Source organism: Erinaceus europaeus, chromosome 4 (genome assembly GCF_950295315.1).
Source record: "Erinaceus europaeus chromosome 4, mEriEur2.1, whole genome shotgun sequence".
Lineage (NCBI taxonomy): Eukaryota > Metazoa > Chordata > Mammalia > Eulipotyphla > Erinaceidae > Erinaceus > Erinaceus europaeus.
In genome coordinates, this window is record NC_080165.1 from 69,489,161 (window position 1) to 69,633,339 (window position 144,179).

Below are 144,179 nucleotides of genomic sequence, written 5' to 3' on the forward strand. Positions count from 1 at the left end.
CTCCCTGACTAGGGCTCTGGGTAACCTCTTTAGTTTCTTATAGAGAAAAATAGAGAGGAGAAAGGGGGAAAGAAAGGGAGAGCAATAGAGAGACACCTGCAAAACAGTTCACTTGCTTGTTAAACTTCCTCCCTCTTAAGTGGGGCCGGGGACTTGAACCTGGGTCCTTGGGGTCCATGCACATGGTTATGTATAGCATGTATGTATGTATTTTATTGTTAGAGACAGAGAGAAATTGAGAGGGAAAGGAGAGAGAGAGAGAAAGAAAGAGAGAGAGAGAGAGAGAAAGAGAGAAACCTGCTGCACTGCTTCAATGCTCATGAAGCTTCCCTCTCCAGGTGGGGCACAGGGGCTTGAACCTGGGTCCTTCCACACACAATAATGTGTATGCTAAACCAGGTACATCACCTGTGTAGGGCTTTTAAAAAGCATTAGTATTTGTGTGCGTATGTGTGAGTATGCACATGTATACATATATATGTGTAAGACATATGTACATATGACAGAGAGTTATGATCCAAGGCCTTATAATGTTCCGTCCTTAATTAGACTTGCAGAAATGCACCATTTTTTTTTTTTTTTGCTTTAAAAGAAGTGTAATGAAGACGGATTATAGTTCAGGGTCTGATTGGAAAGAGCCAGGAACTAAGATTAATTAGCAACAGCATGTGGTTTATTTTCAAGGTTGTTTTTGCTTGGTTTCCAGAAATCCTGGCATAATATCTTCAAACTCAAACTGAACTTTTTCATGTACTGGGATGGAGGATTTTGTGCTTTTGTTTGACAGTCAAAGGTTCTAGCCCTCTTGTAACACTCTCTGGGAAGCCAGCTCCTGTCACCTGCCATGTCAGGATGTTTGTGCATGGCCACACCAAGTGGAACAGGCCCTTCCCATACCTACCCAGTATAGCTTCAGTACTGACTGCTTCCCAGCTGACAGTTATCAGGAGGTCTGTGGGCGTTGGATCTGAGAGTGATTTTTAATCATATAAGCTGTTTAAAGGTTCCTAGAATTTCTAAGCATATTTTTTTCTTAAGTGAACGCTTAAAATTTCCAAGGATTTTTTAGAGCAGAAAATACTTTTTTTTTTTTTTTTAAGTTACCACCAGGGTTATGACTGGGGCTTGGTGCCTGCATAACAAATGTGCTGCTCCCAGTGGCCTTTTTGTTTTCTGTCTATCCACCTCTTCCTCTCCTTTTCTTTCTTTTTGGATACAGAGAGAAATTGAGATGAAAAGGAGAGAAAGAGGAGGAGGAGGAAGAGAGATATCTGCAGCACTGCGGCATCACTCAGGATGGAAGCTTTCCTGTTTCCAGGTGAAGGCTGGGGGCTTAACTGTGGATCCTTGAGCTTGGTAATGTATGTGCTCTACCTGGTGCACTAGTGCCCATCTCCAACAATACAAACTTTTAAAATGACCCATCACGACAATTCTCTTGCCTTTTGCTTTGCTTTAGTACACTGTAGATACTTCCATGGTTAAGTAACCTGAGGGCTTTTAAACTATCAATAGGTTTCAGCTTAATCACTGACTCCTGACCAAGAGATAAAGCAGGGTCTTCTTCTTCTAGCATTTGCCCTTCTTCCGTAGCCAGTCAACAGCATCAGGTTGAGCCTGATGTCAAGTTTCGAGAACTCCTTTGAATCTGGAGAGGTGGCAGTCGTTGACTATGTGGGTCATAGTCTGTCTGTAGCCGCAGGGGCAGTTCGGGTCGTCTCTGGCTCCCCAGCGATGGAACATAGCAGCGCACCGGCCATGGCCTGTTCGATAGCGATTGAGGAGGGCCCAATCATAACGTGCTAGGTCAAAGCCGGGTTGTCGCTTGCAGGGGTCTGTGATGAGGTGTTTGTTCTTTACCTCAGCTGACTGCCAGCTCTATTTCCAAGAGACTGGAACAGAGAAGTTCAGTGTAGGCGTAGGGGACCAGATTGGGTGACGAGACGTCAAGCGTTGAACAGGGTGGGCGAAGATATCCGCGTATATTGGCAGGTCTGGTCTAACGTAGACGTGGGAAATGAACTTAGATGATGCTGCATCCCGACGAATATCTGGCGGGGCGATGTTGCTAAGAACTGGCAGCCATGGAACCGGGGTGGAACGGATGGTTCCAGAAATTATCCTCATGGAGGAATATAATTTGGAGTCAACCAAGTGGACATGGGGGCTATGGAACCATACTGGGGCACAGTATTCTGCAGTGGAATAGCATAATGCCAGAGAGGATGATCGTAGTGTGGAAGCGCTCGCGCCCCATGAGGAGCTGGCCGGTCTTGCAATGATGTTATTCCACGCGCCCACCTTTGCTGCAGTTTTTATGAGATGTTCGTGAAATGACAGAGTGCGATCGAGAGTAACGCCAAGATAGACTGGCTGGGCTTCATGCAGGATTCTCATATCGCTGCACATTAAGCTCACTCGAGGCTGAGGCATGCTGTAGATGGAAAACAGATGATACCGTTTTTGCAGTGCTAGGAATTAGTCGCCATTTTTTACAGTAATCAGATATCAGAGACATGTCTTTCGTGAGTGTTTCCTCGAGGATGTCAAACTTGGATGCCTGAGTTGCACAGCAGATGTCATCGGCGTAGATGAACTTCCTTGAAGAAGTTTCTGGAAGGTCATTGATGTAAATATTAAATAGCGTAGGAGCCAGAACAGAGCCCTGGGGGAGGCCACTTGAGACAAGTCTCCATCTGCTAGACTTGTCACCCAGATGTACCCGGAATCTTCTGTTTTGGAGAAGAAACGATATAGTGTTGGCCACCCATGGAGGCAGGCATCTTGAGATCTTGACCAGGAGACCACTGTGCCAGACCGTGTCATAGGCTTCTGTGAGATCAACAAAGACAGCACCCGTCTTTAAATTCTTCTGGAATCCATTTTCAATGTAAGTTGAGAGGGCCAGGGCTTGTTCGCAGGTAGATCTTCCTGGGCGGAAACCAGCTTGGGTGGGTGATAGGAATTTCTCTGTAAGATGAGAAATACGTGACAGAAGCAGCCTCTCAAGGAGTTTGTAACACACGGAGAGGAGAGAAATTGGTCTATAGCTGGCGGCCAGTGTTGGGTCTTTCTTTGATTTCAAAACCGCTATAATCTTCGCACGACGCCAAACTTTGGGCATAGACTCAGATTCCAAGATGTGGGACAGGAATGAAGCGAGCCACTTCTTTGCCGCGGGGCCCAGGTTAAGAATGAGTTCTGGGGTGATGTTATCATAGCCAGCAGCTGTTCCCAGTTTAACCCTCTTCAAAGCGTCTTCCAGTTCAGACAGTGTAAAGGGAGAGATTTTTGGAGATGGACAAGATAACTGGAAGTGGGATGTCCACTCATGGGAAATTTCTCTTTTCCAGACTGGGTTGATCTTAGCACGTCCAACTTGAGTTAGGTGACTGGCCACTGAGTTTGGAGATATGGGAGGATGGGAGACAGGAGGGGGTTGGCTATCGGCACCCAGTCTGTGAAGAAGCTTCCAGGCCTTCCTACTTGAGTGGGTGAAGTTCAGGGTGTGGCAGAGGTAATCCAGTGGTTATGCAAAGAGACTTTCACAGCCCCTCAGCTATGCCACCGAGGTATACGTCTTCTCCTGAGTTTCCGGGTTAGATCTCTGTCCCCTGGTGTCCCTCCCTGTCGCTGCTCCAGATTCTGAGGGTAGTAGCAATGGAGACTCAGTGTTGCACTTGGTGAGTCTCTGGGGAGTCCTCTCCTCCCTTTAGCTGTCCTCTTGTTGGTGGAGCAGACTGGAGGTGGTGTCTCAACTGATAAACTGCTGGGCTGTTAGCAGTCACTTAATCTCTCCTCACACTCCTCTCTCCTCTCTGTCACCAGCCACACGTGTTTGTACTCATGAGTGATTTAGTGGGTTCCTGTGATCATTCTAGTCCTGTCTTGTTTCGGTCCCAGGTGGTCTCCTTTGGTATTCCTAGTTGATCCGGGAGAGGAGAGGAGAGGAGAGGAGAGGAGAGGAGAGGAGAGGAGAGGAGAGGAGAGAAAGTGATCTGCTGCTGCTCGTAGCTCCGCCCCATGGTTAAGTAACCTATCTGCCTTTTCCACCTTTTACTTTTCTCTTGTTACATCTTTACCTGTCTTGAGAGGCCACCTCCTCTCCTTTCTATTGAAGAGCTCCCTGTCACTATTGTAAATACAATACTCTCAGAAGAAACACGAACTTTCTCCCCATGGCCTATATATTCCTATCTGCTCTGACCTACAGCTTTCTCTCTCCCTTCTAACACTCTGGGCACATTGGATTTCTTTGGTTTCCTTGAGTAGGTTAGATATGCTTTCCATTGTGCTTGGGACATGTTACCCACATGGATGCTGGCTAATTCCTTCTTACCTTTTAGGTATGAATTTAAATGTGGCCTCATGATACTCCTTCCTTGACTCTTTCTAAAATGTATTTTAAAAATATCTTTTAATTTAATTTTTATTATCTTTGTTTATTGGATAGCGGCAGCCAGATATTGAGAGGGAAGGGGGGGATAGAAAGGGAGAGAGTCAGAGAGACACTTAGAGCACTGCAGATGTGACCAGGGACTTGAACCCAGATCCTTGTGCATTATAGCGTGTGCATTCAATCATGTGCACCACCACCTGGCACCCCCTTATTTGACTCTTCAAAGGGGACCCCATCTTTCAGTCTCCACCACATCAGACCCTGTTTGGTTCTTCCATAGCATTCAACACTATTTGCCATTTCTTGGCCTGTTTGTGTATGCTCTTTTTGGTCTGTCTCCTCTAGTAGACCAAAGGCAGGATATTGCCACCATAATCACTACCAGGTTTGGGTCAGTGCTGGAGGATCAACGAGTGACATCTTGCCAACATGGCAGCTCTCCTGGGCTCAACCATCTTGAAGGAGTAATTCATATTTTGGGATGGGTCTCTGAACTCCTGACCAGTTTTGGTAAATCTTTTTGATTTGAATTATCTCCTTCTCCTGTTGGGCTCTTCATAAATACATATTCACTGATTAATTAAATGAGCTCAGCTTTCAAGTAAGACTCTTCATCTTCCACACAACAAAACCATCATGGAATGAAGTAAAAAGGTAATATCTAGGTCAGGTGGTGGTACACATGATTAAATACACATTACAGTGCTTAAGGACTGGGGTTCAAACCCCTGGTCCCCACCTAATGTGGTGGGGGTAGGGGAGAGAATAGCATGAAACAGTGCTGCAGGTATTTCTCTCTCTCTCCCCCTTCCCTCTCAATTTCTGTCTCTTTCCAAAATAAATAACCAAAAATATTTTTCAAAAAGTAATAGCTGTTAGACATGTGTGTCAAATAGGATACTTTTGACAGTAAGTAGCAGAAACTTTACTTGTTGATAATTTAAATAATATGCCCTTGGTATAATTATTCACACCATTAGTCAAACTCAAATACTATGCCTACTACCTGTCAGTTTCTGTTTTCTTCCTTCCTTTCTTTCTTTTTGCCTTTGGCAAGAAGTATTTTTATTCCAGATTTATTTAGGTTTGATAGTAGAGATGGTTTTTAAATTTATTTTTTAATTTTTATTTGTTGATTGATCTAATAGTGATCAACAAGATCATAGGATGAGAGGGGTACAATTCCACACAGTCCCAACCACCAGAGTTCCATATCCCATCCCCTCCCTTGAAAGCTTCCCTATTCTTTATCCCTCTGGGAGCATGGACCCAGGATCATTATAGGGTGCAGAAGGTGGAAGACCTGGCTTCTGTAATTGCTTCTCTGATGGATATGGACATTGGCAGATCATCTGATCCATACTCCCAGCCTGTTTTTATCTTTCCCTCATAGAACAGGGGTCTGGAGAGGTGGGGTTCTAGGGTACATTGGTGAGGTCGTCTGTCCAGTGAAGTCAGGTTGACGTCATGGTAGCATCTGCAACTTGGTGGCTGAAAGGTAGAGATGGTTTTAAGTTCAACAGTTTTAAATTCCCCTGGCAGTCTCTGTTATATATACTTAGACACATTAAATGCTTCTATGAGGAAAGTGTTATATGACCTCCATGTTACAAGAGAGGCAACTGAATCTCAGAAGAATTAGGAAACTAGCCAAAGGTCCAAGTGAGTGACAGAGCCAGGATTTAAGTGACTCCCAGGTGGAATAGCTCAAAGTCTATGTTCTCCTGCTGCTTTATCATGACAGGTCCTGAAATGGGGTCTGGGTTAGACAGGTGCTTAGTGATCTCAGGGTACAGAGTCGGTGTTTCTGTGGTTTTCTCATGGCTGCCACAGTTCATCTTTTGTCCACAGGACAATTTCTAGAGCAGGAAGTGGAGATGAAGGCACAGCACTTTTCCTTATGCTGCCCCTAGAGAGGAATATATATATATATGTATATATATATATATATATATAATATATATATGTCTGTGACTTTTCTTTCTCTTTTTCTTGTTTATTTTTTTTTTAATTGGGGGATTAATGTTTTACAGTTGACAGTAAATACAAAAGTTTGTACATGCATAACATTTCCCACTTTTCCACATAACAATACAACCCTCACTGGGTCCAGGGAAGAAAATATTTTCCAGAAGCTCTAAGGGAATTTCTCCTATAGCTCATGGACCAGAACGGAGTCTCATGGCATCCCCACACCAATCCTGACAGAAGGAAATGGGGTGGTGATGAAAAACTGTGCTCTTCACTCTATGTGGACCTCAAAGTTTTGTGGAAATAGTCTAAATTGGGGGTTCAAGAGAGTTTTTCTCACCTGTTTTCACACATCATGATGCTATAAAAAAACTGAAAAATTTATGAGACTTGAATCCTAAGGATTAAGATTTTTCATAAGTTGTTCTGAGATGGAACTCAGATATCTGGATGTTAACTTGAAAACTACCCTGCGATGGTGAGTACGGTTTATCCAGAACTGATAATTAGCCATCTCTGATAATTTCATCTTCTGTTTATCCCTCCGCCCCCACCTTTCCTCACCAATGCACTGCTTAACTCTGGTTTTTGGTGGTGCTGGGGACTGATGCTGGGACCTTGGAGGCTCAGGCATGAATGGCTTTTTACATAACCACTATGCTATTTTGTTGGTCCTTTTATCACTTTCTTTTCTTCTTACTGAAGAGCCTGCAGAGAGGGCCACAGAAAACTAGGAGAGCTGAAAGGATTCACTGGAAGTCAGTCCCAGGGCTGGCCAGACTGTGAACCAAGAAGACTAGAACCAGGTAAACTTACCAAGAACATTAGACTTGGACCCTGTGGGACACCACCCTTTCCTTCAACATCACCCTGCCTCTGCTGATCATGGATATCTCAGACAAACAAATAGCGTTTTCTGTTGCCTCTCTCTTAAAAACAAAGGCAGTGCATTATCCTGGAGGTGATTTTAAAAAGAACAGCATCATTCTATTTTGAAACAGACACAGCCCTAGACCTCATTTTACCCAAGCCTTTATTATGATGGTGAGCAAACTGAAACTCAGACAGGGACAATGGCATGGCCAATGACATGTGGGTTGACTCAGACTCATTCACCATCTCCGGGAAAGTCCTTACTAGATGCCATGGAGAATGAGTGCACACTAGGTTTCCTGGTGTAAAGCCTTTATACAAAACAAATCAATATGCTTATTATCATTTTTGTTCATTTTCTTTGCAAGATGCAATGTGGTAGCAGAGTCCACTGTCAATATTTTTATGAACTCTGTGGAAAATATGATGTTAAAGGCCTTTGGTAACCACTTCATTAAACTTGGCTTTTTCTAGGTCACCACAAAAGGTAAATAAACCCTAATGAGTAATCTGTCCAGGCTGAGATCCTATAAGTCTTACAAAGAGTCAGTGCCTCAGAACACACTCAGGCCCTTGCCCTAAGCCCTGGGGGGAGTCTGAGAAAGGTGATCCTGGCCTTGTGCTGTCCACCAAGACCTTCAGACAAAGACTTATTAGCCCACAAATGAGATACTAACTAAATAAAGCCAGAATTTCCATAGACTGAAAAGAATTGCATAGCATCAGTAATACTGTAAAGTGAGCACTCTGCCAGTTGGCCTCTCATCAAAGCAGAATTCCCTGGTTACCAGGACACAGAGACTAATGGGGGTTGCTAAGCCTAACAATGACCCCAGGCCTTATTCTTTCATTTCTCCCACAAATTCTACACTGGGAGACATTGGGAATTTAACTATGATTAACACAAAGTCACAGTCCTAAAGGAACTCATTGTCTTTTGAGGAGAAATTAGAGTACTAGGAAATAAACTATAATTCTAGGGGCAATGGAAATTTGTGGGAGAAGTAAGTTTTTTATTTTGGGGGGAGCAGGACCAGGAATATTTTCTCTGAGAGACTGTAGAGTTGAAGGAAAGAGTTCTCTCCTTCTTCCTTCTCCCTTTCCTCTTCCTCCTCTTCTTCCACCTTCTCCCTCTTCTTCTCCTTCTCTTTCTCTCCTCCTCCTCTCTTATTCTTTCTGTACTCTTATTATTTTTTTAAATAAGAAGACATTGGGTGGGTTTATAAAATAATAGGGAGAGAATATGGCAGACCGCCTCACTCAGCTGCAGGATGCCATTAACTCGCTTGCAGATCAGTTTTGTAACGTCATTGGAGTGTTGCAGCAGTGCGGGCCTCCTACCTCTTTCAGCAACATCAGGACGTCAATTAACAAAGACCAGCCAGCCAACCTGACAGAAGAATATGCCCAGCTTTTTGCACCACTGATTGCATGAACAGCAAAAGACATCGATGTTTTGATAGATTCCTTACCCAGTGAAAAATCTGCAGCTGCTTTACAGATGGGTACAGAGGCTTTGAACCCAGATCATCAAACATGGTAACCTGTGCGCTGCACTGGTGTCCCCCTGCCCAACTATGAAGGCTGATTCCAGGATGTGGTATGGAATAGAAGTGTCCAGAAGCAACCAGCTTGTATAAGCTGGAAAAAGAAAACCATGAGGCTGCTACGTGCCCAGAGGATGTCGTTTATCTTGGGAATGTGCTTCTGGTAAAGATACAGAGTGCACTTGCTGACACTGCACAGTCGCAGCTGAAGACACGGAGCAGTGCCCATCACCAGGCCCTTCCAGACTCGTAGTGCCCAGAGTCCAGTGTGTGGCTGAGGAAAGAACTGTTTCAGTGCCCATTAGGAATTCTGCTTCAGTTTTAGATGTAAGCCTTACCTTATCTATCAACAGTGACGGAAGTGGGAAGCACTATAACACAGGCTAACTTTTTAGCTTTTAACAAGTCTTTCATTGTCACTCTTGGTAAGTCTGTAAAGTTGAACCAGATTTAAACCATCATTATACCTTCTTTTATTTTTTATTTTATTTTATTACTTTTCTGAATGAAGAGACTGATGCGGATATTACATTAATGGTCAGAATAACAGATGTACTTTGGAGTTCTTTTGGTGATATCAAGTTTTGTCTCTAAAAAATTAAGAATAGGGAGAAAGTTACAGAACAGGAAGAGAAAGGACTCAGGTCAGTCTATGGACTGGTGGGTCTAAGAAGGTGGAAAAAGATGAACCAGATAGGAGGATGAGCCTTAAGATGAAGGAGGATCCTGTTTATGAAACAGGTAAGAGACAAGGATGGACACAGATGTAAATGTGTTGATAGATAAGGAACCAGAAGTAGAGAAACGCGAAGATGTAGCTGCTTTGGGTGATCTAGAAGAGGTGAACATTTGACGAGAGCACAGAGCTAGGGAGAAGATAAAAAGTCTAGTAGAATGGCATTTTTTTTTCCAAAACCACTAGTGGGTACGGCAGCTGACTATGCCATAGAAGAAGTGCACTAGGTGGCAATGGGGGACCCAGTCGTCATCAAGTACCATGAGAGAAGAATAACATAAAAATAAATGGTTGGATGGATGTCCCTAGAAGGAGCTAACAGAATAAGTACAGGAACAAAGAACGCTGGTTCAATCTAGATTATTATTATTTTTTCCAGACAGATATGGAGAGAGAAAATGGGACACAGGGAACAAAAAAAAAATTATTTTGTGTGAGTGACAAGAGGCTAGGCGATGAGTCATGGGATATTAAGAAGACAGTAGAGATTGAAGAGATTCATAGACTGGAAGAATTGAAGTAGCCGAAGTCAGGAGGTCTTAGTGAGGCTAAAAATAGATCCTACTGGGAGTCGGGCGGTAGCTCAGCAGGTTAAGCGCAGGTGGCGCAAAACACAAGGACCGGTGAAAGGATCCTAGTTCAAACCCCCGACTCCTCACCTTCAGGGGAGTTGCTTCAAAGGTGGCGAAGTAGGTCTGCAGGTGTCTACCTTTCTCTCTCCCTCTCTATCTTCCCCTCCTCTCTCCATTTCTCTCTGTCCTATCCAACAATGATGGCATCAATAACAACAATAATAAACTACAAGAATAAAACAACAAGGCAACAAATGAGAATAAATAAATAAAATAAATGGATCCTACTATAAGGAAGTAGGGGTGGGGACATAGATTTTTGGTGGTGGGAATGGTGTTAATATACACTCCTATTTACAACAATAAAACAAGGGCAACAAAAAGGGAATAAATCAATAGCTATAAAATATATACACTCCTATTAACTTATAATTTTATAAATCTTTATCACACACACACACACACACACACACACACACAAAATATCCTATTGAGATTAGTGGAGGAAAAAGTACTGGAAGATATATGTGATTGTTGCTGTAGAGAGGATTACTGTGGTCTGGGAGGTGGCACAGTAGATAAAACATTGGACTCTCAAGCATGAGGTCTCAAGTTCAGTCCCTGGCTGCATAAGTACCAGAGTGATGCCTGGTTCTTTCTCTCCTCTTATCTTTCTCATTATTAAACAAATAAAATATTAAAAAATAGAATGGATTATAAAAATTTGTTTCCAAGTGCCAATGAGTTAAGTTATTTCGACTAATTTCTTCCTAATAATTCGTCCTAATAATAATTTCAACCACTAATGTTGGATAAAATGTAAAGATATTTTTTAAATTTGTGATCAGTAGGTGGCCAGGCTGTCTGATTACAGTGTACAGTTCCACACCACACCCACCACCAAAGGTCTGATAGTATCAGAAACCATTTGCTTGCTTCTGATTTTTTTTTCCCCAAGTTCATGTGTATTAGTTCTCTAGATTCCACATAAGTGAAACCATCTGGTAGTTGTCTTTTGTCTCTTTACTAAGCACAATTACCTCCAGTTCTATCTATTTTGTCCCACAGGACTGATAGCATCTTTTTTATTACAGAGTAGTATTCCACAAAATATATATCCCATGATTTCTCTAGCCAGTCATCTGCTGATGTACATTTAGGCTGCTTCTACTCTTTGACTATTTAAACATATCTTTTTAAATCTAACAAGAGCTGACAAGATTATTAAGGAATTTTCAGCTCTACACTTAAAGGTAAAAAGAGCCAAAGAAATAAGTGAGCACAAAATTGACTTTTGACCTGGGAGAATTTGACAACTCCTCAAATCTAGACTTTGCTTTATCTACCAAAACCAAAGTCCAGCACTTAGTGTAGAATCTAATAGGAATCCCTCTCCTTTATAAACTGAGTTTCCTAGGAAGTCTTAAAACACAGTGAATTAGGTGGTGCAGCAGGTTAAGTGCACATGGTGCAAAGCACAAGGACTGGTGCAAGGATCCCAGTTCAAGCCCCTGGCTCCCCACCTGCAGGGGTTTGCTTCACAGGCAGTGAAGCAGGTCTGCAGGTGTCTTTCTCTGTCTTCCCCTCTTCTCTACATTTCTCCCTGTTCTATCCAACAACATCTACATCAGTAATAATCACAACAATGATAAAACAACAAGGGCAACAAAAGTGGGGGGGTAGAAGCCTCCAGGAGTAGTGGATTCATGGTGCAGGCACTGAGCCCCAGCAATAACCCTGGAGGCAAAAAAAAAAAAAACCAAAAAAACAAAACACAAAATAGTGACTTGAAGTGAACCAAGTCTTATATAGTTGTCTAGCTCAGATTTGTATCACCTGGTAATCTAAGGAACTTGATACTTGATATTGAATTGATGGTATTTTCCTGACTAAGGTTATTAAGCATATATTATCTACTATAGATTTTTAAGTACAACAATCAGGATACAGTAAAAAATAATCCACAAATGTAACATATCCAGAATTTTAGCTATTGTTATTAAGTAAAGATTATAAAAAAACTTACTATAAAACTATACTTATGTGCTTAAAGAAGTAAAATCAGCTTAAAATACCTTTGTGGAAATGAGAAAAAAGCAAATAAAAAGTTGAATTATTAGAATTGGGAAATAGAATAATCAAATCAGAGAAGGTCTGTTTTCTGTTGTTGATATTGTCAAGAGTGCGGCCATTGGGAGTTTGGTTAAGGTTGAGTTCAGAGGAGTTGACATGCTGAAGGCACTGAGATTCCAGAGCATTGAATGGGTTGTTCATGTAACCTGTGAAGTCATCCAACACCTTGACAAGTCTTGGGATGGCAATGTGTGTGCCAAATATATCGCTGTATGAGGGGAAGGTTAGTAGAGGATAGAGATGAGGAAAGTTAGAATGGTCTACCATGTGATATTGAAACACAGTAGAGCAAAATTTCTAATAGGTATGGAGAAGTGATTTTGAAGTGATACTGGGGAGTGAGGGGTTGGACTTCACCTCTGTGTCAAAAACTGTGTAGTGTGTGTATATTTAGCAACCCAATAAGCCCTTCTGGTTTTAGTAGATAAAAACAAAATTCATATTTTTTTCATTTTTCACAGACTATTTCTTGCAGACTATTTCTCACAGTCTGCAATTTAACCCCACTTGTAAGCTAACAAGTTAGCCTGACATAGCTTCAGAATGTTGGAAGGAGACTTAAACTATTGAACCAGAGACAAAAGACATTCTATTATTCATAGCAATGCCAGAGGCCAGAGTACTGACATTTGTGTTAATTCTTTGAGTCCCTGTGTCAATTTCTTTGCTTCACCTAGAAAGTAAAGCAAAGAAAGCCAAGATACATGCACATGTAGTGAGTTATCTTTCAGGAAAGGAACCTTGACCATAGAGATATAAACCTTTTATAATAGGCAGTAAATCAGTCTGTTCTCTACTCTGAAAGGAGACATTATCTTTATTAGAATGCTCGGTATGTCTGGCTGCCTTTTGTTATTTAGGGGGTTTATCTCTACCTTTCAAAACTGGATATTATGCAAACACCTTGTAAAGAAAGTCTAAAATGAAAGTAGTCAATGCTGGAGAGATTTGCTGATGTGTAAAGAACTCATGGAAAAGTATGTCAGTATTTTTAACCCTTAGTCAGAGGCCAGCAGGATTTTTTTTTTTAAATATATATCCAGGAGTTGAAGGATATAGTCTGTGAGAAATGAAAAATTTATGAAGTTTGTCTTTACCTACTAAAACCAGAAGTGCTTGTTGGGTTGCTACACACACGCATACACACCCACACCCACACCCACACCCACACCCACACACACCCACACACACCCACACACACAATATATATATATACTGAATTATGCCTGGCACAACACAGTAGAATTCATTATATTGCTAATTGCAATGTATGCCATAATACAGTTTAGGCAAACATTGTATTGTACTGGTTTGCAGAAAAGACAGAGTGAGAGAGGGGCTGACACTTGACCAGGCAGGAGTGAGGATACCTGAACTGCAGTCCCTCTGTCCACCAACAGGTTCTAGTAACACTAGTTTCTCCCCCTGGCCAACATTTTCCTATCTGTAGAACAAACAGATTTTTTAGGATCTCTCTCTCTCTTTTTTTTTTTAGTTCTAACAGTCTTTGATTTCTTAGAATGCTTAGAATACTGGTAACCTCAACATAATTTCTAAGAAATTCTCTTATCAGCCAGAGAATCCAACTTGTCAGTCAGACTGAAGGAAGAATTTGACAAAAAAGATGGGTAAAAAAAGTAGTGCTAGAATGGGAAAGCTATCATGGGAGGGGGTGGGTTATGGAGATTGAATGGTGGGAATTGTGTGGAGTTGTACCCCTCCTACCTTATGTTTTTGTTCATTAATCCTTTCTTAAATAAAAAAATTAAAAAAAAATAATCCTAAAAAAAAAGTAGTGCTAGAAGCAGTGATAACAATGATTATGAAGCAGATGATGGAAACTATAGTTCCTAGTCTTTCCTCTGGCTTCAGATGTCAGAAGGATTCCTGGGTATCATTGCTTAGACAGTACGTTTGTTTGAACTTTTTGTAGGACCTGGCTGACCAAGACTAACTTCCTAACGCAGGAGTCGACATTTAGAACCTCAAAGAAACAGCATGCATTAGAGAGTGAATGTGGGTTGTGCAGCCAACACAACTGGGCGTAAATCCAGACTCCTCTACTTACTGGCAAAGGAATTGCAGGGAGCTACTATTCTGTGGCCTGTCCTTTACCCCTGTCTTGTGGGGAGCTGTACACTTACTTTCTGGAGACAGCTCAAACTCCTACTCTATCCTTGTGGCCCTGAAGGAAGTTGCGCATTCTCATGTGACCATATACATCCCTTGGCCACAGGTGATTGGATAAGAGGCAAGTGTCTGGCTCAAACTGAACCAATCAGAGTCTTTCCCTGGAGCTGGGGAATGAGATGAATCCTTTTCTTTCTGCCAAGGCTGTGGTATGGGGGTACACCTGCAGTGAGAGCAAAGATCTGAAATAGAGAGACTTGAAGGTATCAGAGCCTTTACTTTTATAATAATTGTCCTGACACTCTTTCCTTTCCGTGCTTTGCTTCTTAAATACCCTGTGGCACTCAGGGCCCTTACACATGCAAGGCCTGTGCTCTACCTGCTGAGTCACTTTCTTGTCTTAGACTTGTTTTTTTGTCTAAGGTCAACCAAGTTGGTTTTGCACATTTGCAGCCAAAAGAGGTTTGACTCATTTAAGAATCGTGAGCAAGTCACTGTTTCTTGATTTACAAAATATTAAAACAAAAAGGGGGGATTAAAATGTACGGTGTAGCTCTAGGGATAGCTGAGCAGATTAAGTGACATAACATTTGAGAACAGTTGGCACCACACCTTGCCAGTAGGGGAGCTCAAGAAATATGATTTCCTTTCCTTTTGGGCCTCGCAGGCATCCAGGGTACTGTTGTTTTTTAGGCTAACGTTTATTGAGTACTTAGTCCTAGCCAGGCATCATATGATTATCAGAATTCATAATTCTTTTTTTAAAATATTTATTCATTTTCCCTTTGTTTTTGCCCTTGTTGCTTTTTTATTGTAGTTATTATTGTTGTTGTTACTGATGTCTTCGTTGTAGGATAGGACAGAGAGAAATGGAGAGAGGAGGGGGAGATAGAGAGGGGAGAGAAAGATAGACACCTGCAGACATGCTTCACTGCTTGTGAAACGAATCCCCTACAGATGGGGAGCCGGGGGCTTGAACTGGGATCCTCTCGCCGGTCATTGTGCTTTGCGCCACCTGCGCTTAACCGCTGTGCTACCGCCCGACTCCCAGAATTCATAATTCTTATGGCTATTAGCATTCATGATCCCACTCAGCCTCTCCAGATACCGTAAGAGGCAGCTATTATTTATCTTCATTTTACAAATGTGGAGGCACAGAAGAAATGGTAAGGTGTTAAGAAAGTGTTCACTCCATTGATTCCCCAATAAAGAAATAAAAACAAAGAGTTCACTAGCTTTAAAGACCTTCAACCTCACCTAAATCCTGCCTGGTTTTTAGAGGTGGCAGATTTGAACAATTTAAACATAGGTGTAGTGAGCTAGGAGCTGGTGCAATTGAATACATTATGTGTTAAACTTTCATGCATGAGGTCCCGAGTTTAAGATCTGGCATAGCATGTGCCAGAGTCATGCTCTCAATCTCTTTCTTCCCTTCTCCTCTTTGCTCTCTCATTAATAAATACTTTTTAAAAACAGATAGATCTGAAAGTGTCTGTGAAAATTTAGCACCTTGCTTAGAGGTTTTCAATCCCTTAACAGTGATAGTTACAAGCAGGCTTGGTTGAGGTTGCAAAGAGTTGACTAAGGGAGCTGGCAATAGGTGAGTCATGTATTTGGAATTTCACACCTGGAGAAAACACTCCCCTAGTGTTCCCCTAAGAGCACAGCCATATTCTAGGAGCCCTGAGACCTGCCCTGAGGTGGGAAGCAGGGAGGAAGCACTATTGGTGCTTAGCTTGTGCCCCAAAGGACAGATAAAGAGTTTGGTCACAAGATGGGCAGGAAGCTGGAGCAAATTCCAGAGAAGATGAGGAATCAGACTGGGGCAGTAACCAGGATGGTGAAAATGATGGCATGAAATGACTGTTATTATTAATTTTTGACACCAGGATTATTGTTGGGATCCAGTGCCTGCACTGCTCCACCTTTGCTGGCAACCATTTTTTCCTTTCCATTTAAAAAAAAAATTTGAAGTTTTATTTATTTATTATTATTGGACAGAGACAGATAAATTGAGAGGAGAGGGGGACATCGTGAGGGAGAGAGACAAAGAGACACTTGCAGCCCTGCTTCACCACTCTTGAAGCTTTCCCCCTGCAGGTAGGGACCAGGGGCTTGAATCCATTCCTTGTGCACTGTAGTATGTGTGCTTAACCAGTACACCACTGCCAGGCCCCTCTTTTTGACAGATGGTAAGAGCTAGAGGGAAACAGAGAGACAAAGAGGTGGAAAGCTGTAGCATTGCTCCACTGCTCATGAAATTTGTACCCTGAAGGTGGAGACTAGGGACTTGAGTCTGGGTTCTTGTGCATGGTAACATGTGCACTCCACCAGTACATCATACCTAGAGGTATGTGGTTGGAGAAGCCAGAAGGAGATGTGACTTTCTCTCTCTCTGTCCCTCTCCCTCTTCCTCCCTCCTCCTCCCTCCCTCCCTTTCTTCCTTCCATCCTTCCTTTCTTCACATTTTATTGTGGGGGGGGGCTCCTTCTCTTCATGCTCAGGTGTAACTCTTACTTTTTTTTTTTTTTCTGATGAAGTCTGATATTTCACAAAGAATTGCTTCATTTTTCACAAACATTACCTCTTCAACAGCTTTGTACTCAGAGAGTGTAGTGGATTTTTCTTCTAGGCCTGATGTCCTCTTTTCAAACTGATTAATTCTACTTACTAAGCCTCTCATGTAAGCTTTAACTGTACCCAAAGTGTCCTTCACATCATATAGCTCTGTTTGGAGTTTTCTTTGTATGTTTTGTAGCTCTTTGATGACATGATCTTTGAAATCCTGCATCTGTGTCTGAATGTTATGGCTAGGGTCTTGAATTGCCTTCATAATAAGCTTTCTGAACTCTAACTTTCTGAAAAAAAAAAAAAGTGTATGTATATTCTCATGTTTTGGTTAAGTGTGGTTTCTTCTGTTCAGCCAATAGGTGGCACTGTGGCTATGTTGTTTATGTCATGGCATGGGGAAGGGACAGAGTTCTGTATGACCTTGGGTAGGTGGATTAAGTTCTTGCTACCTTATTTCAGACTGAACTCTGGCCTCTGGCAGACCACTGGTACTGTCTGAGCGGGCAGCACAGTTTTAATTTAAGACCTGTTTTTTGGGTTTATGGCTAGATTTGGATAAGTGGTTCCCTCCAGAGAGGAACTGTTCACCTTTGAACCCATTCACCTTTGAGTAACTGAGGTTCAGTCTCCAGTCCCTGAACAAACCAGTGATGCTCTTTTTTTTTTCTTTTCTGTTTTTTTTTTTTAATTGGGGAATTAATGTTTTACATTCAACAGTACGTACAATAGTTTGTACATGCATAACATTCCCCAGTTTCCCATATAACAATACAACCCTCACTAGGTCCTCTGAATCCTTCGTGGACCTGTATTCTCCCCACCCCCCCATCCCAGAGTCTTTTACTTTGGTGCGATACACCAATTGTTCTACTTGTGTTTTCTTTTCTGATCTTGTTTTTCAACTGCGGCCTGAGAGTGAGATCATCCCATATTCATCCTTCTGTTTCTGACTTATTTCACTCAACATGATTTTTTCAAGGTCCATCCAAGATCGGCTGAAAACGGTGAAGTCACCATTTTTTATAGCTGAGTAGTATTCCATTGTGTATATATAGCACAACTTGCTCAGCCACTCATCTGTTGTTGGACCCCTGGGTTGCTTCCAGGTTTTGGCTATTACAAATTGTGCTGCCAAGAACATATGTGTACACAGATCTTTTTAGATGGATATGTTGGGTTCCTTAGGATATATCCCCAGGAGAGGAATTGCAGGATCATAGGGTAGGTGCATTTCTAGCCTTCTGAGAGTTCTCCAGACTGTTCTCCACAGAGGTTGGACCAATTTACATTCCCATCAGCAGTGTAGGAGGGTTCCTTTGACCCCCACACCCTCTCCAGCATTTGCTGCTGTTACCTTTTCTGATGTATGACATTCTCATAGGAGTGAAGTGGTATCTCGTTGTTGTCTTGATTTGCATTTCTCTGACAATCAGAGATTTGGAGCATTTTTTCATGTGTTTCTCGGTCTTTTGGATCTCTTCTGTGGTGAATATTCTGTCCAAGTCCTCCCCCCATTTTTGGATGGGGTTATTTGTTGTCTTGTTGTTGAGTTTGGCAAGTTCTTTATATATGTTGGTTATTAAACTCTTGTCTGATGTATGACATGTAAAGATCTTCTCCCATCCTGTGAGGGGTCTCTTGGTTTGGGTAGTGGTTTCTTTTGCTGTGCAGAAGCTTTTTAATTTGATGTAGTCCCATAGGTTTATACTTGCCTTAGTCTTCTTTGTAATTGGATTCATCTCATTGAAGATGTCTTTAAAATTTATGTGGAAAAGAGTTCTGCCAATATTTTCTTCTAAGTATCTGATAGTTTGTGGTCTAACATCCAAGTCCTTGATCCACTTGGAATTTACTTTTGTGTTTGGTGAAATACAGTGGTTCAGTTTCATTCTTCTGCATGTTTCAACCCATTGTTTCCAACACCATTTGTTGAAGAGACTCTGCTTTTCCCATTTAATAGTCTGAGCCCCTTTATCAAATATTAGATGTCCATATGTGTGGGGGCTCACTTCTGGGCTCTCAATTCTATTCCACTGGTCAGTGTGTCTATTCATGTTCCAGTACCAAGCAGTTTTGATGACAATGGCCCTATAATACAATTTGAGATCTGGGAGTGTGATGCCTCTGGTTCTGTTCTTTTCTTTTTTCTCAAGATTGTTTTTGGCAATTCTAGGTCTTTTCTGGTTCCAGATAAGCATTTGTAGCATTTGTTCTATTCTCCTAAAAAATGTGCTTGGGATCTTGATGGGGATAGCATTAAATTTGTAGATGGCTCTGGGTAGTATATTCATTTTGATGATGTTAATTCTACCAACCCATTAACATGGACTATCTTTCCACTTCTTTGTGTCTTTTTCAATTTCCTTGAGTAGTGACTCATAATTTTCAGTATACAAGTCTTTCACTTCTTTGGTTAGGTTTACTCCTAGATATTTTATTGTTTTTATTGCTACAGTAAATGGAATTGATTTCTGGATTTCAATTTCTTCTAGCTTAGTGTTTGCATAGAGGAATGCCACTGACTTTTGTAAGTTAATTTTGTAGCCTGACAACCTTACTGTATTTCCTGATGATTTCCAAAAGCTTCTTGCTGGATTCCTTAGGTTTTTCTATGTATACTATCATGTCATCTGCAAATAGGGAGAGTTTGACTTCTCTTCCAATCTGTATCCCTTTAATTCCTTGCTCCTGCCTGATTGCTATGGCAAGAACTTCCAACACTATGTTGAATAGTAGTGGTGATAGTGGGCAGCCCTGTCTAGTACCTGATCTGAGTAGAAATGCTTCCAGTTTTTCACCATTGAGTATGATGTTGGCTATAGGTTTGCTATATATAGACTCCACTATCTTCAGGAATTTTCCATCTTTTCCCATTTTTTGTAGTGTTTTGATCATAAAGGGATGTTGTATTTTGTCAAAGGCTTTCTCTGCATCTATTGATATGACCATGTGGTTTTTGGTCTTGCTTTTGTTAATGTGATGGATCTCATCGATTGATTTACGTATATTAAACCAACCTTGCATGCCTGGGATAAACCCCACTTGGTCATGATGAACAATCTTTTTAATATACTGCTATATCTGGTTGGCTAGAATTTTGTTCAGTATTTTAGCATCTATGTTCATCAGGGATATTAGTCTGTAGTTTTCTTTTTTGGTTGTGTCCCTGTCTGCGTTTGGTATCAGAGTGATGTTAGCTTCATAGAAGCTGGCAGGGAGTATTCCAGTGTCTTCAATCTTCTGGAAGACTTTTAAAAGTAGAGGTATTAGTTCTTCTTTGAAGGTTTTGTAGAATTCATTTGTAAAACCATCTGGTCCAGGACTTTTATTTTTGGGGAGATTTTTGATAACTGTTTCAATTTCATTAGTTGTGATGGGGCTGTTCATGTTATCCACTTCCTCTTGACTTAGTTTTGGAAGTTGGTAGGTATCTAGGAAATCTTCCATTTCTTCCAGGTTCTCTAGCTTGGTGGCGTATAGTTGTTCATAGAAGCCTCGCATGATATGTTGAATTTCTGCGGTGTCTGTTGTGATATCTCCTCTTTCATTTACTATCCGATTTATTTGGGTCTTCTCCCTTTTTTGTTTTGTGAGTCTGGCTAAAGGTTTGTCGATTTTGTTCACTCTTTCAAAGAACCAACATTTACTTTAGTTGATCTTTTGTATGGTTTTCTTATTCTCAATGTTATTTATTTCTGCCCTAACTTTAGTGATTTCTGTCCTTCTGGTTGCTTTAGGGTTTCTTTGTTCTTCTACTTCTAGGTCTTTAAGATGTGCAATCAGGCTGTTTATTTGTGCTTTTTCTTGTTTCCTAATGTGTGCTTGTATAGCTATGAACTTCCCTCTCAGTACTGCCTTAGCTGTGTCCCAAATATTTTGATAGCTTGTGTCTTCATTTTCATTGAACTCTCAAAACATTTTGATTTCTTCCTTGATTTCCTCTTTGACCCAGAGGTTGTTAAGAAGTGTACTGTTGAGCTTCAACATTTTGGGACTGTTACTAATCTTTTGTTGATTGTTAAGTGTTAGTTTAATTCCATTGTGGTCTGAGAAGATGCTTGGGATGATTTCAATGCTCTTGAATTTGCTGATGCTGTCTTTGTGACCTAACATATGGTCTATCCTTGAGAATGACCCATGTGGATTTGAGTAAAATGTGTATTCCAGTTTCTTGGGATGAATGACTCTGGAAATGTCCAATAGTTCTAGTTTATCTATATCTTCATTTAGCTCCCTGATGTCTTTATTGATTTTCTGCCTTGATGATCTGTCAAGTTGAGAGAGTGGGGTGTTGAAGTCCCCTACTATGATTGTGTTACTGTTAATATATTGCTGTAGCTCTTTCAGTAGACATTTGATGTATTTAGATGCCTTCTCATTGGGTGCATAGATGTTAATAATTATTAAATCCTCTTGATAGACTGAACCTCTGAGCGTTTAGTAGTGACCATTCCTATCTTTTTAAATCTTATCTATTTTAAAGTCTATCGTGTCAGATATGAGAATAGCTGTTCCTGCCCTTTTTTTGTGGGCCATTGCTTGTACGATAATTTTCCATCCTTTCACTTTGAGTCTGTGTTTGTCTTGTTGAGTTAGGTGGGTTTCCTGTAGACAGCATATTGTTGGGTTGTACTTTCTGATCCATCTTCCTACTCTGTGCCTTTTATTAGGTGAATTCAGGCCATTGACATTTATTGATATCAAATATTGAAGATATTTTAGTGCCATTCTTGTAGAGTTTTAGAGTATTCTGATATATGTCCTGTTTATGATGGTCTGACTATTTATAGAAGACCTTTCAGAACTTCTTTCAGGGCAGGCTTGGTGATAGTTGATTCCTTCAACTATTGCTTGTCTCAGAAGGTTTTGATGCCTCCATCTAGTCTGAATGACAGTCTAGCAGGATATAGTATTCTTGGTTGAAAGCCTTTCTCATTGAGCACTTGACAGATATCTTGCCATTCTCTTCTGGCCTGTAGTGTTTGTGTGGAGAAGTCTGCTGCTAATCTTATGGGTTTTCCTCTGTAGGTGACTCTTTGTTTTTCTCTTGCAGCCAGCCTTCAGGATCCTTTCTTTATCCTTATTCCTTTCCATTCTAAATAGGATGTGTCTTGGTGTCTTTAAGTCTGGGTTAATTCTGTTTGGGACCCTCTGGGCTTCTTGAATCTTTATGTCTTTGATGTTGTCTTGACTAGAGAAGTTTTCAGCTATTATGGCCTGAAGAATGCTTTCCTCTCCCTCTCTTTCTTCCTCTGGTAAGCCAATAATGCATATATTGTTTCTTTTGAAGTCATCCCATAGGTCTCTGTTGTTGTTTTCAGCAACTCTTAATCTCTTTTTGAGATCTCTTACTTCTTTTTTAGTTGTCTCTAATTTGTCCTCGATCTTGCTAATTCTGTTTTCAGCCTCATTGATTCTATTATCTCTGCCCTCTACTGTTTTCTGGAGTTCATCTATTTTGTTTCCCTCTTCTGATACTGTTTTAGCTTGTTCAACTAGTTGTGTTCTTAGCTCAGCTATTTCAGCTTTCAGCTCTCTAATAACCTTGAGATAGTTAGTGTTTTCTTCCAGAGTCTCATTTGTTGTTCCTGTATTTCTGATTACAATTCTTTCAAACTCTTTACTCACTCCTGTGATTATTTCCTTAGCTAATGTTTGGATGTTGAAGTCGTTATTTTGTGCTTCACCCTTTGGGGGGCTTTTAGCTGTCCTGGTTAGTTTCTCCAATATTTCTTCTTGTTGGTTTACCCATTTTATATATTATGTTATCAGTTCCCTCTCTTAGTACTATTCAAATTACTGATCACTATTTCCTGGATTGCCTTGTGTCTAAGTAAGGTAATTAAAGGGTTCACAGTGGTGGAAGTTAACAGTTGTTTCAATAGTATTTTAATCCCTGAGTTGGAGCTCAGTGATTTAAAAGCCTCTTTTTTTTTTTCCTTCTCTGTAGGCTATGGGAGCCTGAGGGCTTCTAACTTAATCACTGACTCCTAACCAAGAGATAAGGCACAGTGTGGCAGAGATAGTCCAGTAGTTATGCAAAGAGACTTTCACAGCCCCACAGCTATGCCACCGAGGTATAGGTCTTCTCCTGAATTTCCTGGTTAGATCTCTGTACCATGGTGTCCCTCCCTGCGCTGCTCCAGATTCTGAGGGCAGTAGCAATGGAGACTTAGAGTTGCACTTGGTGAGTCTCCGGGGAGTCCTCTCCTCCCTTCAGCTGTCCCGTTGTTGGTGGGACAGACTGGAGGTGGTGTCTCAACTGATAGAGCGTCGGACTGTTACCAGCCACTTAGTCTCTCCCTAGGCTCCTCTCTGTCACCAGCCACGTGTTTGCACTCACAGGTGATTTGGTGGGTTCCTGTAGTCGTTCTAGTCCTGTCTTGTTTCAGTCCCAGGTGGTCTCCTTTGGTATTCCTAGTTGATCCGGGAGAGGAGAGAAACAGATCTGCTGCTGCTTGTACTGATGCTCTTCTTGATGTCTCCTCCTGGGCTCTGCACATTTTGACTTTTTCCCTCAGAGACTGTGAAGATCCCCGTGCTGGAGGTCAGCCCCACCTCCTCTGGGGTTCTGTGTCACCAGTGTCTCTTTCCACCTGGCTGGTTGCTCCAAGTGTGACGTCTTTGTTGCTTGCTCCCTTTTCCTTGCTTGGGATTGGCTTCTATTGCAAATAGAAGCAGTGTCTCATACTGTTTACTCATACCGACCAAAGTGAGTTGGGGGAGCAGTTGCTTGAGAACACCAGAAAGTGTTTATGGCAATAATTTCCATAGCAATGTCTCTAAACCTGTTTTCTCATGTTTAAGAAAGGTCCCCAAAGTCAGCCCTTCAATTTCTCCTCATTGGGCTAGAGAAGTTGCTTGCATGCTTTGCATATATGAGGCCTTAGGCTTGATAATTAACATGTATACTCTACCCACCCCTCTTCTCAATGTATGGGATTCTGGGTTTGATTACTAGCACCAACAATATTTTCCTTTTTAGAAAATATGTATTATTATTATTATTATTATTAGTAGTAGTAGTAGTAAGAAATAGTAAGAGGATAGAGGGAAAAACTCAGAGGAGATAAAAAAATTTTTTTTTAAAGATAGATCAAGATAAAGTGGATGGAACTGATGGTGACTATGCTTAGTCAAATAAGGAAGGAAGTGAAGCATCTACCCAATGGATTTGCTCATATGTGGAATATAAGATAATTGAAATGTGAGTTTACAACAGACAAACAAAAAAGTAACCAACCTGTCTCTAAGACCTTGGGAGAATCATGGTGCTTATCCTTGGGGTAGAGGTTGGGAGCATAGAATTTTCATGGTGGAAGTGATGTGGAACTATATCCCTATTAGATATTTTTTTAAATAATTTTTTAATATCTATGAATGTTTCTTTTTTATTATATTTATTTATTGGATAGAGACAGCCAGAAATCAAGAGGGAGGGATGATAGAGAGGGGGAGAGATAGATACCTGCAGCCCTGCTTCACCACTCATAAAGCTTTCCCCCTGCAGGTGGGGACCAGGGACTAGGACCTTGCATATTATAATACATGCACTCAACCAGGTGTGCCACCACCCAGCCCCCTATTATAATCTTATAAACCACTATTGAATTACTAATACAAATAAATATAAGAAATAATAAAATATTAGTTGATCCACTGGGAAAATAAATTAAAATTAGATAAAATGATTATAAAAAGAATTTTAAAAAACTGGATCTAGGCTCAGGCAGTGGCACACCTGGTTGAGAACACAGATTACCATGCACAAGAACCCGGGTTCGAGCCCTGAAGCTTCACAAGCGGTGAAGCAGAGCTGCAGGTGTCTCTCTTTCTTTCTCCCTCTTTATCTCCCGCTTCCAACTCTCTTTCTCTTTGCTTTATAAAAGAAAAAAAATGGCCACCAGGATCAGTGGATTCATTGCACAGGCACTGAGTCCCAGCAATAACCCTGGTAGCAATTAAAAAAAAAAAGGAATATTTATATTCACATAACTTGAACCTGGATAATGCAACTTTGAATATGGGAGTGCATATGTCCCTTGGAATTAGTGTTTTCATGTCTTTTAGATAAATGCCCAAGATGCCTTCATTTTTATTTGCTTAAGGGCTGTCCATACTGTTTTTCATAATGGCTGCACCGGTTTGCGTTTCCACCAGCAGTGTAACTGAGTTTCTCTTTCAATACACCCTTGCCAACACTTATCATTTTCTGTTTTGTAGTTTTAGGCAATTTTTACAGATGGAATCTCAAAGTCCAACCAATATTTTTAAATAAATGTCTAGGGGCTGGTGAGATAGCTTACTTACTTTGCCATAGGTCCAACCCAGGTTCTAGCCCCTTGTATACCACATGGATATATGTGTATGTATCAGACATGAACATATTTTTGCATGACCATTATGCAATCTCTCTGACACCTCTCAATCGGAATAGGTTGGTGCCCAGAAAATTCTTACCTGTGACTCAGTATCCCTTCGACAGGAACAGACTGGTTTCAGTGGGAAGGCAGACTGCAGAGAAAAAACAGCAGACTGGAGCACAGAGGTGGGGAGGGGGGAGAGAAGAGGCAGGGAACTGTGCAAGTTGGAAAGCAGCAGGAACCCTGCAAGTCATTAGACAATGAACCCAAGTGAAAAACCAGACCGTCTGTTCGGACTGCTGGTACAGGGTTACGGCTGCTGCAGGAGTGTGACTGAATAAAATATTATTAACTTCACATTTGGCCAATAATTTCTTCCCAGTTCTTTCTCATTCAGGGGCCCTCATGGTCCTGGGTCCTCAGACTTGATGATGGGTTGTGGTAGGAAGCTACCCTTTCTTTCCTTCGCTTTCTTTGTACACTTTGGGGTCTCAGACCAGGTCATAAGGCACTTCCTGGGGTGACTTTTGACCCAGACAATGTGGATGGGTGGGGTCCCAGTGAGCAAAGTAGACCTGATGGGCATGGGTAGACCAGGAACTTGTTCACTGAATTTCAACATGGTCAAACCTATCAAGCTTTTTTTTTTAATTTAATTTATTTATTCCCTTTTGTTGCCCTTGTTGTTTTATTGTTGTAGTTATTATTGTTGTTGTCGTTGTTGTTGGATAGGACAGAGAGAAACGGAGAGAGGAGGGGAAGACAGAGAGGGGGAGAGAAAGATAGACACCTGCAGACCTGCTTCACCGCCTGTGAAGCGACTCCCCTGCAGGTGGGGAGCCGGGGTTCAAGCTTTGATTTACTGGAACTTAGTTTCAATTTTCTTAAGTTAACTTTTACCACTTTTTATTTCTTTTAAAAATATTTTTATTCAATTATTTACTTTGGATAGAGATAAAGAGAAATTAAGGGGGAGCAGGAAATAGAGAGGGGGAGAGAGAAAGTGAGAGAGAGAGAGAGAGAGAGAGAGAGCTACATTACTGCTCCACTGCTTGTGAAGCTTCCCTCCTGCAGGTTGGGGTCCAGGAACTTGAACTGGGGTTCTTATGCAGTGTAACATGTGCATTCTACTAGGAACTTAGCTTCTCTCCTTTTTCTTTCTTTTTCCTTACTCTATTTTCTTTCTTTCTTTCATCTTTCTTCCCTCCTACCTCTCCTCCCTCCTTTCCTTCCCTCTCCTCCTCCTCTTTATCATCATTATTATCCTCATTCTTCTTTCTGGACATCTCCAATGCTTCACTGCTCCAAGCTGACCTTTTCAGATAGACTGAAAGAGATGGAGAGAGGGAAAGCATCACAGCACTGAAGCTTCCTCCTGTGCAGTGGGGGCTGGGTTCAAACCTGGGGTCACAGGCATAACAAAGCAGATGCATCATCCAGCTACAGCCTTTTCAGAACACGATTCTTCAAATATCTAAGATGAAAACAATTGTGGAAGTAGCCAATTATATTGAAGTAGTTGTAAAATCATGTCAGAGCAATTTGTGTTTCCTTACCAACATGTACTGCAGCAGGACCTAGCAGCAGGCTGACAGACACGTGAAGGGAATTTGAGGTAACTGTGAGGCTGTCATGTATATGCCAACAGGGAGAGGTCTCCAGGAGCCCTTGACAGTGAACTACATTTGTAACAGAAGCATGTATTCAAGATGAAGTAGAGGTGAGTAAGCAGGCAATGTGATTTTACACAGGCAGGAAGCCTAGATGAAGAGCCCTTGCTCTAGAATTCATTCATTCATTCATTCATTCATTCATTCATTCATTCATTCATGTATTAGATAGAGACAGAGAGAAACTGAGATGGAAGGGGAACCTGCAGCACTGCTTCACCACTTGTGAAATTCTTCTCATTCGGTGAGGACCAGGGGCTTGAACCCAGATCCTTGTGCACTATAACATGTATGCTCAACCTTGTGTGCCACCACCCAACCCCTCTGAGAATCTTATGTTTCTGTTGCCTCCTGGTGAATTAAACTGGTTTTGAGTCTCATTTGCTCATCTGCAGCTCAGAATCAAGTGAGTGAGACACTGTGTGAAGAGGCTGAAGCTTCTGGACACTCAGGTGAAGGAACCTAGGTACTGGCTCTGACGTGCAAGGCTTCCTTACCTCACGCCCCATCCCATTGCCCTTCACCTTCTCACTTCCACCTCAGCAGTATTTCTCAAGGTCCCCCCCTCCCCACACACAACTGCAGCATCTGAGAGCAGGTGCTAGGCCTCAGCCTTCAGCCTGTTGCCTTCCCACCTGGCGTCCTCACCTTCAGGCATGCCTTTTACTGCTCTTGGTGCAAAGCCTTACCCCCCTTGTTAACTCCTCCTCTGGCAGTTTCATTTCAGGTATTACCTCATTTGTGAAGCCCCCGCTGCCTCCCAGGCCTGAAAAGTAACCTCTGTTTCCGTGACCATATCTTGAATGTGCCCTTAATATGTTCACTTCTTGGTAAGTCTGCTTTGCAATATGCATGACTCACATTCAAGGCCCCCTCCCTACTGCATTGGAAGAAGCTTTGGTGCCATGGTATCTCTCTCTCTTTAAAATTTGATTTATTTATTTTAATTTTTTGTTTATTATCTCTATTTATTTATTGGCTAGAGACAGCCAGAAATGGAGAAGGGGGAGGGAGAGAGAGAGAGAGAGAGAGACGCCTGCAGCCCTACTTCACCACTCACAAAGTTTTCCCCCCCGCAGGTAGGTGGGTGTCATTTTCTATCTGAAAAAGTTAGCCTGGACAGGGAAAATCTTGGTGATGACCAAAAAAATTTCACCTTTTCCCTGTCCTCCACATTGTATGCCACTTACCTTTGAATCCTCAGGGCCAGAAAACAGATTCTGGCACCCCTGTGGTTCCCCAGCATCCTCCCTGCATTACAAGCATCAAATACAACGCCTGCCTTGTGGTTTCATTTAAACAGCCCCCACTCCCACACTGCTGGCCACACACATACAGTGTGCTTGTGGGGGGAGGGGGCTAATGATTTTCAGTATGCTTGTTGACACATAGGTACAAGCTCTTATTTCTCGGTGATAGGCACCTGAGAGACACTCTCTCTTCCAATCTAGGTCCTTTTTCACCATCACTGGGACCCCAGTGCCCCACCATCCCATCCCTTTCCCTCCTTCCCCAGAATCCTTTGCTTTGGTGCCATATACCACATGCAACCCAAATTCCTCTCTCCATCCCAGACTTTCTCCAAATCTTGCTTTCAATTTATTTTTTGTATCTTAATATTATTATTATTTTTTTATTTTATTGGGAAGGGCTAGTAGTTTACAGTCTAGTCTTTAACACATAGGCAAAACCTCCCATCTCTCCTTGATTGGTGTCTAGGAGACAAAACAGGATCCCAGCATCCTTTCATCCTGTCCTTTCCCCTCCTTCCCCAGTGTCTTTTTCTGTGGTGCAATATGTTGCACCCTGTCTGAGTTTCACCTACTATTTTCTCTTTCTGTTCTTTGTTCTTAAGGTCCTTCTTTTTAAGACTCCATTCAAATGCCACGTGAAGTCTTGAATACTCAAACCTCAACTGTACCAGTTGTGGTGAATACCAGTAGTATGGAAGTTGATGATTTGTTTTTGTTTCAGGACAGGTTCATTGTTTTGTCCAGAGATTATAATTTACACTGGCAAGAAGAACATGATACGCAAGACAGTAACAACAAAGTGAGGCCCAGAGAGGTTAAATAACCTGCCAAAGGTCACATCTCAACTACCCACGCCAGGGACACCCAGGTATCAAGCTCCTGAGGTCAGAGCCACCCCCTTTTTTACTCTTTTGCCCCCTTTAGTTCTGTACCCCTCCCCCCAAGAACTTGCTTCATATCTTGTTCTCAGCTCAGAAGTTCCTCTAACCATTTCCATCAACTTGCCGCTTGGCATGAAACCTCATCCAGGTCATTTTCCACTTCACACTGCAAAGAATAATAGCTAGGGGCTATTTTTGTAGGAAAAACTCCTCAAAGTGGGGGCAGCCCTCCCCTCCTGGGCCAACGGCAGAGTCTGCGGGGCAGCAGTGCCTGAAGGAGCTGGAAAGCATTAACTCCTCGGGTAGATTTCCACCCGTCCCTGGCTACTGCACACCGTGCTGAGTTTCGATATTTCCTGGCCATCTGAATCCACTTCTACCTCTTTAATCACAGGGCCCTGTGTGTCTTTGGCCCCCTCCTGCCTAGTCTCTCCAGGAACTTGGCCACAGTCTTCTTGAGGCTCTCTTTTCCCGCTTGGGAGGTTACATTCAAACTGCCTTCCACTGAGTCCACTCCTTTGGGAGGTGGGAGTGAAGTGGTGACCGTGAGCTCCTACTAGATGTCAGTCACACTGCTGGGTGCTTTGGGATCATGAAGTGTAATTGTGACAGGTTGGTTTCTGGGAAGTCAATGCTGCTAGTGACATTTGCAACACAAGACATTTATTGGGGAAGGCTGGGCAGTGGCGCACCTGACAACACAAGCTACCATGCACAAGGACCTGGGTTCAAACCCCTGCTCCCTACCTGCAGGGGTGGGGGAAGCTTCATGATGTGAAGTGAAGCAGGTCTGCAGGTGTCTCTTTTTTTACTCTCTCTCTCCCTCTCTACTCTCAATTTCTCTCTATCAGAATAAAGTAGAAAGGGGGAAAAAAGGTGAGAGGAATGGGCATCAGGAGAGGTGGATTCACATTGCTGGCACCAAGCCCCCATGATAACTCTAGTAACAATAATAATAATAAAAAAGACATTTATTGGAGATTGACTCTGGGAATCGGGGAGGGAGGAATCGAAATTTGCAGGTGAAGACCCTGAACTGGGACACAGCACACAGCAAGGCTAGCCCACCAGTGTCCAGCACTGGGTCAGAATAACCAGGCTTATGGGGCCCCTGCTTGGCTCTATAACCCAATGTGGCTGTTCTGGGAAGGATGTGGCAGCCTCAGTGGTCCACTGTAGATGGGCACATGTCTTGGAGCTTCTGTGGACACAAATGTCATAAAAAGAATGTTGTTGGGGGTTGGGTGGTAGGTAGCACAGCGGGTTAAGCACACGTGGTGCGAAGTGCAAGGACCTGCAAAAGGATCCCTGTTTAAGCCGCTGGCTCCCTACCTGTAGGGGAGTCGCTTCCCAATCGGTGAAGCAGGTCTGCAGGTGTCTATCTTTCTCTTCCTCTCTCTATCCTCCCCTCCTCTCTCCATTTCTTTCTGTCCTATCCAACAATGATGACATCATCAACAACAATAATAACTACAACAATAAAACAACAAGGGCAACAAAAGGGGGAAAAAAAAAGAATGTTATTTTCATGGCCACAGGGGCCCTGGGATGGCTAGTGAGTGGGGGCTATGAACATTTTAATAAAAAGTGAAGGCTTGTAAACTCTTTAACAAAGGAGGCCTAGGGGCTGGGCTATGGTGCACTTGGTTAAGCACACATATCATCATGCACAAAGATCTGGGTTCGAGCCTTTGCTCCCTAACTACAGGGAGAACGCTTCATGAGTGGTGAAGTAGGTCTACAGGTGTTTCTCTTCCTCTCTATCTCCCCTTCCCTCTCAGTTTCTCTCTGTCCTGTCAAATGAACAAAAAAAAAAAAAAAAAAAAAAGGAAAAAAATGATCACCAGGAGCCATGGATTCGTAGTGCTTACATTGAGCCCCATCAATAACCCTGGTGGAAAAAAATAAAAAGAAAGGAAAACAAACAAATAAACAAAAGAAGAAAGAAAATAAATAAAAAAGAGGCTGAATGGGCCATTGTTGGTTCAGATGGCAGAAGCTGAGAATGGGGAGGATGGTCTAGAGCAGACAGGAGGACTGAGGACCTCTCCCTAAAGTGACCAAGTGAAGCTGCTAATGAGGGTCTTGATGGTGGCAGCAGGGGTACTTACAGTGCTCAAGTGGGTCATGATGAAGGTGAAGACAGTGCAGCCGGTGGTAAGAGTAGTCATGGGAGTCCCAGAGGCAATGACAGCAACGGTGCTGGGGGGGGGGGGGTTGGCGGTGATGAGGTGTCCTGGCCAGCACTGTGCACCACTGGGGGTTTGAAGGGACCCTGTGGTCTCCGGCCTCCTTTCTTTATGGGCAATACAGGCTCTGAGAAGTTGGCTAGATAAGAACAGGACCTTGACAGAGGAGGTATTTCATTGACTTATGTGTAAAAGGTGATTTCTCATTTTTTCTCTTGTTCTTTCTTTTTTCCTAGATTTTATTTAGTTTTCTAATGAGAGAGGAGGAGGAAGAGGAGGAAGAGAGAGAGAGAGAGAGAGAGAGAGAGAGAGGATGCCAGAGCATCACTTTGGTACATGCACTGCTAGGGACTGAACTCAGGACCTCATGCCTGAGAGTCCAAAACTTTATCCACGCACCTCTTCCTGGATTGCAGCCCTTCCTTTTCTCCATAAATCAGTCCCATAAACTTCCCGCTTTGTAGTCCAGGTGGTCACACTCACACATCATTCCTGCCCAGTCTACAAAGCTTGAACACATAACTCACACTTACGATTAGTGTCAGCAGTAATGTCAGCGTGGCATGGGTGTGCAGACCTGGATTGACCTCCAAGGGGACATGGGTGACCAACCTCAGTATAGCTCAGGTTGAGATCGTCATGATTCAACATGAAATTTCTGGACACAGGTCCTTTTTAAAGTGATGCACTATCAGAATTTTCTTCTCCTTTATTGGAATGGGGCCTCACTGGGGATGGTAGACATACGGTTTCCCTGGGAGAGTAGCAATGGCTCTTAGGGGCAGGGTCACACTTTTTCCCCATGAGAAGACCACTATCAGGTCCCCAAGCTATAATTCAGCTGGTGCAGGCTCTGACATGTTGCTGCAGCTCACACAGTGTGCCTTTACACCCTCATTCTGTTGGTGCCATGTTTTTTCCAGGAAGAACACAAACTCAGCGTGGCCCTGTGTGGTGGCTGCACTAGCTCCTGAAGGCTGTCTTTGGGTCATTATTAGTTCCTTCCTTCCTTTTTTTTTTTTCTTATGTTTTTTTTTTTATTATCTTTATTTATTGGCTAGAGACAGCCAGAATTCAAGAGGGAAGGGGGTGATAGAAAAGGAGAGAGACAGAGAGACACTTGCAGTCCTGCGTCACCACTCACAAAACTTTCGCCCTGTAGGTAGGGACCAGGGGTTTGAACCCTTGCTCATTGTAACATGTGTGCACTCAACCAGGTGCATCACCACCTGGCCTGTAATTTTTTCTTTTCTTGCAAAGATTTTCCTTGATTTTATTCTTCCAACGTCTTCCTTCCTCCCTGTGGTACCATTGTCAGTTTTTATGTTTCATCTTTCCTTACAATTTTCCTATCATCTGTTATTTTTTTCAGCCATTTACATGATGAAATTACATACATTTTTCTAACATTTATTTTGTTGACTATGTTTTTGAGATTCATGTAGATATAACCAGATGTTATGTATTTTTACTGTTGTGTAATAGTTCATTGAATGAATATTAAAATTACATTTTTTATTAGTGAATTAATATTGATCTACAAAATTATAAGATAATAGAGGTGTAATTACATAATGTCCCTACCACCCACCTGAGTTCTGTGTCCCATTCCCTCCATTGGAAATTGCAGTAGTTAGGGCTGGGTGGGTAGATAGCATAATGTTTATGCAAACTGACGCTCATGCATGAGACTCCAGAATCCCAGGCTGAATCCCCCTGCACCACCATAAGCCAGAGTTGAGCAGTGCTCTTGTAATTAAAAAAGAAAGAAAGAAAAGAAAGAGAGAAGAGAAAGGAAAGAAACGGAAGTAGTTCTCCCATGGCCACAGGCTTTTGCTTTTTTTTTTTTTTTTTTTTTTTACCAGAGCACTGCTCAGCTAGGGCTTATGGTGGTACTGAGGATTGAACCTGGGACTTTGGAACCTCAGGTATGAAAGTTTCTGCATAGTAACCATTATGCTATCGGCCCCACCTAATTTTTAGCATCTTGTGCAGCACACTCTGGCCAGGGCTGCCAGTTTGCTATTCCTAGACTTGTTCTCTATGGGTCCTGGCTGCTCCTTGAGATAAACACTTGATCCAGGCTTACCAGTCTCTGTGGAGATAGTGTGTTTACTGCCATTCACAGCTTTCTTCCGAGATCAGATGAGATCAGGCTTGTTCAGGGTGGTATGGCCATAGACCATTCACAGCTTTCTTGATGTGGATGTGTGATTGTGGTAGCAGTTTAATTCAATCTGTTTTCCCATGTCTCCTCACGCTGTTATGCATTGGGACAAAGTGAAGGGGTGGGGGTGTAGTTGCTCTTTTTTGTTCTTTGTCTGAAAGGAATTATCTACTTTATTTTCCTTTTTGTTTTTGGAAAACAAAAGGTTTCTTCTCTAGGAATGCAATAACATTCTAGCAACTTCTGGGGAAAAAAAAATTCAAGGTGGGTAGCCATGTGTGAAAGTGGATTGGATGTCTCATTCATCTACTTTTCAGGTGCTTGTCTTTGACCTAAGTGGTTGTCCAGGGCCCTTTGAGGACTGAGTTAGCTGGGTGTGGAGGGATGAGGACATGGGGAAGAAGGCTCTTGTTTCAATGATCTAGAAATCACAGTCTTGAGGGCAAGCCCTGGGGTTTTGTTTTTCTTTGTTTGTTTGCCACATTGCTGGGACTCAATGCCTGCATGGCTCCATCATTCTCAGAGGCCATTTTTTCCCCCTTTTTTCTTTCTTTCTGACATAGAGTGAGGGACAGAGAAGGAGAAAGAATCAGAGAAATTTGAGATGACAACTGCAATGTTGCTCCATTACTCATGAAGTTTCTTTCCTGCTTATGGGGACTGAGAGCTTGAGCCCTGATCCTTCCTTGTAGATGGCAATGTGTGGACTCTACCAGGTGAGTCACCACCTGGCCCCCAAAGTGAAAGTTTGGCAAAAGATGTAGGAGTTGGGTTTATTTTTAATGCAATGCTGGAGAAGAAACCCAAGGTCTTGTTGCTAGCATGATGCTGCTGAGTCACCTCTCCAGCCCCATTTTTATTTTATGTTTTTAGAGAGATGAAGAGAGGGAAAAGGAGAAAAAGAAAAGGCAGATAGACAGATGCTAAAGTATCATTCTATCATCTTTGGGGTTCCACCTGTTTTTGGTTTTGGTACTCTTATTTGGTGTTGGGGCTTGAACCCAGGGCCTCAAATGTAAAAGGAATGAACTCTACAATCTGAGTCACTCTTTAACCTCTTGGAATAAGATATTTTTGGTTTGGAATCCAATTGTGTAGTAGCTGGAAAATACATGCTTTTGAGGCATCTTGAGTATAATTTCATAGTTAGAGTCCATGTGTGTTTGGAATCTCAGCACTAAACAAATGCCCACAGTAGTTTCAACAAAACCATAAGGGACCACTGACACCACCATGCTTAGTGATTCAATTCCAGTTTCTTTTTGTTTTGAAGCATTTCAAAATGGGTATCCTGGGAGGTAAATGTGCGACAAGGCGACTTTTAAAGTTCCAGTGGTAGGAGTATTGAGGCTGATTCCCAGCATCTATTACACACAAGATGATCAAACAGCCTAAGTTATTCATGATAATTCCATTTTGCTTACCAGGGATTGGTTCAGCCCCTGGCAGCAGCAGGCCAGTTTGGGTCAATGAGACTTGAGGGGAGGCTTGCTCAGGGACACTGGGATTTGTAAACAAGGAAGGATGTTGCTCCAGGTGCTGCTGGAAACCATTTTGTGACCATGAGGAAAGATTTGGGAAGAAGCCATTGCTGCTGGCATAACAGAGAAACGAAAAGAACCTGGGTTGCCTAACCTCTGGATTTCCTACTCTGTGAGACAGTAAATGTCATGCTTATTTAGTGAGTCTGGCTTGCACTTGTGTGTGTGTGTGTGTGTGGGGAAGGTCACAAAGAGGGGAAGGGTGCTTTGAGGAGGCTGGAGTTTACAGGGCCAGGGATAAGTTTTCTGAAACGGACACCATCGTTCCAGATGGTGAGACTCAGTGTGCTCCCCACCCTCCAAGGCTGCAATTTGGGGGCTTAAAAATATTCCACCCATATTTCATTTCCTTCCATGTGTAAACACGTGGCAACCTAGTCTGCGAGAGCAGGGAAATAAATCTCACTGCTGAGTAATATCCTTTTGAAGAGAAAGAGGACTGAAACAACTTGGGGAGCCTTAGAAGACTGTTTGCTTTTCTTATTTTGAAAAGCTCAAAGGCTTTTTTTGGGAGGAGGGGGAATCAGCATTGTTTTCTCAGGCTCCAAAACAGATTAACAAATGCACAGCTTGATTCATGGCTTGGAGAGATAAAGGAAAACACAGACATAGCTTCCTGATAACTGGCCCTACACACGTGGAGGGCCTGCTGGTGCCAAGTTTTTTTTGCTAGTCACTTGGTGTCGTTTTTTGTACTCTGCCTGCCTGCTCCAGTCCTTGGTCCCTCCAGTACTGTACTCTCTTTCTGTGGTGTTTCTCTCTTTCTCTCTCTTTTGAATTGAGAGGTAAGGGGGAGGCAGAAGGCAGAGAGAGAGGAGAAAGACAGACACCTGCAGACCTGCTTCACCAGTTGTGAAAACTTCCCCTGTGCAGGTGGGGACTGGGGGCTTGAACTCAGATACCTGAGCATGGCAATGTGTATGCTCTATAGGATGCAACTGCCCAGCCCCTATTCTTGTGGTTTCCCATTTGCATCTTTGAATCCACTTTTCATCTGCTCTGATGTCCCAGCTCTGACTGCACCCTGTCCTTGCATGCTGGGATTCAAGGCAAAACTTAGCATCTGGTTTCTCTTTTCTTCTTTTTCCCTTTTGTCTTTGTTTATCTTCCCAGGAGATGATGGCTCTTCCTCTTTTTCTTTTTAAATCAACCCTGCTTTTGTTTTTCTTTAGAGTTTATGGTTGTTTTCATCTGTTGGACTGTCTCTGTGCCTTCTTTTACCTTCCTTCCTTCTGCTGGGTGATCCTCGACCTGGTTCCAATAAGGCAGTTGGTCTTTGTCTTTGCTGCCTCTTTAAGCTTGACTGAGACCCTCCAAGCGGAGTGTGGTTTCTGTTGTTCACTGTGAAGTTAGTTTTTGTTTTTTTCTTTTCTCTCTTTATTTTTTTCCCCTTGCACTTCTATTTGTGTTTCTTCATGCAGAAATATTGTGTGCTTACAAACTTTTCAGGAACACTTACTCTGGAAATGAAAGGATTGCTTCTGAATTTCTCAGACTGTATGCTGGGATATATAACCTGTGAGACTCTTGGAATGATAGGAAGATTTCTGCATAGTAGTGTGGTAACTCCAGACTCCTGCAACTGTCCTGTCACTTTTTGCCTGGGACTGCTTCCTGGAGCAGAATAAGAGTACTCTGAGGAAGGGAGGCAGAGAGGGGCTGGGGGTAGGGGGGTATTTTGGGATCCTGATGCAGGATAGTGGGAAAAAGGTTGAACTGTTGAAATTTGTTCACCAAAACATTTTGTTTTTAATTTTTTGTTATTAATAGTTTGTTGCAAAGTTATAGGATTACAATGTATAGTTCCACACCATATCCACCACCAAAGATCTAAATCCTCACCCTCCCACCTCACAAAGAGAGTTACCATGGTTTTCATCAATATTACAGTTTGCTTGCTTCTGTTTTGTTTGGATTTCTTTGGCAAGGCCATGTAAACCTTATCTCTAGATTTCACATATGAGTGAAATCATCTGGTAGTTGTCTTTCATCTCTTTACTTACCACTAAGCATAATCACATCCAGTTGCCTCCATTTTGTCCTAATGGACACAATATCATCTTTTTTGATTGCAGGGAAGTATTCCACGGAATATATATCCCATAATTTCTTTAGCCAGTCATCTGTTGATGGGCATATAGGCTGCTTCCACTCTTTGGCTATTATGAGTAATATAGCTATGAACATAGGGATACATATGTCCCTTTGAATTAGTGCTTGAGTGTCTGTTGGATAAATGCCTAAGAGTGGTATTGCTGGGCCATAAGGTAATTCCACTTTTACTTGTTTAAGGACTGTTCATATAGTCTTCCAAAGGGACTGTACCTGTTTGCATTTCCACCAGCAGTGAAGCAGAGTTGCCTTTTCTCCACAACCTCTCCAATACCTGTCATTTCCTGGTTTGTTGATGGAAGCCATTCTCTCAAGTATGAGATGGTATCTCAGTGTGGTTTTAATTTGTGTTTCTGTAATGGTAAGTGAAATGGAGCATTTCTTCATGTGTCTGTAGGCCATGTGCATCTCTTCTTTAGAAAACTGTCTGTTTAGTTCTTTGGCCCACTTTTTTTTTTACTGGGTTATTTATTTATTTTAATTTTTATATTACAGAATTACATGTTGACAGGGGTTTGAATCCACACCATTCCCACTACCAGAGTTCTGAATCTTCATTCTCTCACTGCAATCCAATACATTTCCCCTAAAGTTGTAGACATGGGCCAACCATCTTCTCTACAACTATCTGTCCACATTTATACACAGTTGCCCCTTCTTTTTCTGATTCAATACTCTCTTCCCCTCTAAACTACTCATAACATTGTAGCTACCTCCATGTGTCCCTCTCCTTTTCCTTCTCTCTCTGGGTGCAGATGGAGCTGGAGTTCAGAGCCTTCTTATCTTCATCCTATCACCTCTTCCCCACTGGGAGTCTGGATCAAGGTTTTTTGTGGGGAGCAGATTGTAGGAGTTCTGGCTTCTATAGCTGCTTTTCTGCTAAGCATTGGCACAGACAAGTCAATCCACACCCCCAGCCTGTTTTCTATCATTCCCTAGTGGACTAGAGCTCTGGAGATGTGAGGGTCCAGGAAAATTGGTGAAGTTGTCTGCCCAGGGAATGATGGAGTCATGGTAGCATCTGTGACTTGGTGTTTAGAAGGTGGCATGACCTAAATTGAGATAAGATGGTTAATGAACAGGAAACAAAAAGTAGGATTAGAGCAGATGAGATTAGGGATTTTAGGATAGAAAAAGCTAGGAAAACCATTTTAGGCATGTTCCTGGAGTCATACAACTATGGTAGTTTTGCTTAAGTTTGGTAGCTAGCCTGAAGTTGGATGAGAATATTGTCTGAGAGAATGGTGTCAGAGTAGAGAAAAGAGCTAGAAAATTGAATTAGTGAGTAGCTCCCATTCATATGTATGTATGTATATATATATATATATATATATATCTGTGGCTAAAATTAGCTATTTACCTTCATCCACCTGCTCCAAGGCCCATACACACACACACACACACACACATTTATATTTAGTGCCAGAGCCTGTGTAACCTCTGAGTCCCTATTGGTCTGAGCTTATAGCTAGCTCATGGTCACATCTGAGGAACATTGAAGGCTGCACTCATTTCAAGACCAGTCCTTTTTGAGTGGCAGGGCAGGATACCCCCAGCCTCCCTTTGGAGACTGTGGCTATCCCTACCATCATTGCTTTATGGTAGTGCCAAGGTCCTGGGAGGGCCCGCAAGATACTGTTCCTTATGGAAGTGACCAGTGGTAATGGAGAGAGGGACCCTTTAGAGGTCTAGACTCATCATATGTGTATGGGAAACTGGGTTATTTTTTGCTTCTTTTGTAGATCTATCTATAAGAGTCTTTTTCCTGAGAGTCCAGTGCTTTATCCACTGTATCACCTCCTGAATAGCCAAGAGTCTTTTTCAAGTTGGCCTTGGTTCACCAACACTGGACTTTGCCATTCTATTTTGCTCTCACCCTTTCCTGTGTCTGGTTTTCCCTGTTATTGTGTTTCTGGTTCTTTCCAACTCTAATGCTGATCATGACATTAAAAGTTGGGATTCTGGTGCCTCTTATTTTCATATTCAGAAATTCTTGCAGGAGAGACTTAGTAGTGACACATTCCTTCAGTTTCTGAAAGTTCAAAAAGATCTTTATTTCTCCCTCTTATTTGAAGGATAATTTAGCAGAATACAGAATTATTGGCTGGGAATTCTTATCTTTTAATACTTTGAATATGCCATTTCACTCCTTCGTTGCCTCTAGGATTTGTGATGAAAAACTAACAAAAGCCTGATGGTTCTGCTTTTGTTTGTGACTTTCTTCATTTCCCTAGCAGCCTGCAATATTTTTTCCTTGTCCCTAGTTTTGGATAGATAGTTTTACAATAATGTGTCTTGGTGTGTGTCATTTTGGATTAAAAATTTTAGGTGTGCATTCACATTCTTGGATTTCTATATTCTGAATATTGCTCAGGTATAGAAAATTATTTATTAAAATCTCTTTGAATATGTTCTCTACTTCCTTTTCTCTCTCTTCTTTCTCAGGGATCCCAATAACGCTGATGTTCATCTTTCTGATGGAGTTTGCTATCTCATTGTGAAGTGCTTCATTTTCCCTAAATATTTCATCTCCAAGAGTTTTAAATCCACAGAGTGTGGTGGTTGTGTCTTCTACTGTTGCTTTTCTTCCTTCCACCTGGTTAAGCCTACTTCCCAGGCCCTTTTTTTAATTTTTAAAAATTAAAAAAAATTAATAATTATTTTCCCCTTTTGTTGCCTTTGTTAATTAATACGAGAGGGGGAAAATTAATTGTATGTCTCGAAGTTTTTCAAAACACAAACTGAATCTTTTCAATATATAGGCTGTGTAATTGATATGCAGACTCTCTCAAAAGCCTAGACCAAGTAGATTAGAAGCATCCAATAGCACAGCTATATACAAGATACTGGGTACTGTACAGCAAACCCTAACAAAAGGACTTTTCAAAGTTAACCCAATTACCAAATAATGTGATGATAACATTAACTATCGATTGTCTTTTTGAACCCTAAGACAGCAGGAACCTCACATCTCCACTATAGAGCCCCTACTTCCCCCAGTCCTGGAACCCTTGGATAGGGCCCACTTTCCCGTATGCGTCTCCCAATCCATATCAAATAATATTGCATCTGCCGATCACAACCTAACCAACACAAGGATTGCCACCTCAACATACTTCACTTCAGACTGTGTCCAGAGACTTCATGTGTGGAATGACAACCCTTCAACTTCATTACTCGGGTGAGACCTTTCCTTTCATAGTATACTCTAATTTCATCTCAGGTGGTTCACTTTGTAACAAAGTCCCAAAACCTAGATATACACCAGTTTCTGTGAGAGAGAGCATATGTTCACACGTATCCGTAAACTACTGCAAAATATATGCCTGAAGGCAGAAGTGCACTAGAGTTTGCAGTGAGTACCCCCCTAACATTTCCTCTCCACTGTTCCAAGCTTTGGGTCCATGATTGCTCAACAATTTGTTTGGCTTTGTATGTTAACTGTCTTTTCAGTCACCAGGTTCCAGATGTCATCAGGATGCCGGCCAGGCTGCCCTAGACTGAAGACCCCACCAATGTGTCCTGGAGCTCAGCTTCCCCAGAGACACACCCTACTAGGGAAAGAGAGAGACAGACTGGGAGTATGGACCGACCAGTCAACGCCCATGTTCAGCGGGGAAGCAATTACAGAAGCCAGACCTTCTACCGTCTGCAACCCACAATGACCCTGGGTCCATGCTCCCAGAGGGATAGAGAATAGGAAAGCTATCAGGGGAGGGGGTGGGAAATAGAGATTGGGTGGTGGGAATTGTATGGAATTGCACCCCTCCTACCTTATGGTTTTGTTAATTAATCCTTTCTTAAATAAAAAATAAAAAATAAAATATATATAAATAAATGATTAAATATAGTGATATAAAAATATTTTAAAAATTAATATTTATTTTCCCCTTTTGTTGCCCTTGTTGTTTTTAATGTTGTTGTAGTTATTATTGTCATTTAAAAAATTATTTATTCAAATTTAGTGCCTGCTGCCTCTGCTGCCTCTAAAAACCAGTGTTTTTAGTCCTGAGAATCACTTACACATCCCCTTTCTGTCTTCAAGCCACATATGTCTGTACTCACCTGTAGCTTAGGTAACTTTCTTTTTTTTTTGCAAGCTATCATTTCTTTAACTTGGACGGGAATTAGTGAGCCCCACTACCAATCTCCCAGTCTGGCACCAGCAGTCCCTGAGTAGAGCATTTTAGTCTTGGAATCACTCCCTCACCCTCTTTCTGTCCACGAGACACACGTTTGTGCTCACCTGTGGCTTCGGATCTCTTTTTGAAGAGATCTGGTTGCAGTTTGTTGAGTTTTCAGGTGATCTTTGTAGCTATAACTAGTTGATCAGAGAGAGTAAAATGTGACTGCTGCAACTTCATAGCCACAGCTTTGGAAGTTCCCACCAAAACATTCTGACTTACAGTGACATTTTGTATGCCCCCTCATTTGTATTAAAAATTCACACACAAATGAAAATGAAAAAAATTGCCAAAACCTAATTTCTGTCCCCTATTCCTGCTTGAAACTATAAAAATAGGTAGCTTTGATCCCTAGGAAAGCAAAATCCAACACTCAGGACTACTAATAGCAGGAAAACATGAAAAAAAAAAAACAAAAACTGAGAATGAAATGTTCCCTACCATAATGGATTTTTAAAAAAATATATTTTATTTGATTTATTTTTGGATAGAAACAGAAAAATTGAGAAGAGGCAGGAGCAAAGAGAGAGGGAGGGGGCGGTTGGTGGCACACTGGGTTGAGCACACATGCTACAACGCGCAAGGACCCAGGTTCGAGTGCCCAGTCCCCAGCTGCAGGGGGAAAACTTCACAAGTGGTGAAGCAGTGCTGCAGGTGTCCCTCTGTCTCTCTTCATGTCTATCCAGCCCTTCCCCCTTGATTTCTGGCTGTCTTTATCCAATAAATAAATAAAGATAATAAAGAAATTTAAAAGAGAGAGAGAGGGAGAGAGAGAGAGAGAGAGAGAAGAAACCTATAGCAGTGCTTGTGAAGTTTCTCACCCTACAGGTGAGGAATGGGGCTTAAATCCAGGCACTTGTTCATTGTAATTTGTGCACTCTACTGGATATGCCACCACTCGGCCCTCAAGAGTAGGTTCTAAATCACATTCTCCATGTATGTAGTACAATGACTAGATACATTTTGGAACAACTGTTATCTGTCTGACATGGGTAGCACAGGCTGTTGTCTTTAGAAAGGCCTCCTGCAAAGCAACAGTAGGATGTTTGTCAGTTTTTTACCTTGCCACCAAAACATTTTGACTGTAAATCATCTATCTGCATATGGAGCTCATGGGAGTAGGAAGTAGGGCTGTTACAAAGTAAGAAAACCCTTTGGGGAAGATAGCACAATGGTTATGCAAAGACTTCCATGCTCTGTGGCTCTGAAGTCCAGGTTCAGTTCCTAGCACATCCTTAAACCAGAGCTGTGCAGTGCTCTGGTAAAATATGTCCATAAGAAGTAAATACAGGGGGCTAGGTGGTGGTGGTTCGAGTCCCCAGCTCCCCACCTGCAGGGGGGTCGCTTCACAGGCGGTGAAGCAGGTCTGCAGGTGTCTATCTTTTTCTCTCCCTCTCTGTCTTCCCCTCCTCTCTCCATTTCTCTCTGTTCTAACCAACAACAGCTATAACAAGTACAACAAGGGCAACAAAATGGGGAAAAAATGGCCTCCAGGAGCAGTGGATTCATAGTGCAGGCACTGAGCTCCAGCAATAACCCTGGAGGTAAATAAATATAAATAAAAAGAAGTAAATATAGATACAACATAAGAAATCCTAAAATACAGAGTGTTGCTTATTGGACTGCCAACCTTCCCCCACCTGCTGGTCCAAGGCACTATCACCCCCAGTCCAATGAAGACCCCTCTTCCAGCCAGCACTTTGTACCTGGAGTAAAAGCTGCAGAGACACACAGAATATGGAACATTTGATCATCATTATCAGCTGCTGCAGCAGCCATGGTGGTGGTGGCAGCGTTTGCCATTAGGGTGGAGGTAATACTAGGCAAGTGACTATCCCACAATGAGATAAATTGCTCATGGTTTGCACTGAGGTCCTGGCTGCCCCCATCCATTTTCCGAACATTGTCTGAAAGCTACCTCCTTCTTGGTAAACTGTTCTTCTACTGAAGCCACACACCTGGAGTTGGTCTGTCTTTTTGTCATTTATTTATTTATTTATTTATTTATTTATTTATTTATTTTTCCTTTCTGTTTTATTATTGCCACCATGGTTATAGCACTACAAATCTACTGCTCCGGTTCCAGATGCCATCAGGATGCTGGTCAGGCTTCCCTGGACTGAAGACCCCATCAATGCGTCCTGGAGCTCCGCTTCCCCAGAGACTCACCCTACTAGGGAAAGAGAGAGGCAGACTGGGAGTATGGATCGACCAGTCAATGCCCATGTTCAGCGGGGAAGCAATTACAGAAGCCAGACCTCCCACCTTCTGCAACCCACAACGACCCTGGGTCCATGCTCCCAGAGAGATAGAGAATGGGAAAGCTATTGGGCAGGGGATGGGATATGGAGATTGGGTGGCGGGAATTGTGTGTTGTATCCCCCCCATCCTATGATTTTGTTAATGTCTCCTTTCTTAAATAAATAATCGACTGCTCCCAGTAACCATTTCCCCCACCCTTTCTTGTTTCTTTTTATTTGATAGGACAGAGAGAAATTGAGAGGGGAGAGCAAAATAGACATGGAGAGAAAAAGAGAAGATACTTGCAGCCTTACTTCACTGATCATGAAGCTTCCCCTCTGCAGGTGGGAACTGGGGGCTTGAACATGGATTCTTACATGTGCAACATGTGCACTCAACTGGATGCAACATTGCTCCTGGTTTCTTTATTTTTTGACTTCTAATTTAAAATATATTATTTATTTATTGAACAGAGACAGAGAGATTGAGGGGGAAGAGGGAGACAGACAGACACAGAGATACATACAGACACTCGCAGTACTGCTTCACTGCTTGTAATGCCATCCCATCTCCTTGCATGTGGGGACTGGGGGCTGAACCCAAGTCTTTGTTCATGGTAACATGTATGAACAATCTGGTGCATCACAGCCTGCCCTCCCCCCCCACCACCACCCACCGAGTTAGCTTCTGTCATTGGTTACCAAGAAGTTTCTTGCTATCAGGAAGGTGATGGCTCCATCCATCTCATTGGCTGGCTCTAAGAAATAAGGGGAAAGGCATTTGAAATCCTGGCATGGTAGGTGACACTTATTAGTGGCTGCAAAGATGGACAGTGTATCTATTTTTTCAGTGTGATAAAGCCCCTTTCTTCAATGACTGAATTACAAGTTATTGTTCCTGCTGTGCATGGGCAGTCATCTTCACATTCCCATGGAAGGGAGCCCTGTCCTTTGGGTGCCCTTCTTCTGCCATGGGTCCTCTAAGGTCAGTGCTCAGATCTATCCCACTCTTCCTCCCGTTAGCAATGCCAAAGGTGACAGGTTCCCAGACTTTTCCAGGCGTTTTATCGAATTTGCCCATGAGTCATCTACCCCAAAGTTGTTGCAGGCTATCTCTCAACTTCTTTCTTGACCTGCCAAGAGATGAATTACCAGATCCCCTTTGTGGCCCCCAAGAAATTGAAAGTTAAACAGATGGCCTTCATCAAAGCCATAGTTTCTTGCTTATTGTCAAAGCTATTGTGAGGGAAACTACGAGGAACTTAGGAAGATGAATTATGTGATTAACATTATTCCTTCGTTTGCCCATGTCAGAATCTCTCACTGGTAGCCTTATTTCCCCTGCCTCATTTATTTGCTTCCAGAGCCATATGCTGGTGATTACCAATCTTTGGGGAGCTGAACTACCTTGTCATTATTTCTTTGATTCCAAGACATGCCTCCCTTCAGGGGAAAAAAAAAGGCTGGGGGAGAGCATGGCATTTGTTTTCAAAATGAAAGCCAACGAAAATTAACTTCGCATTGAAATATCTGAGAATTCAGGTTTCTCTTGTAATGGTGACATCTTGACATTGAGAAATTCTGCCTTATAAAACTTCAGATTATGTGAAAGAAACAGATGCCCAGGGTCATCATTTGTTTCTTCTTAGTAAATTTGAAGTTTTATTAAAAATCATTTGTTTAATCTCTGACTTTTTCTGCCATTTTTAATTCATGATTTAATATTATGAAATCATAAAATAATGGGGTATAATTCCACACCATCCCCACCATCAGTTCTATGCCACCCCTCTAGCAGAAACTGCAATAGCTCTCTCCCCAGGTCACAGATATGGATTGATTATTGGCTTATTGTTTTTTCTTCAATCCACCCTGTACCTTATTGAAGAAAGACAGAGCAGACTGGTCTTTCTACATTCCGGCATTTGCCTGCTTTCATTTTTTTTCTTTGCTTTGTTAATTTGTCATCTGGTACCCAAAACTCCAGAAAAAAATAGAAAAATTCCAACCTAACCCCTTATGCCTTTTGTTACTTCTTTTCCATGCTAACAATAATATATATATATATTTTAAAAAACCACCTAAGTTTAAATCTAAATAACTCATGCTCCAGACAAACTTCTAAGCAAAAAACGTGTCCCTGATCATATTATCAGTAATAGCCGAACTGGAAATTCCAATGACTCTCAATAGGAAAATAGAGAAAAAAAAAGTGAGATGTGTTATTTATATAGTGGAGTATTATACTAGAGTGAAAACCCACAAAGAAATCGTAAAGAAATAACAGTGATGAGAAAAAAAGTTTCAAAGGACCAAATACCATACAATTTTGGGAGGGGATTAAAGTTGAAAAGCTGAGAGTCCAAGAAAAAAGGAAAGCACATATTTCTTGGGAGTGACATGGGATTTCTAGCATTCATACACATACTGTTTTCTGTTCCTTCAGGGCTGATGGAAAGATCTCCTTGCTGTGGATTAAGACTATGGGCTGTTAGTGAAAGGGGCGTGTTATGGGTAGTGAAACACTCAGTAGAACACACATATTACCATGCTCAAAGACCCTGGTTTAAGTCCCCAAAACTCACTTTCTGGGGGAAGCTTCACAAATGGTGAAGTAATAATGCAGGTGTCTCTCTTTTTCTCTTTCCCTCTCTATCTCTTCCTCTCTCCCCTCAATTTTTGTATTTCCTATCAAATAAAAGAAAGAAAAAAAAACAATTGTTGAGAGTGGTGGATTCATTTTATAGACATGAAGCTCCAGTGATAACCTGGTAATAAAGAGAGCAAAGGAGAGAGAGACGTGTGCTTGGCAGGAAGTATTTGTTTACTACCAAGATGATCTTGAGGAGGTCTTTCTTTTGCATTTTAAAAAAATTTATAAAATGGAAATAATGACAAAACTATAGGATAAGAGTCATACAATTCCCACCACCAGAACTCCGTATCCCATCCCCTCCCCTGATAGCTTTCCTATTCTTTTAACCTTCTGGTAGTAGGGACCCACAGTCATTATGGGCTACAGAAGGTGGAAGGTCTGGCTTTTGTAATTGCTTCCCCTGCTGAATATGGGCATTGGCAGGTTGATCCATACTTCTAGCCTGTCTGTCTCTTTCCCTTGTGGGGCAGGGCTCTGGGGAAGTGGAGCTACAGGACACATTGGTGGGGTCGTCTGTCTAGGGAAATTCAGTTGGCATCATGGTAGCATCTGGAACGTGGTGTCTGAGAAAGAATTAACATATAAAACCAAACAAATTGTTGACTAATCATGAACCAAAAGGCTAGAATATTGCAAATAAGATTGGGGTCTTGTTTTGGAAATAGCTAGTAGGTCTATTTTAGGTATATTCCAAATGGCCCATGACTTTATTAGTTTTTACCTGAGCCTGACATCTAATATGCAGGTGGACTCAAGTTATTGCCTGGGGAGATGATATCATGGCTGGAAAAAGGGCTAGAAAGATGGATCAGGGAATAGAGTAGCTCCCAAATATGGGGAAAGTATATAAATGTTGTCAGCTGTAAACCCCATAGATTTGATCTGATCTGGGACCCATATTCAGCATAGGAGCCTATGTAAGCTCTCCAGCCCTGTAGGTCCAAACTCGCATTCTGTGGTCATGAGTAGGAACATTCCAAGTTGCACCAATTTCAGGACCCATCTTCCTCAGGTGGTAGATAGAGTATGCTATCCAACCCCCCTTCAGAGGATGGAACATTCTCTACCATTGTTGATCCACATTGAGGGCAAGGTCCTATGGGGACCCCCAAAGGGGTCAATTGTGTTGTTCCTTGTAGAGATGACTGGTAACAATGGAGAGAGGGACCTATTCAAGGTCTAGGTTCATCCTGCCTGTGTGGGAATCCCAGGACTCCCCGACTAGGGCCTCAGCTGATGGGGTGGCCTGATAGTGACTAAGGAGTCATCATTAAAGTATGCCAGTCTCTTGCCCTTATTCAACTTTTGTAGTCCTTACTTTGTCTGACAAGGTTAGCTTTGGAGTGACTGAGGAAAGTATAATAGGAAGTAGGTGAAGAGGGTATCTAGGTCTAAATAGAAACTATTTCATTAGGTATTTTAAGATGTGTTTTTAGGTCTTTCTACTTGCTTGCTTCATTTATTGAATCACTGCAGACTATTGTGCACTTTTGCTTTCAGGTATATATTTTGCCCTCATTTATGGATACATGTGTACATCTGTCCTATCTCATGGGACCTGGTCTATATCTAGGTTTTCTTTTTTTTTTTTTTAATTTATTTATCTTGCCTTTTGTTGCCCTTGTCTTTTTATTGTTGTTGTAGTTATTGTTGTTATTGATGTCGTCATTGTTAGATAGGACAGAGAGAAATGGAGAGAGGAGGGGAAGACAGAGAGGGGGAGAGAAAGACAGACACCTGTAGACCTGCTTCACCGCCTGTGGAGCGACTCCCCTACAGGTGGGGAGCTGGGGGCTCGAACCAGGATCCTTCTGCCAGTCCTTGCTCTTTGTGCCACGTGCACTTAACCCGCTGCGCTACCACTCGACTCCCTATATCTGAGTTTTGAGGCTTTGTTAGGAAGTGCACCATCCGAAATGGAATTAAGGAGTCTTATGAGAAAGGAAAGGTCTCACTGGAGCAATGAGGCTGAAAGGTTGACATTTCACACATGAAGTTTCTGGACACATTCCAAAGTGAAGCATGCCGAGGTGGTACTCATTGCATTGAATAGGTTGGGATCAGCAGATGCAGTGTCAGTTGGTATGAATTGAGAGAAACATACAGGAAAGTGAGCCCCACCCTAGAGGTTCCAGGGCTGGGGGAAATTTGGGCTTTATAGAGGAAGCAGGAGGTTCCTGCTGGCGTAGGGTTTAAGAAGGCAATAAATAGTTATTTCTATAATCAAATTATTTGGCAATTGGGTTGACTTTGAAAATCCCATTGTTAGGATTTGCTGTATCATACATGACCTCGCCATAATTTGTCCTATATTTATATCATACACACACACACACACACACACACACACACACACACACATATATGTATCTTATAAAGTAATGCCACTGGTTGCTTTTGCTCTCCTGGTCTAAGCTTTTAGGAGCGTCAGCATTTCAATGACTCAGCCTATGGTCTGTGCATTAAAAAGTTTGAGACATTCAATCAACTTTTCTCCTCTCATATTAATTAAATAGTGATTTATATGACTATGAGTTATTATGAGTATACATAAACACCATTCCCACCACCAAAAGACTGTGTCCCGTTCCTCCCCACCCCCACCCCCCACCCCCGTGAAGATGAGCATCCACCCTTATTTTCCACCCAGAGAATTTTACTTCGGTGCTCTACTCCAAACTCAGATCCTGCTTTGAGTTTACCTTTCTGTTTTTCTTTCTTTCTTTTTAAATATTTATTTATTGTTTATTCCCTTGTGTCGCCCTTGTTTTATTGTTGTAGTTATTGATGTCATCGTTGTTGGATAGGACAGAGAGAAATGGAGAGAGGAGGGAAAGACAGAGAGGGGGAGAGAAAGACAGACATCTGCAGAATAGACACCACGTGTAAAGCGACCCCACTGCAGGTGGGGAGCTGGGGACTTGAACAGGGATCCTTACGCTGGCCTTTGCTCTTTGTGCCACCTGCACTTAACCCGCTGCCCTACTGTCCAACTCCCTCTGTTCTTCTTTCTTAACTTCTGTTTATGAGTGAGGTCATTTCACACTCTTTGTTTTTCTGACTTAGCTCACTTAACATAATTCCTTCTAGCTGCATCCAAGATGGGTCAGAGAAGGTGGGTTGTTCATTGTTCTTCATAGCTGCATAGAGGAGGTCTTAATATTTAGTTGGTGGCACAGCAAAATCAGTTTATCCTGGTCTGTGGTATTATCATAAGCAAGATAGTTGTCCTTGGAGAACACTTTTTATTGCAGAAAGACTTTAGCTGCCCTGGTAAAGGCTGATACTATGAGAGAAGGACCAAGTTGGGTCTGGAGATGACTCAGTGGTAGAGCACCTGCCATGCATGCTTAAGGTCCTGGATTCAATCCCTGGCACCACATGAGAAAGCAACAAAGACAAAGCAGGTGAAACTCCATGGATGGGTGAAGCATTGCTTTTGTATTCTCCATCTCTCAAAAAACAAACAAACAAAAACAACATAATAGCAACAACAAAACTTGGACCTCAGAGGTGGTTCAGTGGTAGAACACATATATGAGACCCTGAGTTTGATTCCCAGTACCTCATTAGAGGGAGAGGGAGAGGGAGAGGGAGAGGGAGAGGGAGGGGGAGGGGGAGGGGGAGGGGGAGGGGAGAGGGAGAGAGAGAGAGAGAGAAACACAGAGAGAGAGAAACAGAGAGAGAGAGGAACAGAGAGAATCAACCCAAAGGTGCTGCTGCAAATGTGCTGGGAAGGAACACACAGAGAAATATGAGAGTGAGTGCAACACTGTGGTTTTTACATGGGTGATGGGCTTCTTAATGTTTGTTTTATACTTAGGCTATATAATTATGTGAATTACGATAAGTGCCAAATGTGACAGGTGAAAAAAAAGAAGCTCAAAGCAATGCAAAATAGTTAAAAAAAAAAAAAACAGCAACCCTGAAAAGGTTAGAATCTATATGACAGTAAATTGGGGTGGGGGTAGCATTGTAAACTTCTCTCTACTTGATTATTTAAATTTTTTCATAATAAAATGTTGCTAAAAATAACCCCAAAGTAGTAAGGGTTTTATTAAGAAATTTTATAGTTGTTGTTACCAGGGTTCTCCCTGGGGCTCAGTTGCCTACGTGCCTCCACCACTCTCACTGGCCAATTTTTTCCCCTTTCCTCTAGATAGAGTGTGAGGGATGCGGGAAGGGGCAAGAAAGACACACAGAGAAGGAACCATACACAGCACCACTTCATTGCTCTTGAAGTTTCCCTCCCTGCAGTCACTCTCATGTGGTGACCCAGGACTTGAACCTGGGTCCTTGAACATAGTGACATGTGTGCTCTACCAGTTGAGTCACTTGCTCATTACAGTCTTTTAAAAAATCTTTTAAATAAATTATCTTTGTTTATTTATTGGGTAGAGACAGCCAGAATTGAGGGGAAGGGGGGAGGTAGAGAGGGAGAGACACAAAAATACACCTGTAGATCTGCTTCACCACTCATAAAGCCTTCTCCCTGCAGGTGGGTACCGGGGGACTTGAACCTAGGTCTTTGTGTTCTGTAACATGTGCACTCAACCAGGTGCATCACTACCTGGCCCCTATTACAATCTTAAAAAAAATTATCTATATAATTTAGCTGTCCAACAAAACAACTATTGTGATTTTTTTTAACTCTTAGTTCTATGAGCACAGCATTTTTATAGCTGTGGTAGTAGTATACATGATGCTAGGGACTGAACCTGGGAGATTCAGTGCTTTAGGCATAAATATCTTTTTATACAACCACTATGCTATCTCCCCAGTCCCCAACTACTGTTTTCTTGAGATAAATGGAAGATTTTTTTTTTTTTTTAGTTTAATGCATACTGGGCAAGTGATAATGTTTCCCAAATCATTGTTGTATACCTGCCAAGTTTTAGGTGCTTTTTATGGAAATGTTGCTGTTCCTTTGGGACTTTTCCCTTTAGTCCTATAGCTGCTTCTCAAATTATCTACATTAAAATCTTGGTGGATAGAAACTTATGTCTTTGGGGCCAGGCGGTGGCGCACCTGGTTAAGGGCACATGCTGCAGTGTGCAAGGACCCGCATTGAAGCCCCTGGCCCCCACCTGTAGGGGGAAAGCTTCGCGAGTAGTGAAGCAGGGCTGCAGGTGTCTCTCTGTCTCTCTCCATCTCTATCTCCCCTTCCCCTCAATTTCTCTGTCTCTATATAATAAAAATAAATAAAGTTTTTTTTTTTTTGAAGAAACTTATGTCTTGCTTTAAATGCTCACATTTTTTGAAACATATATCATTAATTTTTTCCTGGATATAAAACTTACTCCATGCTCATGGTAGATTATTTAGAAAACACATAGAAGTAAAACTCACCAATCATTCATTCTAAATGATTACTAAGATTACTAAAACTAAATGAATACTAAGATTTCAGTCTTTAAAGAAATATATGCTATTTATATGTTTCTCTGCCCAAAGGCAGTGCCAAAGTGATTCTGCTTGTTTAGTTTCATCCATTATACCCACATATTCTTAGCCCAGATGAATTTAACACCAGTGCTATATGGCCCATCACTTTTATTCACATGGTAGCTGTAACAAAAAGACTTCCCAGTCATCATTAAGAGATGATTTAATATGTCATCAAGTATATAAAAGGCTCCTCCAGTCTGAGTAGCAAACAGATGTTCACCATCTCCAGTGAGCCTTGAGCCAGAGGAAGGAAGGAAGCTTGGAGGCAAGGGCTCTGAGCCCTGAACTCCTATTTCTCTTTACAGGGGTCCTTGAACCTTTGTTCTGGGGAAGCCTTCTTAGGGACACAAACTGATTCACTGTATACTATCACCTACTGGCCTCTTTCTATGTTTGTCCAAGCTTGTGTCTCCAAGGGAGACAGGTTGTTATCAGCTGAGTCTCAAAGTGAAAACCTGCAGAAGATGGTTGTATGTCTACTCTGAGTCAAAATAAAGCTGAGTAAGTACCCCCTCTCTTGTTCTGTCTAAGATCGGCCAGCTGTCCTTGCAAAGGATGAGCAAGGAAGGGCTTTGAGTACCTGTCTATGCCAAGTTGTGCCAAGCAGCCATGTGAAGCAGAGAATAATAGTCCACTCTGTCTTGAAGTTGGGGAAAGTGAGGCTCAGCAACTTCCTGAATACTGCAGTTAAGTAGTAAAGCCCCGACTTGAATTCAGTGTGGCTTGGCTTCAGTTCATGTGCTCTCCCATTCTCTCCCGTTGCAGCCCAGAGCTTACAGAGCTTTCTGTCAGTCACTGGACATAGGATGCCTGTTGCTGCAGTGACATTTCACTTCATTGTTTATTTTTGTTTTGTTTTGTTTTGTTTTTATTTTTGACCAAGGAGCTACTCAGTTCTGGCTGTTGGTGGTGCTGACCCATGTGCTCTTACTGTGATATCTCCGCAGCCCTGGTAACGGTATTTTGCATCATCATTATTAGCCTATAAACTTTGCTCTCTCTTTCCGAAACAAGCTTACCTTTTTAGAAGTCATCATCCCCATCCTTGAGACATTCATCTCCAGCTTGGACAAGGTAGATAAACAATTGCATTATGCTATGCTCAGTTCAAGGCTCCATTTGATGGAGGGGCACATAGAGAGCCTGAGAAGACTACAATGTTATCTCAAGTGAATATCACAGCCATGAGTCACTTAATGAAGTTTCTGACACCATCACAGGATGGCGGACCCAATAGTAGGTATGTGGTAGGCTCCACCATCTAGGTTTAAGTAAATATAAAATCTATGATGTTCAGTCAAGACTAAGTTGCCCAGGGAAACTTATCTCAGAACAAAGCCCCATCACTAAGTGGTCTATGACTACAGGAAGTCCAAGTTGGGAAACTATGGGTAAGGACCAGGGTCCCAAGTTCCAGCTGTGCTATAAGACTCAAAGAAAGTCCCTGTCAAGCTCTGGACAGTAGTTTCTTCATAAATAAAATGACAGGGTTGCATTAGGTTATTTCAACATCCATCCCCCCCTTCCTCTCTGACTTTCTGGAACTTTCTATGCTGAAGTACTTAGCCAGCTCTCTTTCTTCCCTTATTTGCCTATAACCTCCTCTCTGATCCAGAACCTGTAGGCCTTTCCATTTTTGCCCAGATTCCACCATGAGGTTTAATTCTACTCCTTGGTAACACGTGCCAGGGATCATTCTCCCAGGCAGGACTTCCCTTTGTGGCACTAACTCGAGTCTCTATTGCTGCAGTTTCCATTAATTTCCTTTGACCTGTCCTTGGGGGAAGCTCATGATTACTGATAATTCTAGTTAATCCTTTAACTAGGAAAAGGAAACTAACCATCTAATAAGCAGAGTGAGGGAACAACTTGGCATGCCATCTGCAAAATATAAACCTAAAATATTCCAGAGTATTCTGAGAGGCCACAGCCATTAACACCCAGGAAAAAAAAAGAAGCTGTCTGCTTCAAAGTTCTGCCTCTTCATGGTGGGCACATTGCTGAACTGAGCCAGGAGTGGGCATAGGCCCCCGCCCCACTTGTGGCATATTCATTTTACTCACCAAGGCAGAACAACTCCAACATTGCAAAGCACTTTCTGACATCTTCCTGAGCAGCTGGCCTGCCCGACATTTCAGAAGATGTCATGGTTTATTAATTCCTTACAGAAGCAATAAGAACTGGGTATTGGCTTAATTTGGGGCCAATTTACTGTGGTAGTAGAAAAATTGGCTCTGTCTCCTTTTATTCAGCAAAAGGGCCTATAGTTCCTGCCTTCTCTCCTCACCCACTTCCAGTGGTATGACCTTGGGTCCACTTTTTCACATTTTTCTGCCTCAATTTTCTCAACAGAAAATTGGGATGATCAAAATACATATCTCTTAGGATTGTCACAAATCGAATATTAACTTACTGAGTTATTTTGTGGTCCTTTCCTAGCAAAGTCTTCACTATTTGAAAGAATGTGAAAATTTCACATAAAAAATGAAGAATTTAGGACTGGGAAAATAGTATAATGGTCATGCAAAAAGTCTTTTCTTTCATGCCTGAGGTACCAAAGGGCCCAGGTTCAGTCTCCTGTACCAACGTAAGCCAGAATTGAACAATGAACTGGTCAATTAAAAAAAAAAAAGCAGAATTCTAGCATCCCATAAATAAGTGGAAGTCACGACAACTTTGTGTCCCATGAGGAATAGCTGGTCTGTGTAGAGGCAATTCCTTTTAAAATGGATGCCCTGAACCTGCTCAGGTCTCTAGGCCCTCCCAGCTTGCAGAGAGCAGGACTTTCCTTCATGTTTTATGTGGCTTTGAGGCCTAGATTCTATGATCTGTGTTGCTCTGTCTCCAGAGCAACCAGGCTTAGAGTTACATAACTAAATTATCTTCATCCCCCAAGTCTGTTCGAAAGTGTCCTTCTACGTGTACCACAATGGCAGGTAGCTGTGTAAATTGGAAAAGAAAATTCAAACAAAACAGAGACTGGGAAAATAGCTCAAATGATGATGGAGTATCAGAATTTCATGTCTGGGGTTCCCTGTTTGATCTCAAACACAGCATGGAATAAGTGTTGCTCTGGCTTCTCTCTCTTTCTCATTCTTTCTCTTTCTGTCTTTCTCTGTCTCTCTTTCTCATTCTCTCTCTCTCTCTCTCTCTCTCTCTCTCTCTCTTTCTCTCTCCCTCTTGTAGGTAAGAAAATAAATCCTTCAAAATTTCAAACAAAACAGAGAGACTCTCTTCTGGGGGAAAAAAAATCGACCTTTGTGGATCAAAGATGAACTTGTGATTCTAAGAGAGAAAAAGATAGGAGACCAATAGTAAATGACATTACTCTCTCTTTCTTTTTGTTTTATTTATTTACTTTTTCTTTTTATTCCATCAGAGTTATCACTAAGGGTTTGGTTATGGCACTATGAATCCATCTCTCCCAGCGGCCAGTTTTTTTAAAATCTATTTTATTTGATAGGATAGAAGTTGATGTGGTCCAGGAGGTGGCTCAGTGGATAAAGCATTGGACTCTCAAGCATGAGGTCCTGAGTTCAGTCCTTGGCAGCACATGTACCAGAGTGATATCTGGTTCTTTCTTTCTCTCCTTCTATCTTTCTAATAAATAATTTTTTAAAGCCTTTTAAAAAATTAGAGTGGGAAACATACCTATAGACTTGCTTCACTGCTTACAAAGCTCCCCACTGCAGGAGCTTACCCACGTTTACCCACGTTTTTGTACAAGGTAACACGTGTGCTTAACCTGCTATGCCACCTTTTAGCCCCCCTCCCATTTTCTCATTGCAAGACCATCATAGAGTCTAACTCCACTGGTGCTCTGTGTACATCTGATTAAAACCAGGCTACAGTACTATGTAGGCATAAATATGAGAGCTACTACCTCACAAATGAGAAAGATAAGACTCAGAGAGTCTGAGTACTTTGTTCGATGTTTAGGAAATGGTGAAAGCAGGGCAATGACTGGATGAACATTCTTATGTGATTGGGGCTGGGGCAGGGGCAACACAGCCAGAATGCTCAAGCACTTAGCCTCCTTCGGTACCCTTTCGCTGAACCAGAATTGCAGGAAATTCCTGCCCACAGGACAGGAGGGGACATCGTGGGGAGGAAGCACTGGTTCCCCACTAGGAGTCACCTGCCCCAGAGCACACTTGCCAATGACTGCAGACATGCTCAGTTATCATAATTTGGGATGCATTGGATCAACCTTCTCGTGGTGCATCCCGTGAGTACCCATTTATTGGGGAAACTGACAATCCTTCCTAGCCGACTGAATCCACATGGATCCCAGTCACTTTCAAAGCCAGCAACAAGCAGACATCAGGCTCAACCTGACGCTGTTGACTGGCTATGGAAGAAGGGCAAACGCTAGAAGAAGAATCATAATTTGTGGGCAGATGGAGAAGAGGAGGTCTGGTGCCTAGTAGGTGGAGTTGTTGCTCCAAGCATCCTACAGTGCATAAAATGGTTCCGCAACAAGGAATCATCGGTGCAAAATGCCAACTGTGCTAAAATTGAGAAAACTCACCCTGAAACCTCTTCCAAGTTTCAGAGTCTGATTCTAAGATGGATTTCAGTGACTAGACGACCTGTCTTAAAATAACATCAATTGCAGTCAGGGAGACTATGTAGTGGATAAAGCATTAGACTTTCAAGGTTCCTAGAGTGATGTTCTGGTTCTTATTCTTTTGCTCCCTTTAGTAAATAAATAAATTTTTCTTTCCTTTTTTAAATATTTATTTGTTTATTCCCTTTTGTTGCCCTTGTTTTATTGTTATAGTTATTATTGTTGTTATTGATGTTGTTGTTGTTGGATAGGACAGAGAGAAATGGAGAGAGGAGGGGGAGAGAAAGATAGACACCTGCAGACCTGCTTTACCACTTGTAAAGTGACTCCCCTGCAGGTGGGGAGTTGGGGATCGAACTGGGGTTCTTCTTCTGGTCCTTGCACTTTGTGCCACCTGCGCTTAGCTTAGCCCGTTGTGCTACTGCCCGACTCCCATAAATAAATAAATTTTAAAAAAGAGAGAAAGAAACAGTGGAAGAGAGAGAGAGAGAGAGAATAGCATCTCTCATCATCATTCCGTGGCACAAGTTTCAAGGTTCCCATGAAAAGGTAGATACCATCTGGGGAAGGACTGTGGATAAAATGGAGAAAGTCACAGCTGAAAGGGAACTTAGAGCTCACCTAAGCAAGTTTCTTGGTTGTATTCATGGGAAAACAGGTTTAGAGGGGAACATTCCTGAGATCATATTGTTGCCTCAGCAAACAGGCCTGATACCTTTTTATTTCCGAGGAACTGGAACCTTGGTAGTCAGATGCAATCCAGACCATGTGTAGGTGTCAGGATCATGGGGACTTAAGGTTGAGGGCCCCCTCCACTGGCTTCTCCAGACTGAGGAGGAGGAGGAAGAGGGGATTTTCCCAGTGAGTGAGTGCTAACATAGCCTAGGGCAGGCATTCTCAGCCTCAGCCAGGGGGCAGCTTTCTCTGGAAGGTTTGCTAGAGTCCAGGTTGCCAGGTTCTACTCCCTAATCCCCCAGTCTAGTAGATCCTGGTTGGGACCTGAGACCCTGAATTTCTAGCAAGTTCCCAGGTGGTGTTGCTGCTCTGGGGACAATAATCAGAGAGCCCTTGTGCTAGAAGGGTGGGTAGATTTGACAGCTAGCTGTCATTGGAGAGGTCTAAACAATGCCTTGGAATGGACTACACATTAGGTGGGAGATTCTGGAAGATCCTAACTCTATATAACAGCCATCACAGTTTGGGTTAGATTGGGTCTGCATCCTTAAACTCGGTGTCATGGGAACAAAGCTCCTATGGTTCAGAAGACCCCTCCACCTCATTGGTGGGTTCACCATATATTTATCTGGGACACTGGCTCACACCTGAGCATGGAAGGAGGCAGTGCTAATAATGTGTGGGGACAATAGGCACATCACTGAGTCTGTCTGAGAAAACAGAACCATAGGAGGTCAACTGGGCAACAGGGCCTCTGGGGAAATGCTTGGACAGTAATGAGTTTAAATTTCATTGCAAAGCCTTTTGGTATGGCCAGGTTGTTCCTACCTGGTTCACAGGAGGGAGAAGCAGTGATGGTTTCCCTCAAAGCTTTCAGGAATGTCTTCAAACTCTTCAGAGGGAAAACCTCTGACCCATTTTATGAACCATGCCATGGTGTGATCCAGACCAGGCCAGTCTGTGCTTTGCAGGCCAGCTAGTGTCACTGCTCCATGGTGGTCTGGATAGCTTATGCCAGCCTCACCTGCAGGGCCTGGCTAGAATGACCTGAGGTCTATGCAGGATAGAGGTGGGGTCTTTCCTACTGAGTAAGGGAAGAATCTGAACTCTGAGAAGGGGAGGGATGCTTTTACAGTTACCAGTTGGCCAGTAGAGGGACCTGGACCAGGTTTTCCAGATTTCCTTTCTCATCAATACAAGACAGATTGAATTTGAGTATCTGTGTAAATTCAAAGAGCCACTCTGATAAATATCAGAGCCATACTACTAGTTCAGGGCAAACATTTCTCTTACTCAGATGCAGAAAACTGGGCTATATTACCTAGTTTAAACTCTGGCCCAGAATTCAGCAAAGACTTCTGTGCTATAGTTAATGTCCTTTTGATTTATAGTTCCTTCCCATTGAATGTGGAAATCCTATAAGCCACCGCCTTGCTAGGGAACTGAAAGCTACAGAGGAGAGGATTCACCCAAAGTCATACATATTTTGCCAGGACTGCAGACATCCTCTCTTGACCCAATTTCACTAGCCAGGAGGAAGAGGGAGGGGCTGGTTCTCTAGGGCTCCCACATACTCTAGAGGTAGAGATCTACAGGACACACACCACTCTGTTTTAAGTTGTGTGACATTGGCCAGGAAGAATGGTTTATTCATCTTCACAACACCAGGGGGTTGGTGTCTGACACATTTAAGGTGACAGCAAAATATCCAAACCGTGTGTCTGAATTGAGTTCTCATAATTTTTATCTACCTTGAAATACACCTGAGTGGAAGACCAGAAAAGAAATCAGGGTGTTGTGTGTTCAAAACGTTAAACCTCTCTCAAAAACATTTTATGAGTTCATGACTTATATATAAGTAATACGTATTTATTGTAGTCAAAAACATGCAAAAAAAAAAAAAAGAAAGAAAAAGAAGAGGAGGAGAAGGAGGAGGAAGGACATTTTTGACTCAGTGTGCTAGAATCATGCACCTCATTAAGGACTGGAATGCCTTGAATTTTAGCTCTCAACCTCCCCTTTGTGTTCTGCCCCCCTCCCCAGAACCCCATTCTCTGTATCCTTGGCATTCTCTCTTTGGAAGGGAGGAATCCCATGAGTAAGCCAGATCCAAACATTTAGTCTTGTTTCCTCAACAAGCCTAGCTCGGGGAGGGGTTGCAGGTGTTAGTTGCCTAGTGTTGTGAAAATTAATATAATAGATACCCTGTGAAATGAGATGGGTAATATAGGAGAAAGTCCCCCACATGTTTGCCATCAGCAAACTATGACTTGCATGTCCAAAAGAAGTGATGTTGCTTCCCTGTCCCCAGAGGAAGTAGGGTGGAGGGCACAGCTGGTATAATGATGGCCTCTTGAAAGGCTATGCAGTGGGGTCTGGTTTTGGATCTGGGTGGTTTTTTGAATATTTCTTCCTGAGGTTGAACTTTCTAAATTATCTTTTTTTGTTGTTGCTTCTAAATAAGAACACTTTATTCATGACATAACTGATTATACAAAACCTTGATTGAGTTCATGTAGTTTTGGAAAAGACTGCCTTTCTTTTCTTTCCTTCACTGCTGTACCTTGTGTGCACCACCCTTCAGCCTCTACCCCTCAACCCTGTTGTCAGTATGACTGGCTCTGCAGTAAACCCCTTCCTGGTTCCCCAAGTTGCTTATGCTGTTTCTGTGGAAAATGATAGGTGACAAGTCACTCCCTGAGTTGCCACAATCAGATAAGCCAGGAGGAGAAATGTTCTCCTGGAAGAGAGACAGACTGCACTTTGGAAATGAAATATTCCTCAATATTTCAATACTCAGGAAACTGAAGACTTTGGTCCCAGCTTCTTTGGTAGGCTTACCAGAGAGACCACAGCGGCCTCCTAGGGTGAGGATGTGAGGACAGAGGAAGATGGAAGCCTTTACTCTTGACAGCTGTAACTATCTTCTGGGGCTGAGGGCTGGGCTCCATGTCCACACCCACCCAACACAGGCAATGAAGTTAAAGTTCTCCTTCTCTCCCACTTCTAGCAATCCACTCAGCAATTGGTGCAACTTCTGTTTTCTAGGCTGGTGTCTTTGTGCATACTGGAAGCAAGGAAGTGAGAGTGGGCCATTCCCAACAAGAGGAAACTAAGGCACACACATAACATGGGAGCAGTTGTGGGAGAGTCACTCAGAACCAAGCTTAGAGTATGCCACCTCTGTTCAGCCTATGGGTGTGGTTATGCAACACACACACACACACACACACACACACACACACACACACTGAGTTTTACAGCTTCCTAAAATTTATGAGGAAAGCTGAATACCCAGAGATGTCTTAATTAAGCAGTCTGCCCCTAGGAGAGAGGAAACTGGCTTCCATATTCTTAGCACTGACATCAGATCACATGATTTACTACCTCGATCCACGTTTGTCCCCCAATCAACTCCTCTGGAGTGTAGACATCTATCACTTTGAAGGCAGTTCAAATACTTCCTCTTACTCCTGGTGCCCTCTGGGTCTCAGCACTTCCTCTCAGTCTCCTCTGTCCCTAGAGGTTCAGAGTCAGGCTGAACCCTGCACAGAGACCCTTCTATAGCCAGCCAGGAGAGGGGCAGCCCACACCCAGGGCTGGCACTGAGGCTGCCTTCACTCGGGTGGGACCATGGGCTGGGTGTCGGGTCCTTCCTCATAGCTGGAGATGATGGCTACGGTGGCTGCCACAAAGATTTATGGGTTTAATCAGGCCCCTGACAGGTAAAGACCCTAACAACGAGGACAGTTTGTTCTCCCAAACTGTTGAGTATCTAAGCCCAATGTTTACTTTGGAATTGAATGAATAACATTGTTCTGGGAAAAGGAAATTAAAAAAAAAAAGCAGGCTTGTAATTTACAGTAGAGAGGAGAACAGATCTGGAGGTCTTGTTCACCCTCTCACTCTGCCCCTCACCCGCAAAACCCTTTCTATGTCTTCTTCTTCCCCCCCTTCTGTTTGAAACTTCTAAACACACCACAACCCACCAGCTCATCTCCTCAGTCCTGCCAGGAAAGGTCTCAGCATTGCCAGGCTTCCTGATGCTGCCAAGAGTTCTCATTGCTTCAAGGCAAGATTTTTTTTCCTTCTTCTTCTTTCCTTTCAAAAATAAAAACCAAATGCCCCTGAAATGCTGAAGACTCCATTCAAAATGTGAGAGTGAAAAAAAAAAGTAGATTGAAGGGTGGTGATCAGGGGTGGACCAGAGATCATCTACTTCTACCCCTGCCAGGTCAGGAAAGAACAACCTCTTATCAATATATATTTCTTCTTAAATTCTTGGGGTGGGAGCAAAGGATAGTTTCTTTGCATCCAGAACCTCAGAGATGCCCAGGAACTTTTTTTTCTGAAGAGGGAGGATCTCATAGGAGTCCTCTTGAGAGTGCTCAGGGCAATGGTGGTAGCTTGCAGCAGTGGACGACCCAGTCAGCCAGGGGGTGCTCAAGATCAGCCTGTGCACTTTCAGCAGGAAAAATCCATTTCAAAAGGAAGCAGCACTTCTTTGACGGATAGAAGTCAGCTCACAGCCTGGTGAATTCCAAACTCTCTCTCTATCCACTTCCTTTCTGGAGTATGACTGGAGGGAGGGGCCTGTTCACACAGGCAGCAGAGCTGGCCTTCAGAAGGACTCCACAGGTCGACCACTGACTGGAGCCCCCAGTTCTTGGCCTGGTCTCAGGCAGGGACACTTACCTCACCTATATCCTCCTTACTGCCCTGCCTGCCCACAGATCTGCCTTGGATGCCTTAGATTAGCTAACTGGGGGGGGGGGGGGGAGGGGGTTTGGGGGTAAGACCACTTTGAACATTTCAAGGTTTGGTTAGGGTCCAAGTCTCATTACTTAGCTTCAAAGTCAGAAACTCCATAAAAAGTTCATTGGTGGAGCTGATTGTTCCAGATTGTCCCAACGGAACTGAACCCACCATGGCACCCCAGGCCCCCTGTTTTAATGTGGGGGAAAGAACACGTGTGTGGTACTAGGCTAGGCTGGGATGGGAAGGGCAGGGAAGAGTGTAGGAGCCTGTGTTCTGGTTTGTATTTTCTTTTCGCTTTTCAAAAGGGGGGGGGAGAAGAACTATAATCATATTACATAAAAATTGGAAAGCACAGAAGAGAAAAAAAATTCCAGAAGGCCACACCTTAACACAACAATAACATTTATTTAAAAAAATTTTTTTAGGGCTGACAAAATAGCTCCCTGGGATAGTGTGCTTCTTTGCCACATGCATGGCCGAGATTTGAGTCCCACCTCCAATGCACTGAAAGAAGCTTTGCGCTGTGCCCTCTTTCATTCTCTTTGCCGCTGTTTCCCTGTCTCTCTTTATATATGAAAAATCTAATGGCATGGCAGGAAGACCAGAGAAACATTCTGTCATATTCAGTGTGGGGCATTAAACCCCAGATCTTATACTTGCAAGGCAGGAACTCTACTGCTAAGCCACCTCTTGACCACAACAAGGTCCCTTTCTAGGCATGCTTTTTTTTTTTTTTTTTTTAAATTATTTATAAAAAGGAAACATTGACTAAACCATAGGATAAGGGGGTACAACCCCATACAGTTCCCACCACCAGAACTCCGCATCCCATCCCCTCCCCTGGTAGCTTTCCTGTTCTTTAACCCTCTAGGAGCATGGACCCAAGGTCGTTGTGGGGTGCAGAAGGTGGAAGGTCTGGCTTCTGTAATTGCTTCCCCGCTGAACATGGGCATCGACAGGTCGATCCATACTCCCAACTAGACATGCTTTTTTAATGCACAATAAAAAAAAAAAGATTTTATTGTATTTATTTTGTGAGAAAGAGAGACAGAGAGACACCAAAGCAGAGCATCTCCCTGACAAGTGGTACTGGGTATAGAACTTGGAAACTCGTATTTGGAAGTCCCACTATGCCACCTACATGTGGTTTATATGTACCGCTCAGCAGCATATACATACACAAACAGACTTGTTTTAAGTGGTTGGCATGATGTTGTCTCCCAGTAATATGGAATAGTTATCACACAACTGTAGATTATTTGTAATCTTACATTTTTACAAGTAGACTGTATCCTTTTTTAGAGCAGTTTCAAGCTCACAGCAAAACTGAGTGGCAGATAGAGAGGCTTCTATGGCTCCTGTACCCATTCTCACCCTTCTCCAACCCCTGCCCCTCACAGTTCTCCCCATTACCAACAACCCCCCACCCCCACCCAGCAGTGGTTCAACTGTTATCATTGATGAACCTACAATTACCGGCCCAATGTCCCTGCATTTACCTTAGGAATCAGTCTTGGTGGTGTACTTGCTAGGAGCGTGGATGAACAGACAAAGACAGGTGTGTACCGTCTATCACGCTTCATAGGCTTCACAGGCCTACACTGTCTCTGTGTGCTGCCTGTCTATCACACTTAACCCTGGCAAAAGCCCCTTCTTTCATTAGCATCTTAGTTTTCTCTTTATTTTTTTCTACTTTATTGGTAGTGGGGGGGTAATGGTTTACAGGTACAACTTCTCAGTTTTGACTTTTAATGAGTGTCATGTAGTTGGAGAGATAGACTATGTAGACCTTGCAGATTTAGCTTCTTGTACTTTTTAACAGGCATTTAAGATTCTTTCTCCAGAGACAACAGTTGTCGTTTTACCTTTTTATAAACTAACATTACCATACCCATATTTTCCCATGACTGATTCTTGAATTTTCTTTCTTTTTAAAAAATAACTTCTGGTTGAAAATCATCCATATATATATATATATTTTTTTTTTGAACAGTGGAAAAATCTGGGAAAGTATAAAGAAGTTAATAAAAATCACCCATAATTGCTCTGCCCGGAGAGAATCACTGTTAACCTTGGGGTGTATTTCCTTCATATATGTATATATTAGAAACAGGATCAGGCTGCACAGAAGTTTTGTAGGTCCCTAGGGCTGAAGGAATAAAATTGGCAGAGGAAATATTATTTCCAGGAGAGATTCAACGTGTGATATGTGTGGATTTGAAATTCAGCGGCGTTTTCATTTGCGACACACAGGCGACGATACCCGCGTCCAGCCCCAGGTCGGGAGGGTGACCCCTGGTAGCTGATGAGGCTGCCCAGCACCCCCAGCCCTGCTCAGGGATGGGGTCCAGGGCGGGCACGAGCTAATGCATTTTCCTCATCTCTTCTGACAAGCGCCGCCGAGCTCAGATTTATGGCCACATTTCACGGGACACTAGTAAACGTCCCATAGTATATTTTGTAAGAGTAATGAAGTCTCAGTAACCCCAGCCCTCCCCGTAGCCTCTGCTAATAAATTTCTTTCTGGGTGCCCGGTGAGCCTGCCAGGCGCTTGGTGAGAAATATCAGGCTGTGGATTAGCAAGGGGGGTGGAATGGGGGCGGGCGATCAGAGGCCCTCAGGGCTGTTGCAATCCAGCCCTGACTACCCTCAGAGGGAAGCAGAGGGCTTGGTTCTGCGCCTCCCCCCTCCTCCACACCCACCTACCCACAGCCACCTCTAGAACGCAGGCCCTGTTGAGCTCAATGCAGTTCTCTCAGAAAGCAGGAGAAAGATGAAAAGTGAGTGAGGGAGCTGGAAAAGGAGGGGGGTAGGAACCCCAAACCATAATTGCCCCTTTCCTTCTGCAGCTCGGATTACTGGCCAGGGGCTGAGGGGCGGTGGAGGGCTGTTTCTCTTTTGACTACTGTTTCCCTGGAGTTTGAAGATGAACTACGGGATGAAAGTAGACGAAGGGGCAATTGAGATGCGCAGTGGTGGTGATGGAGTGGAGGGAGGAGGGGTGCACCGTTGATCAGGAATCTGGGGCGCCAGGCTTGCCTCCGCCTCCCGAGTAGGGTGGGGGAGGGGGCAAGGGAGGGGCGGCAAGTATGCACACTCCACCCTCCACCCCCAGGCCAACACAAACACTTCAAAGGCTGGGGAAGGAGCCACTATCTCCTGCTGAGCTCTAGGTTTCCTCCTTCCGGGTTTCAGCTAGGTCCCCCCCCACCAGGTGGGTGAGGATACAAAGTGACAAAGTGAGCCAGACTCAATTCTTGTGCAGAGTCACCAAGCTACAAGAGTTAAGACTAATGAAGACTTCCTGTGCAAACAGATCTTGTTCTGAGCAGCACACTGCAGCATTAACTCATTTACTCCTCACAAAAGCCAAAGGAGACGTGGCATTATCATCTTGGTGTTACTCCTGCAGTGAGAGGTTCGCCCAAGATGCCTCTGACTCATTGAACTATATCGTCTTCTCCTTTCTTTTAATATTTTATTTACTTATTTATTGAGAGAGAGAGAGACCAGAGCCCTGTTCAACTCTGGCATATAGTGGTGCTGTGAATTGAACTTGGAGCCTCAGAGTCTCAGTCACGAAAGTCTTTTGCATAGCCATATGGTATGCTGTCTTCCCAGCCAGAAGTTTATGCATCCTAAGCAAGCCTGAAAACCAGACTTCGCCTCCAACAAGCAGGTTATTCTACAAGCTAGGAAATCCAGGCTCAGAAAGGAGGAGTCACTAACTTGCCCAACACATGTTCCCAGGCTGGGACTAGAGCCCAATAGTCAGATCCCTTTCTCAATTCTCTTACCCAGTTGCCTATTAGTCATCTGGGCCCTTTACCCGCCCCCCCCCCCCCCCCCGCCCCAATTCTATGAAAGCAGTGACTTGGAAACACTTCTCTGACGTCTAGACACTTCCTGCTTGCCAGGAACTGCACCCGATTAAGAGAAGGAATCAAGAGAGTTGCAGGGGTTCAGAATACCAACTCCAGACCTGCAAACTGGGAGTATTCTGGTACTGCCAGGGTAGGAAACAAGCTTTTTTTTTTAAAAAATTTTTTTATTTAAGAAAGGATTAATGAACAAAACCATAAGATAGGAGGGGTACAACTCCACACAATTCCCACCACCCAATCTCCATAACCCACCCCCTCCCATGATAGCTTTCCCATTCTCTAGCCCTCTGGGAGCATGGACCCAGGGTCATTGAGGGTTGCAGAAGGTAGAAGGTCTGGTTTCTGTAATTGCTTCCCCGCTGAACATGGGCGTTGACTGGTTGGTCCATACTCCCAGTCTGCCTCTCTCTTTCCCTAGTAGGGTGTGTCTCTGGGGAAGCTGAGCTCCAGGACACATTGGTGGGGTCTTCAATCCTGGGAAGCCTGGCCAGCATCCTGGTGGCATCTGGAACCTGGTGATTGAAAAGAGAGTTAACATACGAAGCCAAACAAATTGTTGAGCAATCATGGACTCCAAGCTTGGAATAGTGGAGAGGAAGTGTTAGGGAGGTACTCACTGCAAACTCTAGTGTACTTCTGCTTTCAGGTATATATTTTGCAGTAGTTTATGGATACATGTGCACATAAGCTCTCTCTCACAGAAACTGGTTATGGGACTTTGTTAGAAAGTGAACCACCTGAGATGAAATTTGAGTGTACTATAAAAGGAAAGGAAAGGTGTACTATAAAAGGAAACAAGGTTTTCCAAGCTGAAAGAAAATATAATTTAGCAGCTAGAAAATTTCCATGCATTTCAGATGGAGTTTACCAATTTCCCCAACCAGACTGGCAGCCCATGGAATGGCTGCCTGGGACAGAAGTCCCCTTGTCATCATCCAGAACAGGCAGGCTCCCCAGTTCATGTGTGAGAACCAGCACCAGAGCCAGCCGCCAGGGGTCAGGGCCAGGGCTGCCGCTATGCCCAGGAGATATAACTTTGAGGTTGTTCTGGTGCCCTTGCAGGAATTTTCAAACCCCTAAACCCATGGCAAGTGCCTGAGACAGACCCTGTGGAGAAGCAAACCTCACCAATAAAATCTGGCTTCTGGAAATAGAATGCCTGGTTTAATTCGATGATGGTGGTTGCTTTCCAAATTGGCTTGTGTGGGGACACTGGGGCACGGGGCACTGGGGTTCTGTTTCTTATTAGAATTCCCTTGTGGTCTTCTGTAGGGAAACCCTGGCTCATTGCAGGCTGGACCCACAGCAGGGCTGGATGCAAGGGAGTTCACTGTCACCAACCAGCAGTAGATTGTCACATATCTGAATCAGATGCCAAATAAGGCCAAAGAGGCTTCATGCAGTCTGCAAATGGAGAGTAGGTGTTAGAAGGCCTCAGTTCCACCTGTTCTTGGAGCGTGTGTGTGTGTGTGTGTGTGTGTGTGTGTGTGTGTGTGTATGTGTGTGTGTCTGTGTCTATTTGCAGATGAGGATGCCAGGATGCACAGGCACCGGAGACTCCTAGTGCTGGGGCACAATGGCTCTTGGATAGGAAGGTGCTTTGTGAGTAGGAAATGCATCAGAGCAGGATATAAACCTCTTGACAGGGAATCCTACCTGCAGACCCCTGTGCTCTGTCCATGTTAGAATATTCTCTTGTCCCTGAATCGTCTCTGGAGCAGGGGACAACCTGTAAGGGGTTTAAGGAACACTGGATTGTGAAGATTGGAAAGACCTGGATTCGAGTCTTGGCTTGGGCATGAACCAGCTGATAGGGAAATCAACCCCTCCCTCTCTGGGCCTTGTTTCTTCATCTTGGAAATGAGAGGTCTGGCCAGCTTTCCTCCTGACCCAGAGGAATTAATTAACCCTTTCAGTAGTTCCCTTGCCTTTGGGTGTCTGTCTGCTGTGCTAACAGTAACCTTCAGTGAGTACTTGCTGAGCTCATGAATTCATTTAGTGCTGTTACCAGGGCTTCACTGTGCCAAACCAGCTGACTTTTTTCAGATAGAAAGAAAGAGGCAGAAAGAGGGAAGCAAATACACTGTAGCGTGCTTGCTTCGGCAGCACATGTACTAAAATTGGAACGATACAGAGAAGATTAGCATGGCCCCTGCGTAAATACACTGTAGCACCAAAACTTCCTCCTTTGTGGTGGGTGCTGAACTTGGGTCATGGATATGTCAAAGTAGGTCCATTATCCAGGTGAACTGAACTATCTTACTGAGTTCAGTTGGGCTCCTTTGCAATTCGCAGTTGACCCAGTCAAATGAGAAGGGTGAATGGAATTTCCCTAGGACGGCAAGAAAACTACTTGATACCCTGGAAAGGATAATGGCAAAGAAAAAGATCCCCCCACCCACCACACACAACAGCTCACACCACCCCCTTTTTACCCCCACTGTATTCTTTATGAGGACATGTGGGAAAGGGGTGCGTGCCCTTGGCAAAAGAAGACGTGTTTAGGGGGATTTCTCTGCCTTTCAAGGACCACCCCTCCCCCGCCCAATGAGTGTGAAATATCATGTGTACCCTCTCTTACTGCTTTTTGAAATTTCAAAGTAAATGAAATAGTGACTTCAAAAAAAAAAATCATTGGCCATTTTAAATCATGCTTTCCCCAAACTTCTCACGTCCCCTGGAGAGTCTGATAAACACAAGGCAGGCACTAAAGAATGCTATTTTTCATTTCAGGCAGGTGTGGAAATTGAGCTTGCCAGGCATTGCCTGACCTTTGGGTAAGAAAGAACTGCTTTCCTCTGCTCATCAAGAGACTTGTTGAGTAAACGTGACTGTGACCTGGCCCAGCCAGCAGTCCTTAATGGTGATGGGGAATCTTTGTGACAAAACCAAGTGTGTGCAGTGTATGTGTTTTGATCTGATTAATATGAGGCCTATATTTCTTTGTGTGCTTCTCCACACGTTTCGACCTTGCTGTTTTGTATTTGGCTTTGGCTTCTCTGCATGTGTGAGCTATAGGCAACGTAGAAGGCATCACTCTCTAGCATCACTTCCTCTGCCCATTTTGCTTGGGCTTCATCTGCTGTTCTTTTCTCTCCTCTCCTGTCTCCTTCCTGGTGTCTAGGGCATAGGGAACAGCCCACCCTTAGGGAACTGAGAATTGCCTGGAGGAAACCAGACAGAGACCAGTCATAGGTCAATGATTAGGTGTCATTATATGGTTCAGTGCCTTAAAATGCAGGCTTTCCGGCCAAGGTAACTGTTTTTCCAACTTTCTCTTCCACTCTCTAAAGCCAGAACCAATCTGCCTTAATTATCAACACAGGCAACTCATTGAACTGCTTTGAATATCAGTTGACTTGAATCAGTTGGGTGAGATGGTGTTTTAAAATCTCTTTCAGGTCTGGCCAAGGGAGTCTGTGCCACCCCTGCTGCCACAGAAGTGGGGCTCACTGCACTTGAGGTTTGGAGTTCCTTGTCTCCCCCAAGTCTTCTGCTCCCAGTGACTCCTCCTAGTGATGTCTCCTTGCTATTTACCCCCCCATCTCCTTGTCTTTTTTCTTCTATTTTCAGGGAAAGTGAAAATAGAGCTTGGGGAGTCGGGCGGTAGTGCAGCAGGTTAAGCGCAGGTGGCGCAAAGCACAAGGACCAGTATAAGGATCCCGGTTAGAGCCCCCGGCTCCCCACCTGCAGGGGAGTCACTTCACAAGCAGTGAAGCAGGTCTACAGGTGTCTATCTTTCTCTCCCCTTCTGTCTTCCCCTCCTCTCTCCATGTCTCTCTGTCCTATCCAACAACGACGACATCAATAACAACAACAATAATAACTACAACAATAAGAAAACAAGGGCAACACAAGGGAATAAATAAGTAAATAAATATTAAAAAAAAAAGAAAAGAGAAAGCTAGCATTTCTGGGGCAATGTGGGTGCCTTGTGAAGGCTATGATGAGGTAGAGGGCTGGGGGGGTGGGGCACACTGGCGACTCACCCGGTCACACGGTGGAGCCATTTCTCATTATGATGTCTCTGCCCACTGCCAAGAGACAATCACCATGCTCACGGTGGGTGTTGTCAGCTGGCTGGGTCCAGGCCTCGTGGGCAGCCTCTGGCGAGCCCAGAGAGATGCTGGCTGTGCTAGTGGAAGGAGTATGGGGACCTGTGCCCAGTGCAGATGACAGAGAGCCCCACAGGGTCCAAGGCTTTCCCCAGCACCAGAAAACTCTCCCTTCTCCCCTCTATAGACTGAGAACCCCAGCCAGAGCCGAAGGACCACCCCTGGCACATCCAGGACAGGCAGAGTGAACAGCTGCTGCTTCGTGCAGCTCCTGACCGCATGGGTAGTGGGAAGCCAGTATAGATTAACTTAGTGAATATCTGCTTCAAGCTCACAACATACTAAGCTCAACTATTTATTAAATGGATGGCAGTCCGCAGAGCCAAGGGTGGTGAGATACACTTGAAATGAGAACAAGGAAACCCAGGACAGGTCCCTCTACCTCTCTGTGCCTGACTCTGCAGGAAGCAGGGGACAAAACTGTACATTGGCTGGGAGTCACGCTTATTGGCATATGGTAGGACTGGAAGGGCCCTTGGGCAGTTAAGGGCATGAAGGGCTATTATAAAATGGTCCACATGCCAGTGACCTCCAAGGAGAATGTCTCCTATGTTCTCTGGTCATCAAGTCCCAGCCCAAAGTGCAGGCATCATCCAGGAAAGCCTCAGCCACACCTGACACTACTAATCCTACTGCAAGTGAACTGAATCTAGAGGAATGATGCCGGTTTCCCCAAGTCATCCAAGACGGCGCATTCCATGGTTTGCATCTAGGCTCTTGCTTTATAAACCTCCTTCTCAGGAAGCCTTTTTGGAGAGACTGGAGAAGTGAGTGGGGGCAACTGCAGCATCTGTAAGAAGAAATTTCCAGGCAGAGAGATTAGCAAGGAGGTCGGGTGGGAAAAATCAAAATGGAATTTAGTGAAGGGCTGAATGTAGGGATATGAGAAAAGGGGTAGAAGTGAATGGAGTGTGGAAGTGCTGCCAGCTGGGCTCCCGGACCCGAAGTCCTCTCAACTGTTCCTCACAAGAGCTGTCATGCCCTTGCTTTGTTCAGGTTCCCATGGTTCCTTACTGGGATTCTTGCAGAGAACCCTCACTGCCAAAAGTCTGATAGTTTCACATTCATGATAAAAAAAATGTCTTAGGGGCATCATGCTTTATTGCCCAATAACAAATGGCCATCAAATCCAACAGCTTAAAACAGCAGGTATTTATCATCTCAGAACTTCTGTGGATGAGGAATTAGATGCAGTTTAGTTGGGTCTTCTACATCAGAGTCCCATAAGGCTTCGATCAATAGGGCAGGCATGATATGGTTTCATTTGAACATTTAAAGGGAGGAGGACCTACTTCTAGGCTCATATACATTATCAGCATGATTATGCGCCTCACAGGCACATCATTAGAGACCATGCAAGTTTTTTGATAAAGCAGTTCATATGTGGCTCTGACTTCCTTCAGAGTAAACCAGTGAGAGAGAGCACTCAAGAAGGAAGTCACACACACACACACACACACACACACACTCACACACTCACACACTTTTTTTTTTGCAACCAATCATGCAAGTGACCTCTTCACTTTGATCATATTTTCTGCAAAAGAATGGATTATACAAAAGCAAGAATATTGGGAGGTAGGGATCTCAAGGCTGCTTACCATTCTCAATCCCATCTTCTGCACACCCACTTCTCACTTTGGTCTTATCATCTGATTTATGGGTCCTGAAAGAGCTGTCTGTTGTCTCTGTTAATGATTCCACTGCTTTTGTCTGACTACTGGGCTTCTTCTGCCTTCAACTCTTGGAGATTTCATTCGCTTCTTCTTCTTCTTTTTAATAACTAGTGAATTAATATTGATTTACAAGGTTATAAGACAACGGGGTGTAATTCCACATCTTTCCCACCATCACAGTTTCACGTCCTCATTCCTTCCATTGAAAAATGTAGTAGTTCTCCTAAGATCACAAATATGGATTGACTATTACTCCTATAACTATATATTGCCCATTTTTCCTATGGTTCTGCCTTTTCTTACACTGTAAGTGACACCTATACCTCTTACTACTTCCGAGTGTCCTTCTTTTTTTTCCTTTTTTTTTTTTTCTCAGAGTCCTGATGGAATTGGAGTTCAGAGCCCTCTAGTTATTTCTCTTTCTCTGGGAGTATAGACCAAAATTCTTTTGAGGGTGAAAAAGTGGGCATTTTGGCTTCTGTAATTGCTTCTCTACGGGACATAGACTTTGATAGGTTGATCTATATTCTTAGCCTGTTTCTCTCTTTCCCTAGTTGGGTAGGGATCTGGAGAGGTGAGGTGCCAGGACACATTGGTGAGGTTTTCTGCCCAGGGAGTTTAGGATGAAATCATAGCAGCATCTGCAACTTGGTGGCTGAAAGGTAGTAAGATATAAAGCGGGACAAAATGTTTAATAAAAAGAAACCAAAAATAGGAATAGAGCAGATGAGGATAGGGATCTTAGGATGGAAAGAAACTAGGAAACTTATTTTAGGTATGTTCCTAGGGGCCCATGACTTTAGTAATTTTTGCTCGAGCTTGATAGCTAACATAGAGGATTAAAAACATTGTCTGGGAAGATGGTGCTAGAATTGAGAATAGGACTAGAAAGCTGGATTAGGGCAGAGAGTAACTCCCAAACTTGAAGAAAATATTTAAATACAATTAACTGTTTACCACATCAGTCTGACCCAGGGCCCATGTATATTCATTCATATTTAGCACAGGAGCCTGTATAACCTCTTGAGTTCCTGTCTGTCTGAGCTCACAGTCTATGATCACTGCTGGGAACATTCTAGGCTACACTCATTTCAAGACCAGTCTTCTTCAAGTGACAGAGTAGGATGACACAGACTCCCTTCAGAGAGTGGGGCAGTCCCTACCATTGATAGTTTATAGTGAAGATAAGATCCTGGAGAGGCCCACAAGAGGGCTTATGATGACATTCCTGATGGAAGTGATGGTAGAAAGAGGGTCATCTGCTTATACTTTTAGGTTTAAAAGTAAGAACTTTGGCCACAATCCTCCCTTCTACTTGCATATATCAGCACTCTTAGTCTATGTACTTGCTCCCTCTAGCTTGAATTTGTTCTCTGAAACAGTCAGGACTGTCATCTGTGGGTTTCCGTTACCAAATGTGGTCTATCGAACATGGTAAATTCTTATTGAACTCTTTGGTGTGAATGAGTGTTTCTGGTAAAAGAAAAAAAGAAAACCAGGAGATTAAGTTCTCCTCATAAGGTAGAGTTCAAGGTCAAACAAGGATTTATGATAGCATAGATTCTGAGTCAACTATGACTACTTATCCCCGCCAGTGGGACGTCCTATAGGAATTGTTCAGTTACTCCTCCTACAAGTTTATAAGTTGTCTCCTTTGAGTCTTGCAGCAATTTCATGAATCAGGAAGAAGAGCAATCACTGCACCTATTTTATGGATGTAAAAGGAGGCTTGGGGAGGTTAAGTGTTATATTAAACTAAAGGCAGATGGTTAGTGCCTGGTGATTCAGTTCAAAGTGTATATTCATCAATGCCTCTTCTGTTTCAGAGCCTGGGTATTCACAGAGAAAGCAAGTTATAAACACTGCTCTAAGGGGTTCAAACTCCCCTTGTGGAGACCCGACTCAGTGAGAAGAGCACCTGATATGTCTTTTCCTATCGCACAAGCTGCCTCTAACATGATTCATACAGCAAAAATATAGCAGTGTAGGGGCAAAACAGAAGACTCTGAATCTGATGGGTCTGTGGAACTATCTGGAGAGATTTTTAAAAAAACAAATTATGATGGATGAGTTTAGAATACAGCTCAGGAATCTGTATTATTAAAAATTGGGCAGTATTGGTGAGCAGATAGGTTTGAGGCAATCTGGTTTTAGGAGAATAATCGACAGACCTGGAAGTATTCCACGTGGGAAGAAAGGAGATTTTCCTATGAGCTCAAGGCTGCTCAGCCCCTCGAGGTGTTTCTCTTCTCTGGGCTGCCCTTGTCCTGGGATGAGTCTCTGGTCCTATGATATCCCCTGGATGTCCTCTCTTCCATTCATTCTCTTGTGTCATACTCTTTTCTCCTATTTCTGGTCTCCCCTCAACTCAAGCCCCAAATGTATTATCCATCTCACCCACTTTCAAGCAATGAATTGCTTTCAAGGGTAATTCCTAGAGTGGAATTACTCTTCTTGAGTTACAGTGGGTTATAATCCTTTGCTTGAAATTACCACCACCTCTCAGTCTGGTAGTTTCTTAGCACCTGCTGCTGTGGTCATCTGTGAACAGATTCACTTGCTGTCAGAGCTGGCAATTCAGGAAGGAAGGTCATTTTGGGTTTTATGTTTTGACCTTGCATCTTTTTCAGGTTTTAGTTCAGGCTCCCCCCCCCCCCCCCCCCAGAGCATTTACCAGCTCTCACTTAAGGTGGTGCAGGAGGTTGAACCTGGGACTTTGGAGCTGCAGGCATGAGTCTCTTTGCATAACCATTATGCTATCTATCCCTATCCTCTAAGAATATGCTATCTACCCCTATCCTCTAAGCAAGGCTCAATATCCCAGATTGTTTAAGTCCCTCCTCCCCCCAACTCAATACCTCATAACCTCTTGAGAGACAGAACCACTCATTTATTCTGTTTCCAAACTCTTTCCTGAAAAAAATAAGGTCCCAGGAAGGATGTGTTTTCTGTCTCATTTGTCCATGGATGTGTCTTTAGCTCCCAGTACAGTGCCTGACATAAAGTGGGTGTTGCAGAGAAATGTGCTGAATGAAGGAATTTTGAGAAAGTTCATTTTTTCCATTTTATTTTATTTCATTGCCAGCAAGGTTATCACTGGGGCTGAGTGCCTGCATGAGTTCACCATTCCCAGTGGCCATGTTTCCTTTTTCCTTTCCTTTTTTCCTTCCTTCCTCCCTTCTATCTCTTTAAAAAATATTTTTATTTATTTCATTTTAATGAGAGGTAAATATAGAGAGAAAGGGAGAGAGAGAGATCAGAACACTGCTCAGCTCTGGTTTATAGTGGTGCTGGGGATTGAACTTTGGACATTAGACCTTTAGACATGGAAGTTTTTTGCAATAACCATTTTGCTACTACCCTGCCTTCTTTCTAGAGGCAAGAGGCTGAGATAGAGAGGGAGGAAGAGAGAGGGAGAAAAAAACAAGAGAGAGAAGGAGAGACACTTGCAACACTGCTCCACCGCTCATGAAGTTTCCCTCCTGCAGGAGGTAACTGGGGACTTGAATCTGGGTATCTGTGCGTGGTAATGTGTGTACTTTACTGGGTGAGCCACTACCAGCCTAGCATGATCTTTTTTTTTTTTTTTTTAATTTCTTTGTTGGGGAATTAATGTTTTACATTCAACAGTACATACAATAGTTTGTACATGAATAGCATTTCTCAGATTTCCATATAACAATACAACCCCCACTAGGTCCTCTGTCATCCTTCTTGGATCTGTATTCTCCCCCCACCCCCACCCACCCCAGAGTTTTTTACTTCGGTGTAATACGCCAATTCCAGTTGAGGTTCTACTTGTGTTTTCTCTTCTGATCTTGTTTTTCAACTTCTAGCATGATCATTTTATGCAGTAGTGAGCAGCTTGTTTGTTTGATACAGCCAGTCAAATGAAAGCAAGCTCATTTATTTTTCTGTTAGAAGAGGCCCTTGGCCAACAGACAAGGCTTATTGATAAGCTTCTCAAGTTCTACAGAGCGAGCCTTGTGACTGTCATGGCTGTCCCAGCAAGGCTGAAAAATGCCTTTGGATTTGGGTGCCAGGGAGGTGGTGGGCCAAGGAAATGGAGTCAGAGCTGGCTCTGTATCCTGTTCATCATCCCCAGTGCACAGAGGAGAAAACTCCAGCTGCCAAGGACTTTGTTTTATTGTCACTGCAGTTGGCCTCCCTCTGGGCAGGAGCTGCTTGGGGAAGCAGTTGTCAGTTCCATAATTCTCAGCTGAGCTGTCACTGAAAAGTGCAAGTATTGGAGGCAGATGAGAAAACAGGAGCCCAGCTGGAGGAGAAGCTGGTACTGGCTGTTCTCTCCCACTTCCCTGCAGACCTGGCCTTGAGACATGGCTCACAGAGCTGCTTCCTGCCCAAGCCTAGCTCACTTGTTCCAAAGTTTGTCAGATAACCAGGATGCTATTCTCAAGTCCTGGAGGACAAAACAGAGGGTTCTCAGGTAGGAAATTTCAACATCAGCCTGCGTTACAGCAAGAGGAATGGCTTCTTGAGGATGCATTTAAAATGCCATTTATTTTTAGATTTTTCTTTTTATAAAGACAGAGAAATTGAGAAGAAAGGGGGTGGGGAGATAGGGAAGGAGAGAGAAACAGGGATACCCACAGAACTGCTTCACCACTTATGAAGCTTATTCCCTGTAGGTGGAAACCAGGGACTTGAACCCAGGTCCTTGTGCATAGTAACATGTACATTCAGCCAGGTGTGCCACGACATGGCCCCACCACTTCTGTCATATATGCCTTTTGACTGCTAGAAAGAGATACCACTGAACTGAGAAATTAATCCTAGAACCGATTTTTCTACCCGTGAGCTGTGAAAATCCCATGTATGTAGAATGATAAACTTTGGTAACAGCTTGGCCTGAGATACCCCTGGGTTCTGGTCTTAGAGCTGGTGGTCTGGGACTCACCAAGAATTGCAGTGTACTCTCTCCCTTCTTAGGAAGCCAGTAAGAAGAAGAACCATTGTCCTGAATCCAGTCTCATGAAAGAGCTTTCCTATGACACCTAGAAGTAAAAAAAAATTTGAATTTCTAGAATATTCTCCAGCAAAAGCTTCTATCATCAGTACTGGGCAGAGATATGAAAGAGAACATACACAGGTTTCTAGAGAACAAAGCAGGGAGTTCATGTGAACGTCACGTATGTAACTGTGTGCAACCCAGCCCTACAAAGCCATGTTCAAAGCCAGTAACATTTTAGCTCTGCACTCTGGCTAGTCTTTCATGAATACTGCTTCCTGGTATGTGACACTTATAAGGTACTGCAAGATAAAGGCCTTCCAGGTCCAAAATCCTCGGGAAACTCACTATACATGTTAACATATTTAAGGCTCTGAGATGTTCTATAGTGAAATACTTAGTTTCAGATATTTTTACCTTTATTTATTTATATATTTATGGATAGAGACAGAGAGAAATTGAGAAGGGAGAGAGAGAGAGAGAAAGAGAGAGAGAGAGACCTGCACCACTCACTGCTTTACAGCTCATAAGGCTTTCCTCCCCTGCAGGTGAGGACCCAAGGCTTGAACCCAGGTCCTTGCACATAGTAATATGTATGCTCAACCAAGTATGCCATTGCCCACCCTCTATCCCATTTCCCAAATTTCCCCACACTTATTACTTCTTAATATCCCTTAGTAATTGGGACCTCCCCCATAGAGTTTATTGGGAAAAACAGATTTTGAGGATGAGTTTCTAGAAGTGCAGGTGGTTGCTTGGACCTACTTGGTACTTTCTGGACTAGGGCCCATGTGCTTTTCTCTCATGCACACACACTTTCCTAGTGAAACCCACTGGCTTGGATGGGACACATCAAATGCTTAGAACTCACTGTAAGGGTCAGCAGTGGGGCATTGCTGTTTGGGTAATAAAGCCTCTGTTCCAAGCTTTTTTCAAGTGATTGAGGCTTCTTAACATTCACTGAGTCACATAAATGACCCCAGTGGAGTTGCAATTAGAGATAGATTTGGTTACAGGACCCCTGAGCCCCACCTTTTCCCTTGTAGCACCTTCTATGGTCATAGGCTCTGGCCCTGCTGTCTGCTTAACTCCATCCCCCCACCCCTTGCTCACCCTCCCAGCCAAGAAAAGTGATAGTCCAGACAGTGGACTTAGTTTCCTTTCTTCTACAAAAAGGTGTCCTTTGGTTTTCATTTAATTATTTATTTTTGACCAGAGTACTGCTCAACTCTGGCTTCTGGTGGTGCCAGAGATTGAACCTGGGACCTCTGTGTCTCAGGCGTACAGGTCTGTTGAGTAAACCACCATGCTGTCTCCTCAGCCCATTACCTGAAAGATAACAGGTAGGCAAATTATCCAGTCTCTCTCTGTCTCTCTTTTTTAAAAATCAAGTAACCCAGTCTTAGTAAGGTGTTGTTTTCCTTCTACTGTCCTAATCCTATAGCCCAGTGAAGATTAAATAATGATAATAATCTTCATTTAATCGTCACAGAGACTCCTATGTGTTATATATTCAGTAGACATTTTTGACTTTGTTTACAGCAGACGCCCCCTACTGTGTCCAGATTCCTTACTGGGCACTGATCATACCACAGCAAGAGGGGCTGGGAAAGGTTGACAAAGGGACAGGAGATCCAATGCCCTGTGGTGCAGGGAGATGGCACTTTGGTGGCAGGTGAGGTATGCTAACACATATTTTGGAGAGTGTAAAGTTGTACTCCTGACAGTACATTTCCTCAGTTAAACAATAGGAGGGAGCAGGCAGGCACCCAGCAATAATGCATATGCACACAGCTCTATCTTTTCCTGGCATCATATAAAAAAATAAAGTTATATAATCTGTGGTTATCTCTCTGTGAGGTTAGCAAATATCTATCCTCAATGCCTAGATTGATCCATTAATTCATGACTTGTCCTGAGGTTTCCAGTCTCTGCTCCATGGCTTTGTATCTGGCTCTGCCTCTTTGCTCAGTACCTGGAGTGACACAGTTGTTTTTCTGAGTCCCACTCTTTCTGCCTACTTGTTCAACCTTAGTCTTCTGTAGCCAGGTCAGGCCCTCCAAATATTGTTTTTTCCCCTTTTAATTACATTTGCTTATCTTTAGAATTGTTTTTAATATAGTATTCACTGATAATTTAATAATAGCTTGCAAGGGAATACATCCCCAGTGTTATGGTTCCAGTACTCTTAAGTAGCAAGGCTAGAAATTTATGTTATTGTAACTAGAACTGATTTATTTATTCATTTATTTTTTAAAAATTTCTTTCCTGGGGAATTAATGTTTTACATTGATAGTAAATACAATAGTTCGTACATGCACAACATTTCCCAGTTTCCCATATAACAATACAACCCCAACTATGTCCTCTGTCATCATTTTTGGACCTGTATTCCCCCCCACCCCCACCACAGAGTCTTTTACTTTGGTGTAACATGCTTATTCCAATTCAGGTTCAATAGAACTGATTTATTGAGATGTTTTTTGATTTGGGTTAGGTTCTTGCTACATTTGGAAAGTGATAACTATAGTATCATTATTCTCCCTCCCTCCCCCCCAAACTCTGCCCTCCCCTCCCCACACATGCACTTGATCACTTTCATAGTCCTCACAAAGTTGTAGAGGTAGTTTGGCTACTTTTTTTTTTAAGTTTATGATGTTGGGTATTAAGCCAGCTGCCCCTGCTCCACCCTGCATTGCTGATACTATGGCCTAGTTACATAATCATTGTTTTGCCTGAAAGATCCCCACCCATTCCATTCCTTTGATCTGTCTTCTTCAAGACCTGCCCTGCCTGCATGGTAACATTAATCCCACCAGTTAAAACCATCAAAACAGTTGCTAAGGAAGTTTATACCTTCCCAGCCCATTTTTGCCTTTCTCCACCACCTTTCCTAGCCATTTCCGTTTCTGACTTGCCACTTCTGATTCTATCCTATAAAAGCGTTGTCTCTGATCAATAAAGGATGCATTACCTCGCACCACGTGTTTGGTTCCTGAGTCATCTATCTCCTGCATTGCTGAGTGAGTAGCAGCCCAGGCTGGCTCTGGTTGAGTTCTCTCCAACCCAGAGAGTACGTGCCGGGAAAGAAGCACCCCCACGACAGCCTGGCACTATAGATTTCATTTCTCTGTATTCAACATTTTAGCAAAACCATCCAGTACTTGTTCACCTCCTTACTTGCCGGGATAGCCTGAGGGTGCTTCTTCCCGAGCTAGTGCTCTCTGGGTTGGAGAGAACTCAACTGGAGCTGATCTAGGCTGCTGCGTGGGAGAGGGATCAGGAACTCGTGCCGCACTAACTTCGCAGGAGATACACTCTGGAACTCTTGGAGCCGGAAAGCAATTTCCAAGTGTCTTTAATCAGAAGAGCAGCTGTTTTTATACTTTCCAAGTAGGGTGGAAACAGGATGTGACATAGAGAGGGTGGAGCAAAAAGTGACTGGTGGAAGATCAGGGTGTGACAGGAGAGGATCAGGGTGTGACAAGGAGAGGGGGTGGAGCAGGTGAGAATTCTACCACTAAACCACCAGTGCCCTGGAGGGAGTGTGGTGCTTTATGTAAATGTAAAAGTGATTTATGTAAATAGACCAAAGCTTTGAACAAATCAATCCCTATATAGGCATATGGTTAAGCAGAAGCCAGGGGGAGCTGGCATACTACCCAACATCTCCCCCTTTCTTTTTAACTATTTGCCATAGTATCAGGAGTGCGGGGCACTTTGTGAGGCAGGGAGACTGATAAGAGGCACACTTTTTGGGATTCTACTGTCCCTCCTTCCTCAACCTCTCCATAGAGAGAGAGACTAACAGGATTGACAAACCCCTCAGGCTCAAGCCCTTCCAAGCTCAACCATATCCTCACAATTCCCCAACATCTCCCTCTTACTTAATGGCCATATATAACTGGGTCAATGTCTGTAAAAGGCTTCATCTCTGTCAGGGGAATAGCAGTGTAGGGATGAACAGAAACCTGTTGGGAATAAAGCAGAATGATAGTGTGTAAGTGTCTTCAAAAAGAACTAGCACAAGACAGGGAGGGATAAGTAAGGGTATCAAGAGACAGAGTGAACCTGATGGGTGGAGGAGTGGGGGCCTGATAAGCCGAGGGGCTAGAGGGATGATCTGGCATTGCAAAATCCCGAGTCAGCTGGCGGAAAGTTCTATGAACTGCTACAGTCATTCTTCAAGAAGTCCAGCAGTATAAAGGGAGTGTCCAGAAAGTTCTATAGGAGCATCAGTCCAATGTCAACGGCCAGGAAATAAATGCCACATGTCTGTCTTGATGGAGGAGGACAGCCACTGGAACTTTTCTTCTCTGTAGAGAGTGACCTGGAACCGCCAAAACATGATGGGCGAAACAGAAGCAGGAAGAGCAGACACCGATGGTTGAGAAAAAGGCAGTAGGAAAGTTTTGTCCTTTGGAGTCTGAGAATGAGGTTCTCCAGATCGTATCAGGTCATATCATGGGTTTCGGGGGATGGCTGTAATTGTGGGTGATGTCAGAGGTCAGGGGTCCAAGATGGATTTCTGGGGATTCTATATGAGCAGATGGTTCTTTATGCGAAGGCTTGTCATAGCTGTAGTCAATTACTTATGAAAAAACTTTGTAACAAATTAGAAGTTTACTACAATTGATAACTCAATGATTATAATTGGTTTAGGTATCTTTATAATTTCGTGTAAAGGTCATCTTATGTGACCTCATGTAGCAGTCTCTGTATAGCAAAATTTTCATACCGAATTTAAGTCACATATATTGATTCTTAACTATTTTTACATTGGGTTTTTAAGCAAACTCAGGTTACTAGAGTTAACACATTTTAGTGACAATTTTTTTTGGTACATTTACATTGTCAGATTGATGCCAAATTTGTTGTGGATTAATTTCCACAAGATAGTTTACAGGACATTTTTGGGGGCCCTCCAAAAATGTCCTGTATAGAGGATTTGTATTTTAACTTAGGAGATGATGAATTGTCACATTGAATATTTAGAGTTTTACCTTAAACACTCGGTTACTTTAATGAATTGATTTTACCTCTCCTGGTAAGAATGTAGCTTCAGAGTTACACTTTAACCATTAAGTTAATGTTTACCAAACTTGAAACACGCATATTAAACATAGTTTATAACACACAGGAGGAGAAAATCTTGTAAATAAGACATATCATTTCAAATGCGAATTTAGATCTACTGTCATAGTTGAACCATCTTTACTCACACAGTTTAAGACTAAACATTTCATATTTATATCAAGACTTAAAAAAGAAATCAAAAGGAGGAATGAATAATTTTTGGATTGTTTCTGGATGTCTCCAGAAACCATGGCTGCGTCCAGCCGTTTTATATAAAGTCAGTTCACTTTCAGAGTACTCTGAGCACAATGGGTCGTACAAAAAATTTTGGTCACTCAACTCATTCAATTTTTTTTTTTAACTCACTCACTCACAAAACATAACTGGCCAGTCATAGCATAAGACATTCGGGGGGGGGGGGAAGAGTTCTGTGAATCAGATTTTTTTAGATTCTGCCATGCTGTATTATGGATCCTGGGGTGCATCCTGCAGCCAGTCCTCTTGCAGCCAGTCTTCTTGCAGTGTTTCTTGTTCTTCAGGGATATCAGCGCCATCATGTGGATATTGCCGGACATGGTAGGCAGGAACTCAAACAGGCTTGGAGTAATTTTGTGGAAAAATGCATGCGAAACCCCACCCCATAGTCAACAGGGGGTCAGGTCCTTTCCAAATTTTATCAAGTGGGTCTTTCCATTTGACTTTAATAGCTGGGAGGGTGGGTGGTGTTTGCCAATGAAGAATAATAGGAGGTTGGTCTGAGTTTTTGTAAATATTTAAGAGATTTAATGTAGTTAAGGCTTTTGCCAGCTGGATATTGGGGGGGGGTAAATTTCCCCTTTTTCTTTATTTAATTGAGCCTTAAGAGTTTGATGGGCCCTCTCAACAATGCCTTGTCCCTGTGGATTATATGGAATGCCTGTAGTATGAGTAATGTTCCAGAGGGAACAAAAATCTTTAAATTGTTTGCTGGTAAAAGCAGGTCCATTATCCGTTTTAAGTTGAAGAGGTAATCCCATTACAACAAAACAGGAGAACATATGGCTTATAAGCTTTTTTGAGTTTTCTCCAGTCTGAGCTGTAGCCCACATAAACTTAGAGAAGGTATCAATTGAGATGAACACATATTTTTGTTTGCCAAAGTCGGGTATGTGGGTAACATCAATTTGCCAAAGAGCATTGGCTTTTAAACCTCGAGGATTAACCCCCACAGTCTGAATAGCCGGTGTTTTGATTAGACCTGCCCAGGAGGAACATGTAGCAAGAATACATTTTAACTGTGGCAGAGGAATATCAGGAAATCGAGCTCGAAGACCTTTAAGATTAACATGGGTTAGGGAATGAAAGTCAGCAGGATTAGAGACAGAGGCTGGGAGAATTCCTGTGGAGGCAAGGTGGTCAGCTGCAGATTCCCTTCAGACAGGGGACCAGGAAGAGGGCTGTGGGAACATAGGTGCTGAACATACAGTGGTTGGGTTCGAGAACAGAGCATAGAGGCAATTTGAATTAAAAGAGGAGAAAGTGGGTTGTCATCAGTTCTTACATAAGATCGAGCAAGCCATGGAAGTAAGTTAACAGTATACACACTGTCAGAAAAAAGGTTGAAGGATTCTGGTACAGCTTTTAATGCAAGGAAAACAGCATAAAGTTCTTTGTACTGAGGGGAATTATCAGGAAGTTCAGTAAAGAGAGGTTTGGGGTATTGCTGGTCTGGATAATATATAAGGGCAGCAGCTCCCTTTTTTCCACCATCAGTGAACACTGTAGGAGCAGAGGGGATGGGATCTTGAGAGAAAAGTTTAGGTACTAGTAGAGGCAACAGAGGTAAAGAAGCTATCAAATTATTAGGGGGAAAATGATTATCTAATTGTCCTGGAAAACCCATTAAACTTATGGCAAAATGAGAATGGTGGCATATGAGCCATTCTGTATCTGTGAGAGAAAAGGGAAGTATGATTGAATCTGGTTCCCTTCCTAAGACCTGAACCGATCTGTTTCTTCCTTGGCGAACCATAAATGCTAAGGCATCAATCTCGGTAAGAAGTCTTGGAGCTCCGCCTACTAGCGTATGAAGCCATTCGAGAACGCCATGTTTCTGCCACAATGCCCCCACTACCGTGGGGGTGGAGTTAAAGATTAGAAGATTTACTGGAGAGGAGGGGGAGAACCGAATGAGGTGCATGTCCTGGAGAGCCTGGTTAACTTTTTCCAGTGCCAAGGAGGCTTCGGGGGTTAACATACGCTTTGAGAAGGGCTGTTTGTTTCCTTTTAACAGATCGAACAGTGGTTGCAGGCAGCTCGTAGGCAGATAAAGATACTGCCTAAGCCAATTCAAATTTCCAAGAAAACTTTGTAAAGAAGCAAGAGTGAGATTAGAAGGAAAAGTAACACAAGGTTATAAAGGACGAATCTGCATTAGGGAAATCTCTCAGCCTAAGAAAGATATTGGAGGAATTAGCTGTATCTTCTCAGGAGCTACATTAAGTCCACTTCTCTTTAAGGCAGGGATTAGAAAATCACGTAGGGCAGAGAGATCTGTATCTAATTCTCCCCATATTAACACGTCATCCATATAATGAAAAACCTTAAGGCCCTTATGAATATATGGAAAAAGGGCAGATTTAACAGCCTCTAGACAAATAGTAGGACTATTAGCCATGCCCTGGGGCAGTACCACCCATTCAAATCTATCGGCAGGGCTGGCACTATTAATAGAAGGAACAGAGAAAGCAAAACGTTTACAATTTTGTGGGTGTAAGGGAATAGAGAAAAAACAATCCTGTATATCAATAGCTATGATTGGAATTCCTGTGGGAAACGTGGAAGCAAGAGGAAAACCCCTTTGGGGGGAGCCCCAAACCTGTATGGTTTTATTAACTGCACGAAGATCTTGGAGGAGGTGCCATTTTCCTGAGCGCTTTTTAATCACAAAGACTGGAGTATTCCATGGGCTCCGAGAATGACGAATGTGTCCCAAAGATAACTGCTCTTGGACAAGTTCTTTTAAAATTTCTAGCTTCTCCCTAGGCAAAGGCCACTGTTCCACCCAGACAGGCTCATTAGAAAGCCAGTCTAAGCGGGGAGTTCTGTTATGACCAGTGGCAGTTAGTATTGGGGGTGCTGGTTGGGTCTAGCAGTCTCACAGGAGTGAGTGTGGTGTCCTGCAGAGGTGTCTGAGGATATCACTACATCTAAAGATTCCAGCAAGTCTCTTCCCAATAAATTGGTGCTTATATCAGCTATTAAAGGCTGAAAGCGTCCGGTAGCCCCTTCTGGATCTTCCCACACAAGGGACTCTCGTGTGCGTAATGCCTGAGTCAATCCTCCAACACCATGTAAGTGTGGTCCTGGGAGGAGTTCCCAACTCTGGGGAACCTCTGCTTGTCTTAATATTGTCTTATCTGCTCCCATGTCAATCAAACACTTAAAAGGAATATTACCAATCTTTACTGTCATAGTTGGGTGACCCCTTTCTAAAACAGGGGTGGTCCATAAAATCTCAGGCTCCGAATTCGAGCTGTTCTCTTGCTCCAGCCGGTTATTTCTATGCTGGAAGTTCCCACATACCGTGGGTTCCTCCTTCTGCTCACCCTCTGTTATTGTTACTTGGCGTGGTGGGTGTAGCGACGGATTGGGTCCCAAGCTGGGCTTCTGTTTGTGGAAGAAGGGCACAGCACCAAGCGGGCGACCTGCTTCCTTCCCTCTTGGGGGCGGGGCTAAGGGAAGCCCCACACCTAGTTTAAATCCCTGTTTACATTTGGCAGAGGCATGCCGTTCCTATGGAACCTTGACCAGCAATCTCTCCTCCAGTGAAATCCTTTCTGGCATCTGGGACAAGGCCTTCGTGGTCTCTGATTCCCTGTCTGGAGGCGGGGTTGCCCTGATTGGAGGCGGGGTTGCCCTAACTAGCGGCGGGGTCACGGTCTATTTTCTGGACATTGGTTACGCCAATGCCCTTGGCGACCGCACTGAAAGCAAGGCCCTTTTTGCTTATGTAAGGTAGCTGCATAGGCCTGTAACATAGGTCCTTGAAAAGAGCTTGATCTGAGATCCTGTGTAGCTATAATCCAAGTATCTGGGTGTTAGTTTTTAAGAGTGATACAGGCCTGTCGAAAATGCAGAAGCATTCCATCCCAGACTATGGATCGCAGGAGGAGAAAACGAGCGTCAGGATTATAAATCTTCCTTTCCAAACTCGACTGGACCCTGGCAATAAATTTAGCAAGGGATTCATCAGGTTCTTGTTGAAGAGAGAGAATGGGGGCTGAGGCCGCTCCCATAGGTGGTGTTAATCACTCCCATGCTTTTAATGCACACAGGCGTACCTGATCAAAATACCCCGGTGGAAACTTGGCTTCTGCCTGTTGAATCCCTGTTTCTAATTGGCCTGTTCCAAACAATGCATCAAAATTCCCCTCTGGCTGATTTTGAATATTTTTCCACGATTGTTGTAAACATTCGTCGTGAAAGAATGCCTCCCATTGCAGGAAGAGGGGGCCTGGGAGTGTAGCGTGAGTTACATCCCTCCAATCTTGGGGGGTATTAAGGTTCTGAAGCAGGCCTTGTAAAATGGACCTGGTCCATGGGGCATGAACACCGTCATCCTTGATAGCCTGGCGTAGTTCCTTCAGGTCTGTGGCGAATATGGATACCAGGCCTGAGGTTTTTGTCTATTGGGGGCGACATTGACCGGAAATGTGTGGACTTGCTCTGATAAGTGTGTAGCGGTAGAAGGAGTCACCGAGGTGGAAGCTTCTGGACAAGCGGCCGAAGAAGTGGTTTTGGAGGCTACAGGAGAATTCGGAAATGTGTCTGTCAAAATGGGGGTGAGCGAAGAAACAGCCGTGGAGGCAGCAGGAGGTTCCGGACACGTGTCTGCCAAAATGGGGGTGGCCCAAGAAGTGGCTGTGGAGTCCAAAGGAGAATTTGGACACGTGTCTGCCAAAATAGGGGCCTCAGGGCAAGATGCAGAGGAATTAGGGTGGGTCAGGATCACGACAGACCTTTGCTTCTTCTTGTTTTTAAGGTGCTGGTTAAGTTCTATGATCACTTCCTTTATCTCTTGGACCTCAGCCTCTAGGTCCTTAAACCTTTTGAGAGGTTGCCCTATATATCCCTTAAAAGCTGCTATGATGATCAACAGGATATAAGGTGCAGCCCCGAGAAAAATGTCCCAGATATATAAAAATTGTATACTGGAAAAAGAATGCAGAATTTGGAAAATATTTTCCTTGGTGGAGAGATCTCAGGAAGACAAGAAGAAAGAAAAAAAATCACAGTGCCTTAACACAATATTGCAGATACCCAAAAGGTGTGTACTTATCTAGGATGTCTTCTTGTAAATCTGCTGCTTATGTGTCCCTGTTCCAGGCACCAGATGCCGGGATAGCCTGAGGGTGCTTCTTCCCAAACTAGTGCTCTCTGGGTTGGAGAGAACTCAACTGGAGCTGATCTAGGCTGCTGCGTGGGAGAGGGATCAGGATCTCGTGCCGCACTAACTTCGCAGGAGGTACACTCTGGAACTCTTGGAGCCGGAAAGCAATTTCCAAGTGTCTTTAATCAGAAGAGCAGCTGTTTTTATACTCTCCAAGTAGGGTGGAAACAGGATGTGACATAGAGAGGGTGGAGCAAAAAGTGACTGGTGGAAGATCAGGGTGTGACAAGGAGAGGATCAGGGTGTGACAAGGAGAGGGGGTGGAGCAGGTGAGAATTCTACCACTAAACCACCAATGCCCTGGAGGGAGTGTGGTGCTTTATGTAAATGTAAAAGTGATTTATGTAAATAGACCAAAGCTTTGAACAAATCAATCCCTATATAGGCATATGGTTAAGCAGAAGCCAGGGGGAGCTGGCATACTACCCAACACTTACTTACTTCACTGAGCTTAATCACCTCCAGTTATATTCATTTTATTGTGAAGGACACAATATTGTCTTTTTAAATTGTAGTATTTTATTGAAATATGTCCTATAATTTCTTGCATTATTTGCAATATCCAGGGAGTGGAAGCAACTTAAATGCCCATTGACAGACAACTCTTACTGTAGAATTTTGTTTTTTTTTTACAGTCTTGAGATTGCGCCTAGATTCATTGTACTTCCTGCTACTCCCTACTCACCTCCATCTCCCTCTCACTCCAAAAGGCTTTTAAAACAGATAATTGAATATGAGATCAAGACCAATGAGTACCAAGACCATTCACTGGAAGAAACAATAGTTTTTTTCAACAAATGATGATGAGATAACTGGATAGTCACATGCAAAAGAAAATGGTCTACCTTATACCATATCAGGATCTAAATATAAAACTTTAACCCCCACACCTGTGGACAAAGGTCCCTAGACTATTAAGTGGGGAAAGCAGAGTCTCTTCAACTAATGGTGTTGGAAAAAATGTTTGAAACATTAAGAAGAATGAAACTGAACCACTATATTTCACCAAATACAAAAGTAAATTCCAAGTGGATCAAGGACTTGAATGTTAGACCAGAAACTATCAGATACTTAGAGGAAAATATTAGCAGAACTCTTTCCCGCATAAATTTTAAAGACATCTTCAATGAAACGAATCCAATTACAAAGAAGACTAAGGCAAGTGTAAACCTATTGGACTACATAAAATTAAAAAGCTTCTGCACAGCAAAAGAAACCACTACCCAAACCAAGAGACCCCTCACAGAATGGGAGAAGATCTTTACGTCAGACAAGAGGCTAATAATCAAAATATATACAGAGCTTATGAAACTCAACAACAAGAAAACAAATAACCCCATCCAAAAATGGGGAGAGGACATGGATAGAATATTCATCACAGACTATGCAGCTATGAAGAACAATGAACCCACCTTCTCTGACCCATCTTGGACAGAGCTAGAAGGAATTATGTTAAGTGAACTAAGTCAGAAAGATAAAGATGAGTATGGGATGATCCCACTCATCAACAGAAGCTGACTTAGAAGATCTGAAAGGGAAACTAAAAGCAGGACCTGATCAAATTGTAAGTAGGGCACCAAAGTAAAAACCCAGTGGTGAGGGGTAGACATGTAGCTTCCTGGGCCAGTGGGGGGTGGGAGTGGGCGGGAGGGATGGGTCACAGTCCTTTGGTGGTGGGAATGGTGTTTATGTACACTCCTAGCAAAATGTAGACATATAAATCAGTAGTTAATTAATATGAGAGGGGGAAATCAATTGTATGTCTCAAAGTTTCTCAAAACACAAACTGAATCTTTTTAATATATAGGCTATGTATTTGATATACGGACTCTCTCAAAAGCCTAGACCAAGTAGATTAGAAGCTTCCAATAGCACAGCTATATACAAGATACTGGGTACTGTACAGCAAACCATAACAAAGGGACTTTTCAAAGTTAACCCAATTAACAAATAATGTGATGATAATATTAACTATTGATTGTCTTTTTGAACCCTAAGACAGCAGGAACCTCACATCTTCACTATAGAGCCCCTACTTCCCCCAGTCCTGGAACCCTTGGATAGGGCCCACTTTCCCGTATACATCTCCCAATCCAAACCAAATAATATTGCATCCGCCGATCACAACCTAACCAAAGCAACGATTGCCATCTCAACATGCTTCACCTCAGACTGTATCCAGAGACTTCACGTGTGGAATGACAACCCTTCAGCTTCATTACTCGGGTGAGACCTTTCCTTTAATAGTACACTCTAATTTCATCTCAGGTAGTTCACTTTCTAACAAAGTCCCATAACCTAGATATACACCAGTTTCTGTGAGAGAGAGCTTATGTGCACACGTATCCATAAACTACTGCAAAATATATACCTGAAAGCAGGATTACACTAGAGTTTGCAGTGAGTACCTCCCTAACACTTCCTCTCCACTATTCCAAGCTTGGGATCCATGATTGCTCAACAAATTGTTTGGCTTCATATGTTAACTCTCTTTTCAATCACCAGGTTCCAGATGCCACCAGGATGCTGACTAGGCTTCCCTGGATTGAAGACCCCACCAATGTGTCCTGGAGCTCAGCTTCCCCAGAGACACACCCTACTAGGGAAAGAGAGAGGCAGACTGGGGGTATGGACCGACCAGTCAACGCCCATGTTCAGCGGGGAAGCAACTACAAAAGCCAGACCTTCTACCTTCTGCAACCCACAATGACCCTGGGTCCATGCTCCCAGAGGGATAGAGAATGGGAAAGCTACCATGGGAGGGAGTGGGTTATGGGGATCGGGTGGTGGGAATTGTGTGGAGTTGTACCCCTCCTACCTTATGCTTTTGTTCACTAATCCTTTCTTAAATAAAAAATTTAAAAAAAAAAGAATATTCATCACAGAAGAGATCCAAAAGGCCGAGAAACACATGAAAAAATGCTCCAAGTCTTTGATTGTCAGAGAAATGCAAATAAAAACAACAATGAGATACCATTTCACTCCTGTAAGAATGTCATACATCAGAAAAGGTAACAGCAGCAAATGCTGGAGAGGTTGTGGGGTCAAAGGAACCCTCCTGCACTGCTGGTGGGACTATAAATTGGTCCAACCTCTGTGGAGAGTAGTCTGGAAAATTCTCAGAAGGCTAGAAACGAACCTACCCTGTGATCCTGCAATTCTTCTCCTGGGAATATATCCTAAGGAGCCCAACACACCCATCCAAAAAGATGTGTGTACACATATGTTTTTAGCAGCACAATTTGTGGTAGCCACAACCTGGAAGCAACCCAGGTGTCCAAGAACAGCTGAGTGGCTGAGCAAGTTGTGGTATATATACACAATGGAATACTGCTCATCTATTAAAAATGATGACTTCACCATTTTCAGCTGATCTTGGATGGACCTTGAAAAATTCATGTTAAGTGAAATAAGCAGAAAGATAAGGATGAATATGAGAAGATCTCACTCTCAGGTAGAAGTTGAAAAACAAGATCAGAAGAGAAAACACATGTAGAACCTCAGCTGGAGTTGGCCTATTGCACCAAATAAAAGACTCTGGGGTGTGTGTGTGGGGGAGGAGAATACAGGTCTAAAAAGAATGACAGAGGACCTAGGGGGTGTTGTATTGATATATGGAAAATTGGGAAATTTTATGCATGTACAAACTACTATATTTACTGTTGAATGTAAAACATTAATTCCCCAATAAAGATATAAAAAAAGAACTTTAAAACTCTTCGAATAAAATAAAAGAGCAAATCTTTATGACTTTAGGTTGGGAAAAAGTCTTCTTAATATTACACCATATGTACAGGCAACCAAAGAAAATAATACACAAATTGGGCCTCATGAAATTTAATATTCTTCTGCTTCAGAATACACTATCAAGTGAAAAGATAGCCCATCAATGGGAGAAAATACATGAAAATCACTTATCTAGAATAAGGAACACAGATAATGCAACAATACAAAAGTAAACAACAATCTGTTTTCCTAGAGCACTGTTTAGCTCTGGTTTATGGTGGTACAGAGGATTAAACCTGGGACCTTTGGTGTTTTAGGCATGAAAATCTGTTTATATGACTATTATGCTCTCTCCCCCACCCAACAGTCATTCTTTAATAAACAAAACATTTGAAAAGCCATTTCTCCAAAGGAAAAAATAGATGCAGGTGGTCAGTAACGACATGACATAAATGTTCAGTTTCGTTTGTCATTAAGGAAACATAAAATAAGATCCCATGAGGTTTCACTGCACATCCACTATGACGGCTATAATAATAATAGAAAATAATAAGAGTAGGTGGAATACTTGAACTACTTAATTTTTTTAATTCATTTTTAGTGTAAGTTAGAGAGAAAAGCAAGAGCAGAATAGCTCTTGGCCCTTTAATGTGTTGCTGGGGATCCAATCCGGGCCTTGGGCACACAAGGACTGCACTGTACTGCTGAGTCACCTCTTCAGTCCTATAAATGGATGTTTTTAGATACAGCTGGTAGGAATGTAACATGGTTCAACTACTTCACAAAACAGTATTTCCTCTAAAAGTTAAACAGAATGTTGATATGTGGCTCAGCAATTCCATTCCTAGGTATACCCAAAAGAAAAGGAAGTATAGGTCCCTAAAAATACCAGTACATACTATTAATATAAAATTTCCAAAGTATAAACAAACCAAATATCCATAAACTGATGGATGGTTAAAAAGGGACATTATGCCCTGGGTCCATACTCACAGAGGGATAAAGAATAGGAAAGCTATCAGGAGAGGGCATGGGATATGGAGTTCTGGTGGTGGGAATTGTGTGGAGTTGTACCCCTCTTATCCTATAGTTTTTGCCAGAGCTTCCTTTTAATAAACAGAAATTTCAAAAAGGGACATTATTTGGCCATAGAAAGAAAAGAAGTATTGGTACATGCTATTACATGGTGAGTCTTGAAAACATGAGGTAGACTAAGTATTTCCAAATAAAGCCAGCCACAGAAGGTCATATATTGCATGCTTCCATTTGTGTTAAATGCTCACAACAGTCAAATCCATAGAGACAAAAAGTAGATTTTGATTTTCAGGGGCTGGGAGTGGGAAGAGGTGAAGATTACTATTAGTGTTAGAAGTTTTTCTTTCTTCTTTCTTTTTTAAGTTGGGGATAAAAGTGTGCTGGAATTAGATAATGATGATAATTGTGCAATTCTCTGAATTACTAAAAACACCAAGGTGTACATTGTAGAAGGGTTAATTTTATGATACGTGAATTGTATTTCAATAAGGCATCTTAAAAAGAAAGGGGAAGGGCTGACAAGATAGTTCACTTGGATATTGTGCTGCTTTGCCATTTGCCCAGCCCAGGTTCAAACCTGGCCCCCTCTGCGCTGAAGGAAGCTTCGGTGTTGTGGTCTCTCTCTCTCTGTCTCTCTCTCTCTCTCTCTCTCTCCTCCCTCTCTCTCTTTCTGTGTGTGTCTGTCTCTAAAAAAAAAAAAAAGAAAAAATTAAAAAAGTGGAGAGACTGTCTTTGGAGACAGACTGCTTGAATTCACACACAGGTTTTTTTCGACAACTATGTGTATCATTGTGGTCTGGCCATTTACCCCCCTCTGTACTTCAGTCCCCTCCTGTGTTAAATGAACATGCTTGCCTCACAGGATTCTGGAGATTACATGAATTAATAGAATTGTTCCTGGCACAGAGCAAGCACTCCATTAGAATTAGTTGTTTTATTATTAATCATTTATGTCATTATATATAATGATCCTGGGCATCTCTGTATAAATCAAGAGCCAAAGAAGACTTGTCAGCAGCGAAATTTTAGTCCAGGGTGATGTCCACAAGCAGGACCATGCCTTGGATATCTGGGTAGCTCCTATGTTGAAAGAACCACTCATGAAACTTGTAGAGCACTTAGTACATCCAAACAGACATAAATACAGAGTCTGGCTCAAGACTGTTGGCAGGCATCCACTGAGAGTTATGACTCCCTCTTTGAACAATGGCAGCTATTATTAAAATCTAGAGACTTTGAGTTGGATGCTTTCTCCAGCCCAGACACTGATTCAGAGCTGCAACACTCTAAATAGCCAGGCTAGAAACTGATGCCATTTTGAAGCTGATTTATTGAGAGGTTTCTTGATTTGGGTCAGGTTCCTGCAACATTTGGAAAGTGACGACTATAGCATCATTATTCCCCCCACCCCCACCACACACGCAGACACACCAAAAATGACCAAAATTATAGCTGGTAACTTGAGGCCAGTAAATTTCACTGTAGCAGATGTTAAACTCTTTTAAAAGATGATTAACATGGGGAGACGTGGGCTCTGTGGAGGTGCAACCAATCAGGTGGTGTTGCCGAAGTCAATGTGTGAGGTAAGGGGCCTATCCAGACCCCCATAGCATGGTGGGGAGCCTGTGTTGGAGATTGTGAGAGCCCATGGGCTGTAGTGTAAATCAAGCCTGTGGCCCTGGGTGGCTGGACACATGGTGCTGTAACAACAAATCTAGATTGCATGTTGGGTGACCTGTGATCGAAGCTTGTTTCTGTCTGCACCTGTGACTCAGGCCAAAGGGTTTCTTCCCTCTGGGATATACTGTCCTTACCTTATCATAAGGAGGGATTATATTTGGAGGCCTCTCAGTTATTTTGCATTTTTTAAACTGATGTATTCATTAAGAAGAATGCAAATAAATTATTTGTTACCCTCTAAAGAATCTGTAATTTTTTTTACTTATTTATTTACTATTTATTTATTTATTTATTTATTATTGATTTAAAAATGATTGACACTATTGTGGGATAAGAGTGGTACAATTCCATACAGTTCCCATTACCAGAGTCCCATATCCCATTCCCTCCATTAGAACTTTTCCTATTCTTTATCCCTCTGAGAATATGGACCAAATATCTTTATGGGGAGCAGAAGGTGGAAGGTCTGGCTTCTGTAGTTGCTTCTCTACCGGACATAGGCATTGACAGGTCAATCCATATCCTGTTTCTGTCTTTTCCTAGTGGGGTAGGGCTCTGGGGAGGTGAAGTTCCAGGACACAGTGTTGAAGTCGTCATCCCAGGGAAGTTAGGTTGGTATCATGGTAGCATCTGCAAATTGGTGGCCAAAAAGCATGAAGATATAAAGCAGAACAAATTGTTAAAGAATCAGGAACCTAAATGTAAGAGGATAGCAGATGAAATTTGGCGTCTTCATATAGGAAGAAGCCAGGATGTCTATTTTAGGTATTTTCCAAGGAATGTACTTTTTTATGAGACAATCATAAAGAATTTGACTAGATTGCACAGTTATAGTGATGCTTGCTTCACCACTACCAGAAAATGTGGGAGGGAAGGATATGAGATTGGGTCCAGAGAGGACACTTCTAGGTTCTTCAAGCCATGTTTCTGGGGTCTGAAGCAGATGTGCTGGTAGAAGACATGACTACATTGACATCACTTTGAGAAATCCTCTGCAACCTTTAATCATCTTTCTAGCAGTTAAGTTCTTCATCTGTTCATCTCTCCTTCACTTCCCTTTCCTGAAGGTTTGTGATCTGCCTAGGAGTTTTTTTTTTTAATTGCTTTATTGGGGAATTAATGTTTTACATTCAATAGTAAATACAATAGTTTGTACATGCATAACATTTCCCAGTTTCCCATATAACAATACAACCCCCACTAGGTCCTCTGTCATCCTTTTTGGACCTGTATTCTCCCCACCCACCCACCTACCCCAGAGTCTTTTACTTTGGTGCAATATGCCAATTCCGTTTCGGGTTCTACTTGTGATTTCTTTTCTGATCTTGTTTTTCAACTTCAACTACCTGAGAGTGAGATCATCCCATATTCATCCTTCTGTTTCTGACTTATTTCACTTAACATACATTTTTCAAGGTCCATCCAAGATCGGCTGAAAATGGTAAAGTCACCATTTTTTATAGCTGAGTAGTATTCCACTGTGTATATATACCACAACTTGCTCAGCCACTCATCTGTTGTTGGAGGAGGTTTCTTAATCAACTTCCCCATGTCTGTACTTAAATATGCACGCACATTTAAGTATACACATTTGTTGGGGAGAGTTGATGTGTTAACAGACTTTTCCAAGCCTACTAGAGGCTTGGAAAAAGGGTCTTGGGACCCTTTCTACATCAATTCCAACCTCTCCAACCAAGCTCTTAACTGGAAGTTACTGGAAGGTGAAACAGAATTAATCCAATGATAAAGGCCCTTAACATCCTTTGGAAAAGTCCTAGAGGATTTTCCCACTGCATTTACCCATTTCTTCCTTCAACACTAAGAGGAAATGGCCCAGATCCTGAACCTCAGAGTACTTCAGCTAAAAGGCTTGGGGGAGGGAGGATAAAACTCCTGCCATATTATGAGAGTCAAAATAACACACTCCTCATGGGAATCATTCATTCATTAATTAATTCATTCACTCACTCACTAAACAGATACTGAGCTCTTACTAAGTGTCAAATTTGGTGCTAGCCCTGGAGATTCATGTTGAACTAAATAGAATAGTAAGAACATAGAATATTCAAGGAGATGACAAAAGACTGGCACACAGATTGTCTTAAGCTGTTTGTTTGGACTACAATAACAAAAAACTCCCGGCAATCGGGTGGTTTATAAACAACAAATATTTACAGCATTTGAAAGGTTAAATATCTGAGGATGGTCACATGAAGACTGTCTTCTGTGTCACATTCTTCCAAGATCAGACGAGATCGGCGTGTTCAGGGTGGTATGGCTGTAGACCTGTGTCACATTCTTATCATTATGTCCTCATATGGTAGAAGAGCTAGAAAGTTCTGAGGGGTCTCTCTTATAACATCATTAATTAGGAGCTGGGCAGTGGTGCACCTGGTTAAGTGCACATACTACAGTGTGCAAGGATCCAGGTTCAAGACCCTGGTCCCAACCTACAGGAGGAAATCTTCTTGAGTGGTGAAGCAGGGCTCTGTCTCTTTCACTCTCAATCTCCCCCTCTTTTCTCAATTTCTCTGTTTCTATCCAATAATAAGTATATAAAAATACTGAAAATTGAAAGCATTAATTATATCCATGGTGTTTTTACTTCATAATGCAGGGAATATACAAAGACCCTACCTCCTAATTCTGTTACATAGAATACCAACATGTCAGGCTGGGAGTATGGATTGACCTGTCAATGCCCATGTTCAGCGGGGAAGCAATTACAGAAGCCAGACCATCTGCCTTCTGCATTCCATAATGATCCTGGGTCCCTACTCCCAGAGGGTTAAAGAATAGGAAAGTTATTAGGGGAGGGGATGGGATACGGAGTTCCGGTGGTGGGAATTGTACCCCTCTTATGCTATGGTCTTGTCAGTGTTTGCATTTTATAAATAAATAAATTAGATAAAAAAAATACTAAGATGTCAGTATACACACACACACACACACACATGCACACACAAAATCTGGCAGATATGACTATTCAGACCACTGTAAGGAATAATGTAAGTTAGGGGTAGAATGACGCAGTTTAAGGGGTCCAAGAGGCCAATCTGCCACTCATATTCATTTTCTTCAAATAATTTAAATTTTTTCCTTTGATTTCCTCATTGACCCGAGGGTCACTGAGAAGCATGCAACGTAGTCTCCACATGTTTGAGGTCTTTCCAGTTTTCTTTTTGTGGCTCTGCTTTCTATATAGTTTTACAGTGTGACTGAGGAAAATACATACTTTAATTTCAAACTTCAGGAATTTGCTGACAAATATTTTGTGCTGTATCTTAAGGTCTATCCTTGAGAATGTTTCAGAATACTTGACAAAAAAGATGAATTCAGCTATTTGGAACAGAATGTTCTCTAAGTGTCTATTAAATTTTTCTGGCCTAATCTGTCATTTAAGGTTATTATGTCCTTATCTGTTCTCTGTCTGCTTGATCTACCCATGGCTATAAGTGGGGTAATTCAATACCCTATCATTGTATTGTTATCAGTATCTCTTTAGTCTTATTAATAATTGCTTTATGTATTTTGCTGTTTCATCATTTGGTGCATGTAATGTGTTATATCTTTAAGTATATGAAATCTTTAGTCATTCATTATATGCTGTCCATCCCTGTTGTTTATATTTTAATTTTTCAAGTTGGAATTCTCTTAACTCTTCTTTCTATGAAATTTTACTTGTTTTTTCATTTTTAAATATTTATTTTACCAGAGCACTGCTCAACTCTGGCTTATAGTGGTGTGGCCTGGGACTTTGGAACCTCAGGCATGAAGAGTCTCTTTGTATAACCATTATGCTATCTACCCCAACCCTATCTCTTTATTTTTTTCCATCGAAGCATTTCTCATCTCTGGTTTGGCAACATAAATATAGTATGCCATTCCCTTGTGAACTGTAAAGTTTCTGATGGGAAACCCATAGAAAATCTCATAGAAGCTGCCTTATACATGACTAGTTTTTCTTTAGATGTCTTCAGAAATCTTTATTTTTAATTTTTCCATCTTATTTTTTAAAGAAAAAAATTGGTTATATTTTTATTTTACTTTAAATTATAATAGAGACAGAGAGAAGCAAGGAGAAGAGAAGCAAAGAGAGACACCTACAGCTTGCTTCAGAGTTTGTGAAGCCTCCCGACGGCAGGTGGGGACCAGGGCCCTGAGCCTAGGTGATTGTGTGTAGTAATGTGTGCTTTACCGGTTGTGTCACTGCCTGGCCCCAGTTTTCCCTTTATCATAAATATGTCTTGAGGGTTTCTTAGGGATTATTTTTGTTTGGGATTATTTGAGCTCTTGGATCTGGATATTTATTTCTTTCCCAAATTGGGAAATTCTGTGGCTATTACTTTTTCAAATAAGGCTTCTACCCTTTATTTGCTGTTCTCCTTCTGGAACCGTTGTGATGCAAATGTTCCTCTAGTTTTTATCTAGTAAGGTTCTTTTTTTAAATTTTCAAAAAAAAAAATTATTTCCGGGAGTCGGGCTGTACTGCAGCGGGCTAAGCGCAGGTGGCGCAAAGCACAAGGACCGGCATAAGGATCCCGGTTGGCTCCCCACCTGCAGGGGAGTCACTTCACAGGCGGTGAAGCAGGTCTGCAGGTGTCTATCTTTCTCTCCTCCTCTCTGTCTTCCCCTCCCTCTCTCCATTTCTCTCTGTCCTATCCAACAATGACAACAACAATAATAACTACAACAATAAAAAACAACAAGGGCAACAAAAGAGAATAAATAAATATAAAAAATATTTATTTCCTTTTTGTTGCTCTTGTTATTATTGTTGTTGTTATTGATGTCGTTGTTGTTGGATAGGACAGAGAGAAATGGAGAGAGGAGGGGAAGACAGAGAGGGGAGAGAAAGATAGACACCTGCAGACCTGCTTCACCGCCTGTGAAGCGACTCCCCTGCAGGTGGGGAGTGGGGGCTTGAACCGGGATCCTTGTGCCGGTCCTTGTGCTTTGCACCACGTGCACTTAACCCTCTACGCTACCACCAGACTCCCTCCAGTAAGGTTCTTAAACTATTTTTTTTTTTTTTGGTTGGGTTGTTTGGGTATTTTCCATTGCCTTGTTTTCCAGCTAACTGGTTCTATCTGCTGCTTCTTTTGCTCAGCTACTGAGTTCCTTTATTATATATATATACTTTTTAGCTTAGTTACTATATTTATTGAACTCACCTTCTGGTTCTCCATCTGGTCTTTTTAAAGCCAACTTTATCTGGCTGCCATTCAAAGTCCAAAAAAATGCAACTCTAAGGGCAGACCTTGTAATTATTACTTCTGTGCTGCAATTTAAGTTTGAGATCTGCCAGGGTGGTGTGATCTTGGGCTCTGAGCCTTAGTTTCTTTATCTGTAAAATGAAAATGGTGTAGTTGTGAAAAAATAAATGAGATAAAAAATGTGACCATGCTTACTAAATATAGGGCACAATTGTTGCCTACAAAACAACATTAAATGAGGACTGTAATTATGAGACACAGGAAATGAAAAACAATCTTATATGTCAGCTTTGGAAAAATAAACCCAAAACTTTAATATTCTGCTTGTTTTTAAAAGGCCATTAAAAACACTTATCAAGCTAAATTATTTTTTTTAATTTTTTAAATATTTATTTTATTTATTTATTCCCTTTTGTTGCCCTTGTTGTTTTATTGTTGTAATTATTATTGTTGCTGTCGTTGTTGGATAGGGCAGAGAGAAATGGAGAGAGGAGGGGAAGACAGAGAGGAGGAGAGAAAGATAGACACCTACAGACCTGCTTCACCGCCTGTGAAGTGACTCCCCTGCAGGTGGGGAGCCGGGGTTCGAACTGGGATCCTTATGCCGGTCCTTGTGCTTTGTGCCACCTGCGCTTAACCCGCTGCGCTACAGCCCGACTCCCGCTAAATTAATTTTTAAAAGTGCTAAAAGTAATTTAACAAATGCTGATTTTTTTCTAGACAGAAAAACATTTTTAAAGGATAGTTATTTAAAACTCTGAGGAACTTGACAGTATTTGAAACTCTAGGTCTCCTTTAAATCATATTGCTTCTGAGTTAGTAGGTAAGAGTAGGATAATTGGAAATAAAGTAGAGGATTAAAACATGAAAAAGTATCAGATGTGGGGCTGGGTAGTGGTACACCTGGCTGAGTGAATACATCGCCATACATAAGGATACAAGCTTAAGCCTCTGGTCCCCACCTGCCAGGGGAAGCTTCATGAGTGGTAAAGCAGTGTTGCAGGTGTCCCTCTTCCTCTCCCAGTCCGACTCCCCTCCTCCTCCCAATTTCTGTAAATGTGGCCAGGTAGGTGACATTATGGTAGACTACAGGACTTGCGTGCTTGGGACTCTGGGTTTAGTCTCTACACTATATATGCCAGAGTGGTGCTTTGACTGGCTTTTCTTTTTCTCTTCATAAATTAAAACAAATAGTTTAAAACAGCTATAAAAGAAGTCAGTCATAAATTGCACGCTTTGTGGGATAAGCTTCATTCCTATAACTAGTACTTAAAAATATTAAGGGGCTGGGCAGTGGAAGCCCTGGTTGAGTATACGTGTTACTCATGTGCGAGGACTCAGATTCATAGGTCCCCACCTGCTGGGGGAAGGAAGCTTCATGAATGGTGGAGCTGTGCTGCTCGTGCCTCTTTTTCCATCTCTATTTCTCTCCATCTTTATCAGAAAAAGAAAGAAATAGGTAGAAAGAAAGAAAGAAAGAAAGAAAGAATCACTAGGAGCAGGAGAGTCATGAAGGCAGAGTTCTAGCAGTAACTCTGGTGGCAAAAAGTAAAATAAAATGAAATAATTAAAAATAATTGCTAATATACATATATATGTATATATTTCTACCAAAGTTATCTCTGAGGTTTTGTACCTACAAGGCTATGTCACTTCTGGTGGAATCTTTCTTTTTTCTCTGGCTAGAGAGAGAAAGAGGGGAAGGAGAGGAGGGGGGAGAGAGAGGAGGAGAAACACCATCGCACTTCTCCACCACTTGTGAAACCTTCCTCCCATGTAAATTCTCCCTTGTGCATGGCAAAGTGTTTTCTCTACTGAGTGAACCATCTCATGGCCCCCTCTGTAATCATTATATTTAAGGAAAAGTTAGGTTCAGATAATAATAGGGTCTAATAATTAATGGGTCCAATAGTAATAGCTGCTAACTAAATGTCTAGTGAACATTTTCTGTTTGCTAAGCACTGTTCAAGTATTTGTATTAATTTTCTAGGATTACTGTAATAACTGCCACAAACTGGGCAGCTCATAAGAATAGAAATTCAGGGGCTGGGTAGTGGCACACCTGGTAGAGTGTACACTTACCATGCACAAACACCTAGGCTGAAGCCCCACATCCCAACACTCAGCAGGGAAGCTTCACAAGTGATAGAGTAGTGCTGTGGTTGTCTCTCTTCTCAGTATCTCTCTCTCTCCCTCTCTCTGTGTCTCACCCTCTGTCCAAAATCAGTAAATAAGTGAAATATTATTTTTAAAAAATAGATGCTAATTTCGCAGCTCTGGCGACTGAAGTCCAAGCTCAAGGTCTCTCTGCAGGGGACCTCTGAAGTCAAGTGAGAGTATCTGCCATCTGCTCTCCTAGTCTCTGTGGCTCCAACTTCTTGTGGCAACTCTCCAGTCTCTGCCTCTGTCTATCCCTGGATTTCTCTGTGTGCCCTGTAGAAGTCCACTTGCCTTTGGGTTTGAGGCTTACTTAGGCCAGCCAGGATAATCTCATCTTGAGATCCCTAATTGCATCAGTGAAGATCCATTTTACAAACAAATTCATATTCTCACAGATCCTGGAGACTAGCACAAAGACAGATTTGTTGAGGGGAGCCAGCCAAAATATCACAGACATTTACATGCATCAAACCATTCATTCCTCCTAGCATGGTGAAGCCACCTCATATGGGAAGTCATTATCCTGGTGTGAGGTTCAGAGGTCTCCGGTGCAAGCAATCCCCAGCACCACCATAATCCTCTCTTGTTAAAGTAAAAATAAAGTTGTTTTTTTTTTAAAAAAAAGATCTTTAAAAGGACAGGTGATGTGACCATAAGACAGGGCTCTGAGAGGAGAGAAAACAGACATAGCCGGGGTTGTGAGAGACAGAGAGAAAGCATGTGTGTGTGTGTGTGTGTGTGTGTGTGTGTGTGCTTGCTTGCTCATGTATACACATGCAGAGCCTCTGAAGCAAGAAAGTTGCATCCTGGTTGTCAGGTTGATTGCTGTTTTTTTTTTTTTTTACATATAGACTAATACATATCTATTTACTTATTTTATTTTATAGAACAGAGAGAAATTGAGGGGCAAAGAGAAATAGGGGGAAAAAAAGGAGAGATACTTGTAGCACTGCTTTCACCGCTCATGAAGTGTCCACCCACTGGCAGGTACTGTGGATTAATCCACAGTATACAACTGTTTGGTCCTGATTCCTTGAATTTTGTTGTTGGTGGTGGTGGTATTGTCAGGTTTTTTTTTTGTTTTTTTTGGCCTGGGCTTCATGCCTGCACAATACCATCACACTCAGTGAATTCTTTTTTCCTTCTTTTTAGTTAGAAGGTGAAAAACAGATATAGATAGATAGATAGATAGACAGATAGATAGATGATAGATAGATAAATGATAGATAGACAGCTAAGCTCCACCACTCCTGAAGCTTCCTCCATGTATGGTAGTTAGGGGCTTGCTCATGGTCAAGTGTGCCCTCTGTGAGTGAGTTTTTCCTTTGGCCCCGGACTTCTGGGTTGCTATCTTTTCATACAGCAGCTATGGATTTGTGGTACTTTGAGGTAGGGAAGAAGAACTGGGGGGTGGTCACATGGGGATGGGGTGCATCAAAGTCTGGAGTCAGTTGTTTGGCTGTGAGAGGCAGGGCTGAGTGTTCCAAGTTAGGGAGAGGGTCACCTGAGATGTGCAGGGAGGGAGATCCTAACAGAAGGCACCACCCTCCCAGGAAGCTAATGGAGGATGTGCCCACAGGAGAGGAAGTAGCCCCTCACAGCTGGCCACTCTGAGAGCAGCAAGCAGCTGCAGACCCAGGGAGGAAGAGAGACAGACCCTTCTGCTCCCCCTATGTGGCTATTCTGGGAAGGAGGGGGTGAGGATGGGAGCTAGGGTGGAGGCAGTCTGTTGTGTCCCGGTCGGTCTTCTCCACTTGAGATCACGAATGCTATTTCTCCTGTGTTTCACCGCCCCCCCCCACCCCATTCCACTGCCATGTAGGCCTCCAAATGGGAAAGTGGCCTTCACAGAAAAGGCAGGGACACTCCCCCACCACAAAAAAAAAAAAACCAGAAACAAACAAAAACCCCTCCCCTCCCCAAACCTCTTCGAACCTGTGTGTTCTCATGAATGCCTGTAAGAGCCTATTATCCACCGAATGGGAGTTCTTCATGGTTTTGCAGCAAAGAGAAAATGAGGTGAGATGTGTGTGACAGCCCTAGTGGACCACAAAGTCCTACACAAATACCAGATACCAAGGCAACTTCACCTGATGAAACGTATGGGACCTCTGTCCAGAAAATTGGGGTAGACTATGGCCTAGGGAACCAGAGGTCAAAGGTCAGAGAGCTTCATCCCACTCAGGTTCTCACAAGGTCCCAACTGTTTTTTTTATTATTATTATTTTTAAGGCAACAAACAGAAAGAAAGAGACCACAGTATAGAAACTTCCTTAAGGGGGTCGGGCAGTAGCACAGAGGGTTAAGCTCATGTGGCGTGAAGTGCAAGGACCGGCATAAGCATCCTGGTTCACGACCCCGGCTCCCCACCTGCAGGGGAGTCGCTTCACAGGCGGTGAAGCAGGTCTGCAGGTGTCTGTCTTTCTCTCCCTGTCTGTCTTCCCCTCCTCTCTCCATTTCTCTCTGTCCTATCCAACAACAACAATATAACTACAACAATAAAAACAACAAGGGCAACAAAAAAGAGAATTAATAATAAAAACTTTTTTTTTTAAAAAAAAAGAAACTTCCGTAAATGCAGTGGGGGATAGACTCGAACTTGGGTCACTCACATTGCAAAGCAGAGCACTATCTAAGTGAGCTATTTCACCAATACCATGCTGATTTTGTTCTCCATGGCACCCCCCGGTCTCTTGACTATTCTCCCCTGCACTGTTTTTTTTTCAACTAGAGTAAATTAAGGGGCTCACTACAGGCTCCCCATTAAGCTGAATGTCTGGCTGCTGCCTTTCCCCCCACTCTTCCCCCTCCAGCAAGGCTGCCCTGGCTAAGTGTGTGTGTGTGTGTGTGTGTGTGTGTGTGTGTGTGTGTGTGTGTGAAGTGTGGCAAAGAGATGTCCTTGGTCATCTCTAATTTGAGCTGTTCATTTTTTTCATACTATCGCCAGGACTTCTAGATGGAAAGGCTGGATAGCACTTTCTGGGTGTTGCTATCTTCTTTTAAGCCACTTGGGTTTTATTCTGTAGATTTGCAAGGAAAAGGAGATATGCATTTTCTTTATCCTCAGTTTTCACACGAGTAGTGTGACATTTTACTGCAACCTATTCGTTGACCTCTGACCTCTTGGAAGTATAACACCAAGAATAGTGAAAGCCTAGAGCAGAGACAATTCTGTCTAATTCCAAGTGCTCCCCCACCCCTGGGCCTCTTCTGTGGTTAAGGTTCCTAACTATGGGACTAGAATGATGGGGGTTGATCCAGGCCTCATTCAGTTAAAAACATTTTTTAATCTTTATTTATTTATTGGATAGAGGCAGCCAGAAATTTAGAGGAAGGGGGAGATAGACAGGGAGAGAGACACCTGCAAGCCTGTTTTACCACTCATGAAGCTTTCCCCCTGCAGGTGGGGACCAGGGCTTGAACCCAGGTCCTTGAACATCGTAACGTGTGCACAACCAGGTGTGCCACCACCCAGCCCCTCAAAAGCCATTTTCACTACACCCCTATCTCTAATCTGATTAATTTACAATGAGATCACGTGGCCCAAAGACCCCATCTGCAAGATGGAGAAAAATGTTGTCAAAGCGGTAGGGAAATTTTCTCAAATGAGAAACCAGACTTTACTTTTTTTATTCATAAAATTGATTTATTTTTTAAACTTTTTTCTTTCTTTTTCTTAAAATTTTCTTATTATCTTTATTTATTTATTGGATAGGAGCAGTCAGAAATCGAGAGGAATGGGGGAGAGAGAGAGACAGAGAGAGACCTCCAGCCCTGCTTCACCACTTGCAAAGCTTTTCTCCTGCAGATGGGAGGGAGCTTGAACCCAGGTCTTGCACATTATAACATGTGTGTTCAGCCAGATGCAACACCACCTGGTCCCTCTAAAATTTATTTTAGTTAATTAATTGGATAGAGACAGAGAGAAATTGAGAGGGAAAAGTGGAGGTTAAAAAAAAGGAGAAAGGAGACAGTGATTGCACTGCTTGAACATTCATGAAGCTCTCTCTCCACAGGCAGGGACTGAAGGCTTGAACCTGGGTCTTTGCTCATGGTAACATATATGTGTAACCAGGTGCGCCACCTTCAAGCCCCCTTCCTTTACTCCATTAACCCACAGAGGGTGGGAAGTTTACTGTGTGGCTACTAGCTTTGACTACTCTGATATTCCAGCCTTTACCAGCACTAAAGCCCCTTCAGTGATACACTATCACTTGGTTTTCCCTACAACCCTTGAAAAGTTTCCAGTTTCTCCCCCTTTTACAGATGAACAAGCTGCTGTAGTGACTTGAAGGACATGCGGTTAGAAAAAAAAAAGTAGATAGTACTGTTAAAATTTAAAGGAGAGTGCAGATGGGACAAAACGGTTGAAAAGATGGTGGGGTTAAGTGGATCAGTGGATAGTGTGTACAGTTTGCATGTGTAGGGTCCTCGGTTCATTCCTGACACCATATATGCCAGAGCAGCATTCTGATTTTGCTGTCATAAAATCTAAATAAATAAACAAATAAATAAAAGGACAAGGAGCTAGCTCACCCGCCACCTTTGAAGCCTCAACTTTGAACCCCAGAAGCACATGAGTGTATCTAGACATGGGAGGAAGCTCTATGGTGGTGGAACAGTGCTGTCTCTCCCTTTCTGTTTCACTCTTCCCCCCCCCCTTCTTTTCTGCTTTCAGGGTTATTGCTGGGGCTCTGTGCCAGTATGAATCCACTACTCCTGAAGGCCATTCCCCCCCCCATTTTTATTAATAGGACAGAGAGAAACTGAGAGGGAAGGTGAAGATAGAGAGGGAGAAAGATACCTGCAGACCTGCTTCACTGCTTGTGAAGTGTCCCTCCTGCAGATAGGGAAGTGGGGGCTCGAACTCGAATCCTCGCATGGTTCATTGTGCTTAGTACTATTTGCACTTAACAGGGCCCACCACCACCCAGCTCCCTGTTTCTCTCCCTGTCTGTCTTTAGGGAAACAGTGGAGCCATGCATACATGAAGTTCTGGTACAGCAAAGAAAAACAAAAACCAAAAACCAAACCAAAACAAACAGAAAACAACACCAGGGTGAAATAAAGATTCCATTCCTCTTGATTTGAGGGCAGACTGAGACTCCTGGCTCCTTTTTCCCTTTGCTTTCTTGGCCTTATGACTGGCTGGGGACCATTTTAAGGCAGGGAGGTGCACCGTGTGATGATCCCAACACACCAAAGCACAGAGATATGTTTTTGTGGATACAGGTTCCTGATTCTAGGTGTGCTCTGGATAACACAGTGTTAGTAGCCATGCTGAGGCTTAGCATAAAGCTGAGCATGGTGGAACGAATACTCCAAACCACCCCTTGCTCTAACCAGGCTTGTCATTGCTCAATGTGATTTCGGGCCCTCTTTAGGGTGTGTCTGTTTGCTAGCCACATCCTTTAGCAGTCAATCAAGTAACTACTGGTTCTGTTTTTCTCTTTCTCTATGTGTTAAAATTACTCTTTGAATAGGTAGTATATTTAGAGTTCCACTGTGGGAACACATCAAAGTGTAGAGTCAAAAGGCACTTTTCCACTCAGTCCCTATTCTATCTGATAGCTCACCAACCATGCTATAACCATTCCTTATTCTAGTATCCCCCTAACACTTCCTCTCCACTATTCCAAGCTTTGGGTCCATGATTGCTCAACAATTTGTTTGGCTTCGTATGTTAACTCTCTTTTCAGTCACCAGGTTCCAGATGTCATCAGGATGCCGGCCAGGCTTCCCTGGACTGAAGACCCCACCAATGTGTCCTGGAGCTCTGCTTCCCCAGAGACCCACCCTACTAGGGAAAGAGAGAGACAGACTGGGAGTATGGACCGACCAGTCAATGCCCATGTTCAGCAGGGAAGCAATTACAGAAGCCAGACCTTCTACCTTCTACAACCCACAGTGACCCTGGGTCCATGCTCCCAGAGGGATAGAGAATGGGAAAGCTATCAGGGGAGGGGATGGGATATGGAGATTGGGTGGTGGGAATTGTGTGGAGTTGTACCCCTCCTACCCTATGGTTTTGTTAATTTATCCTTTCTTAAATAAAAAAAATTCATTATTCTATTTGCGTTTTCTTTTGTAAATTTACAATAATGTTGAGACAGGGGTTATTTTTAATCCTCACATTTCTCAGGAACAGTGTCACATTTTTTTCCCTTATCTAGAAGTATTTTCAGTGATAACATAAAGCATAAAACATCTGTCTTCAAAGCAATACATAATATCTCCTGATAAGGGTACACCATCACTTGCTTCAATAATTCCCCACTGATAGATCCGTAGGTTCTCCCCAGCATTTAGCTATTAAGAATGATAATGCATTGGAGTAGAGCACCAAAGTAAAAATCTTTGGGTGGAGGGTGAGGATGGATTCTCAGCTTCACTGAGGGAAGGGGAGAGGGAGGTAGAACGGGACACAGTCTTTTGGTGGTGGGAATGGTGTTTATGTATACTCATAACTTGCAGTCATATAAATCACTATTTAATTAATATGAGAGGAGAAAAATTGATTGAATGTATCAAACTTTTTGATGCACAGACCACAGGCTGAATCTTGGAAATGTTGACTCTCCTAAAAGCTTAGACCAGGAGAGCAGAAGCAACCGGTGGCATTACTTTAATATATATAACATAAAAGGACAAATTATGGTGAGGTCGTGTATGATACAGCAAATTCTAACAATGGGATTTTCAAAGTCAACCCAATTGCCAAATAATTTGATTATAGAAATAACTATTTATTGCCTTCTTAAACCCTAAGCCAGCAGAAACCTTCTACTTCCTCTATAAAGCCCAAATTTCCCCTAGCCCTGGAACCTCTAGGGTGGGGCTCACTTTCCTGCATGCTTCTCTCAATTCATACCAACTGATACTGCATCTGCTGATCCCAACCTATTCAATGCAATGAGTACCACCTTGGCATGCTTCACTTTGGAATGTGTCCAGAGACGTCAGGTGTGGAATGTCAAACCTTCACCCTCATTACTTGGGTAAGACCTTTCCTTTCTCATAAGACTCCTTAATTCCATTCCGGGTAGTGCACTTCCTAGCAAAGCCTCAAAACCTAGATATAGACCAAGTCCCATGAGATAGAACAGATGTACACATGTATCCATAAATGAGGGCAAAATATATACCTGAAAGCAAAAGTGCACAATAGTCTGTAGTGATTCAATAAATGAAGCAAGCAAGTAGAAAGACCTAAAAACACACCTTAAAATACCTAATGAAATAGTGTCTACTTAGATGTAGATACCCTCCTCACCTACTTCCTATTATACTTCCCTCAGCCACTCCAAAGCTAACCTTATCAAAGTAAGGACTATAAAAGCTGAATAAGAGCAAGAAACTGGCATACTTTAATGATGACTCTTCAGTCACTATCAGGCCACCACATCAGCTGGGGCCCTAATTGGGGAGTCCTGAGATTCCCACACAGACACAATAAGCTTAAACCTCAAATAGATCTCTCTCTCCATTATCACTAGTCATCTCCATCAGGCTCCTATGCTGAATATGGGTCCCAGATGAGATCAAATCTATAGGGTTTACTGTTGACAATATTTATATACTTTCCCCATATTTGGGAGCTACTCTCTTCCCTGATCCAGCTTTCTAGCCCTTTTTCCAGCCATGACATCATCTCCCCAGACAATAACTTGAGTCCACTTGCATATCAGATGTCAGTCTCAGGCAAAAACCAATAAAGTCATGGGCCCTTTGGAATATACCTAAAATAGACCTACTAGTTATTTCCAAAATGGAGACCCCAATCTTCATCTGCAATATTCCAGCCTTTAGGTTCATGATTAGTCAACAATTTGTATGGCTTTATATGTTAACTCTTTTTTCAGCCACCAGGTTCCAGATGCTACCATGAGGCCAACTGAATTTCCCTGGACAGGTGACCCCACCAATCTGTCCTGGAACTCCACTTCCCTAGAGTCCTGCCCCACCAGGGAAAGAGAGAGGCAGGCTGGGAGTATGGATCGACCTGCCAACACCCATGTTCCTATGTTCAGTGGGGAAACAATTACAGAAGCCAGACCTTCTACCTTCTGTACCCCATAATGACCCTGGGTCCCTACACCCAGATGGTTAAAGAATAGGAGAGCTATCAGGGATGGGATGGGATATGGAGTTCTGGTGGTGGGAATTGTACCCCTCTTATGCTATGGTCTTGTCAGTGTTTCCAATTTATAAAAAAAAAAAAATGACAATGCAATGCATGTTGCCTACATATGTCATTTTGCATATTTCAGTATACCTGAAAGGTAGGTTCCTAAAAGTGGAATTGCTGGAACAAAAGGTAGATATGTTTCACATTATTTTTTATTTTTTATTGATAAAAAGGAAACATTGACAAAACCATAGGATAAGAGGGGTACAACTTCACACAGTTCCCACCACCAGATCCCCATATCCCATCCCCTCCCCTGTTGCTTTCCTATTCTTTACCCCTCTGGGAGTATGGACCCAAGATCACTATGGGGTGCAGAAGGTGGGAGGTCTGGCTTCTGTAACTGCTTCCCCGCTGAACATGGGCGTTGACAGGTTGATCCATACTTCCAGCCTATCTCTCTCTTTCCCTAGTGGGGAAGGGCTCTGGGGAGGTGGAGCTCCAAGGCACATTGGTGGGGTTGCCTGTCCAGGGAAGTCTGGTCACATCCTGCTAGCATCTGGAAACTGGTGGCTGAAAAGAGAGTTAACATACAAAGCCAATTAAATTGTTGACAAACCATGGACTAAAGGCTGGAATAGTGCAGATGAAGTGTTGGGGGGGGGGGGTGTCCTCCATTTTGGAGATAGTTAGTAGGCATATTTTAGTTATATGTCAAAGGGCCTGTAGCTATACTAGTGTTTTTGTTTGTTTGTTTTTCCCTAAGCCTAAAATCTGATATGCAGGTGGATCCAAGTTATTGTCTGGGAAGATGATGTCATTGCTGGGAAAAGGACCAGAAAGTTGGAGCAGGGAAGAGAGTAGCTCCCTAATATGGGAAAGGGGTATGTATAAATATTGTTGACTGTAAACCCCATCAATTTGATGTGATCTGGGGCCCATAGTTAGCTTAGGAGCCTGTGTGACCTCTGCATCCCTCTGATCTCACATTCTGTGGTCAAGAGTAGGAACATTCCATGCTGCCCTAGTATTGACCCATCTTTCTCAGGTATAGCATAGAGTATGTTGTCCACCCTCCCTTTGGAGGATGGGGAACATTCTCTACCATTGTTGATCCATGTTTCACATTTTAACAGAGAGTAAATTACTGACTGCAGGAATTGTTTGCCAATTTTAGTCACATGACCAGCATGTGAGTGTGTGTTTTCTGTGTTCTCTACTCATAAAATGTGTGTTCAAACTTTCAGACTTTTGTCATTCTGATAGGAAAGAAAAAACTACAATGGCTTTCATTCACATTGTTGTATATATATTTCGACTGCTTAAGAAACATTTGTATTATTTCTTTTAAAGTATTTTTCCTGTGCTTTGCTTATTTTCTGCAGTTTTTTTCTTGTTAATTTGTAGCCATTCTTTATTTCTTATAGAGATCAGATTTTTGTCGATGAGTTAATTTGTCAATGTTTCTTCTTCCTACGATTTACATTTATTTATTTATTTATTTATTTATTTATTTATTTCAAAGGTGTTTTTGTTTGTTTACCCATGCAGAAGTTTCAGGCTTTCATTCAATCAAACTAGTGTTTTCTTTTTCAATATAGGGTTTTCACATAACCCTTGTGCTATCTCCCCAGTCCAGACTTTCTGTTACAGTTAGAAATGCCTTTTCTCCCTCAAAGTTTTAAAAGAATTCTTCCATATCTAGACTTTTGTAGTTTCATACCTTTTACTAGTCCTTATAAAATTTGAATTATCTGATCTTCTGAGTACAAGCTTATTTTTAGCTAAATAATATTGTTAGACAGTTAATGATTTAATGATTGACCAGTTTTTCACCAGTGTAAATGTCACTCGCATTGTAGCAAAACCTTATATTTGGGGGACCCATTTCCAATCCTATTTAGTCCCATTGTTTTTCTTTTCTTTTTTTAAAAAAATATTTATATTTATTTATTTATTATTGGATAGAGACAGAAATTGAGAGGGGGAGGGGAGATAGATAATCTCTATCTTTCTAACTGTAACAGAAAGTCTGGACTGGGGAGATAGCACAAGGGTTATGTGAAAACCCTATATTGTAAAAGAAAACACTAGTTTGATTGAATGAAAGCCTGAAACTTCTGCATGGGTAAACAAACAAAAACACCTTTGGTATAAATAAATAAATAAATAAATAAATAAATGTAAATCGTAGGAAGAAGAAACATTGACAAATTAACTCATTGGCAATCACACCTGCAGTCTTGCTTCACCACTCATGAAGCTTTCCCCCTGCAGGTGGGGACCAGGGCTTTGAACCTGGGTCCTTAGACACTGTAATGTGAGTGCTTAAACAGGTGCCCCATTACGTGACCCCGTCCCATTGTTTTTTCTATCTGTGTACTAATATCATAGTTTTTTATTTTACACATTGTACTTACTTCAGAGTATCTGGTTGAGTAGACCCAACTTTGTCTGTCTGTCTGTTCCTATTTTAGAGTTGCCTGGGTTACTATTATTTGTTTCTGTCTTTGTATGAAATTTAGTCTTTTAAAAATTTTTTATTTATAAAAAGGAATCACTGAAAAAACCATAGGATAAGAGGGATACAACTGTATACAAGTCCAACCACCAGAACTCCGTATCCCATCCCCTCCCCTGATAGCTTTTTTATTCTTTATCTCTCTGGGAGCATGGGCCCAAGGTCATTGTGGGGTGCAGGATGTGGAAGTTCTGGCTTCTGTAATTGCTTCCCTGCTGAACATGGGCAAAATTTAGTCTTTTTTAGGGGGTGGAGAGTGGGCTGCCAGGCATTGAATATAGAACATCATACACAAAAGACATAAGCTCTACCAGATTTCTCTATGTGAAATTTAGAATCAGGTTATCTAAAATAACCTGGTTTAAAAATATTGGTTAACTTGGGTAATGTGTTGCTTTACCATGTTTGTGGCCAGGTTTCATGCTTGACTCCCACTGCACTGAAGGAAGCATCTGTGTTGTGGTCCCTTTCACTTTCTGTCTAACAAATGTATATTATAGAATATATTATAATATATATGTATATATATGTATCAATATAGCAAGGTGTCAGGCTACAGAATCAATGCACAAATATCAGTGGCATCTCTCTATGCAAACACTAAAGCTGAAGAAAATCACTCCCACTCACTGTTGCAGCAAAATCAATAAAATATGTAGGAATAAAGCTGACCAAAGAAGTGAAAGACCTGTATACTGAAAACTATGAGTCTCTACTCAAGGAAATAAAAAATGATACCAAGAAATGGAAAGAAATCCCATGCTTATGGATTGGAAGAATAAATATCATCAAAATGAATATTCTCCCTAGAGCCATATATAAATTTAACGCAATACCCATCAAAGTTCCACCAAGCTTCTTTAAGAGAATAGAACAAAAACTACAATCATTTATTTGGAACCAGAAAACACCTAGAATTGCCAAAACAATCTTGAGGAAAATAAACAGAAATGGAGGCATCACACTGCCAGATCTCAAACTATATTATAAAGCCATCATCATCAAAACAGCCTGGTACTGGAATAAAAATAGGTACACAGACCAGTGGAACAGAATTGAAAGCCCAGAACTAAACACCCACACCTATGGACATCTAATCTTTGATAAGGGGGCCCAAAGTATTAAATGGAGGAAGGAGGCTCTCTTCAATAAATGGTGCTGGGAAAACTGGGTTGAAACATGCAGAATGAAACTGAACCACTTTATCTCACCAGAAACAAAAATCAACTCCAAATGGATCAAGGACATGGATGTTAGACCAGAAACTATAAAATATTTAGAAGAAAACATTGGTGGAACACTTTCCCACCTAGACCTTTGATGAGACAAACCCAACTGCAAGGAAGACTAAAGCAGAAACAAACCAATGGGACTACATCAAAATGAAAAGCTTCTGCACATCCAAAGAAACTATCACACAAACAAAGAGACCCCTAACAGAAGGGGAGAAGATCTTCACATGCCATACATCAGACAAGAGACTAATAACCAAAATATACAAAGAGCTCAGCAAACTTAGCACCAAAAAAGCAAATGACCCCATCCAAAAATGGGCAGAGGATATGAACAAAACATTCACTTCAGAGGAGATCCAAAAGGATAACAAACATATGAAAAATTGCTCCAGTTCGCTGATTATCAGAGAAATGCAAATATTGAAATTTTATTTAGTTAAAACAGTAACCAAGGAAAGATTACCATCTATAGTTTTCAACATTTAGTCTTCCTATGCAAGACTGAGGTATGAATTCCCATTGGCTTGTCTTTTCTCTGTGCCTCTCCATCATTTCCAGTCTTGTTTACAGATGGAAGATGGGAGATAGAAACCTTTCCAAATCCACATTAAGATTCAACTGTTCACTTTGGTCGCTAGTTTCTAAGGGACTTGCTTGATCTCCATTTATCTCTCTCATGGGGTCAAATTTCACTTGCCTTCCCCTCATGTGATTTTGGGTTGGGGTTTGTGGAGGTAGGGTGGTGGGAAGGTGAGGGTGTGTTGCTAACACATACAAAGAGAGACAAGAGGGGAGGTGGGCAGAGAGACACCATCTGGGTATCCAGAACTGAAAGTCTGTAATCTTGAAATACTTGAAATACTGAAAGTAATCTTGGATAAAGATAGAAAGAAAGGGCAGGCATGGAGGACTGTGGCTTACTGGCAAGGTCTGCAGGAAGGTAAGGAGGAAGAGAAACTGGAGGGGTGGGCAAGAATAAAGCATGGGGTGAGGGGAGGAGAATGGGGACATGGGTAGCAGGAGCAGGGCATAGGGAAAACATCTTAGCAGGAGCACTTTCCAAAAAGACCCCAGAGAGACTGCACTCTCTTCAAGGGCAATGTCTTCAGTGTCAACATCTTTGTTTACTTGTCCTAAGTAGTGAACAGATAATGGTATATGCACACGATTCACTGTGTAGTGGTGAGGTCCACTTCACTGCCCCCTTAAAAACTTCCTGTCAAATGTCTTCCCAGAGGCAACCATTGTCTTGAGTGATTTATGATCAGAAGACAATTGCCATTTTATTTATTTTAATTTTTAAAGTATATTTATTGATTGGATAGAGACAGCCAGAAATGGAAGGGGCGGGGGGGAGGTAGAGAGGGAGAGAAACAGAGAGATAACTGCAACCCTGCTTCACCACTCACAAAGCTTTTCCCCTGCAGGTGGGGACCAGGGGTTAGAACCTGGGTGCTTGTGTATTGTAACATGTGCCCTCAACTAGGTGAGCTACCATCCGATCCCGACAATTGCCATTTTAATGAAGGAAAAAAAGTGTTGACAAAGTCAAGACTAGGACCAGAATGTGTTAGAAAGGGATCTAGAGCCTCGGCCCAAAAGGAGACCTCAAGGGCAAGTAGAGAAACTAAGGCACAGGGGAGGCCCCGCTGACCAGACCCATGGATCAGCAGTCCAGGAACAAGGGCTTGACTCTGGGCTTCTCCATAGGTCCCCCAACTAGCTGGCTCAGAGTTTGCAGCCCCAAAACTGGAGGCACCACCTTTATGTATGTACACACAGGACCCAAATGAAGCCGTAGTGGAGGACTATTTTAACTTCAAAGAGCAGAACTCCTCTTAAACTAGGGAGGCAGCTTGTTGGACCCCTCCTAGCACTGAGATCAGTCAGTGCAGCCCCACTGGGCCAAAGACTCTTTCAGGCACATTAAGAATGTTATTTTCTGGAACCTTCTGTGGGCTATTGGTGTCGTTTTGTGGCTCCATGACTCACTCTTCCTACACCAGCACATTTTCCAACTTTTGTTTTCTTTTCTTTTTTTTTCTGTCTTCCATGTCTTATTTCCCACGCCCTAAAGAATTCTGAGTGCCTCCTCCATGGTACCTCCCTGGACCAGTGAATGGTGGACCCCAGTCCTCATGCGTACTGTGTTCACTCTACACAGTGTACTACCACCTGTTTGTTGTTTCCTGGCTCCATCTGCTAGGATATTCAGATACTCTGGGCAGGGGAAAGAAGTGTTCTTATGTTATATTGATGGATACAAACCCAGAGTGGAGAAGAGGACATGGCATGTGGCAAGTGCTCCGCAAACAATTTGTGGCTTAGCTGAATGTCTGTAACCTGAGCATGCTGAGATTGAGAAGGGTGCAGTGTGATATTTTAACTCATGTTCCCTAACAGTTTTTAGCAGGAAGCTCTCTTTCAGGCTCAAACCACTTCACAGATGCTTCTGTGATAGTAACCACACTTGGAAGTGAAAAATGCTCTTAAATGAATTTGTACTTCATTAACCTAGATACATTTGAGAAAGAGTTCACTAGCCTCTGTTTACATACACTGTACTGGTCCTGCTTGATACTCACATGGATTCACAAACTGTTTACAATAATGCCAGGGGAACCAAAGACTATAATTTACAGTTCAGTCTCCTGTTTACACAAGAAGGCCTTTGGGACATTAGAATATCCTCAGATCCAACAGTGAGTTTCAATTGTTCACAGTGACAAGCCTGACAAGAATTTCATCTATAATCTCCACACATCTCACTCAGCACACATATCACTTTCCTCTCCCTCATTCATTGGTGGGTGGCTGTTTGGTGGGAGAAGAGAGGGTGTGTCACCCTCAGACAGACAGAGAGACAAGGGGGAAGTGTTGGAGGTGGGGAGAGGCACATTTGGGTATCCAGAACTAAAAGTGAGCAGGCTCAAAAACCGGAAAAATAGTCCGGCATTCCACCCACCTAACACCATTATCAACTACAGCCATTAAATGCTTATTCATGTGTTGGCTTTTTAGTTACCAGAGAGCTGGAACCAAGGATTTAAAAGGTTGTTAGTTGAGGTCTGAGTAGGGGAGAGTAGAGAAGAGTAGGTGAGAGTGGGGAGAAGAGACTTAAAATGAGCATAAGCTGTGAACTGAAGAGATCATTTCACATCCTGCTCTTGCAGGGACCATCTGGATGCCCAGAAAGTTTGTTCTTTTTCTTTTTTTCCCTTTCTTTCTTTCTCTTTCTTTCTCTCTTTCTTTCTTTCTTTCTTTCTTTCTTTCTCTTTCTTTCTTTTTTTTAATTTTAAGTATTTATTTATTTTCCCTTTTGTTGCCCTTGTTTTTTTATTGTTGTTGTAGTTATTGTCGGTATTATTATTTTTTTTTTAATTTTTTTTTTTAATTTTTTTTAAAAAATATTTTATTTTATTTATTTATTCCCTTTTGTTGCCCTTGTTGTTTTATTGTTGTAGTTATTATTGTTGTTGTTGTTGGATAGGACAGAGAGAAATGGAGAGAGGGAGGGGAAGACAGAGAGGAGGAGAGAAAGACAGACACCTGCAGACCTGCTTCACCGCCTGTGAAGCGACTCCCCTGCAGGTGGGGAGCCGGGGTTCGAACCGGGATCCTTATGCCGGTCCTTGTGCTTTGCGCCACCTGCGCTTAACCCGCTGCGCTACAGCCCGACTCCCTATTGTCGGTATTATTGATGTCGTCATTGTTAGATAGGATAGAGAGATATGGGGAAGACAAAGAGGGTGAAAGAAAGATAGACATCTACAAACCTGCTTCACTGCCTGTGAAGCGACTCCCCTGCAGGTGGGGAGCAGGGGGCTCGAACTGCTTTCTTTTCCTTCCTTCCTTCCTTCCTTCCTTCCTTCCTTCCTTCCTTCCTTCCTTCCTTTCTCCCTTTCTTTCTCTTTTTCCCTTTCTTTTTCTCTCCTCTTATCCCTTTCTCTCTCTCTCCCCCACTACCCTTTTTTCTCTCTCTCCTATTCTTTCTTTCTTTCTTCCTTTCTTTCTCTTTTTCCCTTTCTTTTTCTCTCTCCCCCTACTACCCTTTTTTTCTCTCTCCTATTTTCTTTCTTTCTTTCTTTCTTTCTTTCTTTCTTTCTTTCTTTCTTTCTTTCTTCCTTTCTCTCCTCCTTCCCTTATTTCTCCCTTGTATTTGAACCACAGTGATGAAATGGTATGATAAATGTTAAGTGCTCAGTGAAGAGCCTAGAACATCTCAATACTCAGTTGTATTAACTCCTCTCGGAAGACATGAGGGATGGGTAATGTTCAAGAAGGTAGCAGGCATCTGGGGGGAAAGGATGCTGAAGCAGGAATGAACAGAAGCTGAAAAACAAACAAAAGACATTTTGTGTCAAGGGCATAGGGCAATCTTCAGTGCTCTGGGGGATTGGTACTCTTGGGGGATGCAGGGGTCATTCATTACCTGGACCCTGAAAGCATCCCTTCCAGACTTAGAAGTGGAGTCCTTGGGTACATTTGCAGAGGGCAAAGGGCTCTCTGAGCCCAGCAAGTGGTGACCATGTGTTCCTTGCTGAGTAGCTGATGAGATGCAGCCCCCTAATTAGAGCATGAGAGAGTCCTGTTTGAAGCCTCTAACTGAGACTTTAATTCTAATCAGCATTTTAATTCCAGTACATTTGGCAAAATAAAAACAGCTGTGAAGTCAGCCCTGCAAAATCCAAGAGCATCCTCATCTTTGCCTTTCAACTGTCTGGATTTGGGCCAGGGGACCTGTGGCCATGTAGTTGTGTTTCCTTTCTCTTCTCTTTTAGATTTCTCATGGAACAAGATACCTGCCAACAGGCATGTGTACCCTACCCCCCCCCCCCCCGAAACCCTTCTATTGGGGCCAGTCCTCCTGTGTTGCCCCATGTTGTTGTCATTTCAGATGGGCTCTGTGGCAGGACAAGTCACACAGGTCCCAGCCACAGGGATGCTAGAAGGTCTGTCTTCAAGAGACTGGGCTATAAGCAAGTCACAAACAAAACCAAAGAACACAACCCATTGACCCAGAACACTACTTTTCAGCTACTGATGGGTTTGGCCATGGTTCTCTCTGTTTTTGTGGGTCAGCTGAGAAGTGTCCACTTATATAGGTTGTAATTTTAAGGGCTGTAAGATGCCTAGTTACTGCTTGGCCTGAAATAGAAATTTTTCTCCTAGTAGACATAGTTTCAGAAGAAGAAGGCTCCTGTCAAAAACAAATAGCTTTTGTTTATTTATTCATTTTCTTTTCTTTCTTTCTTTTAAAAGAAGATTAACTATTTTCATGAAAGTATGAAGATGAAGAGAGAGAGAGAGAGAGAGAGGGAGAAAGGGAAAGAAAGAAAGAGGCAGCGTCATTTGAAGGAAATTCTACTCGTGGAGAAGAAAATTGAAGTGGAGAAGGTAAGGTTTAAATCCCCATTTTGTTTTGCCTTGTTTCTTCACCATTCATTTTTCCCCCAGTATCACTTCATTGAGGAAATGTTTATTTACAGGTTGTTGTTGGCACAGGGTATACTTCCACATTTCCCCCAGATAGTTATCTGTACATTTCCTCCCTTAGACCATTATCTTATTCAGTGGAGTAAATTTTACCAATTCTGCTTTGCCGCCTAATCCTAGAAATATCTTTGCAAGAGTCAATTTTAAATTATAATTAAGTCCTCACTTAATGTCTTGGGTAGGTTCTTAGAAACTACAACTGAAATGATGGATAGCAAAAACCAGTCTTACTATAGGCTAATTGATATAAAACAGAGTTAACACTAGGGAAAGATAGAAATAGAGTGGGGGTATGGATTGATCTGTCAATGCTCATGTCCAGCAGAGAAGCAATTACAGAAGCCAGACCTTCCACCTTCTGTACCCCATAATGATTCTGGGTCAAAGATAAGCAGTTCTCTTGATTCAGTCTCTCTATCTCTCAAAGGTTTTATGGCATCTTTTAGGGTCTTTTCAGAGGGAGCAGTTCTGGTATATACAATAAATTGAGACTCTGGACTGTTTTGGGGTGTGAGGGGGTAGGATGCAATTCCGGGAGCTGCTAATTAGAAAGGAGGAGCCTCTGATCAGAGAAGAGACTGACTGAGAGTAGGGAGGGGATGTGGCTTCTTTCAAGGCCTTTATCAAAGACTATCATCATTTAATTAAAATGTCCTGTGGAAACAGCACAATGGCTACGCAAATAAACTTTCATGCCTGAGGCACTAAGTGTTCCAGGTTCAATTCCCCTCATTACTATACATCAGAGCTGAGCAGTGCTGTGGTTAAAAAAAAGTAATCAACTGATTTGTAGAGGTAACCACAGAAGCTAAATATGTCTCCATCTTGGACTTCTTTAACAGGATGAAGAGCAGGAATGTAACAATTCTCCTCCCGTGCCACATGGCCTCACACCAGACTTACTGAGGGCTCATAGCAGAATTAAAACTATGGGGCTACCCCCACACCTATGGGCATCTAATCTTTGATAAGGGGACCCAAAGTATTAAATGGAGAAAGGAAGTTCTCGTCAATAAATGGTGCTGGGAAAACTGGGTTGAAACATGCAGAAGAATGAAATTGAACCACTTTATCTCACCAGAAATAAAAATCAACTCCAAATGGATCAAGAACATGGATGTTAGACCAGAAACTATCAAATACTTAGAAGAAAACATTGGTGGAACACTTTCCCACCTAAACCTCAAGGATATCTTTGATGATACAAACCCAATTGCAAGGAAGACTAAAGCAGAAACAAATCAATGGGACTACATCAAACTGAAAAGCATCTGCACAGCCAAAAAAAAACTATCACACAAACAAGGAGACACCTCACAGAATGGGAGAAGATCTTCACTTGCCATATATCAGACATGAAACTAATAACCAAAATATACAAAGAGCTCAGAAAACTTAGCAACAGAAAAGCAAATGACCCCATACAAAAATGGGGACAGGAAATGAACAGAACATTCACTACAGAAGAGATCCAAAAGGCTAACAAACACATGAAAAATCGCTCCAGGTCACTGATTGTCAGAGAAATGCAAATAAAGACAACACTGAGATACCACCTCACCCCTGTGAGAATAGCATACATTCAAAAGGACAGCAGCAACAAATGCTGGAGAGGCTGTGGGGACAAAGGAACCCTTCTGCACTGCTGGTGGGAATGTAAATTGGTCCAGCCTCTGTGGAGAGCAGTCTGGAGAACTCTCACAAGGCTAGACATGGACCTTCCATATGACCCAGTAATTCATCTCCTAGGGATATACCCCAAGAACTCCATAACACCCAACCAAAAAGATATGTGTACATAGCAGCATAATTCCAAATAGCTAAAACCTGGAAGCAACCCAGGTGCCCAACAACAGATGAGTGGCTGAGAAAGCTGTGGAATAGATACACAATGGAATACTATGCAGCTATCAATAACAATGAACCCAGGAAAAAGAAAAGGGAAATAGGTTATATTATCTTGATGTCTTCAATGAGGAGGGCAGGGAACTCAGTGACTACAAAATTGTGGGAGGAAGAGCAAACAGAATTTTAGGATACCATAGGGACAATTTGATAATAACATATAAAGGATTAAAAAAAAAAAGAACAATGAACCCACAGAAGAGGTTCTTCTCTGACCCATCTTGGCTGGAGCTAGAAGGAATTATGTTAAGTGAGCTAAGTCAGAAAGACAAAGACAAGTATGGGATGATCCCACTCATAAATAGAAGTTGAGAAAGAAGAACAGAAAGGGAAACTCAAAGCAGGGTTTGACTGAATTTGGAGTAGGGCACCAAAGTAAAAACCTTGGGTTGATGTGAGGGTGGATGTTCACCTTCATGGGGCGAGGTGGGGGAGGGCGGAGGGAGGATGGGATGGGACACAGTCTTTTGGTGGTGGGAATGGTGTGTATGTACACTCCTATTAATTTGTAGTCATATGAATCACTATTTAATTAATATGAGAGGGGGAAAATTGACTTAATGTCTCAAATTTTTTAATGCACAGACCATAGGCTGAGTCTTTGATATGTTGACTCTCTTAAAAGCTTAGACCAGGGAGAACAGAAGCAACCAGTGGCACAGCTATATACAAATAATGTCAAAGGACATAAATTATGGTGGTGTTGTGTAAGATACAGCAAATCCTAACAAAAGGATTTTTCAAAGTTAACTCAATTGCCAAATAATGTGATTATAGCAATAACTATCTGTTGCCTTCTTAAATCCTAAGACAGCAGAACCCTCCTACTACCTCTATAGAGCCTATATTTTCCCCAGTCCTGGAACCTCTAGGGTGGGACTCACTTTCCTGTATGCTTCTCTCAGTTCATACCAAATGATATTTCATCTGCCAATCCCAACGTAATCAATGCAATGAGTACCACCTCAGCATGCTTCACTTCAGACTGTGTCCAGAGATATCAGGTGTGGAATGTCAACCCTTCAGCCTCATTGCTCAGGTAAGACCTTTTCTTTCATAGGATTCTCTAATTCCATGTTGGGTGGTTCACTTCCTAACAAAGTCCCAAAACCTAGATATAAACCAGGTCCCGTGAGATAGAGCATTATGTTCACATGTATCCATAAATTAGGGAAAAATATATACCTGAAAGAAAAGTACACAAGAGTTGTCAGTGAGTCAGTATAAAGTACATAATGAAATAGTGTCTACTTAGACATAGATGTCCTCCTCACCTATTTTCTATTACACTTCCCTCACTCACTCCAAAGCTAACCTTACCAAAGCAAGGACTACAAAAGCTGAATAAGGACAAGAGACTGGCATACTTTAACGATGACTCTTTAGTCACTATCAGGCCACCCCATCAGCTGGGGCCCTAGTCGGGGAGTCTTGAGATTCCCAAACAGACATGATGGGCCTAGACCTTGAATAAATGCCTCTCTCTCAATCTTTACATGCCATACATCAGACAAGAGGATAACAACCAAAATATATAAAGAGATTTCCAAACTCAACAACAAGAAAACAAATTATCCCAACCAGAAATGGGGAGAGGACATGGACAGAATATTCACCACAGAAGAGATCCAAAAGGCTAAGAAACACATGAAAAAATGCTGTAAGTCTTTGATTGTCAGAGAAATGCAAATAAAGACAACAATGAGATACTACTTCATTCCTGTGAGAATACAACAGAAAAGGTAACAGCAGCAAATGCTGGAGAGGTTGTGGGGTCAAAGGAACCCTCGTGCACTGCTGGTGGGAATGTAAATTGGTCCTACCTCTTCCCTGATCCAGCTTTCTGTTCCTTTTCCAGCCATGACATCATCTCCCAAGACAATAACTTGGATCCACCTGCATATCAGATTTCAGGCTCAGAAAAAAAAAACAAAAAACAGAAAAAAAAAAACTAGTATAGCCACATGCCCTTTGGAATATAACTAAAATATGCCTACTAGCTATCTTCAAAATGGAGACCCCCTCCCAACTCTTCATCTGCACTATTCCAGCCTTTAGGTTCATGATTAGTTAACAATTTGTTTGGGTTTATATGTTAACTCTCTTTCCAGCCACCAGTTCCAGATGCTAGCATGATGCTGACTAGACTTCGTTGGACAGACAACCCCACCAATGTGTCCTGGAGCTCCGCTTCCCCAGGACCCCGCCCCACTAGGTAAAGAGAGAGGCAGGCTAGGAGTATAGATTGACCAGTCAATGCCCATGTTTAGTGGGGAAGCAATTACAGAAGCCAGACCTTCCATCTTCTGCATCCCACAATGACCTTCTAGGACATACTCCTAGAAGGTTAAGTAATAGGAAAGCTACCAAGGGAAGGGATGGGATACAGAGTTCTGGTGGTGGGAATTGTGTGGAGTTGTACCCCTCTTATCTTATGATTTTGTTAGTGTTTCCTTTTTATAAAAAAATAAACAAACAAACAAAAACACAGGGTTGTGGAAGAGTTATCAGTTTTGAAAGAGAAATGTGTAATGGGGGTGGAAGTGGTGAGAGAAATCAAAGTGAGGACCAGTAAAGTAGCTCACTTGGATGGTGCACTGCTCTGCCATGTGCATGCCCAGAGTTCAAGTCCAGCCCCCACTGCACTGAAGGAAGCTTTGGTGCTGTGGCTTTTCCCCTGTTCCACACCTCTCTGTCTCTATCTTTCTATCTGAAAATGTTAAAAAAAAAGAGAAGGAGAGGAAGTGATAGGGGAAAGAGGAAGAATAGAGAGCAGGAGAATGGAGAGGAAAATGAAGAAGAGGAGAGGGAAGAGGAAGAATAGGAAGAGAAAGACAGACATATGCAATATCTGACCTCAGGAAAGGCCTGGGTGACATTAAAAGATGGAGGGTCCTAATATAGTGGGATTTGATCAAGAGTCCCCACATCTCTAGTCTTCTATCTTCTACCCAAGATGCATCTCAGAGTTGGCAGGGGAGGGGTGAAGTGGGCAGAGAGCAGGGCACCTGTTTATGGGAGATGCGAACGCATAGTACCAGAGCTCTTCTCTCCTGCCAGGAGCATGAGGCACCCAGGGGAGGGCCCATAGGCTGTGACATGGTGAGCAAGGAGGGAATTTGGGAGCTAGTTCCAGCTTTACAATGAGCTTTCCAACGATTTAGTGCTTTAATTCCCCAAGTGCTGTAATAGCTGTTTCTATTTGCGCTGGATCATTTTATAAAGTGGGAAGGCACAAAATGGTGAAAACAGATGAACTTAGACAGAAGGATTTAAGAGCCCCATAACTTGCCTCCTCAAAGTGGCCATAAAATCCTGTGCCCAGGCTTCTGCTCATAAGCCAAATCATCAAAAGTTCAATTCTAGTTCACTCACTTCCTACCTGGATTGCCCTGGGCAAATCCCCCCTTCCCCCATGCCTTCTGAGCCACCTTCCTGGTGGTATAGGCCCCATTATTTCCTAAATGCCCACAACCACCCTCCAATATCCCAGGCTTGAATGAACACAGGAACCAGAGGTGACAGCCTTGGTCTTTGTCAGGGTGTTGGCAGGTGAGTGTGTCCTGCTTTTTTTTTTTTTTTTTTTCAGAAAATACGGTCAGCATCAGGGCCAGGCGATAGCTCACCTGGTAGAATGTATGCCTCCCTGTGGGAAGCACTAAATTTGAGTCTTGGCACTGCATGACCTCACCAGCGGAGCCCCATGAATGATGAATTGGTACATGGTAATGGTGTCTCTCTTCTCTCTCCCTCTCTCCTCTCTTTTTCAAAAGAAATAAAGAATGGAGCAGGGCACCAAAGTAAAAACCCTGTGGTGAAGGGGAGGGTAGCCATTGGGCTTCCTGGCGCGGCGGGGATGGGGTGGGGGGGTTGGGGGGTGGGGGTTGGGATGGGACACAGTCTTTTGTTGGTGGGAATGGTGTTTATGTACACTCCTATTAAATTGTAGACATATAAACCACTATTTAATTAATATGAGAGGGGAAAAATTGATCATATGTCTAGAACTTCTTAAAACACAGACTGAGTCTTTTTAATACATAGGCTGAGTCTTTGATATGTTGATTCTCTCAAAAGCCTTGACCAGGGAGAACAGAAGCAACTGGTAGCACAGCTATATACAAGATGCTGGGTATTATACTCCAAACCCTAATAAAGGGACTTTTCAAAGTCACCAAATAATGTGATGATAACAATAACTATCCATTGTTTTCTTGAACCCTAAGACAGCAGGAACCTCACATTTCCACTAGAGAGCCTATATTTCCCCCAGTCCTGGAACCTTAAGGTGGGGCCCACTTTCCTGCATGCTTCTTTCAATCCAAATCAAATAATATTGCACCCACGGATCGCAACCCAGTCAAAGCAACGAGTGCCACCTCAGCATGCTTCACTTCAGACTGTGTCCAGAGACTTCAGGTGTGGAATGACAACCCTTCAGCTTCATCACTCAGGTGAGACCTTTCCTTTCATAGTATTCTCTAATTCCATTCCAGGTGGTCCACTCCCCAATAAAGTCCCCAAACCTAGATATAGATCAGGTCCCCTGAGATAGAGCATATGTTCACACGTGTCCATAGCTAGGGAAAAATATATACCTGAAAGCTGAAGTACACAAGAGCCTGCAGGGAATACTTCCCAACACTTCATCTGCACTATTCCAGTCTTTAGGTCCATGGTCATTCAACAATTTGTTTAGCTTTGTATGTTAACTCTCTTTTCAGCCACCAGGTTCCGGATGCCAGCACGATTCCGACCAGACTTCCCTGGACAGACAACCCCACCAATGTGTACTGGAGCTCCGCTTCCTCAGAGCCCCACCCTACTAGGGAAAGAGAAGGGCAGACTGGGAGTATGGATCGACCAGTCAATGCCCATGTTCAGCGGGGAAGCAATTACAGAAGCCAGACCTTCCACCTTCTGCAACCCACAATGACCCTGGGTCCATACTCCCAGAGGGATAGAGAATGGGAAAGCTATCAGGGGAGGCGGTGGGATATGGAGATCGGGTGGTGGGAATTCTGTGGAATTGAACCCCTCTTATCCTATGGTTTTGTTAATGTCTCCTTTCTTAAATAAAAAAAAATAAAATAAAAAGAAATAAAGAATGAAAATTAGATAAGATAGATAGATAGATTGATTGACTGATAGAGGATATGAACTCAGCAAAGTATTCCACCATGTCTCAACTTTTTATTTGTGGGGTGAGGTGGTGGCTGATAGAGGTGGTCACATGACATGGTCTGAGCTCCTGAGATGCAGGTGGGAGTCACTGAGTGGTATCTAAGAAGATTTTTTTTTAAAAGAAGGAAATGTTTGAGGTAGAGTGATACATTGTTACAGGAATGAGCTGGGCTAGTGATGGGACAAGCATAATGACAAAAGTCTCATGCTAAGGCAGAACAGGAAGAATTAACAGTTGAGGCTTTAATGGCAAAATCAACGTAGCAGGACCCATAGGTTAAACCTGATGACCACAAATTTGGTCTTACAGTCTAAAAGTTTGTTTTGTTCTTTTTAGTTCATTTGTTTCTTTATATGCCACACATGAATGAATTCATATGGTGCTTGTGGTCCTCCATCTTATTTATTTATTTATTTATTTATTTATTTTGCTTCTAGGGTGATCACTGGGGTTCGGTGCCTGCACTACGAATCCACTGCTCCTGGTGGCCATTTTTCCCATTTTATTGGATAGGATGGAGAGAAGTTGAGAGGGGAGGAGAAGGTAGAGAGGGAATGAGAAAGACAGACACCTGCAGACCTGCTTCCTTACATGTGCACTCCCACTGCAGGTGGGGAGCCGGGGGTTTTAACTGGGATCTTTGCGCAGGTCCTTGTGCTTTGTACTATGTGTGCTTAACCCAGTGTACCACTGCCCGACCATCTCTCCATCTAATTAATTTAATTTAAATTTGATTTTATTAGTGATTTAATAATGACTGACAAGATTGTGGGCTAAGAGGGGTACAATTCCCACCACCAGAGTGCCATATCCCATCCCCTCCATTAGAAGTTTTCCTATTCTTTATCCCTCTGGGAGTGTGGACCAAAGACCTTTATGTTGTGCAGAAGGTGGAAGGTCTGGCTTTTGTTATTGCTTCTCCACTGGCCTTCATCTAATTTATTTCACCAAGCATAACACCCTCTAGATCCTTCCATGATATTACAAATGGTTGGATTTCATCTTTTTGTTAGTTGAGTTCATTGTGTATGCTCTTCCTTTTTTTATTCCAATTGTCTGTTTATGAACTCTTAAGTAGACCTTACTAATAGCACAAGCATCCCACTAGGTTTCTAGATGGAAGATCTGAATGAAATTATGAGATAATCCTGAAGGACACATAATTTGCCCATTGAAGTTATTAGAAGTTTGCTCTCTTTACTTATTCGTATATACTACCATACAACAAAGTATGCAGGTACATTCTGAACAGGTTCAGCTATGGCTGAAATCTCTAAACTTAAATTGGGGAAAATGACTAGAGTACAGAGTAATATCACCATTAGGCATCATGAGTGCAAGACAGCCACCACTCAGGTGGAGGGCCAGGCAGAGGGCAAACTTTTTCTGGATGTTGTAAGCAGAAAGTGTGAAGCTATCTTGCACCAGGTAGCTGGCAAAGATGAGCCTCTGCTAGCCAGACGGGATTGTCTTCTTTATCTCACATCTGGTCCTTCACAGTCTCCAAGGTGTCACTGGCCCCCACACCAGGTGATGCTTTTGTTGGTCTGGATTTTCCTGAAGACTTGCCTTTTGACCTGTTAGCAAATACAGTGATAATGGAAATTGTCAATTTATAACTGCAGCATCCAAACCTTGTCACTCAACAATGCCAGCTTCCAAGAGCAAAATTTCTTTTAAAAATATTTTACTTACTGATTTATTTGATAGATACAGAGAGAAATCAGAAGGGAAATGGAGATAGATACAGAGAGATACCTGTAATACTGTTCCACTGCTCTTGAAGCTTCCCCAGTGCTGGTGAGGACTAGGGTCTTGAACCCATGTTCTTACACATTATAACATGTGCACTCAACTGGATCCACCAGGTCCCTAAAGCAAAAGATTTTAGCTGCTGGAGGCTTATTATCCCTTCTAGGAAATGAATTATGCTCTGATGAATGCTGGATTAGTAATTTCCCACCAATTCTCCTGAGTCTGAGATGGAGAGAAAGTTGGATCAGTCACTCTAGTAGAGTCTTATTTCATCAGGATATGATAGGTTAAATTTTACAGCTAACATTCCTTGCCTATTGAGTAACCAGTCCTTGATCAGAAAAAAAAAAAGTCCCCAGAGTCATAGTACATAAATGAATATATGCCACCTCAGACAGAGAGTGCCTTTGGTGTTCTTAAATTGATTGAGAAAAGAAAGGGAGGGTGAATTCTTGACACCTGACACTTGTGTGGCTTTGGACAAGTCAATTTGACACAGGAGTTCAGTTTTCTGGTGCAAATGTAAATCATACTACTCTCACAGCTCTGTGGGGAAGATCTCATAGAGTAAAAACACTGTATTTGTCTTCCTTTTTTTTTTTGTGGAGTTGAGCTTTGTATGAATTCACACTTTTTCTATTCAGACTGAGGGTAGGGAAAGATGAGAGAGAGAGAGAGAGAGTATAGAGTCAGAGGTTCACTTAGTTTGAAATGGCACACTTATGTGGTACTAGGTTTAAGCCTGCAGTGCATGTAGGACAAGACACATGTCTTAGTGGGTGAGTTATCTCTTTAGTCTCCATATTGACTTTCTTTTCTTTCTTTCTTTTTTTTTTTTTTTTGCCTCCAGGGTTATTGCTGGGACTCATTGCTTGCACCACAAATTCACGGATCCTACAGGATATCCCCCCCTTTGTTGCCCTTGCTATTTTATCTTTGTTGTGGTTATTATTATTGTTGTTATTGATGTCTTTGTTGTTTGGATAGGACAGATATAAATGGAGAAAGGAGGGGAAAACATAGAGGGGGAGAGAAAGAAAGACACCTACAAATCTGCTTCACCGCTTGTGAAGGGCCCCCTTGCAGTTGGGGAGCCCAGGGTGTTACTGCCTGGCCTCCCATATTGACTTTCTATTACTGTACAATAAATCACCACATGCCTAATAGCTTTAAAGAACTGGGCAAGGTTTAGGTTGGTCCTCTGCTTAGGGTCTTACAGTACTACATTCGAAGTGTTAATTGCAGAGAGCATACATTTATCATGCTCAAGGACTTAGGGTTCAAGCATCTGGGCTCCACCTGCAGGGAGTATTCTTCATGGGCAGTGGAGTAGTACTGCAGATATCACTCCTTCTCTCTGTCTCTCCTCTCTATTTCTTCTTCTTTAACTCTCTCTATTTCTCACTATCCAATTTTAGTATATGTGCTGCCAAAGAAAGCACCATCTCTCACTCTGTATCAAGAAAAAAAAATTGCTTCCAGGGATGGTGGAGTCACACAAGCCCTAAATCCCAGTAATAACCTTGCTGGGGGGAAAAAAAAAGGTGTCCATTGGACCTCAGTTTTATCTGAGATTCATTTGGGGAAGGGTTATTTTGTTATAATTCATCTCCTTGTAACTGTAGGACTGAAGGCTGCATTTTCTTGTTGTCTGTCAGCTGGAATTCATTCATCCTAAACTCCAAGGGACACCTTCAGTTCCTTGCCATGTGGGCTTTTCAAAAAGGTAGCCCACAACATGGCAGCTTGCTTCTTCAAAGCCAGCAAGACAGATGTTGTAATCTTACTTAAAGTAATTACATCACATGCCCATATTCACAATTGTCTTGCCACACATGGCATAATCTACTGGTTTATATAAGTCATAGATCCAATGCTCAGGGACTGAGCTCACACAAAGAGAAGATACTGAGAGATAAAAATCATGCAGATTGCCTTAAAAATTTTTTTGCCTGAACTCCTTCAAACTAGAGGTTTGTTCAAACACTGAATCCTATTTATTCTTGTTAAAATCGAAGCCTGACACATCTCATCAAACACATCATGCACTCCAGGGGGCACATGGTGAAAAGTGCAGGGATTGGGGTTCTATCCCCTGGCTCCCCACCTGCAGATTGTCACTTCACAAGCGGTGAAGCAGGTCTGCAGGTGTCTTTCTCTCCCCTGTCTTCCCCTCCTCTCTCGATTTCTGTCTGTTCTATCCAACAACAATGACAGCAATGATAGCAACAATAATAACAACAACCATAAACAACAAGGGCAACAAAAGGGAAAAAAATAGTCTTCAGGAGCAGTGGACTCGTAAGGCACCAAGTCCCAGTGATAACCCTGGAGGCAAAAAAAAAAAAAAAAAAAAAGGCCCTCCAAAGACATAGTCAATAGTTTTCATGTATTTGTTCACTCACTCACTCTCTCACTCACTCACTCAACAAATTGAGTACCTATTATGTGCCAGGTAGTGAGTAAGACACTGCCTTCAAATTCCTTTCTGCCTTCTCTTTCTTAAACTGAATGCCAGTCAGAGTTGAGGAGTGAGCCTTAGCCCAAGAATTTGGGGACAAGGTGAGAAAAAAATGTATCTTTTGGAAACAAAAACTAGAATAAAATGTATGCAAGTGTTCATCTTGAGAATGGTTTATTATGACATAAGACATGAATTGCCATGTGATTCACAGCGCCCCTTATGAGAGGAGTCTACTTTCTGGTGCCATTGTTAAAGTTGATAATCATGTGACTTGCCTTGGCCAACAGACTGTGAATAGCAAATGGTCTACCATATGTCTGGTTGGTAACACTAAAAGCCATTATCTTGGCTAGCCATTGTGATTTTTCCCTTGGTCCTAAAATTACAGATTCCAGATGGGGGCAGCTCCATCAGCTTAGATCCTAGAACAAAGATACTTTGAGCAGGGCTTTACCTGAAGGTACATAATTGTGCACGAGAAGTTAACCTTATTGCCTTTAACCTCTGAGATTTGAGATTATTTAATACCACATATGACTTAGTGATAAATGACAAAACACATTGCACCAATTTGTGCTTTCTGTATATGTAAGGGGGTGCTAGTCAGTGCCATCCCTGTCTTTGAGTTTCTACTGATGTCTCAAAGCAAGAGGGGAGGAAGATAGATACTTCAATTGATGAATGATTGAACTGATTAATGACTCTCTAAAATACAATGAACATTGTTTTCAAAGTATTTTTATTTTGGTTTTAAAAGATTTATTTATTGATTGATTAAGAGAATGATAGTACAGTTAGCTCTAGCATATAAAGGTTCTGGGGATTGAGCCTGCAACCTCTGGGGAGATGGTCTCAGAGTTGGAAATAAGATTATAAATCTGGATCAGGGAAGAGAGTAGCTCCCAAATATGGGAAAAGTATATAAATACCATTAACTGTAAACCCCATCAATCTGGTCTGGGGCCCAAAGTCAACACAACAACCTGTGTAACCTTTGCAACCATGTAGGTCTGAGCTCACATTCCGTGGTCACAGCTAGGAAAATTCTAGGGGGCACTCATTATGTTGACTCAGTCTGTTAATTTTTTATTTCACTCTATACCTCATCTGAAGAGCCCGTAAGCCTGCTATAGTACCCAGTGAACAAGTGCCTGGTTTCAGAGAGCATTAGCTTTCTTGCCATAAGAATTTTAACATAAAAAATATTCTAGAAACTCATATCCAAATTTCACAGGTAAGAAATTAGAGATCCAAAAAGTAAAGGCAATCAATTGACTTTGTAGAGTTGACCTACCCTCTGGGAAGAAATAACTACACCAGTCACCACATCATGTATAGGGCACAATGGTATTCCATGTTATGCCTTCCTTGAATTAGATCATGACTTGATTATGCAAGGGCCTTGTGCCCCTGAGTGAACAGGCAGCAACCACCATGCCATGAACCCGGCTGTACTCTAAGCTTGGGGCCCCTCTAGAAAGTAAGCTGTCATACACTATCTGGAATCAAGAAAGTCCTTAATTTACTTGGTTCCATGAATCTATCTTCCAACTTCTATGTTTTACTTCCTTTGAAAGCTTGGTGTGTACCTCTGAGGATGTTGCCGCAGGAATGGCTGATACTATGGTTGGTCTAGGCAGATATTGTAGTAAATTTTTTGCACCACACATGTCTCATATTGCAGAGAGATAATTGCTGAGGGTCAGAGAGTTTGAGGAACAATTCTCCAATTGAACACGTACACATACACACACACACACACACACACACACACAATGAAATCTCATAGCTATCTCCCTCCAACCACAGCTCTAATCATAGTCTTTCTCTACCCATATCAACACTTCAGTTGAGTTGCCTTGCATATGCAGATTCTTCAAATAAAAATCACAGCCACTATCAGCCTCCATTGGACTCAGAGCTACAACAGAGTTGATAGAATCTTTCTAGGAGCTGCCCTCAATTGCCAGATGTCTCTTTCAGTTACTGAAGATTTAATGATTTCTTGGGTAAATTAACTGTTGTCAAGTGAAGATGATGTATGGAAATGTTGCCTCTGTAGCTTCTTTTTCTGGATCTGTTCATCTGTTTTGTGACTTCATCCTCCAAGGTGGTGTTGCTGGCTTCACACCTACCAGTGATTTAATCTTTGGGCTACATCCCAAGGCGACAGGCCCCAGTAGTGACCCTCCTAAATGCTGCCAAGTGCCTGACACACAGCAAATGCTCACTAATCCCAGCTCAGGGAATGGAAAATGCATCTGAAGCACAGCAGGCCTGGTCTTTCACCTACACTGGGGGAAGGAAGTGCCTTCAGGACAAGGGGATATAACGATAATTAAGGGACTCAACCCAGATGACTTCCTTTAACTTTTGGTTCCTCTATTTAGAAATTCTACGTTTGTGGCTTCAAATATAGCAAGAGAATTGAACCTGAAAGATAGGCAACTTGGCCAGGTTTCAAACCCACTTAAAACTCTGACTCTAAATTTAGATGAGATCTGGAAACTTGAGTTTCAAGTTCCTCTTGATTTGGGCAAAGCCTGAATTTCAAAGTCCTGCACATTTTAATTCATTCCTTCTCATGGAATTCTTGATTTCCTCAAACTTCTTCCTCTCTTTTCCAAACTAATCACTGGAGTTTTAGACTTCTTCCCTAATATTGTCTGTTACCTTCACTCACACCTTATAATCCTGTGCATCTCCTTTTGGTCTTGTTACCTTGACCAGACCTGTAGATAGTTCCCTTGTAGGTAGAAGATGTCCCCAGATCTCTCTTCTTTCCACTCAGTGGAACTTTTCCAGGGTCCAACATATCATGGGTCCATATTTAAAGTTTTCTGTTTGCTAAGTCATGAAGCAACAAACTGGGAAAAAATATTCGTTTTCTTTCTTCCTTCCTTCCTTCCTTTCTTTCTCCTTCCTCTTCTTTTCTTCCTTTCTAGATTTTAAACAACTTACTTATTATGAGAGAAATAGAATGAAAGAAAGCAAAGAGAGAGGGGGGAAGGAGAGGGAGAAAGAGAGGGAGAGGGATAGTAAGAGGGAGGGGGAGGGGGACAGAGAGAGAGAGAGAGAGAGAGAGAGTAGGGGAAGCGATAGGGCCAGAGCATAGCTTACCTCTGGTATATGGTTCCAGGCATTCAACCTTTCACTTTTCAAGCATCAGTCATGCAACTTAGTTCTCTCACAGGTTAAACTATCTCCTCAGTCCCTAAAAATTAGTTTTCTAATTTGGTTAGTTGACTGAAAGTGGACAAGAAAGTAAGCAATGCAAGCCTCTGGTGAATAGTGGTTTAAATCAAGACAGACTACACATCTAGCCATGGTGCTAAGCAAAATTCAGTCAGATCAGAATAGGGTTCCTAACTTGTTTGTCACTATTTTCTATCAATATCAAAGAATTGAACAGAATTTGGCACAGAGGAAATTCTAGAGTTGAGGTCACATGTGTCATACCTTTACTCTTTTTTTTTTCCAAAAAATATTTATTTGTTTATTCTCTTTTGCTGCCCTTGTTGTTTTATGTTGTAGTTATTATTGTTGTCACCATTGTTGGATAGGACAGAGAGAAATGGAGAGAGGAGTAGAAGACAGAAGGACAGAGAAAGATAGACACCTGCAGACCTGCTTCACCACCTGTGAAGCGACTCCCCTGCAGGTGGGGAGCTTGGGGCTTGAACTGGGATCCTTACCCCAGTCCTTACACTTTGTGTCAACCTTTACTCTTCTTTTGGGGAGGAAAAGGATTAATCTAGTGCTGTCATAACCAAGTGCCACAAACTGGATAGTTGACTTTGACAACACAAATTCATTATTTTACTATTCTGGGGATGAGAAGTCTGAGATCAAGGTGCTGGCAGGTTGGTTACTTCTAAGGATGTGAAATAATATGTTCCATGCCTTGCTCCGTGCTCTGAGAGTTTTCTGACCCCCCCTTGGCATTTCTTCGCTTGTAAGCCCTGTCTTCATTTTCTTGTGGTGCTTTCCCTTTGTGTCTGTGTTCAAATTTCTCTGCTTTTAAGAACATCAGTCATATTGGATTAGGTTTGCCTAGCCTAGGATGATTTCATCTTAACTAATCACATCCACAGCCAAACAAAGTCAAATTCTGAGGTACTGGGGTTAGCACTTCACACATAAAGATTTTGGAGGGTACAAAATTCAACCCATACCATGGATTGTGTTTGAATTTGTGGTACTCCAAATACAACATGCCTATGAAGTTGGGTGATAAATAGAAGTAGGTTCATTTCTCTCCACATCTACCCATCTACCCACTAATCTGCTCATCCATCCATCCATCCATCCATCCATCCATCCATCCATCTATCCATCCACCAACTGTTTACCCATCCATCCATTCACTGATTCCCTTCTCTCTCTGTCTCTCTCTCTGTCTCTCTCTCTCACACACACACACACACACTTTATAGAGCTGAGATTTGGGGAGTTTTTAATTAGAGGGCTCTGTTATGGCATGGACACTACTCAGTGTTCAATCTGCATGTGATTTATGAGCCACTTCAGAGGTATAAGGCCTGGGTCAAGCTTACCTTGCATACACCTGCTAGTGAGTTCAATGACCTCTTCCTCTCTGAGTATTGGGGTTCTTCATTTGCAGTGCCATAAACATTAGAGCAAAGTCTGGGGCCTATTAGAGCCTGAAAACAATGGTGATGTTTATTAACCTTATTACTGTTGAATGAGTTATGGAGGGTAGAGGCTGGCCTGTCTGCCAGTTTCCAGGAACTCAAAACAAGACACTCCCCCAGGGAATTCCCATCTCTCCCTACTACATGTTTGGGTTGTCCTTACAACAATCTCACTGCTGTGGTTCTGCACTGTTTTAGGGACTGGAAACTCTGAGCACCTGATGAACACTGTGTGTCTCTTCCCCAAACAGCACATACACAGGGGCTGTCTGCACTGATCTGTATGTAATCTCAGAGGGTTTATGGTTTCTCTTCAGTCTGCTAAACACCCTCCAGAGGTGGCAGCCTCAGTGACTCATTTGTTTTTAAACATGTACTCTGTGGCTGTTACATGTTGGGTGTTGTGAGAGGAGCCAGAGAGGCAGAGAAAAAAGACCTTTCCCCAAATCTCTGACAGGAATCAAGAACCATAATCAAAAGTCAGAATGAGGGAACCAGGCAGTGGTACAGTAGGCAGAATGCACACATTACCTGGGTTCAAGCCCCTAGTTCTCACTTGTAAAGGGGGAAGCTTCACATGTGGTATCTCTCCTTCCTTCAATTTCTTTATGTCTCTATCTAGAAAAAAAAAAGACCACCAGGATCAGTGGATTTGTTATGTAGGCATAAGGCACCAGTGATAACCCTGGTGGCAATTATAAAGATTTAAAAGGCTGGTTGGTAGCACACCTGGTTGACCATATATGCTACAGTGTGCAAGGACTCAGGTTCAAGACCCCTGTGCCCATATGCAGAAGAGAAGCTTCAAGAATGGTGGAGCAAGACTGCAGGTGTCTCTCAGTCTCTCTCATTTTCAAACTTAAAAGTCCTTCCTTCCTCTGAGGTTATTTTAATTATTTCATATACTATCATGGTGCAGACTTTCCCACCTCTTATCTCACAGAATCATAGCTGTGTATCTCCTTGAAGATGGAATAATTTTTATTTCATAAACACACACATATTTTTTATTAATTAATTAATTTATTTATTCCCTTTTGTTGCCCTTGTTGTTTTATTGTTGTAGTTATTATTGTTGTTGTCATTGTTGGATAGGACAGAGAGAAATGGAGAGAGGAGGGGAAGACAGAGAGGAGGAGAGAAAGATAGACACCTGCAGACCTGCTTCACCGCCTGTGAAGCGACTCCCCTGCAGGTGGGGAGCTGGGGTTCGAACCGGGATCCTTATGCCGGTCCTTGTGCTTTGTGCCACCTGCGCTTAACCCACTGCGCTACAGCCCGACTCCCAACACACACATATTTTTTTTAAAAATCATTACCACTAGGGCTATTGCTGGGGCTCAGTGCCTGCACAACAAATACACTGCTCCCAGCAGCCTTTACTTGATAAGACAGAGAAAAATTAAGAGGAGAAGGGGAAATGGAGAGAGGAGGGGAAAACAGAGAGGGGGCATTAAATAAACCTGCTATTCTTTAACCCTCTGGGAGTATGAGCCCAGGGTTATTATAGGGTGCAGAAGGTGGGAAGTCTGGTTTCTGTAATTACTTGCCCGCTGAACATGGGCATTGGCAGGTCTATCCATACTCCCAGCCTCTCTTTCCCTAGTGAGGCAAGGCTCTGGGGAGGGAAGGCTCCAGGACACACTGACTACCTCTCTTCTTATCCACATCACATAGATGATGGCCCAGAACTGGAACTCCTCAGGGCTAGAGAATATTCTGACATGCCACGTTCTCTTCTGCTCCAGCTGCAGTAAAGGAAAAATCCATTTGGTTCTGGTACATAATGCATCACTCAGAATTTTTCTGAAAGACTCTAGTTCCCTATGTGGTTCAGAGACAAGACTGGCATTGGGGTTGGGTGTGGGTTAGGATGAGGCCAGGGCTGAGGTTCATTCCAGTCTGGGTTCTACAGGGTGGCTGTTTGCAAGATGCTTATTTCAAGCCTGCCCACATGGAAAGGGCAGGGGGGAGGTAGCCTGAGGACCCACTTCAAGGCCAGTTATTGATCACTGTGCTCAGAAGAACACACCATGGTTCCTTCTGCACAGTGGCAACATCAGTGAGCAGCTTTTGAAGATAAACCGGGCCTCACCATGTTCAACAGAATTGTAGGTTCTTGTTGCCAAACAAGTTTGATGTAGCAAGAAGTTAGGAAAATGATTTCAGACTGGACCACAAACTTGCAACACAAATCCAGGTAAATTAACTCCCAGCTCTAGGATTTGGTTTCTTTCTGTGTCAAATAAGGCAGTTGGACTAGAATCTGGATGATGATTTGGGTACCTTTCAGAGCCAAACTGTTATAATGTTGTGAAAATGACTATTTCACATTCACTGTGTCTCTGAGGAAAAAATTCCAAGTCTCCTATCCCCAGTTTCATGTCAGTTCTTTCTTCATCAAAATTTATCTCTCCCATGTTCCCATTCCCTAGCATTGACCTCATTAGGGAGTTAGCTTGATAGTGAAAGCAGCCTTCCTGGATCTCATTTATATTTTAAAAGAGGCCCTGGATGTCATCACCTGAAGCTCCATCTGTAACTGAGGTTGTGTGGTAGATCTGTGGGTCCATAGGTCACCTGCCTTCTCCCCACTCCCCAGCTCTGCTCTTTTTGTCTTTAAGTAGACACTATACCTAAAGCCCTCTTTGCACAAGGTCCCATGTTAGGGCCATATTAGACATAATTCATAAGGAGGGCAGCACGGCATCTAGGCACTAGAAGCTGGGAGAGCAGAGTCCACTAAGCCCCACCCCTGCCCCCATCAAACCCCACAGAATGTGGAAACTGCAGAGGTCCTACTGAAATGAGAACCCACAGAACTTATGCATTTACTATGCAGCCCCATGAGGTGTGGGGGGCAAGTGTTTCTCACATCTGAATTCCACCAAGAAGAAAGTGCTCTCATGCATTTAATTTATCTTAATTAATTAATTATGGATAAAGAGAGATAAATTGAGAAGGAAGGGAGAATAGAGAAGGAGAGAGAGAGACACCTCCTTCACCACATGTGGGGACCAGGGTCTTGCTGGGGTTTCAACTCAGGACCTCATGCTTGCAACTCTGATACTCTACCCACTGTACCATTTCTTAGGCCATGAATATTGACTAGTATTAATTAAGCACTTACTTCATTTCAAGTGGGCACATTACTTGACCAGAACTGTTGTTAAAATTCAGTGGCTCCAGCTGGGCGGGCTAGGTTCATGGGCGGGTAACAGAGACGCGGAGACAACGGCTGGGCAGGGAAGCTGTATTTCTTTATTCAGGAACAACGATTCATAAACTAAGACAAACTAATCACCAAACAGAACTCTGCTGTCTCTTTGCAGCGGCACAAGCACTCTCTCTTACTCTCGAACTCAGGAACTCAGGAACTCTCTTTTACTCTCGAACTCTGAAACTCTGGCGGGGTCCCTAGGGGCGGGGCCAAGCGGCCGGTGAAATTAACTGGACTGATCCAATTCTCTTGGCAGGGGAGGGCTAGAACAAACCAATGTAAAGCATACGACACAGAACCATTTGGCTTCAGATGGACCCTGTCACAGAGGATTGAAAGCTTGTGTTTACCCATGAAAGCTTGAGATATGCTTATTTGCTTTCGTTAATGTGTTGGTCCCATTTTATTCATGATGCACAGCTGAGAAAATCAGAAGCAAGAAACCCCAAGTAGACATAGTTAGACTATTTAAATGTCTGAAATGAATGAGTAGCGGCTGGGGAGATAGTATAATAGCTCTGCAAATAGTCTTTCATGCCCGAAGTTCTGAGGTCCCAGGTTTAATTCCTAACACCACTATAAGCCTGAGCTGAGCAATGCTCTAGTAAAATAATGGTGATGAAAATAATAACAATATCAGTAGTAGTAGTATGGTAAAATACTGGTGGTGATAAAAAAGTAATAAAATGAATGAGAAGAGAGCTGAGTGGTGGCACACCTGGTTGACTGTACACATTACAGTGCACAAGGTTCAAGGTCCTAGTCCCTACCTGCAGGAGGAATGCTTCACCGGTGGTGAAGCAGGTGTCTCTCCCTCTCTATTCCCCTTTCCTTCTCAATTTCTCTCTTTATCCAAAATTAATTAATTAATTAAAATAAATCAAATGAATGATAACAGTTTCTTCTTGGTAGAGTTATGCTCTGCTAAGTAACTACTAGCCAATAACCAGCTGATATATATGGTAACATATTCAAGGAGGCTGATTTAGGTGGAGGGAGTTGCTTTCCCAGGAAGTGGTTCCTAGACACAGACAGTCTGATTATCTGGCCATCTGAATACCTCTCTCATTACCTTGGGCATGGCTGCTCCTGATTTGGGTACCCTTCTCTCCTTCCTCTACTTTCTCTTAGCTTTCTTTATTTCTCATTAATTGATTAATTGATTCAATTATTTAGTTAGTTATTTTTATAATATACCTATACACAGAGAGTGAGAGAGAGAGAGAACAAGAGAAAGACAGAGAGAGAGAGAGTGAGAGAGCAATCAGAACATCCATCACTCTACATTTTGCCATATGGTGGTATCAGGATTGAACCTGGGGTCTCTTGGACCTTCACATGCAAAGCCTGTGCTCTAACACACTGAGATATCTGCACAACCCTTATTTCTCTTTTTAAAACATTATTGGGAAAAAGCAAGAAAGAATAGTATAATGATAACCTTATTTCCATTTCTTCTAATGAAATAATATTAAACCCCCAGTTTATTGGGAATTTTTAATTATAAAAGGACTACATGCTCATTAGAGAAACTTGAGAAAAGAAAAAAATTAACTAAAGGGTGGAAATAACACACACACACACACACACACACACACACACACACACACACACACACACACACTCCCATGCACACACACACTCCCACCATGGCATCTGGAGACAATGGCATTTTGGTATATGACCACATTATCTTTTTTTTTTTTAAATGATAGTTTTGAGTTTTGCTTGCCTGTTTTACATGCTGAAGTCATGCTGTAGTTGTAAGTTTGCATTCTGTTTACCTTGTTATCCCCTGTCTTCATTTCAAATCCATCTCAAACATCATCTCTTTTGGTTGCAAGTATGGCCCAGCACAATGCTCCACAGCTTTTGAAGGGTAATATTAACGTCTTCCTAATTTGTTGTTTCTAATAGTCTGTGGCTGGGAAGCCACCCACCAAGCCTGTCAGAACTACATGGAGAGCAAGAGTTAATCAGTCTTGTGATTTTATGGGAAGGCCCAAGGGGCTTTCCTTGGAACCTCTGGACTTGAATTTTGTGACAAATCCCTTAGTCTCTCAAAGGGCTTCTTTCTCTCCATTTTTTTTTCCAGCTCATATTTGAGGTCTGAAGAGTTGAGATCATCAAATAATTGGGGTCTCAATAAACTAAATACTATTGTATTAGCAGATATAACCAAGATTGATTTTGTCTTTCATTAGAGATGATTTCTCATTAGGGAGGCAGAATAGAGTCATTGTTAGGAGCTGCCTCCTCTACAATGCTGGTTCTTCTGGCTGGGTGACTTGAGGCACGTGCCATTCTCTCCACACCTCAACCCCCTACCAAGCAGTGTTGTGAGGAGTAAGTGAATCTGTGTAAGGTGCTCAGGACAGTGCCTAGACTTGGTGGATGTTTGTGAATGTGCACTATTATTTGGCTATGTACAGACAAGAGAAGGTTCTCAAACTTCTTTTAAACATTTTTGGCCTGCTTTTTAGGCTATTATTATTATTATTATCTTCACAGCTTTAGATTGACTTTTTCAGATAGATACAAACAGACCTGAGGGTTGGAGTGGGAGAGGTAGTCTCTCCTATACCACCAAAGCTTCTTCCAATGTAGTGGGGACCAGGCTCAAATCTGCATTGTACTCATGGTAAAATAGGTACAATATCCAGATAAGCTGTCTTGCAGGCCCTATACTTTACTGTTTTCTTTTTGTAATTTTTATTTTCAATTTAGGTAGAGGCAAAAGCAGGGAGGGAAGGAGACAGAGAGAGAGAGAGAGAGAGAGAGAGAGAGAAAGAGAAATCACAGCATCCAAGCTTCTTTCAATGTAGTAGGGGCCAGACTCGAATCTGGGTTGGAGTAAGCTATTTTTCCAGCTCTTAAATTTCTTTTTTAAAATTAAAATACAAAAAATTAAAGATTTTAGACTGGAGAAATAGATCAACTGGTAGATTGCTAAACTTACAGGCCTGAGGCCCCTGGTTCAGTACTAAAATGCTATAGATGATTCTCTCTCTTTCTCTCACTCTATCTCTGTCTGTCTCTCTCTTTCTCAACTTCTGTCAACAGAGAATGAGAGAGAATTAAATAGACCACAGCACTGAACCTTTCTTTAGTGTAGTGAAGGCAGGCCTTGAAACTGTGTTGCACACATGGCAAAGCAGCACAGCATACTATCCAAGTGAGCTATTTTGCTGGCCTTTTACTATTTTTTTCTTTCTTTTTCTTCTTTTTAAATAATTTTATTAGGGATGGTGGTAGGGCAAACGCTAGAAGAAGAAGGGATGGTGGTTAATGATTTACAGTATACTTGCTGAGCAAGTAGGGAAGTGGGAGGCATCTAGGCACCTCACCCCTCAAGATCAAGGACAAGAACAAAAAGAAAATATCAGGGATGAGGGGAGTGTGGGGACCTGTGGTCTCAAGGTCCCCTAGGCACTGCCTAAACTGGGACAGAAAGGGAATGTCAGGTCCTGCAGAGGAGCATGCTGGGCTGCTAAACACAACATTAAGGAGGAAGGGGCTGGAGCTTAACCTTCCTCCAGTGGGTCCCAGCTTAAGGATTTGGGGCAAATAAAAACAGAGTCTGTGAGTAAAGCCTGAAGTCACTGGGAGAATAAAACGTCACTATGGAGTTTGTACTTGTCTTCACAGGCGGTGCAACACAGTTGCACTCTGGTAATGGAAGCACATTTTAAAAATATGAGCAGGAAATAAAACCAATTTTAAAATATCTGAAAGCATGCATTCTGTGGCTGGTCCAGTTAGCCTGAGCAGCTTGGCTTGTCTTGCCTCTGTCTGATTAATAGGACACAAATGAGAAGGTGTGAATTTATTTTAGACCTGGGTGGGGAGCCAGAGGGATTGGCATCAGTCTTCTTAGGTTAAATCCACATTTTAAAATCCAGAAGGATGCCCACCCCTGGCCCTCTTGTGAGGTGGGAGGGAAGTATTTGGGACTGAGTGAGTTTTGGGAAGCAGCTTTTTGTTTGTTTGTCTGTTTTACTATTATTATTTTACATCTTTTGCAAGAGTAGTTGTACAAATCAGAAGCAGCCCTGTGACAAAGGACAAGCCTTTTCCTGGTCATATCAAGGTTGCAGAGCTGCCTGGGAAGGGGAGATTGTCAAGCTCAGAATGTTCTTCTCTGGGAAGACATGGGGAGCTGAGGGGAGTGTGTGGGACAAGCCTGTTACTTGAAGAAATAAAATAAGATCCCGCTGGGCTGTTTTCTTCACCGAGCATGGAGAATCATTTAGCACCATGAAAGGTGGTTGAGAAGCAATAAATAATCTTCAAATAGGGAAAAGCTGCCGTCTGGGAGGTAGTGAGAAGGCTGCAGTGCTGGGCAGTTTATCTGCGTTTAAGCTCTAGACTCTGGAGAGGGGGTTGATTTGCTGTAGCCAGGGACACGGATAATTAAAAACAAAGGCATCTTTATGATGAATCGAAGTTGTCTCTCTGTCCTGCTCCTCTATTCCACAAATCCCCTTGTTCCCCCCTCTACACACACACACACACACACACACACACACACACACACACCCCTCCTTTTCTAGGAAAAGATTGGGAAAGCTCTCAGAAGTCAAATCATCCTAATGAGAGAAGACATGCTCTTGAAGAATTTTGACTTATAGTTTACAGCTTTATAAGCATGTCAGTGGAAGGAGATCCCACACTCTGGCATAAGTCAAGGACAGACAGTCTCAGTGCAGATTGGGTCGTCTGTGTGATTATTTTGACAATGTTGGCAATTAAAGGCAGATCTGCTGCTGCCTGATTCTGACTGGATCAGGAGGGCTTCAGAGTTCCTGCCTCTCTGGGCACATGGATTCGACAGGCACGGCATATGACAACACCCCACCCACCACATACCCACAAATGAGAACCGCCCAGGACACACACGTGCCCACAGAAACCCACCCTTCCCCAAACCATCTTCATTACAAACAGATCTCTGCTCCTCTATTACTTCATTTTGATGATTGAAATTTTCCTCAACCTTAAGTATGGGGATAATGATTGCAACCCTCGTCCCCCTCCTTTTTTTTTTAATGCTCCAGAAATCCAGGAAAAAGCATGATTTTGGTCTTAAAAGCAGTTGGTGTGTGTGTGTGTGTGTGTGTGTGTGTGTGTGTGTGTGTGTGTGTGTGTGTGTGTGTGTGTTTAGGGTAGAATCCTCCTGTGATATAGGCATGGGGGTATCGATGGTCCCCACCTCCACCCCTCAAAAAGGAAAGAAAAAGAAATAATGCAAGAGACAATGTGGAAATCTGCTGTTCTAGAAAGTTCAAACACCCAGCACTGATCTGGAGTAACTTGCAGGAAGAGAAAATGTGTCCTACAGTTAGCCCTGTTTAATCCTGCATGTTGTGGGTTCCAGTAGCAGACATTATTTGTTTACTTAGGTCAAGTTTAAGAGGGAGTAAGGAAGACCAGAGACCACCTTACTTCAACAAGCAGCAGGGTAGAGAATGGAATAAGCGAGGCATCAGGCAGCAGAAAGACCTAGATTTGACTATCGGTATGCTCTGGGAGCTCTTGACATGTCTGCCCTGAGTTTTCCCATCTGTATATTGGACCAGTGATGTTTACAATATGCAGTAGTGAGACTGCTAGGACAGACGATGAAGGCATGATGTATAGAGTGGTGGCCTAGGGACCAGAGGCCACTCCACCCACCAAGTCCTCTGGCCTGCTGTTGAAAATGGATTTGACAGAAGGAAAGCTGTTTCTCTTTTAGAGCTGCTCCAGCCCCTGCCCCCAGGCTGCCTCCCTGGCCTTCATCTTGGCACTTGGAACTGGAGGTTGTTATTTAGGTCTGAGAGTGTCTCTGAGCAGGTTTTTTATAAGGAGAAGAAGGAAGACTGACAGTAGGACACTGAGGCAGGAACTGGTGGGCCAGTACAGGAGATAAACTCCTGTATGCTCCCCAGTTTTGTTCAGTGCTAGCCCTGGTTATATGGAGTCCACTCATCTCCAATAGAGTGAACCCAGACATCAGAAGCCCTCCACACTGTATGTGTGTGTGAAGTCCCTTGTCCTCAGCATAGCTTTTTCCTTCATCTCTGATAAGGTACTTTTTGACCTTGAACAACCCCCATGGGAGAGTTCTTACTTGATGCCATGATATGGGAAAGTAGTGCCCTCCCCTTATTCCTCACAGAAAAGGCAGGCAGGCAGGAAGAAAGGAAAGAAAGAAGGAAGGAAGAAAGGGAGGAAGGAAGGGAGGGAGGGAGGGAGGGAGGGAGGGAGAGAGGGAGGAAGGAATGAAAGGAAGGAAAAAGAGGCAAATAAAGAAAAAAGAATGAAGGACAATGTGGAAATCTACTGTTTTAGAAAGTTCTATGTTGTATTTTCTGGGCTATTCAGCCAACATATTTAGATGCCACAAGCCTGGTTTCTACTAGAGCCTCTGGGGCCTCGATCAGCCTGCAACTAGCTGTGTTGGTTCAGTAAGGAGAGAGCAGGAAGTGAGGGCCATCTCCAGGGACCAGGGTGGACAGTCACAGGCAGATGTTCAGGCAAAGTGTACAGGGCTAATGTCACATATCTAGACACTGAAAGCAGGACTTGTGGGCAGTGGAATTCTGCTTGTTGTCAAGCATCCCCACAGAAAGATACTTGGGTGTCAGGGCTGAGCTGTGGAGCACCTGCTAGAGCACACACGTTTCAGTGTTCCAGGACCAGGCTTCAATCCCCCAGTCCCCACCTGTCTGGGTACGAGGAGCTTCATAAGTGGTGGAGCAGTGCTACAGGTGTCTATCTCTTTTGTTATCTCCCTCTCACCTTTCAATTTATTGGTCTCTATGAAAAAAAAATTTTTAAGAAAGATAATTGGACGTAAAGCATCGCTACCCCCATTCACACCCATCCACTCAACCTTCTCTTAAGTTGGGCTCTGGATCACTGATTTCCCAGCTTAGTATCAAGGATAGCATCAACTGAAGAGCACCAAACTGCTAGTTAGGCATTTTAAAGATGCAATTTGAGTTCAAGGCAGGGGGAAAGGGG

General features: G+C 42.6%; 1 long non-coding RNA gene, 1 other non-coding gene and 1 pseudogene across 2 annotated transcripts; all 3 read left to right on the forward strand.

Moving 5' to 3' along the window:
* The first annotated feature begins 967 nt into the window (after positions 1-967).
* Positions 968-69,484, forward strand: LOC132538102 (uncharacterized). The gene is made up of 4 exons (XR_009549507.1): positions 968-1,318; positions 68,257-68,300; positions 68,925-68,986; positions 69,097-69,484. It is a non-coding gene; the product is annotated as an uncharacterized LOC132538102 (long non-coding RNA).
* LOC103120377 (mediator of RNA polymerase II transcription subunit 21-like) lies at positions 8,487-9,333 on the forward strand (annotated as a pseudogene).
* LOC132538440 (U6 spliceosomal RNA) lies at positions 67,614-67,715 on the forward strand. The gene has a single exon (XR_009549807.1). It is a non-coding gene; the product is annotated as a U6 spliceosomal RNA (small nuclear RNA).
* Positions 69,485-144,179: the final 74,695 nt, after the last annotated feature.